The following is a 144,179-nucleotide window of genomic DNA, read 5'->3' on the forward strand; positions in this document are numbered from 1 at the left end:
ATCTGCAAAGAGGCACCCCAGTCTCTTAAAGCAGCTGATCATTGCCAGGAGTGGACCCCCCACCGATTTGATACTGATGACCAATTCAGAGGATATGTCATCAGTATAAAACACTTGGAAAAACACTTTAAAGTTTAAATGGCCACTGTACTTTGACACAATGTAGGCCTATCTGATTACCAATGCCCAAAATAGAATAGATGTAAGCCATCTCACACACTGAATGCATAGACCAGGGGTAGGCAACCTCCCGCACTCCAACTGTTGTGAAATGACAACTCCCAGGATGCATACTTCCTCTGCTCTTCTCAGAACTCTCACAGAAATGAATGGAACATGCTAGGAATTGTAGTTTCACAACAGCTGGAGTGCTGCAGATTGGAGACCCCTGGCATTGACTAATTGTCTGGGTAGTGTTGAATGGGTCTGTGAAATCACCCACCCCTGTCCCTTCTATACAGCTCTTCATTATCTTCTCAGTTCATTTCAAATTCTATCTTTTACCGCACTCTGCAAAGTAAATGCACTATGACATTTATCCACTGGTTTCTTCACTGGATATAATATAGCACAGACACCGACATGTTTTGGGACTTTACGTGGGGATCTTTTATTAGATAGTGGACACGCATTGGTTGGCACTGCACTCACAGTCCATAGAAGACTATGGGGGTCATTTAAGAACAGATATACACCACTTATGTGGCATATATCTGGTGCAGATTTTGTCACACACCATGTTGCTGCAGAATTTGCACTTCTTTCCCGCTCATGCCGTATCTTAAAAAGGGGCCACGTCATGGGCATCATTTTATATGTCTGATTTAGGCATAGATCACCCCTCGACCACCCCTGTCAATCACTAGTGAAAGGGAAAAAAGTTTTTCCCTTTTACTAGTATTGACGGTTAGGTTTTAGGTTAGTTTAGGCCCCTTTGTTAGGTAGTTAGCGTCGGTTAGCGCCCAGCCCACCGCACCACAGTTACTGATTCGCTGATTAGAGTGGGGGCTGGCGCTGTCGGATTACGTGGTGAGGCATACACCAGCAGCGCAGCCCATCCTGGACCTAGTACCAGCACTGTCGTAGAACATGGTGAAGTGGCGAGCACCAGAAGGGCAGTTGAAGCTGGTACGGTGGCATGTGCATTAGTTCCCCCGTTGCAGCTCCTAGAGTCCCTGAGGTGCCGGCAAAACCTGATTGGCAGCCCCCAACTTCACCCACACCAGTAGTTCCCCCTTTCACCGCCCAGTCTGGAGTTCGGGTTGAGACAGCTCAGATCGGATCGGCACTGGGGTTTTTTGAGCTGTTCTTGACTTAGTCGTGGCAGAAACAAACCGGTATGCCACTCAATTTATAGCCGCCAACCCGGAAAGCTTTTATGCCCAGTCTTTCCGGGGAAAACCCGTCCAAGTTTCCAAATTTAAAACTTTTCTGGGCCTTCTCCTCAACATGGGCCAGACAAAAAAGCATGAATTGCGGTCATATTGGTCCACGAACCCAATTCATCACATGCCCATGTTCTCTGCTGCCATGTCCAGGACACGATTTGAGACCATCCTGCGTTTCCTGCACTTTAGTGACAAAAGCACCTCTCGTCCCAGAGGCCACCTAGCTTTTGACCGGCTCCACAAAATCCGGCCCCTCATAGACCACATTGACACCAAATTTGCAGATTTGTATACCCCTGAGCAAAACATATGCATAGACGAGTCCCTTATACATTTTACCGGGCGCCTTGGCTTCAAACAATACATCCCACGCAAGCGTGCCCGGTATGGGGTCAAATTGTATAAGCTCTGTGAAAGGGCCACAGGCTATACGCACAAATTTCGAGTCTATGAGGGTAAAGATCAGACCCTGGAGTCGGTCGGTGGCCCTGACTACCTAGGGAGCAGTGGGAAGACAGTCTGGGACTTGGTGTCACCCTTATTTGGCAAGGGGTACCATCTTTGTGTGGACAATTTTTACACAAGTGTGCCCCTCTTCAGGCATTTGTTTTTAGAACAGAATGGCTGCTGTGGCACTGCGGGACCTAGACACCAGGGCTTCCCCCAATGGCTCGTAACCACCCGTCTTGCAAGGGGGGAGAGGGCTGCCTTGTGTAACGAAGAACTGCTTGCGGTGAAATGGAGAGACAAGTGTGACGTTTTCATGCTCTCCTCCATTCACACAGACACGACAATCGAAATTGAACGAGCAACTGGAGTCATTGAAAAGCACCTCTGTGTCCACAACTATAATTTGCTCATGGTAAGGGGTGGACTTCAATGACCAGATGTTGGCTCCTTATTTACTTTCCCGCAGGACCAGACGCTGGTATAAGAAGGTGTCTGTATATTTAAGTCAATTGACACTGTATAATAGTTTTGTTCTCTACAGTAAGGCTGGGAGAACAAGATCCTTCCTCAAATTTCAGGGAGAGATCATCGAGAACCTCCTGTATCCAGGAGGTTCCGTGGTCCCAACCACCAGTGTAGTGAGCCGTCTACACGAGCGACATTGCTGGTACCTCAAACCAAGCGCCACCCCGAAAAAAATGTGTCTGTAGCAGGAGTGGAATAAGGCGTGACACCCGCTATTTCTGTCCTGACTGCCTTGACCACCCTTCCCTATGCTTAGGGGAGTGTTTCCAGAAGTACCACACACAGGTACATTATTAGTATAGGGATTGCGTCACACAGGACAGGCACACAGGGCTCTTAGGGCCCTTTCACTCACAGCTGCTGCAAACCTCTCCTTTCACCTGGGACAAAGTGCATAATGTACTTCGCCACATCTCTGGGCAATTTGCACTTTGCACATTGTCCCATGGGGAAGGAGAGGTTTGTCCTATAAAGGTAAAAAAAAAAATCACAGGTAAGCAAAAAAGTTAATGTTCCAAAAGTTCAATAAAGTTTTTCAAAGTTAATGTTCTGTTTCAAATGTTATCTAAAGTTAATGTTAATAAATTTATTGTGTTGCGCCTGTTTTTTTAGTTTTTTTTTTAGTTTTTTTATCTTCTAGGTGGACCAACCGATCGACCAGCTGCAGCACTGATGTGCATTCTGACAAAAGCATTGCGCTGCTGTCAGATTAAACAAAAGTCGGTGTATGCGGCGCTGCAAGACGAGATTTCTCCTCTGCAGTAAAAATGATGCGTTTGCCGAGGCTTATGAGGTGAGGGGCGGTGTTCATATGCTTTGACAAACACTTTGTATATGAAAAAAAGAATTCCGGCAATGGTATATTCATCCACATCGATTGATGTGAATGGAGAAATCGGGTTTGCCAGGGCATAGGAGCTGAGTGGGTTTGGATGTTGGGCGGAGCTCCTATGTCCTGGCAGACGCCTTTCCCCTCCTTATTTTTTTTTTGCACATTTTTTTGGCAGAGATTTTTTATTCCACATTGATCGATGCGAATGAAGAAATCGGTGCTGTTCATTATTTCTTTCAGCCCGGAGGCTGAACGAAAAAATAAAATCTCATTACCCGTATGCTCAATATAAGGAGAATAGCAGAAACTCCTAATGCTGGCCAAAAATGTAATGATTGCGGAGACCCTCAAATGCAAGGGCAGTATAAACACCCCACAAATGACCCCATTTTGGAAAGAAGACACCCCAAGGTATTCGCTGAGGGGCATATTGAGTCCATGAAAGATTGAACTTTTTGTCCCAAGTTAGCGGAAAGGGAGACTTTGTGAGAAAAAAAGAAATAAATCAATTTCCGCTAACTTGTGCCAAAAAAAATCTATGAACTCGCCATGCCCCTCACAGAATACCTTGGGGTGTCTTATTTCCAAAATGGGGTCACATGTGGGGTATTTATACTGCCCTGGCATTTTAGGGGCCCTAAAGCGTGAGAAGAAGTCTGGAATCGAAATGTCTAAAAATGCCCTCCATGTGTGGAATGTCTTCCACACATGTGGTATCGCCGTACTCAGGATAAGTAGGGCAATGTGTTTTTGGGTGTATTTTTACATATACCCATGCTGGGTGAGAGAAATATCTCTGTCAAATGACAACTTTGTATAAAAAAATGGGAAAAGTTGTCTTTTAGAGAGATATTTCTCTCACCCAGCATGGGTATATGTAAAAATACACCCCAAAACACATTGCCCTACTTCTCCTGAGTATGGCGATACCACATGTGTGACACTTTTTTGCAGCCAAGATGCGCAAAGGGGCCCAATTTCCAATAAGTACTTTCAGGACTTCACAGGGCATTTTTACGAATTTGGATTCCAAACTACTTCTCTCGCTTTAGGGCCCCTAAAATGCCAGGGCAGTATAAATACCACACATGTGACTCCATTTTGGAAAGAAGACACCCCAAGGTATTCCGTGAGGGGTATGGTTAGTTCATGTAAAATTTTATTTTTTGTCACAAGTTAGTGGAATATGAGACTTTATTTTTTTTTTTTTTTTTTTTTTCTTACAATCATTTTCCGCTAACTTGTGATAAAAACTTCCATGAACTCACTATGCCCATCAGCGAATACCGGAGAGTGTCTACTTTCCGAAATGGGGTCATTTGTGGGGTGTTTCTACTGTCTGGGCATTGTAGAACCTCAGGAAACATGGCAGGTGCTCAGAAAATCAGAGCTGCTTCAAAATGCAGAAATTCACATTTTTGTACCATAGTTTGTAAACGCTATAACTTTTGCGCAAACCAATAAATATACACTTATTGCCTTTTTTTATCAAAGACATGTAGAACAATAAATTTAGAGAAAAATGTATATAGAAATGCAGTTTTATTTGAAAAATTTTACAACTGAAAGTGAAAAATGTCATTTTTTTGCAAAGATTTCGGTCAATTTCGATTAATAGCAAAAAAAAAAAAAATGTCAGCAGCAATGAAATACCATCAAATGAAATCTCTATTAGTGAGAAAAAAATGGAGGTAAAATTCATTTGGGTGGTAAGTTGTATGACCGAGCAATAAACCGTGAAAGTAGTGTAGTGCAGAATTGTAAAAAGTGGTCTGGTCATTAAGGGGGTTTAAGCTAGGGGAGCTGAGGTGGTTAAGCCCACCATGTAAAACGCCAGTCTTTATAAATGTGCCATTATGTAGGATACACAGGTCTCCTCTCACCTGGTCGCCTCAGGACATGATTCTGATTGGACAGTGAGCACTAGAGCTGCATACACATTCAATAGCTATTGGCCGAACGGATTTTAGTGATTTGTCTGTTTTGGACCTTAGTGACCATGCAATTTTTCTTCATTGTTTAATCCTCCCATTCCAAGAGCTATAAGTTTTTATTAATTTTTCTGTTGATATAGCCATATGATCGCTTGTTTTTACAGAACAAGTTGTATTTTTTAATGGCACCCTTTTGGGGTATACATAACCTACCGATTAATGACCGTATGGCTTTTCCAGTGTTTTGCGGCCTGTTTTTCATGGATCCGTTGCTCCATTTTTTTGTTTCCGTTGTGTTTTCATTTCTGTTCAGTTTTTCTGTTCCGTTTTTCCATATGGCATTTACAGTATACAGTAATTACATAGAAAAAATTGGGCTGGGCATAACATTTTCAATAGATGGTTCTGCAAAAACAGAACGGATACAGAGGACATACGGATGCATTTCCGTACGTGTTCAGTTTTTTTTGCGGACCTATTGACTTGAATGGAGCCACAGAACGTGATTTGCGGGCAATAATAGGACATGTTCTATCTTTCAACGGAACATAAAAACGGAAAAACGGAAACGGAATGCATACGGAGTACATTCCTTTTTTATTTTTTTTGCAAAACCATTGAAATGAATGGTTCCGTATACGGACCGTATACAGAACGCAAAAAACTGAAAAAAAAAAAAGTTGTGTGAAAGAGGCCGAACTTTTATTAACTCCTTCAGGAAAAAAAACTGCAATACTGCCTCTGTTTTTACATTATAAATTGTTGCAACATTAGTTTTTTTTGGCCTAAATAACATTTATTGTATGGGTCAGTATAATTACAGCTATACCAAATACACATAGTTTTTTTTACTATTTTTGCACAATAAGAAAAAAAAAGAAATAAAAATAAAATGTTCTGCATTGCCATATCCCAACGCCCTGTGCCTGAGGATGATGGAATCTGTGTGGGGCAACTTGTAGTTTTCATTGGTATCATTTTAGAGTCCGTAACACTTTTTGATCACTTCTTATTCCCTTTACATGATAATTGTATAGTGTGGGTCATTACGTACGTGGCAATAGCAAATATGTAGAGGGGTTTTTTAATAATTAAAAATCCATTTTTCTACAGAAATATTAATGGATGTAATATTAATTTACCTTTAACCCACTCTCAACCTCCAAATATTATACTTATTAAAGGGAGTATTAAAGGATATTATTTTTAAAAAAATGCCACAGAGCAGAAACCTGTACATAATAAAGAAAAACATTACTTACCCTTTAAATGTTCCATCACACAAAATACAACACGAAAAGTAATTTAACATCTGAAATAAATAGATAACTAATAGCCATTTAACTTGCCCATGGCAAAAGCAAGGAACAGAAACCAGCGCTTTGAAAATGCTTTTGATAGGTCGTAGCAACATACTGAATGTTTTGATTGGTGGGGGTCTGAGTAAGGAGAACCCCATTGATCACAAGAATGAACAGAGAAAAGTGCTTAGTTAGCACATTCTTTCTCCTCATGCAGGAGAGGGAATTGAGATGGGCCCCTAGACTTATATTAAGTATGCCTCCTGCAGCGAGGAGATAGAGCACAATACACCTGGGCTTCTCTCTCCAAGTTCAAGCTTCTGGTCGGGGTCTCACCACTCAGAGCCCCAATGATCAAAACCTATGATATGTTGCTATGACATATCAAAAATGTTTTCAACGTCCAGTGACACTAAGTTTATTATTTAAGATAATAGTTGAATAACAGCTTTTTCCAGTCAAGGTTTCATAGAACAATGCACATAGACCCTGCTTCTGATTTCTGCAAGGTGACTTTTGCAGATGCCTTTTATTTAAAAAATTCCAAGTCTAAACAAGGAGATAAGATCAAGGTGTTTATATCTCAATGGTTTTATCCTTTATCCTCCTGTCTATTATTTGTTCTTTTACATTATTTGAAACTATGGTGAGTGGAAAACCAGAACCACATGTTCAAACTGTAAAATTGTTTTTGCTTTGTTTTTTTTTACAAAAAAACGATCAATTCTTTTTCACGTTAAGAGGTTTTTTACACAAATTCTACTTTTATCACAAAAGTGGATTTGTCACCTTATATAAGGAAGCACAATATGAGGACAGATACATTTTCCTATTAGGCCAAACAGCTGAAAAAATGGTTATGCTGTTTGGCTAATAGGAGCAATTAAAGAATATGTCAGCCATACCAGGAGCGCACCGTATATGGCGGACCTTTGGCTTAGGATGAGGATGCCTTGGGATCACATGGATAGCCACCTGATGTGAGTCTATTATGATTATGATTTATGTGGAGCAAGGGTGATTTTAATTTTAGATTAATTATGGGAACCCCCCCGATTGACTGGGGGAGGCACCTATCACATTGCACCTATGGTTATTTAAGGATGCTTATCAGGGGGAGAAAACAGAACCGGATTGCACATCCACAATGCTATGCTTTGATCTAAATAAACTCGCTTTTCAGCGCTATATTAAAGTGTACAGCCCCCCATACTTCATGCTGTACAAGAGGCATTAGTGTACATTTTGATCAAAAGGCATAAGCCCACTCACCACGCCAAGGTCGCCTCTTTGAGTGGGACCTACTCTGACAAAAAGGCGCAGTGACAATGCAGTGACAAAGCGGCACTGCCCTAGTAGGGGGCGGCACCCAGGAGTCAAACAGCACCTCTGATAGCAATGAACATGTTGTGTTAGACAACTGTTCACATGGTGCAGTCCTGCGTGGTGGCCTTTGTGTTTGTGGCGCTGTGCTGGTGGGTTGGTGGGACCCAGTGCTATGGGTGGCATTGCCAGACAGCAGAGGTGCTGTTTGACTCCGGGGTCCTGCCGCCTACTAGGGCAGTGCCGCTTTGTCACCGCATTGTTGATGCGCCTTTTTGTCAGAGTAGGTCCCACTCAAAGAGGCGACCTTGGCGTGGTGAGTGGGCTTATGCCTTTTGATTAAAATGTACACTAATGCCTCTTGTATAAATAAATCACCCAGATCAATGGCAGCAACTTAGCAGTAGGAAACATAGTCCAGTAACAAACCGAGGAAGGCAATAGGAGGTCACCAGAAGTACCAGGAGTCACAATAATAGCAACGTCTAAAGCAAGACAAGATCAGACACATAGTGTCACCGCCAGTTCTGTGAGAAGGTCTGGCAGACGTTCTTCTCTACCTCTTGCATGACGTTCTTTGTTTTGGTTTCACTTTGTCATCTCCTTTCCTTCTCCCAGGTGTCACCTATTTAGACTAATTGTCTCCCTTTATATTCCCTCCCATACTGCCTCACTTTGTGGTTTATACTACTTCCTGGATGAGGTGTTCACTGCTGGAGGCTGCTGCTGCTGTTTCCTCAGATAAGTCTTTTTCCTTTATTTGTGTTTCCTTGCTGGCTTGATTCTAGGTGACCCTGACTCCGTCTGTATTAAAAGTTCAGGGAGCCGGTGGTCGTGTCCCCTCACTATTATAGGGTTTTCAGGTGTCACACAGTATTAGGTACGTGGGCATACAATCATCTAACATGGAGACCCTTGCATGGGCATAGCAGTCAGGGAGAGCTCTAGGGGTTTTATAGGGCTCACCCATATGCTCTTTAGTTTGGGATCAAGCCAGTCGGATGTTTATTTATAAGTAGCAGCTTTCTGCAACATCATCCGTGACACATAGGAGCACAAGTGTCAGCAATCCAAGGCTGGCATAGTAACAAGCCAGAAACAAAAACATGGAATTCCATGTTTCAGGAATTATGCATAAAATAGGTCAGAGGGAAGTCCAAGGGTCAGCAACAATGAGACAGAGTGAGACTTGTGCAATACCTAAAATCAGGCAAATACTGCAGACCAGGAAATGGTTTAAAACCTGTCACCAATTCCATCATCCTCAGGCACAGGCTGCTTTGGCAACCCTGTGCCACAGTGCAGGAGAGCTGTAACACAGTCTGGTGCACAAAGGAAGTATAGAAGAGCTGGCTGAATACTGGATGCATGAGTAACATAATGCTCATCTTGCACCTTAGCTTATGTGATTGCTTATGAAATTACATTTGATATCATCTTTGGGGCATCAGCTGCCTTGGCAACCCTTTGCCATAGTGCATGAGAGCCAGAAAGGCTTTGGTGCAGGAAGGAGATGGCCCAAGTCTTGAATGTATGACTAGCATGCTGTTCATATAGTTAGCAGCTTAGGTGATTGCATAAGAATTAGCATTTTACATAATAAAAGACTGTCTGAATAGTCATATATAGATGTAACTACGCAACAAATAGTAGATTTATCATAATTATAACATTAAATAAACATTTTTTTTATTTTAATTAATGAATAAAATGTGAAATGTTGAGTGCCAAATTCTGAAATAATTGGAGTCCCACGCTCTAAGACTAAAAGACTGCAAGCCTAGAATACTCTGATTCATTTGAATAAACATTGTCCAATAAACCTATTCTCAATGGATGAATGTGATACAAGTTCATGAGAACAGCAAGAGGTTCCGTCTTGAGTTCTTTGCCTAGATTGTAAGTGACATACCTCCATATTAAATGTGTATCAAGCTTAATTATTGTGTGCATCATTTGTATTAGGATTTACTGTACTCATGATGGAGTGACATGGCAAACAATGATATTAATTATATATTCTTGCACCCCACTGATTCTCAATTAAATATTGTCTGCATTTTGCATGAGCAGTTACGATTGTCACAAACAAGCTGTGTGGTAAAGCAATAATATTTCTTTAAAAACATGTTAGTAGTTAGAGCAATTTTTCAACACGGACAAACAGGGACAATAGTGGCCTAACAGTGTGGGTATGGGGACCAACAGCAGAAGCAGTATCAGGGACAGTAGTGGGCCCAAGACAGACTGGGGAGGAGGGGGGGGGCAACAGTAGTGGCTTACAGCCCAAGATGGTGACAGATCACAGTAGTAGCAAAACCCAACAATAGCAGAGTAATAACAAGGCCCAGTGGTATGCATATCTTTAAAAAAATAAAATAAAATTAACAAGTACATATTAGTAGGCCAAATCCGAGGCAGCAGCAAGGTGGCAGCATCAGAATAATGTCAGCAGCATGTGGGCAGAAGTAACAGCCCAATATTCCAGTGTGACAGCGCACTACACTATGATCATTAGTGGCAGAATGATCTATTTTGTAGCATCAGGCATCGGTGTCTTGAAATCCTGGTTGATCCATGCCTGATTTATCTTTATGAAGGGTAGTCTCTTAACATTATGGGAGGAAAGGTGAGTTCTCCTTGGGGCAAGTATGCCCCCCACAGAACTGAACAGCCGTATTGATGCCACACCATTGGCCGGGCAGGAAACCATGCCCAGGGCAATCTTGGCCACATTTCAAGTTTGCATGCCGAGTAGTGTTGACCGAGCACCAAAGTGCTCGGGTGCTCGAGTAGAACACTTTGCGATGCTCGGGTGCTCTACAGAGCACCCAAGCACAATAGAAGTCAATGGGAGAAACCGAGCATTAAACCAGGCACCCCCTGCTCTGAAGAGGAGAGGGTTCTTTGTCCCACTGAGGTCTATGCAGAAGATGGCTATACAGTGAGGAAATCCCCCAGTGTGAGTTTGTGGCTTAGGAGTCCCGGTTCTGACTCCATATATAGCTATGTCAATATATGGAGTCAGTGCTTGGGGACACCTAGTGTATTTAATTCTAATTTAGCCTCTATTTCTGAAAAGTTTCTGATGGGATTTGAACTCACAACCTTCTAAATTAGAGGCAAGGACTTTAACCACTCAGTTACAAAGCTGAATGATAAACTATGTTAGAAAAACCTCATAGTAGTTTGTCATGTAGTAAGTATTCCTATACAGCAGAAGTATCATTTCATATTTCAGTGCAGGTTAACATATAGCTGTATATCGTAGTGGTTAAAGTTCTTGTCTCTAATGTAGAAGGTTGTGAGATCCAATTCTGGCAGAAGCATTTCACAAATAGAGGCTGAATTAAATGTATGTATTTTATATTTTTTTAGTAATTGTAAAAAATGTATGGCACAAATACATACATTACAGACTAAGGGTCCATTCACACGTCCGTTGTTTCTTTCCTGATCTGTTCCGTTTTTTGCTGAACAGATCTGGACCAGATCTGGACCCATTCATTTTCAATGGGTCCTGAAAAAAAATCTGACATTGTGCTGTCCGTTTTTTTTCAGGAGCCATTGAAAATGAATGGGTCCAGATCTGGTCCAGATCTGTTCAGCAAAAAACGGAACAGATCAGGAAACAAACAACGGACGTGTGAATGGACCCTAAAAGTTTGGACACACCTTCTCATTCAAAGAGTTTTCTTTATTTTCATGACTATGAAAATTGTAGATTCACACTGAAGGCATCAAAACTATGAATTAACACATGTGGAATTATATACATAACAAAAAAAGTGTGAAACAACTGAAAATATGTCATATTCTAGGTTCTTCAAAGTAGCCACCTTTTGCTTTGATTACTGCTTTGCACAATCTCGGCATTCTCTTGATGAGCTTCAAGAGGTAGTCACCTGAAATGGTTTTCACTTCACAGGTGTGCCCTGTCAGGTTTAATAAGTGGGATTTCTTGCCTTTTAAATAGGTTTGGGACCATCAGTTGCGTTGTGGAGAAGTCAGGTGGATACACAGCTGATAGTCCTACTGAATAGACTGTTAGAATTTGTATTATGGCAAGAAAAAAGCAGCTAAGTAAAGAAAAACGAGTGGCCATCGTTACTTTAAGAAATGAAGGTCAGTCAGTCCGAAAAATTGGGAAAACTTTGAAAGTGTCCCCAAGTGCATTCACAAAAACCATCAAGCACTACAAAGAAACTGGCTCACATGCGGACTGCCCCAGGAAAGGAAGACCAAGAGTCACCTCTGCTGCGGAGGATAAGTTCATCTGAGTCACCAGCCTCAGAAATCGCAGGTTAACAGCAGCTCAGATTAGAGACCAGGTCAATACCACACAGAGTTCTTGCAGCAGACACATCTCTAGAACATCTGTTAAGAGGAGACTGTGTGAATCAGGCCTTCATGGTAGAATATCTGCTAGGAAACCACTGCTAAGGACAGGCAACTAGCAGAAGAGACTTGTTTGGGCTAAAGAACACAAGGAATGGACATTAGACCAGTGGAAATCTGTGCTTTGGTCTGATGAGTCCAAATTTGAGATCTTTGGTTCCAACCACCGTGTCTTTGTGCGACGCAGAAAAGGTGAACGGATGGACTCTACATGCCTGGTTCCCACAGTGAAGCATGGAGGAGGAGGTGTGATGGTGTGGGGGTGCTTTGCTGGTGACACTGTTGGGGATTTATTCAAAATTGAAGGCATACTGAACCAGCATGGCTACCACAGCATCTTGCAGCGGCATGCTATTCCTTCCGGTTTGCGTTTAGTTGTACCATCATTTATTTTTCAACAGGACAATGACCCCAAACACACCTCCAGACTGTGTAAGGGCTATTTGACCATGAAGGAGAGTGATGGGGTGCTGAGCCAGATGACCTGGCATCCACAGTCACCGGACCTGAACCCAATCGAGATGGTTTGGGGTGAGCTGGACCGCAGAGTGAAGGCAAAAGGGCCAACAAGTGCTAAGCATCTCTGGGAACTCCTTCAAGACTGTTGGAAGACCATTTCAGGTGACTACCTCTTGAAGCGCATCAAGAGAATGCCAAGAGTGTGCAAAGCAGTAATCAAAGCAAAAGGTGGCTACTTTGAAGAACCTAGAATATGACATATTTTCAGTTGTTTCACACTTTTTTGTTATGTATATAATTCCACATGTGTTAATTCATAGTTTTGATGCCTTCAGTGTGAATCTACAATTTTCATAGTCATGAAAATAAAGAAAACTCTTTGAATGAGAAGGTGTGTCCAAACTTTTGGTCTGTACTGTATATAGATAAATCATACTTCTAATATATATATATAAATGCATAATATGTGGAAAACTACTACTGATGTTTTTAGCCATAATATATTTACAAATATTATAATATATAATATATTCTAAATATATAATAATATATGTAAATATATTATGGCTAAAAACTTGCAGAAATACTGGCAGAAATTTTTCAGAAATCGAGGCTAAATTGGATTTAAATACACTGACTCAAGCATCGCACACGAGGTATGCAGCCGAGCATCGCAATGCTCGAGCCGAACTAGTGTTCGGCTGAGCATGCTCGCTCAACACTAATGCCCAGTAGTCTAGGGGGTCCTCGATCTGGGGTGTCAGGGTGAAATCCAAGTATGCTAGTGCCACCACCTGGTTCAGGTTCTGCTCCATGTCCTGCTGCTGGGTGATTTCTTCAGTAGGCAGCTGGAGAAAAGTGCTCACCAGAGACTCAAGAATTAAGTTCCTGCTGATGGAGCTAGTGCTGCTCCTGCCCCCACTCCAGCAGTCATGGCAGTGGCACGTGAGCGTCCCCCTGGTCAGACCTTCGTGAGGATGGGTGATGGTGCTCATAAGCAGCTTACAACCGAATACACAAGTCTCTTTAGTAGTAGACTATTTTTGCCTCCTCAGAAGGTAAAAGAATCCCCCCATTTTTAATCGGTAGCGAGGGTATAGAAATGTGGATAGCCGGTAGTCATCTGCCTGCCGAATCCTGACAGTGCAGCTGTCAGTAAACATACTTGGCTGGTTGCACATTCAGCTTCTGTGCCGTTGGATGAGTGCACGCATACTGCTGTCTTTTGGGAATTGCCTCTGTGATCAATTGCTTTCCAACCAAGTGACGAGGAATATAAGAAGGAGGAGCATCAAGAGCTATAGACGACATTGAAGTCGATGGGAAGGAACAACAGTTTTCTTTCTGCTGACGTTGGCGAGGGTGTGCGGGCCAGTGGGAGATGCTGCTGTAAGAATAAATGTGTGGCATGGTTTTCCCATGCCACTTTATGGTGATGGCTCCATGTATTGACACTGGGCCGTTATGACAATATTAGCACCCAGGCCCACATATCCTGCATATAGCCACGCCAACGTCCCCCAGCGACTTTCTGCCAAGTATGGTATTTTTCTTCCGCCACTGCGTGATGCTTGATTGCTGCTGCTTTTAACAACCCATGCACTGCTAGTGGGTCCCTCACAGGTAGTCTCCTGAGTAGCAGACAGTTTACCACTCCGGCGTTTGGCTGCAGATCTCCCACTGCTTCCACCCTGCTGTCTCACGGGCATGCTGCCACGTTGCTTTCTCACAGGCACGCTTCCACCCTGCTGTCTCACAGGCACTTTGTCTCACTGCTGTCTCACGGGCACGATTCCATCTTGCTGTCTTATGGACACGCTGCCACTGTCACTCCCTGATGATAACGATGCCCCCTCTTCAACCAGCTCCCATGTGCTATTGACTACATCGTCATCTACATTGATTTGTTCCTCATTAATATCAAGCTCACCTGTCTCTTACGTACATTCCTGACCTCTCGCAACATGTGCTCCCACAAGTCTGGGCTGGCCTATAACTGCTGACTGTCCTCAAAAAGCTCATCCTCGCTGAAAAAATGGCCAGAGCTGGCGGCATATCTTATTTGGCTGCCAGAAAGAGCAGCAAGAGCAAGAAGCATATTCAGGACAGGTGAGGGCACAGAAGCAGTTCCTTGGCTATGCCAACTAAGCATGGTGTCAGAGGAACCTACCAATTCCTACCCGTGTGTAGCTATTGTCACCTGAGATGATGCTAAAGAGCTAGTCAACCATTCCATTACAGCTGGATTGTTGATCAAAACATGACCAGAGGTTGACAGTGGCAGTCCTGACCTGTTGCTGCGGCTGCTGCTACCATCAACCCTTTTTCTGCTGCTACTTGTGCCAGCTATACCTACATTTTTGCCACTGCCCATTCCTTTAGAGGGCCCAGGTAACTATCTGTGGGCCAAAGTGTGCAGTAACTGAATCAGTAATGTAACAGATTAAGTATGAATGGTGCAGCAGGTGCGCAAGATAAACACAGAGATACAGTTGCAAGAAAAAGTATGTGAACCCTTTGGAATGATATGGATTTCTGCACAAATTGGTCATAAAATGTGATCTGATCTTCATCTAAGTCACAACAATAGACAATCACAGTCTGCTTAAACTAATAACACACAAATATTTAAATGTTACCATGTTTTTTTATTGAACACACCATGTAAACATTCACAGTGCAGGTGGAAAAAGTATGTGAACCCCTATACTAATGACATCTCCAAGAGCTAATTGGAGTGTGGTGTCAGCCAACTGGAGTCCAATCAATGAGATGAGATTGGAGGTGTTGGTTACAGCTGGCTTGCCCTATAAAAAGCACACTAGTTCTGGGTTTGCTTTTCACAAGAAGCATTGCGTGATGTGAATGAAGCCTCGCACAAAAGAGCTCCCAGAAGACCTACAATTAAGAATTGTTGACTTGCATAAAGCTGGAAAGGGTTATAAAAGTATCTCCAAAAGCCTGGCTGTTCATCAGTCCACGGTAAGACATATTGTCTATAAATGGAGAAAGTTCAGCACTGCTGCTACTCTCCCTAGGAGTGGCCGTCCTGTAAAGATGACTGCAAGAGCACAGCATAGACTGCTCAATGAGGTATAGAAGAATCCTAGAGTGTCAGCTAAAGGCTTACAAAAGTCTCTGCCATATGCCAACATCCCTGTTAGCGAATCTACGATACATAAAACACTAAACAAGAATGGATTTCATGGGAGGATACCACAGAGGAAGCCACTGCTGTCCTCAAAAAAAATTGCTGCACATTTACAGTTTGCACAAGAGTACCTGGATGTTCCACAGCAGTACTGGCAAAATGACAGATGAAACCAAAGTTAAGTTGATTGAAGGAGAAACACACAACACTATGTGTGGAGAAAAAGAGGCACATCACACCAACATCAAAACCTCATCCCAACTGTGAAGTATGGTGGTGAGGGAATCATGGTTTGGGGCTGCTTTGCTGCGTCAGGGCCTTGACGGATTGTTATCATCGAAGGAAAAATGAATTCCCAAGTTTATCAAGATATTTTGCAGGAGAACTTACAGTCATCTGTCCACCAGCTGAAGCTCAACAGAAGATGGGTGTTGCAACAGGACAACAACCCAAAGCATAGCAGTAAATCAACAACAGAATGGCTTAAATAGAAGAAAATACACCTTCTGGAGTGGCCCAGTCAGAGTCCTGACCTCAACTTTATTGAGGTGCTGTGGCATGACCTCAAGAAAGCGATTCACACCACACATCCCAAGAATATTACTGAACTGAAACAGTTCTGTAAAGAGGAATGGTCAATAATTACTCTTGACCGTTGTGCACGTCTGTTCTGCAACTACAGGAAACGTTTGGTTGACGTTATTGCTGCCAAAAGAGGTTCAACCTGTTATTAAATCCAAGGGTTCACATACTTTTTCCACCTGCACTGTGAATGCTTACATGGTGTGTTCAATAAAAACATGGTAACATTTAATTATTTGCGTGTTATTAGTTTAAGCAGACTGTGATTGTCTATTGTTGTGACTTAGATGAAGATCAGATCACATTTTATGACCAATTTGTGCAGAAATCCATATCATTCCAAAGGGTTCACATACTTTTTCTTGCAACTGTACAGGTCCTTCTCAAAAAATTTGCATATTGTGATAAAGTTCATTATTTTCTGTAATGTACTGATAAACATTAGACTTTCATATATTTTAGATTCATTACACACCAACTGAAGTAGTTCAAGCCTTTTATTGTTTTAATATTGATGATTTTGGCATACAGCTCATGAAAACCCAAATTTCCTATCTAAAAAAATTAGCATATTTCATCCGACCAATAAAAGAAGAGTGTTTTTAATACAAAAAAAGTCAACCTTCAAATAATTATGTTCAGTTATGCACTCAATACTTGGTCGGGAATCCTTTTGCAGAAATGACTGCTTCAATGCGGCGTGGCATGGAGGCAATCAGCCTGTGGCACTGCTGAGGTGTTATGGAGGCCCAGGATGCTTCGATAGCGGCCTTAAGCTCATCCAGAGTGTTGGGTCTTGCGTCTCTCAACTTTCTCTTCCCAATATCCCACAGATTCTCTATGGGGTTCAGGTCAGGAGAGTTGGCAGGCCAATTGAGCACAGTAATACCATGGTCAGTAAACCATTTACCAGTGGTTTTGGCACTGTGAGCAGGTGCCAGGTCGTGCTGAAAAATGAAATCTTCATCTCCATAAAGCTTTTCAGCAGATGGAAGCATGAAGTGCTCCAAAATCTCCTGATAGCTAGCAGCATTGACCCTGCCCTTGATAAAACACAGTGGACCAACACCAGCAGCTGACATGGCACCCCAGACCATCACTGACTGTGGGTACTTGACACTGGACTTCAGGCATTTTGGCATTTCCCTCTCCCCAGTCTTCCTCCAGACTCTGGCACCTTGATTTCCGAATGACTTGCAACAGTCCAGTGCTGCTTCTCTGTAGCCCAGGTCAGGCGCTTCTGCCGCTGTTTCTGGTTCAAAAGTGGCTTGACCTGGGGAATGCGGCACCTGTAGCCCATTTCCTGCACACGCCTGTACACGGTGGCTCTGGATGTTTCTACTCCAGACTCAGTCCACTGCTTCCGCAGGTCCCCCAAGGTCTGGAATCGGTCCTTCTCCACAATCTTCCTCAGGGTCCGGTCACCTCTTCTCGTTGTGCAGCGTTTTCTGCCACACTTTTTCCTTCCCACAGACTTCCCACTGAGGTGCTTTGATACAGCACTCTGGGAACAGCCTATTCGTTCAGAAATTTCTTTCTGTGTCTTACCCTCTTGCTTGAGGGTGTCAATGATGGCCTTCTGGACAGCAGTCAGGTTGGCAGTCTTACCCATGATTGCGGTTTTGAGTAATGAACCAGGCTGGGAGTTTTTAAAAGCCTCAGGAATCTTTTGCAGGTGTTTAGAGTTAATTAGTTGATTCAGATGATTAGGTTAATAGCTCGTTTAGAGAACCTTTTCATGATATGCTAATTTTATGAGATAGGAATTTTGGGTTTTCATGAGCTGTATGCCAAAATCATCAATATTAAAACAATAAAAGGCTTGAACTACTTCAGTTGGTGTGTAATGAATCTAAAATATATGAAAGTCTAATGTTTATCAGTACATTACAGAAAATAATGAACTTTATCACAATATGCAAATTTTTTGAGAAGGACCTGTATATTGGACCGAGTATTGAGACTTATGCTACCTTCACACTAGCATTTTCAATTCCGCTATTAAGATCTGCCTGAAGGCTAAAAAGTTTTTTTGTTTTTCCCGGGCACAAGTGAATGTCATATATTAAGCCGGCAAGGTTACGACCCGTGTCCCCGGATAAAATGGAGGCGGTCGTGAAAGCCCTCGTGGAGGCTAACTTGCAGCAGCGGGAGGCTAACAAGCAGCAGCAGCAGGAAACTAACCAGCTGCTATTACAACATGTAATGGCATTGCTAGCGGCTGGAGCGGCCCAAAATGTCCACGATGCCTGAAAAGCTGTCCGTGCGGATTGGCAGATGTGTTTTGGAGGGTTTTGCCATACCCCCTCCAGCACTGGCTCGGCCAGGTGTCTCCTGGTAATGCCTTAAAGATTGTCGATCTGGTGAGCGCTATGAGGCTACAAGAAATCTGCAGGCAGGTTCTTTTTGGAGGGGCCAGTCAAACTCCGGAAATCTCCACCCCAGACCTGGTGGCCTGTGCCAGCCAAACCTGCCCGGGACGTTTTCCCTGCAGACCCAGCCACGGTGGTTTGCTGGCGGTGTCACAAGCCTGGACACATAAGGTCCGACTGTCCCCATCCGGGTGAACCCATGGATACCAACTATGGCTATGCCACTCATTGTATTTCAGGAAGCTGTGTGCCACAGGTACCTCCAAAACTGTAGACAATAGCCACCTGTGACAGGTGGAAGTGGGGGACAGTCTGGCGGTGGCACTGCTGGATTCAGGGAGCCTGGTGTCCCTGGTAAGAGATGCCCTGGTGCGGCATGTCGAGTATACTGGCCGAAGGGTCTGCGTTGTGTGCGTTCATGGGGACTTAAAGGACTATCCCACCACCCTGGTATCTATATCCATGGTGGCCGGCAGATGGACTCATGAGGTGGCCGTCGCCACAAAATTACCATATGAACTAATAATTGGGAGAGAAACGAAAGTTACCTTATACCCGTGAGACAGATGTGACCCTAGCAGAGTGGCCCGGCTCAGGGGGGAGACCAGAACCCTGGGAACCTGAGTCCGAAGGGCCAGTGGTGGGGTGACCGCCACATTGGTGGAAGAGGGAGAGACAACCCCGCTAAGTGTGATGGTGGGAGACATGGAGGACTTGCCGCCAGATCCGGAGCTAGCCGACCTCAATGTCTCCGGGGATAATTTTGGTACTGCAGAACATCAGTACCCAAACCTATCTCGAGCCTGGGAAAATGTATTAGGCCCCTTGCAGATGAGCATGTCCGGACAAGTGATGCGTGAAAATCACTGCTCATCTGAACAGCCCCATTAAAGTGCGGGTGCAATGTGTTCACCTTACACTTTGCACCTGCGTGGAATTCTCACCTATGTGAAAAGGGCCTTAATAATAGATAGGGAACCACAACAACTGGGGGCAGAGTCTGTGTTTCCCCGTTTTGTGGTTCATTAAGAGATGTTGTATTGAGTAAACCAGCTGTGAGGTGAATCCATTGAACAGTTAATGGTGCCCCAGGCTTATCGCAAACTCGTGTTAGAGTTAGCCCACCAGCATGTTCTCTGGGGTCATCTGGGAATGCAAAAAACGCAGGACCGGATTCTACAGCGTTTTTTCTGGTCCAGTGTGTTCAGAGATGTAGAAGAATATTGTAAGTCTTGCTCAACCTGCCAGATAATTAGCCCCTGGCCACATTTCCATAGTCCCCTGGTAGCCCTCCTGATTATCGAGGTCCCGTTCAAGCGAATTGCTATAGATCTCATAGGCCCGGTACTGAAGTCTTCTAGAGGACACCAACACATCTTGGTTGTCCTCGACTACGCCACTCGGTAACCGGAGGCGGTGCCACTGCGGCATACATCAGCCAAACTCATAGCTAAGTAGTTAATGGAGATGTTTTCTCGCGTGGGTCTGCCTAAGGAGGTTCTGACTGACTAAAGGACCCCGTTTATACTGTATGTCCAAGGTCATGAGAGAACTCTGTAAGTTGCTCCACATAAAACAGCTACGGACGTCCGTGTATCATCCGCAAATGGATGGCCTAGTAGAGAGGTTTATTCATACATTAAAAAATATGCTAAAAAGAGTGGTCTCTAAGGATAGGAGGGACTGGGACCTTCTTCTGTCCCATCTCATGTTCGCAGTGTGGGAGGTGCCCCAGGCCTCTACTGGGTTCTCGCCCTTCGAACTGCTATACGTCAGACACCCTCGAGGTCTGTTGGATGCGGCCAAAGAGGTGTGGGTACAACAACCCACACCGCACAGAAGTGTTGTTGAATATGTCACCCAGATGCAAGGATGGATGGAAACAGTTTTACCTCTGGTTATGGGGAATATGGAGGCAGCTCAGCGAGCCCGGAGTAGGATCTATAATCGGCAATCTCGGGTCCGCACCTTTAACCTGGGTGATCAAGTATTGGTTCTGGTACCAACCGCAGACAGTAAGTTCCTAGCTAGGTGGAAGGGGCCCTATGAGGTGCTTGAAAAAATTGGAGAGGTAGATTACAAGGTACACCAGCCAGGGAGGCAAAAGCCGGGGCAGGTGTACCATGTGAATCTGCTCACACCCTGGGAAACCTGTACGGAAGACAGCCCACGACCAAGGATCCTAAGGGAAGCAGTTTCGGACCCTAGGGAAGCGGCTGCCGGAGTAAAAATTGCTGACAGCCTCTCCTCTAAACAGGCTCAGGATCCCAGAGAGTTAATTAGTCGGAACTCAGATGTGTTCTTGGACCTCCCTGGACGCACTTCCATAGTCCGACATGACATTATCACTGAGCCTCAGGCAAAAGTCTGGTTAAAACCATACCAGGTACCCGAGACTCAGCGACAAGGCATCGCGGAGGAAGTACAGCTAATGCTCCAGCTCCAAAAAGTTAATGGGCCAGTCCGATAGTCTTAATACCCAAGCCGGACGAGACATTGCAGTTCTGTAACGACTTCCACAAACTGAATGAGGTGTCCAAGTTTGACACATATCCCATGCCCCGAGTGGATGAAGAAGTTGGGCCAAGCCCGGTATTTTTCTGTGTTGGACCTCACCAAAGGTTACTGGAAGGTACCCTTGATGGAGGCTGCAAAGGAAATAATGGCTTTCATCACGCCAGAGGGACTGTATCAGTAAAAGGTATTTCCCTTTGGTCTACATGGCGCTCCCGCCACTTTTCAAAGGCTAATGGACATTGTACTCCATCCACATCATCAGTACACTTCGGCGTACCTGAACAATATCGTTATCCACAGCACTGACTCGGAAAGTCACCTACCTAAAGTACAGGCTGTAGTGGACTCCCTTCGGAAGGCTGGCTTAACCGCTAACCCCAAAAAGTGCGCGATAGGGTTAGAAGAGACTAAGTACCTGGGGTATGTAATTGAGTGTGGAATGATCAAACCTCAGGTGAACAAAATTGAGGCAATTAGGAATTGTCCCCAACCTGTCACTACTCGGCAAGTAAAGTCGTTCCTGGGTATGGTGGGGTACTTTAGGTATGTCCCCAATTTTACTACAGTCACCGCACCATTGACAAGCCTTTTAAAGGGACGCAAGTCAGTGACGGTTCAGTTGCATGAGCAGGCGGAAAAGGCTTTCTCCGCTTTGAAGTCTGCCCTGTGTGGGACCCCGGTATTGGTGACGCCTGACTTCAAGAGGGAGTTTGTGGTACAGACCGATGCCTCTGAAGTAGGCCTCAGAGCTGTACTCTCTCAGGACATCAATGGGGAGGAACATCCTGTTGTTTTCTTGAGCCAAAAGCTTACCCCAGCCGAGACTAGGTACAGTATAGTGGAGAGAGAGTGCCTGGCCATCTAATAGGCACTCGAGTCTCTCTGCTATTACCTGTTGGAGAGAAAGTTCCGTCTGGTGGCCGACCATTCCCCTCTCAAGTAGATGAGCCAGGCCAAAGAGAGGAATACTCGGGTCACCAGGTGGTTCTTGTCATTACAAAACTTTTAATTTTCTGTAGAACATAGGCCAGGCAGGTTACAGGAAAACGCAGATGCCCTGTCTCGGGTACACTGTCTGGTGGGTGTTCACCCCCCAGGGTTGAACAAAGGGGGGGGGGGGTATTTAGGAAGGTGCAAGGGGCCGTCATTGATGGAAGGTATGTGTCACTGAGATTCATGGCCTCGGTGAGGTAAGAGGCGGTAGTTTTAAGTGTCAGCGGCAGCTAGTGCTGACTGACACTGTATTTGTTAGTATTGCTGTAAAGCCGATCTGGGACGGCTCTCACTGGGAGTAGCCAAAGTGCTGGGTCGGTGGCTTCTCCCCACGCTCCAGGCCGGATCTTTTTGGCTTATATAAAATCCAGCCAGCAGTCTCAGCTGGGTGTGATTTATCCTCCATTTTAAAGAGAAGCTGGGGAGTCTCTGTGTTTTGGGACCTGTGAATTTGTGCCGTGCTAAAGGGCTGAGAGTTTCATGTCGGGAAACAGGCCCCTAAAGCCTGCTGTGGACTGCCGGTGGAAAACTGCTAACCAGGTGACGATTTTGTTCTATGGACATTGCATGGTGTGAACAAACACCAAGACTGTGAACGGTCATTTTGTTTTTCCTTATAGAAACATAGAATGTGTCGGCAGATAAGAACCATTTGGCCCATCTAGTCTGCCCAATATACTGAATACTATGAATAGCCCCTGGCCCTATCTTATATGAAGGATGGCCTTATGCCTATCCCATGCATGCTTAAACTCCTTCACTGTATTTGCAGCTACCACTTCTGCAGGAAGGCTATTCCATGCATCCACTACTCTCTCAGTAAAGTAATACTTCCTGACTTGACTTTTAAACCTTTGCCCCTCTAATATAAAACTGTGTCCTCTTGTAGCAGTTTTTCTTCTTTTAAATATTCTCTCCTCTTTTACCGTGTTGATTCCCTTTTAGAGATGTCCCGAACTATTCGCCGGCGAACAGTTCCCGGCGAACATAGCTTGTTCGCGTTCGCCGCGGCGGGCGAACATATGCGATGTTCGGTCCGCCCACTATACATCAATCAGCATACCCTCCCTCCCAGACCCTCCCACCGCCTATCAAAAAGCAAGGACAGCATCCATCTTAGATTCATTCTGAAGCTGCAGTCTCACAAATTTGACTAAGTTGTAATCGCAATGCGATTAATACAGGTTATATTAATCGCATTTAAAATTCAACTTAGAGCTGGGTTCCTAATAGTTGTATTGCTAGAATATAACGAAGATTGAAAATATAGTGCTATATTCGTTATATTCAGCAATTCTAGCAATACAACCATTAGGAACTTAGCTCTAAGTTGAATTCGCAATGCGATTAATGCAGGTTTTATTAATCGCATTGCGAATTCAACTTATCACACTCTGCGTCAACTACGTAATTTTCCATGGGAGTTTTGCCATGGATCCCCCTCCGGCATACCACAGTCCAGGTGTAAGTCCCCTTGAAACAACTTTTCCATCACTATTGTGACCAGAAAGAGTCCCTGTGGGTTTTACAATTTCGCCTGCCTATTGAAGTCTATGGCGGTACGCCCGGTTCGCCAGTTCGTGAACAGTTGCGGAAGTTTGCCGTTCGCGAACTGAAAATTTAATGTTCGCGACATCTCTATTCCCTTTATGTATTTAAAAGTTTCCATCATATCCCCTCTGTCTCGTCTTTCTTCCGAGCTATACATGTTAAGGTCCTTTAACCTTTCCTGCTAAGTTTTATCCTGCAATCCATGTACTAGTTTAGTAGCTCTTCTCTGAACTCTCTCCAAAGTATCAATATCCTTCTGGAGATATGGTCTCCAGTACTGAGCACAATACTCCAAATGAGGTATCACTAGTGCTCTGTAGAGCGGCATGAGCACCTCCCTCTTTCTACTGGTAATGCCTCTCCCTATACACCCAAGCATTCTGCTAGCATTTCCTGCTGCTCTATGACATTGTCTGCCTACCTTTAAGTCTTCTGAAATAATGACACCTAAATCCCTTTCCTCAGATACTGTATCACTGATTTTATATTCTGCTCTTGGGTTTTTATGCCCCAGGTGCATTATCTTGCACTTATCAACATTAAAATGTAGTTGCCATATTTTTGACCATTCCTCTAGTTTTCCTAAATCCTTTTCCATTTGGTGTATCCCTCCAGGAACATCAACCCTGTTACAAATCTTTAAGTCATCAGCAAAAAGTTTGTATTGTTGTATACTTAAAATGTTAGACTTTATTGGTATACCTTAAAATATAGAACGAGAGTGATATACGTTATAAGAAATGCATCAAGCAAATAATGGGCATACTATAGACATACACAAACGCTAGCTGCTAGGTTCAAGGCGATGTGCCGTCCCGGGCACTGAATTATCTGTGAGAGGGTGGAATTATTTAGGGCTGAATTAGGAGTAGCTGGGGACCTTGGAGTAGCTGTGCAGGATGAGCATACAATAAGGCTCTGAATTTTACTGCAGACAGCACCCTGGCCCATGTCTCTCCTGGTTACAATTCCCCTCCCCCGCCCCTCTCTTAGTGCTCGGTTTCTGCTGATTTATTTGTGGTAGCATCACATCAGAACTCTGGTGGATGCTCCACAATTGATAGGGGTTTATCTACTTTGTAAGCATTTGTCCGGCAGATATGTTCACCCCATGTACCCCATACAAGTGAAGGGGTGTAATATATGACTGGCCGGAGCTAGTGCCTTTTCTGGCAGTTTTTGCTATACAAGGGATAACCCCTATTGTGAATACTAGTCCCTTTAGGACATCACTCTCGTTCTATATTTTAAGGTATACCAATAAAGTCTAACATTTTAAGTATACAACAATACAAACGTTCAGTAGTTCAGTGATCAGTATTTAGAGGTGAACGTAATCTAAACATATCTTATTCAGTGAATTGTCATCAGCAAAAAGACACACCTTACCATCTAGGCCTTCTGCAATTTCGCTGATAAAGATATTAAACAATATGGGTCCCAGAACAGATCCCTGAGGTACCCCACTGGTAACAAGACCATGGTCTGAATATACTCCATTGACTACAACCCTCTGTTGCCTGTCCCCCAGCCACTGCCTAATCCATTCAACAATATGGGAGTCCAAGCCCAAAGACTGCACTTTATTGATAAGCCTTCTATGTGGGACAGTATCAAAAGCCTTACTAAAGTCTAGATAAGCGATGTCTACTGCACCTCCGCCATCTATTATTTTAGTCACCCAATCAAAAAAATCAATAAGATTAGTTGGACATGATCTCCCTGTGTGAATAAACACCGAACTGTTTAAGTTAAAGACTTTGTGATTGCCTCTATACTGCGTCCGCTAGCCTGTCTACCAGAGCAAAACCCCACAATATATATATATTAACAGATTAAGTATGAATGACGCAGCAGGTGAACAAGATAAACGTGGCAATATATTAGGCCGCCTGTTAAGACTGAGTCTATATATTCATTAGCAGATTAAGAATGAATGCTACGCAGCGTTATATTAGACCGCCTAATTCTAACTTATATTTACTGTTTTCCTACTTTACTGTTCATCCCCATTTAAACATGTGCTCCATGGACAATGCCACTAAATGTGTCCTGTGCAATGTGTACGTGCTTTGAAGAGCCTTTTGAGGGTGAATACAATTGCACTAGATGCAATCATGTTGCATGTTTGGAAGCCCAGATCTTGGATCTAAATAAGCAGGGGCATTGCAGACCTGGAGAGGGTTTTTGACCTCACTGTGCAGGCACTGACTGGAGTCAGTAAAATGGAGGTGGGAGGAGGAGGGCAAGATCAGGAATATCAGGTCAGCAGTTGGGTTAATGTAAGAAGAAGGGGTAGAAGGAAAAGTGCCAGGGAGGCTAGTCCTGAGCTGCTACGCCTTAGTAAACATGCCTTTTTGATTGATATTCGGGATGAAAGCCCAGGGCCAGCAACACTGCAGCACCGCATTTCTCCTAGCAAACAGTCGGATGACCACTGGAAGGATAGGAAAAGGAGTGCAGCAAAGATCAGGCAGATGCTGGTGCTAGGGGACTCTATTATAAGGCGGACAGACAGGGTCATCTGTCACTGAGACTGTGAATGCCGAACAGTGTGTTGTCTGCCGGGTAGTCGGGTTCGGCAAATTGCGGATCGGATTGACAGAATGCTGGGTGGGGCTGGGGAAGACCCGGCGGTCATGGTACACATTGGCACCAATGACAAAGTCAGTGGGAGATGGAAGGTCCTTAAAAACGATTTTAGGGAACTAAGTGAGAAGCTTAAGTCCAGGACCTCCAAGGTAGTGTTTTTTTTAGAAATACTACCAGTGCCACAAGCGTCACCAGAGAGACAACGGGAGCTTAGGGAGTTAAATAAGTGGCTCAGAAGCTGGTGCAGGAAGGAAGGGTTTGGGTTCATGGAGAACTGGGCCGACTTCTCAGTCGGTTACAGGCTCTACAGTAGGGACAGGCTGCACCTTAATGGGGGGGGGGGGGTGCAGCTGCAATGGGGGAAGAAATGGTTAGATGGCTGGAGGAGCTTTTAAACTATGATCTGGGGGCAAGGTGGGAGGTTATACTGATAAGGGGGTAGAAAGTGTAGATAGAGAGTGGGTTATAGAAGGTGACAGTGGGGATTTAGTGGGGGGCTGGGGTTAGCAAGGAAAATAGGGAGAAGACTGGGCATAACTATACATTTATGAAAAATGGAACTGCTGGTAACAAGAACCTGTTACATACAAAAATCAAACAAGGTAACCAAAGAAAATCCCGGATATTCACTTTACAGGTAATAGTAATTTAAAATGTATTTTCACAAATGCCAGAAGTCTAGCTAGAAAAATGGGGGAGCTGGAGCCAATGGTACTAGAAAAACACATAGATGTAGTTGGTGTGACATGGTTGGACTCTTCACATAACTGGGCTGTTAATATTGAGGGTTTTACACTATTTACACTACGTGCAGAATTATTAGGCAAATTAGTATTTTGACCACATCATCCTCTTTATGTATGTTGTCTTACTCCAAGCTGTATAGGCTCGAAAGCCTACTACCAATTAAGCATATTAGGTGATGTGCATCTCTGTAATGAGAAGGGGTGTGGTCTAATGACATCAACACCCTATATCAGGTGTGCATAATTATTAGGCAACTTCCTTTCCTTTGGCAAAATGGGTCAAAAGAAGGACTTGACAGGCTCAGAAAAGTCAAAAATAGTGAGATATCTTGCAGAGGAATGCAGCACTCTTAAAATTGCAAAGCTTCTGAAGTGTGATCATCGAACAATCAAGCGTTTCATTCAAAATAGTCAACAGGGTCGCAAGAAGCGTGTGGAAAAACCAAGGCGCAAAATAACTGCCCATGAACTGAGAAAAGTCAAGCGTGCAGCTGCCAAGATGCCACTTGCCACCAGTTTGGCCATATTTCAGAGCTGCAACATCATTGGAGTGCCCAAAAGCACAAGGTGTGCAATACTCAGAGACATGGCCAAGGTAAGAAAGGCTGAAAGACGACCACCACTGAACAAGACACACAAGCTGAAACGTCAAGACTGGGCCAAGAAATATCTCAAGACTGATTTTTCAAAGGTTTTATGGACTGATGAAATGAGAGTGAGTCTTGATGGGCCCGTGGCTGGATTGGTAAATGGCAGAGAGCTCCAGTCCGACTCAGATGCCAGCAAGGTGGAGGTGGAGTACTGGTTTGGGCTGGTATCATCAAAGATGAGCTTGTGGGGCCTTTTGGGGTTGAGGATGGAGTCAAGCTCAACTCCCAGTCCTACTGCCAGTTTCTGGAAGACACCTTCTTCAAGCAGTGGTACAGGAAGAAGTCTGCAAGGTAAGAAAATGCTCCATCACACACAATGCTCCATCACACGCGTCCAAGTACTCCACAGCGTGGCTGGCAAGAAAGGGTATAAAAGAAGAAAATCTAATGACATGGCCTCCTTGTTCACCTGATCTGAACCCCATTGAGAACCTGTGGTCCATCATCAAATGTGAGATTTACAAGGAGGGAAAACAGTACACCTCTCTGAACAGTGTCTGGGAGGCTGTGGTTGCTGCTGCACGCAATGTTGATGGTGAACAGATCAAAACACTGACAGAATCCATGGATGGCAGGCTTTTGAGTGTCCTTGCAAAGAAAGGTGGCTATATTGGTCACTGATTTGTTTTTGTTTTGTTTTTGAATGTCAGAAATGTATATTTGTGAATGTTGAGATGTTATATTGGTTTCACTGGTAAAAATAAATAATTGAAATGGGTATATATTTGTTTTTTGTTAAGTTGCCTAATAATTATGCACAGTAATAGTCACCTGCACACACAGATATCCCCCTAAAATAGCTAAAACTAAAAACAAACTAAAAACTACTTCCAAAAATATTCAGCTTTGATATTAATGAGTTTTTTGGGTTCATTGAGAATATGGTTGTTGTTCAATAATAAAATTAATCCTCAAAAATACAACTTGCCTAATAATTCTGCACTCCCTGTAGGAAAGACCAGGTCAATAGAAAAGGTGGTGGTGTGTGCCTGTATGTGAGAAGTTATCTGAGGACAAGTGTGAAAGAGGCAATTGTGGGTGCGGATGGTGAGGATGTGGAAACCTTATGGGTGGAAGTTCAAAGGGATATAAACACTGAAAAAATAATACTTGGTGTAATCTATAGACCCCTAACATCACAGATAAGATAGAAACACAACTGTATAACCAAATAAAGCGGGCGGCACAGGCTGGTACAGTGGTCATAATGGGAGATTTTAATTTCCCAAATATTGACTGGGGTCACGGTTCTGCCTCAACCACAAAGGGGAAAAAAATCCTTAACTTGCTGCAGGACCACTTTACGGGCCAGTTTGTAGAAGCTCCCACTAGGGGCGATGCTCTGTTGATATGGTAATTTCTAATGATGCAGAGCTTGTTGGTAATGTTACTGTTCGAGAAACACTAGGTAATAGTGACCACAATATAATTATATTTCCCCTAAACTATAAAAAGAAAACTCTGTCAGGCAGAGCAAAGACACTGAATTTCAAAAAGGCTAATTTCCCTGGGTTGAGGGCAGCATTTCAGGCCATAAACTGGGAGTAGCTACTGTCACAAAATAATAATGAAGATAAATGGGAGAGCTTCAAATCCACATTGAGTAATTGCACTAAAAAATGTATCCCTTTAGATAACAAGTATAAACGGCTAAAATTAAACCCCCCATGGCTTACAGCTACTGTAAAAAGGGCAATAAAAGACAAAAAGAGAGCATTTAAAAAATACAAATCTGAGTGGTCAGCTGTAGCATTTGAAGATTACAAAGGGCTTAATAAAATCAGTAAAAAGGATATAAAATTAGCAAAAATACAAAACGAACAGCAGGTAGCAAAAGAGAGCAAAGCAAATCCCCAAAAATTATTTAAATATATAAATGCTAGAAAACCTAGGTCTGAGCAGGTAGGTCCACTAAATAATGTTAAAGAGGGGGTAGTCACTGTAGATAAGGAAAAGGCAGAGTTACTAAATGTTTTTTTTAGCTCTGCATATACAAAAGAAGAGAAAGGAGCTGATATCTGTGGCACCGGGGCTGTTAGTACATCCAGTGATATACTCAATTGGCTATCTGTAGATATGGTCCAAGACAAGTTAAATAGGGTAAATGTGAACAAGGCTCCGGGTCCAGATGGATTACACCCAAGAGTGCTTAAAGAGCTCAGTTCAGTCATTGCTCTGCCACTGTTTATAATTTTTTAAGATTCTCTAGGTACTAGTACAGTGCCAAGTGATTGACGCAAGGCAAATGTGGTGCCCATATTCAAAAAAGGATCAAGGTCCTCAACAGCTAATTATAGACCAGTTAGTTTAACTTCTGCTGTGGGAAAAATGTTTGAAAGACTCTTAAGGGACTATATACAGGAGTATGTGAATATAAATAATATTATAAGTGATAACTAGCATGGGTTTACCAAAGACAGAAGTTGTCAGACTAACTTACTTTGTTTCTATGAGGAGGCGAGTAGTAACCTGGACAGAGGGGAGGTGTGGATGTAGTGTTTCTGGATTTTGCATAGGCTTTTGATACTGTCCCTCATAGACTCCTAATATGTAAAGTAAGGTCTATAGGCTTGGAAAGTATAGTTTGTAATTGGATTAAAAACTGGCTGAAGGACTGTGTCCAGAAATTTGTGGTCAATGATTCCTATTCAGAATGGTCCCAGGTTATAAGTAGTGTACCCCAAGCTTCAGTGCTGGGCCCTTTATTATTAAATTTATTTATTAACGATATCAAGGACGGGATTAATAACACCATATGTATTTTTGAAGATGACATTAAGCTGTGTAGAACTGTACAGTCTATGGAAGATGTCCATAAACTACAAGCTGACTTGAACACTCTGAGTGATTGGGAATCAACTTGGCAAATGAGGTTCAATGTGGACAAATGTAAAGTTATGCATCTTGGTAGTAATAATCTCTGTGCTTCATACGTCCTAGGTGATGTATCTTTCGGAGAGTCACTTATAGAGAATGATTTGGGTGTCCTTGTGGATGGTAGATTAAATAACAGCATACAATGTCAATCAGCTGCTTCTAAGGCCACCAGGATACTGTATTGTCATGCATTAAACGAGGCATGGACTCGAGGGGCAGAGATGTAATATTACCACTTTACAAAGCATCGGTGCAGCCTCATCTGGAATATGCAGTTCAGTTCTGGGCCCCATTCCATAGAAATGATGCACTGCAGCTGGAAAAAGTGCAAAGGAGAGCGACTAAACTAATAAGGGGAATGTAGGGTCTTAGTTTTGAAGAAAGATTAAAATAATTGAATTTATTTAGTCTTGAGAAGAGACGTCTAAAGGGGAACATGATTAACCTATACAAATATATAAATGGGCCATACAAAAAATACAGTGAATAGCTATTCCATGTAAAATGCGCTCAAAAGACAAGGGGGCACTACCTCCGATTAGAGAGGAAAAAGTTCAGTCTCCGGAAGCGACAAAGCTTCTTTACTGTAAGAACGGTGAAGCTGTGGAATAGACTTCCTCAGAATGTGGTCACAGCAGGAACAGTAAACAGTTTCAAAAAGGGTTTAGACTAGGGATGAGCGAACCCGAACTGTATAGTTCGGGTTCGTACCGAATTTTGGGGTGTCCGTGACACGGACCCGAACCCGGACATTTTCGTAAAAGTCCGGGTTCGGGTTCGGTGTTCGTCGCTTTCTTGGCGCTTTTTGAAAGGCTGCAAAGCAGCCAATCAACAAGCGTCATACTACTTGCCCCAAGAGGCCGTCACAGCCATGCCTACTATTGCCATGGCTGTGATTGGCCAGTGCAGCATGTGACCCAGCCTCTATTTAAGCTGGAGTCACATAGCGCCGCCCGTCACTCTGCTCTGATCAGTATAGGGAGAGGTTGCAGCTGCGACGTTAGGGCGAGATTAGGCAGTGATTAACTCCTCCAAAAGACTTCATTCAGAGATCGATATGCAGCTGTGGATGATTGAACTGCTGCTATTGAATTGCTCACTGTTTTTAGGCTGCCCAGAGCGCTTTTCAGTCACTTTTTTCTGCGGTGATCGGCAGCCATTTTGTGTCTTGTGGTGCGCCAGCCCAAGCTGCCACCAAGTGCATTTAACCCTCAATAGTGTGGTTATTTTTTGGCTAAATCCTACATCAGGGTCAAGCTGTCACACCAAGTGCATTTAACCATCAATAGTCTGTTTATTATTTGGCCATATAGTACATCAGGGGCAAGCTGTCACCAAGTGCATTTAACCCTCAATGGTGTGGTTGTTTTTTGGCTAAATCCTACATCAGGGTCAAGCTGTCACACCAAGTGCATTTAACCATCAATAGTCTGGTTATTTTTTGGCTATATACTACATCAGGGGCAAGCTGTCACCAAGTGCATTTAACCCTCAATGGTGTGGTTGTTTTTTGGCTAAATCCTACATCAGGGTCAAGCTGTCACACCAAGTGCATTTAACCATGAATAGTCTGGTTATTTTTTGGCCATATACTACATCAGGGGCAAGCTGTCACCAAGTGCATTTAACCCTCAATAGTGTGGTTGGTCAAGCTGTCACACCAAGTGCATTTAACCATCAATAGTGTGGTTATTTTTTGGCCATATCCCAGTCTAATTCTGTCAGTAAACGTATACCTGTCACCCAGCGCCTAAATAATAGGCCTCAAATTTATATCCAGCTAAATCTGTCGTTACTGCTGTGGCTGGTCAAGTTATTTAGTGTCCGTCAAAGCACAGTTTTTGTTCTGGGTTGAAATACAATTCCCAATTTAGCAATTTCCTAATTTAGTGGTTTCTACTGTATCAGAGCTATTTTAAATCTATCCCTAAAAGGGTATATAAGATTCAAGGTGCACATAGGGTCATTCTGAATAACTTCACACACACGCTACTGTGCATTTCCAAGTCTAATTCTGTCAGTAAACCTATACCTGTCACCCAGCGCCTAAATACTAGGCCTCAAATTTATATCCAGCTAAATCTGTAATTACTGCTGTGGCTGGTCAAGTTATTTAGTGTCCGTCAAAGCACATTTTTTGTTCTGGGTTGAAATACAATTCCCAATTTAGCAATTTCCTAATTTAGTGGTTTCTGCTGTATCAGAGCTACTTTAAATCTATCCCTAAAAGGGTATAGAAGATTCAAGGTGCACATAGGGTCATTCTTAATAACTTCACACACACGCTACTGTGCATTTCCAAGTCTAATTCTGTCAGTAAACCTATATCTTTCACCTAGCGCCTAAATACTAGGCCTCAAATTTATATTCAGCTAAATCTGTCGTTACCGCTGTGGCTGGTCAAGTTATTTAGTGTCCGTCAAAGCACAGTTTTTGTTCTGGGTTGAAATACAATTCCCAATTTAGAAATTTCCTAATTTAGTGGTTTCTGCTGTATAAGAGCTACTTTAAATCTATCCCTAAAAGGGTATATAAGATTCAAGGTCCACTTAGGGTCATTATGAATAACTTCACACACACGCTACTGTGCATTTCCAAGTCTAATTCTGTCAGTAAACCTATACCTGTCACCCAGCGCCTAAATACTAGGCCTCAAATTTATATCCAGCTAAATCTGTCGTTACTGCTGTGGCTGGTCAAGTTATTTAGTGTACGTCAAAGCGCAGTTTTTGTTCTGGGTTGAAATACAATTCCCAATTTAGCAATTTCCTAATTTAGTGGTTTCTGCTGTATCAGAGCTACTTTAAATCTATCCCTAAAAGGGTATAGAAGATTCAAGGTGCAGATAGGGTCATTCTGAATAACTTCACACACACGCTACTGTGCATTTCCAAGTCTAATTCTGTCAGTAAACCTATACCTGTCACCCAGCGCCTAAATACTAGGCCTCAAATTTATATTCAGCTAAATCTGTCGTTACTGCTGTGCCTGTATTAGTGTAATACGGTACCTAAATAGATAGCCAGATAGTGTTAGGTGTCTGTAAAAAAAGGCCTGAATTTGAATTCAATACATTGGGCCAAATAATATTTTTCTTATTGTGGTGAACGGTAACAATGAGGAAAACATCTAGTAAGGGACGTGGACGCGGACATGGTCGTGGTGGTGTTAGTGGACCCTCTGGTGCTGGGAGAGGACGTGGCCGTTCTGCCACAGCCACACGCCCTAGTGTACCAACTACCTCAGGTACCAGTAGCCGCCATAATTTACAGCGATATTTGGTGGGGCCCAATGCCGTTCTAAGGATGGTAAGGCCTGAGCAGGTACAGGCATTAGTCAATTGGGTGGCCGACAGTGGATCCAGCACGTTCACATTATCTCCCACCCAGTCTTCTGCAGAAAGCGCACAGATGGCTCCTGACAACCAAGCCCATCAGTCTGTCACATCACCCCCATGCATACCAGGGAAACTGTCTGAGCCTCAAGTTATGCAGCAGTCTCTTATGCTGTTTGAAGACTCCGCTGGCAGGGTTTCCCAAGGGCATCCACCCAGCCCTTCCCCAGCGGTGGAAGACATAGAATGCACTGACGCACAACCACTTATGTTTCCTGATGATGAGGACATGGGAATACCACCTCAGCATGTCTCTGATGATGACGAAACACAGGTGCCAACTGCTGCGTCTTTCTGCAGTGTGCAGACTGAACAGGAGGTCAGGGATCAAGACTGGGTGGAAGACGATGCAGGGGACGATGAGGTCCTAGACCCCACATGGAATGAAGGTCGTGCCACTGACTTTCACAGTTCGGAGGAAGAGGCAGTGGTGAGACCGAGCCAACAGCATAGCAAAAGAGGGAGCAGTGGGCAAAAGCAGAACACCCGCCGCCAATAGACTCCGCCTGCTACTGACCGCCGCCATCTGGGACCGAGCACCCCAAAGGCAGCTTCAAGGAGTTCCCTGTCATGGCACTTCTTCAAACAATGTGCTGACGACAAGACCCGAGTGGTTTGCACGCTGTGCCATCAGAGCCTGAAGCGAGGCATTAACGTTCTGAACCTTAGCACAACCTGCATGACCAGGCACCTGCATGCAAAGCATGAACTGCAGTGGAGTAAGCACCTTAAAAACAAGGAAGTCACTCAGGCTCCCCCTGCTATCTCTTCTGCTGCTGCCGCCTCGGCCTCTTCTGCTGCTGCCGCCTCGGCCTCTTCTGCTGCTGCCGCCTCGGCCTCTTCTGCTGCTGCCGCCTCGGCCTCTTCCTCCGCCTCTGGAGGAACGTTGGCACCTGCCGCCCAGCAAACAGGGGATGTACCACCAACACCACCACCTCCGTCACCAAGCATCTCAACCATGTCACACGGCAGCGTTCAGCTCTCCATCTCACAAACATTTGAGAGAAAGCATAAATTCCCACCTAGCCACCCTCGATCCCTGGCCCTGAATGCCAGCATTTCTAAACTACTGGCCTATGAAATGCTGTCATTTAGGCTGGTGGACACAGACAGCTTCAAACAGCTCATGTCGCTTGCTGTTCCACAGTATGTTGTTCCTAGCCGGCACTACTTCTCCAAGAGAGCCGTGCCTTCCCTGCACAACCAAGTATCCGATAAAATCAAGTGTGCACTGCGCAACGCCATCTGTGGCAAGGTCCACCTAACCACAGATACGTGGACCAGTAAGCACGGCCAGGGACGCTATATCTCCCTAACTGCACACTGGGTAAATGTAGTGGCAGCTGGGCCCCAGGCGGAGAGCTGTTTGGCGCACGTCCTTCCGCTGCCAAGGATCGCAGGGCAACATTCTTTGCCTCCTGTTGCCACCTCCTCCTACTCAGCTTCCTCCTCCTCTTCTTCCACCTGCTCATCCAGTCAGCCACACACCTTCACCACCAACTTCAGCACAGCCCGGGGTAAACGTCAGCAGGCCATTCTGAAACTCATATGTTTGGGGGACAGGCCCCACACCGCACAGAAGTTGTGGCGAGGTATAGAACAACAGACCGACGAGTGGTTGCTGCCGGTGAGCCTCAAGCCCGGCCTGGTGGTGTGCGATAATGGGCGAAATCTCGTTGCAGCTCTGGGACTAGCCGGTTTGACGCACATCCCTTGCTTGGCGCATGTGCTGAATTTGGTGGTGCAGAAGTTCATTCACAACTACCCCGACATGTCAGAGCTGCTGCATAAAGTGCGGGCCGTCTGTTCGCGCTTCCGGTGTTCACATTCTGCCGCTGCTCCACCAACATGGCCAGTGGCGATGACGCCGTTATCAGCGTTACAATACCACTTCTATGTCTCCTTGAGAAAACACTTAGGGCGATGATGGAAGAGGAGGTGGCCCAGGAGGAGGAGGAAGAGGGGTCATTTTTAGCACTTTCAGGCCAGTGTCTTAGAAGTGACTCAGAGGGAGGTTTTTTGCAACAGCAGAGGCCAGGTACAAATGTGGCCAGCCAGGGCCCACTACTGGAGGACGAGGAGGACGAGGATGAGGAGGAGGTGGAGGAGGATGAGGATGAAGCATGGTCACAGCGGGGTGGCACCCAATGCAGCTCGGGCCCATCACTGGTGCGTGGCTGGGGGGAAACGCAGGACGATGACGATACGCCTCCCACAGAGGACAGCTTGTCCTTACCCCTGGGCAGCCTGGCACACATGAGCGACTACAGGCTGCAGTGCCTGCGCAACGAGAGCAGAGTTGCCCACATTTTAACGTGTGCGGACTACTGGGTTGCCACCCTGCTGGATCCACGGTACAAAGACAATGTGCCCACCTTACTTTCTGCACTGGAGCGTGATAGGAAGATGCGCGAGTACAAGCGCACGTTGGTAGACGCGCTACTGAGAGCATTCCCAAATGTCACAGGGGAACAAGTGGAAGCCCAAGGCCAAGGCAGAGGAGGAGCAAGAGGTCGCCAAGGCAGCTGTGTCACGGCCAGCTCCTCTGAGGGCAGGGTTAGCATGGCATAGATGTGGAAAAGTTTTGTCAACACGCCACAGCTAACTGCACCACCACCTGATACGCAACGTGTTAGCAGGAGGCAACATTTCACTAACATGGTGGAACAGTACGTGTGCACACCCCTCCACGTACTGACTGATGGTTCGGCCCCATTCAACTTCTGGGTCTCTAAATTGTCCACGTGGCCAGAGCTAGCCTTTTATGCCTTGGAGGTGCTGGCCTGCCCGGCGGCCAGCGTTTTGTCTGAACGTGTATTCAGCACGGCAGGGGGCGTCATTACAGACAAACGCAGCCGCCTGTCTATAGCCAATGTGGACAAGCTGACGTTCATAAAAATTATAATATATATAGCTTTGAAAGGAAAGATGTGTCCTGGTTATATCAGAAAATCCTTAAAAATTCAATAGAAATTTGATGTTTAAGTATTCGACAATGCGAAAAAAAAATATTCAACTATGCGAAGATAATTTTCGGATGTGTGAGGGTAATTTTCGAATAGATGTTCAAATGAATAACCAGACTGAAGTTCTTCAGTCTGGTTATTCATTTGAACATCTATTCGAAAATTACCCTCACACATCCGAAAATTATCTTCGCATAGTTGAATATTTTTTTTCGCATTGTCGAATACTTAAACATCAAATTTCTATTGAATTTTTAAGGATTTTCTGATATAACCAGGACACATCTTTCCTTTCAAAGCTATATATATTATCCTTTTGTATGCCAACGCTATTTAACCATTTATGCTCCTAATTCATATAATTTTACACTGTATTTCTAAAGTGTATTTTTAACATGCATTTTTTATGAGCTACTTTTATTGTAATTTTGTTTTGAATTTTAGTTCTATATATTGGTGTAATAAATCTAACAATTCTTGAATAATTTCTGTGTGGTCCATTGGGAGAGTGCTCAGCCTTTCTATATACATTATTTATCTTTTTGACTGGGTGAGTCATCAGGCTTAGCAGCACCCATCCATAGTTATAGGCGAAAGAGAGACACCATACTCTATATACTGTTCATAAAAATGAACCAGGCATGGATCCCACAGGACCTGTCCATCCCTTGTGCAGATTAGACATTAACTACCTCCCCTTAACCATATATTATTGTACTCCAGGGCACTTCCTCATTCAATCCTATTTTTATTTTCATTTTACCATTATATTGCGAGGCAACCCAAAGTTGAATGAACCTCTCCTCTGCCTGGGTGCCTGGGCCTAAATATATGACAATGGACTGTTACAGTGGTGGCTGACGTGAAGCCTGATTCTCTGCTATGACATGCAGACTTATTCTCTGCTGACATGAAGCCAGATTCTCTGTAACGGGACCTCTCTCCTCTACCTGGGTGCGTGGGCCTAAATATATGACAATGGACTGTTACAGTGGTGGCTGACGTGAAGCTTGATTCTCTGCTATGACATGCAGACTGATTCTCTGCTGACATGAAGCCAGATTCTCTGTTACGGGACCTCTCTCCTCTGCCTGGGCCTAAATATATGACAATGGACTGTTACAGTGGTGGCTGACGTGAAGCCTGATTCTCTGCTATGACATGCAGACTGATTCTCTGCTGACATGAAGCCAGATTCTCTGTTACGGGACCTCTCTCCTCTGCCTGGGTGCGTGGGCCTAAATATATGACAATGGACTGTTACAGTGGTGGCTGACGTGAAGCCTGATTCTCTGCTATGACATGCAGACTGATTCTCTGCTGACATGAAGCCAGATTCTCTGTTACGGGACCTCTCTCCTCTGCCTGGGTGCCTGGGCCTAAATATATGACAATGGACTGTTCCAGTGTTGGCTGACGTGAAGCCTGATTCTCTCCTATGACATGCAAACTGATTCTCTGCTGACATGAAGCCAGATTCTCTGTTACGGGACCTCTCTCCTCTGCCTGGGTGCCTGGGCCTAAATATCTGACAATGGACTGTTACAGTGGTGGGTGACGTGAAGCCAGATTGATATTGGTTAATTTTAATTTATTTTATTTTTATTCATTTCCCTATCCACATTTGTTTGCAGGGGATTAACCTACATGCTGCTGCCTTTTGCAACCTTCTAGCTCTTTCCTGGGCTGTTTTACAGCCTTTTTAGTGCCGAAAAGTTCGGGTCCCCATTGACTTCAATGGGGTTCGGGTTCAGGACGAAGTTCGGGTCGGGTTCGGATCCCGAACCCGAACATTTCCGGGAAGTTCGGCCGAACTTCTCGAACCCGAACATCCAGGTGTTCGCTCAACTCTAGTTTAGACGAATTCTTAAAAGTAAAACACATTAATGCTTATAAAAACGGAGAAATCTGAGTCTCAATTCCTTTTGGGATTCACATGCCCACCTACCCCTTGGTTGAACTTGATGAATGGATGTCTTTTTTCAACCGTATTGACTATGTAACTATATAGTACATCACAACCTCTTTCTAACAAAGCTAGAACCTGTCCTGTACATGGATCTTCCCATTCATTGCTCTCCTCGATTTACAAACCGGATTCCCAAAAAGTTGGGACACTATACAAATCGTGAATAAAAACTGAATGCAGTGATGTGAAGGTCTCATGTTTAGAAATAGGAATGCTCTCCCATTCTTGTCTAATACAGGCCTCTAACTGTTCAATCGTCTTGGGCCTTCTTTGTTGCACCTTCCTCTTTATGATGCGCCAAATGTTCTCTATAGGTGAAAGATCTGGACTGCAGACTGGCCATTTCAGTACCCGGATCCTTCTCCTACGCAGCCATGGTGTTGTGATTGATGCAGAATGTGGTCTGGCATTATCTTGTTGAAAAATGCAGGGTCTTCCCTGAAAGAGATGATGTCTGGATGGGAGCATATGTTGTTCTAGAACCTGAATATATTTTTCTGCATTGATGGTGCCTTTCCAGACATGCAAGCTGCCCATGCCACACGCACTCATGTAACCCCATACTATCAGAGATGCAGGCTTCTGAACTGAGCGTTGATAACAACTTGGGTTGTCCTTGTCCTCTTTGGTCCGGATGACATGGCGTCCCAGATTTCCAAAAAGAACTTTGAATCGTGACTCGTCTGACCACAGAACAGTCTTCCATTTTGCCACACTCCATTTTAAATGATCCCTGGCCCAGTGAAAACGCCTGAGCTTATGGATCTTGCTTAGAAATAGCTTCTTCTTTGCACTGTAGAGTTTCAGCTGGCAACGGCGGATGGCACGGTGGATTGTGTTCACTGACAATGGTTTCTGGAAGTATTCCTGAGCCCATTCTGTGATTTCCTTTACAGTAGCATTCCTGTTTGTGGTGCAGTGTCGTTTAAGGGCCCGGAGATCACGGGCATCCAGTATGGTTTTACGGCCTTGACCCTTATGCACAGAGATTGTTCCAGATTCTCTGAATCTTTGGATGATGTTATGCACAGTTGATGATGATAGATGCAAAGTCTTTTTCGCTAGGTAACACCTTTCTGATATTGCTCCACTATCTTTCTGCGCAACATTGTGGGAATTAGTGATCCTCTACCTATCTTGGCTTCTGAGAGACACTGCCACTCTGAGAAGCTCTTTTTATACCCAATCATGTTGCCAATTGACCTAATTAGTGTTAATTGGTCTTCCAGCTCTTCGTTATGCTCAAATTTACTTTTTCCAGCCTCTTATTGCTACTTGTCCCAACTTTTTGGGGATTTGTTGACACCGTGAAAATTTGAATCAACGTATTTTTCCTTTAAAATGATACATTTACTCGGATTAAACGTTTGATCTGTCATCTACGTTCTATTACAAATAAAATATTGACATTTGCCATCTCCACATCATTGCATTCAGTTTTTATTCACAATTTGTTTAGTGTCCCAACTTTTTGGGAATCCGGTTTGTATATCAATCTGACAGCTAAAGGGGAGTGTCTAAAGGGGTGTGTGCCTGTGCTCTCCCTATCACAACTCAAGAGGCAGTTGATGGAATGAGCAGGTCAACGAAACAAGAAAAAGAACAAACAGCAGGTGGCGCCATACAGATAAATTTTTTGACTACCTCAGTAACATAGTACATAACATAGTACATAAGGCCGAAAAAATACATTTGTCCATCCAGTTCGGCCTGTCATCCTGCAAGTTGATCCAGAGGAAGGCAAAAAAAACCTGTGAGGTAGAAGCCAATTTTCCTCACTTTAGGGGAGACATGAGAAGGGTTTATGCACTAGGGATACTGTTACAGAAAGCAGTTAAAAAAATGTTTAATTATATGCAATTACAAAAACATTCAGATCCAGATGCTGGTTTGAAAACTGTAGAATATTTTTCATGGGACAACATCTTTAATTATGAATGGCGCAGCAGGTGAACAAGATGCACAGGACAATTACACTCAGCCTACACTGCAGTCTCCCTATGATCTCCCTACAGTCTAAAAAAAACTCTCCCTATGATCTCCATGCACTGTCCCTCTCCAATATTCATTTTTTTAACTGTTTTCTGTAACAGTATCCCTAGTGCATAAACCCTTCTCATGTCTCTCCTTAAAGGGTTTCTACCACTTCGGTGTCACATATTTGGCTGTCAGACACTAGCGATCCGCTAGTGTCTGCTCTGGCCAACCATCCTAATATAATTGCTTTTGGGACGGTGGTTTGGCTAAAAAAACTACTTTTATTAATATGCTAATGAGCCTCTAGGTGCTATGGGGGCGTCATTAGCACCTAGAGGCTCCGTCTACCTTCAGAAACTGCCGCCCCCAGCGCGTCCCTCCAGCCCGCCCATCTCCTCCTGAATGCGATCCTCCTTGTGAGCGCTTGTATTCGGCGCATGCGCAGTAAATGTCTGACAGCTTCCCTGCTCAGACATCTCCACTGCGCCTGTTCCTCGGAGCACTATGGTGTCATCGCGCAGGCGCAGTGGAGATGTCTGAGCAAGGAAGCGGTCAGACATTCACTGCGCATGCGCAGAATACATATGAGGATCGCATTCAGGAGGAGATGGGCGGGCTGGAGGGACGCGCTCGGCGGCGGCAGTTTCTGAAGGTAGACGGAGCCTCTAGGTGCTAATGACGCCCCCATAGCACCTAGAGGCTCATTAGCATATTAATAAAAGTAGTTTTTTTAGCCAAACCACCGCCCCAAAAGCAATTATATTAGGATGGTTGGCCAGAGCAGACACTAGCAGATCGCTAGTGTCTGACAGCCAAATATGTGACACCTAAGTGGTAGAAACCCTTTAAGCTCAGCTTACAGTGAAATGAGTGAGACAGTGCGGGATGAGGCTTTTATAGGGCTGTGACATCACAGAAGATGGCTATCTGTGGATTGGCTGGCTGCATAGCATTATGGGTGATCTTGCATTCCCGGGCTTCTTACTTTACTTTGTAACACATGTAGCTGCCATTTTAGGGGAAAAAAATTGTTACTACAAGGTGCAAGGAAATTCTGATTTGTTGTGAACATAATTTTTCCTAAACTTCAGATCAAATTCCACTTCGGATGCTTCTATTCACTCAGCACTACGGATAATATACAGTACTGCTAATACAATAAAAAAAATGTATCTTTATATTGTTGCTAGCACATTTTCTAATGTAAAACATGGTATTGACCTCTGTGAGCTATAGCAGAAATCTTTTCATTTAGAAAATGTTAAACTAAGTACAAAAATATTTTTCTGTTTTCAATATTTGAAGGCATACGCTATTGTAACATTTCAGGCATTCCTATGAGTCATATCCTTGAAACCCTAACTACAGGCATTCCTCTGATGGCTGGCAGCTTGTCATTGCCAGCTGAACCCCAGGATTATAATTATCAATATGAGCAAGCACTTACCGATGCATTCATGGTCATGGGAGATATTTAATCCTGTAGTAGGGCTATTTATTTCTCTTGAATGACATTTCAAATATAAATTTAAATCAGTTTATTTTACAGAAACCTAAATTGTTTTCCTGTTTTACTTTGAACAAAATAGGTGAAAGCCGTAAGTTAATTTTCTTCATTTTAATAAGCAAGAATAATAAGCATTTAAGCCTGACAGAATAATAAACAGCTTCAGGGAGCCCAGCTAGAAGAGCAATCAGTTTTACTTATTCTCAAGTCTGTGATTTTCAAAAGGTCAGGTCTCAATTGTTCTTTTTTTGTGCAGCTGTTTTCCTTAACATATTACATTGCTACTCTATATTTAGAGATGTCTGTTTATCCAGCTATTATAACTAGGTTATAAAGTGCTGTAAAGCTAAGATGTCCTTTAACAGAAGTTTTAGTGCTTTTCAAAGCCATGTCTTTAATTTATGGAAGTATATTTGTAAAGACATAATGAAAACAGGATTCAATCAGAATGGAAGAACAATAACTTCATATTGTCATAAGAATGGAAGCATTGAAACAAAATGCCACAATCACAGTGGTTTAGCATAGCCTTCTAACACCCGCGGCAAGCTAAGTATTGCGCTCCCTCCCCAACCTGTTGACACGCCCCTTTTTACAGATAATGTAGTAGATCTCACATGCAGTCCTATGTAACACCACAGATAACATAGTGATAACTCTCTGAGTACAGATAGTGAAGTAGATGGGTGGGAGGCCCTAGAAATCAGAACACACTGTGTGATGTGAAATCTGGGGCCGGGCTGCAGCAGTGTGGGCCAAATTCTCAATACCACCCCCAACCCAACTGTGAAACAGATACTTGGGTGGACATTACATACATTGCAACAAAATATACAGCTCTTACATCCAGTGACGTCTTCTCCTAGGTACACTCTTTCCTGAATGTCTCCATTCATGGATAAGACCACTATCATACCTTCTTTTAGCTGCATCACATCTCTGTAGAGATTGATTCCTCACTTTACTATGATCCTTCCTTTCCTGGTGCCTCAATACAATCACCCTGCTGCTATCTGTAATACTGTGCTAGTGCCATACTGATAGTCCCTCAATAATAATATGCTTCCAAACTGTCCTCAGTGGTAATAGTGTTTGCTGCAGTACCCCCAATAGCAACCTCATTAGTAGTAATGCCTTCCTTATTGTACTCAGTAATATTGTCCCCCACAGCACCCCCAATTATAATTATGCTGTCATAGGGCCCCTGGTAGAAATAGGACCTCCTATAGTGCCCCCAGCAGTAACAAGGTCCCTTTATAAGTCACCCCTATGGGAGCCCACAATAGTAATAAAGTCCCCTATAGTGTTTGCAATAGTTCTAATGCCTCCTATAGTGGTATTTATGAAGACCCGCTAAGGTGCCCCATGTAGTTATAATGTAGTCTACCCTGTATTATAATGCCCCCTGTAGTGGCACTAGATAAAGGAACCCCCCTTCCCCGTAGTGCACATGTGTATAATACCCTCTGTATGGATAGTATATATAATACTGATGTGTCCACCCTTACCTTAGCTCAAATTTGGTTAAGAACTCCAGTTTCTCATGAAACCAATTCGGTACAATATTGCAACATTCTAACAAAATACTTGAGAGGCCGCAGCACACAGAACAACCACAGGGCGGCTGCACATAGACACTGTAAGAAAGTACAAGGAATAATCGTGGATGATAGGTACGTATCACTGAAGTTCCTGGCCTCTGTGGAGTAAGAGCTGTTTTTTGTGTCAGCAGCAGTTGCTGTTTGACATCTTGATACTTAGTATGGCTGTAATAGCTGATCCGGGATGGCTCTTACTGGGAGTAGTCAAGGTGCTGGGTGGGTGACTACTCCCCATGTTCCAGGCCGGGTTTTGTCAGGCATAAAAACCAGCCAGCACTGCCAGGTGAGGAGGATTACCTTCGTCTGACAGTGGAGCTCAGGAGGTCTTTGTGCTGTGATCTAAGGGCTGTGTTGGGATCTGTGGTTTAAGCCGGGCTAGAGGGCTCAGACCCCTGTAAGGGCAAACAGGCTGCCTAATGCCTGCTTGTGGACTTGACAAAGCAGAACTTCCATCAGGGTGTGAAGTAACACCCAGGAGAAAAGGTGACTGTTTTGTATATGATCTTTTCATGTGATCGATCACCAAGCAACTTGCCTTTTTGTTTTGCTTTCACGCGTGAATAAACACTGATGTTTTGAACCAAGAACTTGTACTTTGCCTCTGTGCTGCACCCGCTAATCCTAACTACCAGAGCGAATCCCTACATTTGGTGGAGGATGCGTCCAATAGCAGTGAGACTGGCGTGAACGCCGATATATTTTTGGGGTTAGCATTTTTGGGCACAGTTGTATGTCGTACATCAAACCAGCGCTATTACAACCTGTACCCCACGGCAAAATGGAGGCTGTTGTGAAGGCCCTCGTGGAAGCTAATCTACAGCAAAGCGAGACCAACCTGCACAAACAGTCCGTGCAGTGACCCCAAAGATGACACCTGCAGACGACATCGAAACCTACCTGGCGATGTACGAGAAAGTGGCCACCAGGGAAAAGCTGCCCCAAGACCAGTGGGCTGAGGTCATCGCTCTTTTCCTGGCATCAGAGTCCCAGCGCGTAATATTTTGACTTGTCGAACGATAAAGCGGCCGGTTACCCGAAGGTAAACGGTGATATTTTGGCAAGACTGGGGGTAAATGTGTTGGTCCGAGCCCAGTGGATACATCAGTGGGGGTTTAAACTGGCTGAGCGCCCGAGACCCCAGTATTATGACTTACTCCACCTTTTGCAAAAGTGGCTACAGCCTGATGTGTTGAGTCCCATGGCTATGTTGGATAGACTATTGGCTGACATATTCTGGAAGGCACTGCCACCCCCTATCCAGCTCTGTATCAGCCAGGTGTCTCCTGGAAATGCCCTTGAAATGGTGGACCTGGTGTAATGCTATAAGGCCACCAAGAATCTTAAGGGACGTTCTTTTAGAAGGGGGGCAGGTAAACCCCAGAACTCCCCATCCCAGGCCCAACAATATGAGCTGGTGAAACCCAACTGGGAGGTTCCCACTATGGGCAGGACCCAGGTAATCTGCTGACATTGTCAGGAACGTGGCCATATAAGGGCTGAGTGTCCCCATCGGGTTGAGCCCATGGACACTAATTGTGGTTACCGTCAGTCACTGTATGCTATGAAACTGTGTGCCACAGGTACCCCAGAGGCTCTAGAACACTTGTGCCAGGTGGAAGTGGGAGAAAATCAAGTGGAGGCACTGCTGGACTCAGGGAGCTTGGTGACCCTAGTAAGTTCTACCCTAGTGCAGTCCGCTGAGTATACTGGCCGGAAAGTTGGGGTGATGTGCATTCACGGAGACTTAAAAGACTACCCCACAGCGCTGGTGACTCTAACCATGGTAGCCGGCAGGCGGACCCACATCGCTGGTGACTCTAACCATGGTAGCCGGCAGGCGGACCCATGAAGTGGCAGTCGCAACAAACTTGCACTACGAACTCATAATAAGGAGAGACTCTCCGGGTTTCCCGACCCTATGGCCGGTTGTGAGAGTGACTGGTACCCCTGAGTCAGGGGTGAACCCAGATGATTGGCCTTGTTCAGGAAGATGGCCAGAACCCTGGGAACCTGAGGTCGAAGGGCCAGTAGTAGGGGTGAACGCCACCTCGGTGGAAGAGGGGGAGACAACCCTGCGTGGGGTAATGGTGGGAGACGTGGGGGAATTGCCACCAGGACCTGAGTTGGCAGACCTAAACGTCTCTGGGGAGAATTTTGGTACAGCCCAAAGCCGAGACCCAACCCTATACCGGGCTTGGGGGAATGTGGCAATAGTTGATGGGGTACCCCAAGAACCTGGGGCCGAGTCTATGTTTCCCCATTTTGTGGTCAACCAGAATATGCTATATGGGATAAACCAGCTGCTGGGTGAACCCATTGAACAGTTGGTGGTGCTCGGGCTTATCTGGCCCAGTGTGTTTAGAGAGGTGGATGACTTTTGCAAGTCTTGCCCGACCTGCCAAACAACTAGCCCCGAGCACCTGTTCCGCAGTCCCTTAGTACCTCTCCCGATTATCGAGACTCCATTTATAAGAATCACTATGGATCTCATAGGCCCAGTACAGAAGTCTGCTCGAGGGCACCAACATATCTTTTTTGTCCTAGACTACGCCACTCGGTACCCAGAGGTGGTGCCACTGCCACATACATTGGCCAAACTCATAGCAAAGGAGTTAATGGAGATGTTCTCCAGAGTGGGGCTATCTAAAGAAGTTTTGACTGACTAGGGGACCCCTTTTATGTCCAAGGTCATGCGGGAATGCTGTAAGTTGCCGAACATCAAGCAGATACGGACATCCGTCTATCACCCACAAACTGACGGCCTAGTAAGAAAGGTTTAAATTTTTGGTCTGCATGGCGCTCCCACCACTTTCCGAAGGCTAATGGACATTGTGCTGTGACCACATCGTTGGCACACTTAGGCTTACCTGAAGGATATTGTCATCGACAGTACCGACTGGGAAAGTCACCTGCCCAAAGTGCAGGCTGTAGTAGACTCCCTTCAAAAAGCTGGACTAACTGCTAACCCCAAAACATGCGCGAGACAAAATACTTGGGGTATGTTATAAGGCGTGGAGTGATCAAACCCCAAGTAAACAAAATAGAGGCGATAAGAAATTGTCTCTGACCTGTCACCACTAAACAAGTAAAGTAATTCCTAGGAATGATAGGCTATTGCATGAGATTTATTCCCCACTTTGCTACTGTAGCCGCGATATGGACAGGGTTATTGAAGGGACTCAAGTCAATGATGGTTCAATGGAATGACCAGGCAGAAGAGGCTTTCTCCGCTTTGAAGTCGGCCCTGTGTGGGTCCTCGGTTTTGGTGACGTCCGAATTCAAGAGGGAATTCATAGTACAGACAGACTCCTCCGAAGTAGGCCTCGGTGCTGTACTTTCTCAGGCAGTCAACAGGGAGGAGCATCCCGTTGTCTTCCTAAGCCACAAGCTCATCTCAGCCATGACCAGGTACAGTATAGTGGAGAGAGAGTGCCTGGCTATCAAGTGGGCACTCGAGTCTTTCCGCTATTATTTGTTGGGGAGAACATTCCGCCTAGTGATTGACATGCCCGGGTCACCAGGTGGTTCCTGTCCTTACAAAACTTTAAGTTCTCCGTAGAACACAGGGCAGGCCGCTTGCAGGGAAATGCGGATGCCCTATCCCGAGTATACTTATGGCATGTGTTCACCCCCTCAGGGTTGAACAAAGAGAGGAGGTATGTAAGAAAGTACAAGGAATCATTGTGGATGATAGATACGTGTCACCAAGGTTCCTGGCCTCAGTGGATTAAGAGCCGGTTTTTATGTGTCAGCAGCAGTTGCTGTTTGACACCTTGATACTTAGTATGGCTGTAATAGCTGATCCAGGACGGCTCTTACTGGAAGTAGTTAAAGTGCTGGGTGGGTGACTACTCCCCACGTTCCAGGCCGGGTTTTGCCAGGCATAAAAACCAGCCAGCACTGCCAGGTGTGGAAGTTTACCTCTGTCTGACAGTGGAGCTCAGGAGGTCTGTGTGCTGTGATCTGAGGGCTGTGTTGGGATCCGTGGCTTGAGCGGGGCTGGAGGGCTCAGACCCCTGTGAGGGCAAACAGGCTGCATAACTCCTGCCTGTGGACTTGACAAAACAGAACTTCCAACAGGGTGCTAAGTAACATCCAGGAGAAAAGGTGACTGTTTTGTATATGAACTTTTCATGTGTGTGAACGATCACCATGCAACTTGCGTTTTTGTTTTGCATTCACGTGTGAATAAATACTGATGTTTTGAACCAGGAACTATCAGAGCGAATCCCCACAACACATATATCAAAGAGATCTTGTATCATGAAATCATGTTGGCTTGAAAAGCTGGTCATCTCTGGATACACATATGAGGGCTAGTCCATCCCAGAGGCAAGGAAGGACACACGGTTAGGGGCAGATTTACTAATCCTATCTAAAATGTGAACAGTATAAAAAAGTCTAAAAATTTGCCAACTTTATCAAAGTGGCTCAGGCTGCATGAAAGATTTGGTGCATGGCTAGACACTTTTTTCTAACCTTCTATCACCTATTAGTTATCTTAGTTTGAAACAGAACTTGTGCCACATCTTAATTTAAGCATTTTTTCCAACAAAGCCACAGCCCTTTATAGTGAAGCCACACCGCTTGGAAAATGAGGTGATGTGGAATATTCTTTTTGGTTTTCTTGCTTCATAAATATGTCTATATTTTTCCAATTCCACCCCATTTGGAATTTTTTTCATCTTCCCATTACATTGTTTCTAAAAAACAAGCCCTCATATTGCTATGGAAATAAAAAATAAAAAAGTTATAGGTCTGAGAAGGCAGAGAGTAAAAAACAAAAACACAAAAATGGCCAATACAAAGATCTGTCTAATGAACACTTAATACCAAGTACTATAGCTATACGAAAGGGGAAACCTATGTATGGCATAAAGAAAAAATGTGAGCCTTTATTGTTTATAGTCAAAGTGTTACAATCTTTCTGTCCTGCTCTTAGATGATCCCATAGATGCATTGTGCATTACAGTTAAGGGTACTTTCACACTTGCGACAGGACGGATCCGACAGGCTGTTCACCATGTCGGATCCGTCCTGCGGCTATTTCGCCGTGCCGCCGGACCGTCGCTCCATCCCCATTGACTATAATGGGGACGGTGGCGGAGCTCCCTCGCAGCACGGCGGTGCACGGAGAAAGGGCGCCGGACTAAAATTACTGCATGTCAGGCTTTTTAGTCCGGCGGCTTTCTCCGTGCACCGCCGTGCTGCGCTGGAGCTCCGACCCGTCCCCATTATAGTCAATGGGGACGGAGCGGCGGTCCGCGTGCATGGCGAAATAGCCGCAGGACAGATCCGACATGGTGAACAGCCTGTCGGATCCGTCCTGCCGCAAGTGTGAAAGTAGCCTAAGTGAAAGAAATCAGAGGTTCACATTTAATGACTACAAGCAGAGATCCTGTGGAATTGATATAGAAAGTATAGTTAAAAATTATATAACTCTCATTAAGCTTTATTTGCCAAAACAGGATATCTCTTTAGGCTGGAATAAATGCATGTTTTACAAAAGCCAGGCATAGATCTAAAAGGAATGAGCATGATAATGATTCAAAAGCTGCATACGTGATTCCACAGTTTATCTCATTTTGCTGTTGTACATTAATTCATTAGACACATACATAAGCCTTAAAGGAAATTTCACCAAAATGTTTTTTTTCTGCCAGTTAAAACCAGATAGTAGTAAATATCCTTCTCCTCTAACCTCTTTTTATTTTATTTTTAAAGCAAATTTTTAAGAAAATTGCTTTACTGCAGCCCCATGGACCATAGACACAATGGACATGAGGGAATCTCACTGACTTCTATGGGAGAGGTTTCTAGGCATGCTCTATGACCTGTGTAGAGGTCATTGTACAAGGAAAGAATAGATAAGCTTTGACAATCAACTATTGTGAATGATGGATTCAGTGGCGTACATAGAGAAGAAAGGGCCCCATAGCAAGGAACAAACCAGTCCCCCCACCCCCCCCCCCCCCACCCCTACACACAAACACACAGGACAGAAGAGTTTCTGCCTAAACCCTTTTCAATGACGCTTGGGCCGTTTTTTCCACTGCCTCATTTGCTAAGTTGTTCCTTTAGAGGGTAGAGTCCTGGCCAATTTTCCACCTCCAGTAGAAGTGGGGATGATCCCAACTAGGCCTCTCTTACCCTGGGCCCCATAGCAGTCACTATGGTAGTTACGCCCCTGGGTGGATACTGTCTCATCTGTCATTCTAATCCTGTCTGTAATTATATCACCTCTGTGTACAGATAAGCAGGTAACTGCAGTAAAGTGATCTGTACAGTGGCCAGTGCGAGAACCGCAGGATTTTATGTTTTTACAAAGAAAAATTAAGTGATACTAAACAATATCAATCATGAGTCATGCATAGGCCACGCCCCCTCTTGATCGCCAGCTTTGGTCACGCCCCCTTGGGTCACACCTGAGCCATGCCCTCCGGTGATGTCAGCGCTCAGGTGGCTAGCTCCCTATTTAAGGCTGCAACTGGCAATAACCTTTGCTTGTTATAGATTTCCCTTGCTGTGCTCTGCTACCTGTGTGTATTGAACTGTTGCTTTTAGATTTGACTTCGGCTATACCTTGACCTCTCTCTCTGCTTAGCGATTCTGTACCTTCTCCCTGTCCGGTATTGACCCCTGGCTTGTTATTGCTCCCTCCTTCCACTTTGTGATTCTGTTGGTATCGATCTCCTGGTTTAACCCCTTCAGGACCCTGCTATTTTTCACCTTAAGGACCAGGTTGTTTTTTAGAAATTTGATATGTGTCACTTTATGTGGTAATAACTTTGGAACGCTTTTACTTATCGAAGCCATTCTGAGACAGTTTTCTTGTAACACATTGTACTTTATGATAGTGGTAAATTTCAGTCAATATTTTTCATTTTTCATTTTAAAAAAATATCAAATTTAATTCTTTTTTGAAATATTAGCAACTTTCCAAATTTCTATTTCTCTGCTTTTAAAACAGATAGTGATACCTCATATAATAGTTATTACTTTACATTTCCCATATGTCTACTTTATGTTTGGATCATTTTGTGAATGCCATTTTATTTTCTGAGGACATTAGAAGGCTTAGAAGTTTAGAAGCAAATCTTAAAATGTTTCTGAAAATTTCCAAAACCCACTTTTTAAGGACCAGTTCAGGTCTAAAGTCACTTTGTGGGGCTTACATAATATAAACTATGCCCCCTCAAGGTATTCAAAACTGATTTTACAAACTTTGTTAACCCTTGTTCCACAAGAATTAAAGAAAAATGTAGATGAAATTTCTGAATTTCACTTTTTTGGCAGATTTTCCATTTTAATCCATTTTTTCCAGTAACAAGCAAGGGTTAACAGCCAAACAAAACTCAATATTTATTAATCTGATTCTGTAGTTTACAGAAACACCCCATTTGTGATTGTAAACTGCTGTACGAGCGCACAGCAGGGCGCAGAAGGAAAGGAGCGCCATATGGTTTTTGGAGGGCAGATTTCACTGGGATAATTGTAAATTGCTATGCCACATTTGAAGACCCCCTGAAGCACCCTTAGAGTAGAAACTCCAAAAAATTTGACCTCATTTTGTAAGCTACACCCCCAAGGTATTCAAAACTGATTTTACAAACTTTGTTAACCCTTTAGGTGATCCACAAGAATTAAAGGAAAATGGAGATGAAATTTCAGAATTTCACTTTTTTGGCAGATTTTCCATTTTAATCCATTTTTTTCTGGTAACAAAGCAACAAGCCAAACAAAACTCAATATTTATTAGCCTAATTCTGTAGTTTACAGAAACACCCCATTGGTGATCGTAAACTTTTGTACGGGCACACAGCAAGACACAGGAGACAGGAGGAAAGGAGGATAACTGATAAAAAAAAAATTTGGAACACTGTAGGCGCTGCCCAGGTTTGGATTAAAGGTGCTTCAGGAACGATGTAGTGGACACACTATAATCTTTATTGACAGGGTTGTCTACGTGTTTCTGGGGCAGGATTGCCCCCTTTGTCAGGACTATGTTGCATTGTCCTGACGAAGGGGGCAATCCTGCCGCAGAAATACGTAGACAATCCTGTGAATAAAGATCATCATGTATCCACTACATCGTTCCTGATGCACCTTTAATCCAAATCCGGGCAGCTCCTACAGTGATTCGAAAATATATTTTTTTGCAGTTATCTGTCAAGCCTGGTGTTTGCTTTGGAGCTACACAGAGGACCATGGCTGCGGCCAAGGGTAAAAAACCGCCCAGTGGTCAGGACCATAAATAACCTGTAAAGCGATTTACAGCCGTTGTGACTCTTCACAACGCAATCCGGTAAGCGCAATTGTGTTTTATTAAAAACTACAATCAAATAACGGATACCGCACATGTGGCACTCTCTTCTTTCTATTTTTATCTTCACATGTAGTTTTTAGAGGGCAGATTTAATTGGGATAATTTTAAGTTGCCATGGGGAGTCGCAGAGAGCGACGAGGAGAAAGCAAAGCTGTTAAATATTTTTTTCTCCAATGTATTCACTGAGGAAAATAAACTGTCAGATGACTTGCTGAATGTTGAAATAAATTCCCCATTAAAAGTGTCCTGTCTGACCCAGAAAGAAGTACAACAGCGACTTAAAAAGATTAAAATAGACAAATCGCCAGGACCGGATGGCATACACCCCCGTATCCTAAGGGAATTAAGTAATGTCATAGCCAGACCCTTATTTCTGATATTTGCAGATTCTATATTGACAGGGAATGTCCCACAGGATTGGCGCATGGCAAATGTGGTGCCAATATTCAAAAAGGGTTCAAAAACAGAGCCTGGAAACTATAGGCCGGTAAGTTTAACATCTGTTGTGGGTAAACTGTTTGAAGGTTTTCTGAGAGATGCTATGTTAGAGCATCTTAACGGAAATAAGCAAATAACGCCATATCAGCATGGCTTCGTGAGGGATCGGACATGTCAAACTAATTTAATCAGTTTCTATGAGGAGGTAAGTTCTAGACTTGACAGCGGCGAATCAATGGATGTCGTGTATCTGGACTTCTCCAAAGCATTTGACACTGTACCACATAAAAGGTTAGTATATAAAATGAGAATGCTCGGACTGGGAGAAAACGTCTGTAAGTGGGTAAGTAACTGGCTCAATGATAGAAAACAGAGGGTGGTTATTAATGGTACATACTCAGATTGGGTCACTGTCACTAGTGGAGTACCTCAGGGGTCTGTATTGGGCCCTATTCTCTTCAATATATTTATTAATGATCTTGTAGAAGGCTTGCATAGTAAAATATCAATTTTCGCAGATGACACTAAACTGTGTAAAGTAATTAACACTGAAGAGGACAGTATACTATTACAGAGGGATCTGGATCGATTGGAGGCTTGGGCAGATAAGTGGCAGATGAGGTTTAACACTGACAAAAGTTATGCACATGGGAAGAAATAATGCAAGTCACCCGTACATACTAAATGGTAAAACACTCGGTAACACTGACATGGAAAAGGATCTAGGAATTTTAATAAACAGCAAACTAAGCTGCAAAAACCAGTGTCAGGCAGCTGCTGCCAAGGCCAATAAGATAATGGGTTGCATCAAAAGGGGCATAGATGCCCGTTATGGGAACATAGTCCTACCACTTTACAAATCGCTAGTCAGACCACACATGGAGTACTGTGTACAGTTCTGGGCTCCAGTGAACAAAGCAGACATAGCAGAGCTGGAGAGGGTCCAGAGGAGGGCAACTAAAGTAATAACTGGAATGGGGCAACTACAGTACCCTAAAAGATTATCAAAATTAGGGTTATTCACTTTAGAAAAAAGACGACTGAGATGAGATCTAATTAATATGTATAAATATATCAGGGGACAGTACAGAGATCTATCCCATCATCTATTCATTCCCAGGACTGTGACTGTGACGAGGGGACATCCTCTGCGTCTGGAGGAAAGAAGGTTTGTACACAAACATAGAAAAGGATTCTTTACGGTAAGAGCAGTGAGACTATGGAACTCTCTGCCTGAGGAGGTGGTGATGGTGAGTACAATAAAGGAATTCAAGAGGGGCCTGGATGTATTTCTGGAGTGTAATAATATTACATGCTATAGCTACTAGAGAGGGGTCGTTGATCCAGGGAGTTATTCTGATTGCCTGATTGGAGTCGGGAAGGAATTTTTTATTCCCCTAAAGCGAGGAAAATTGGCTTCTACCTCACAGTTTTTTTTTTACCTTCCTCTGGATCAACTTGCAGGATGACAGGCCGAACTGGATGGACAAATGTCTTTTTTCGGCCTTATGTACTATGTTACTATGTCACATTTGAAGACCCCTTGATGCACCCCTAGAGTAGAAACTCCCAAAAAGTTACCCCATTTTGGAAACTACAGTATAAGGTGGCATTTTTTTTGGTACTATTTTAGGGTACATATGATTTTTGGTTGCTCTATATTTTTATACTTTTTGTGAGGGAAGGTAACAAAAAATATCTGTTTTGGCACAGTTTTTATTTCTTGTTATTTACAATGTTCATCTGACAAGTTAGATCATGTGATATTTTTATAGAGCAGTTTGTTATGGACGTGACAATACCAAATATATATTTTTTTGTTGTTGTTGTTTAAGTTCTACATAATAAAGCATTTTGGAAAAATAGTTTCTCCATATTCTGAAAGCCATAGTTTTTTTTAGTTTTTTTGGGGGCGACTGCCGTATATAGGGGCTAATTCTTTTTGGGATGAGATGACGGTTTGATTAGTACTATTTTAGGGTGCATATGACTTTTTAATCGATTGGTATTGCAATTTTTGTGATGTAAGGTGACAAAAAATTGCTTTTTTGACACCGGTTTTATATAATTTTTTTACAGTGTTCACCTGTACCCTCCGCAAACCCTCTGCATGTCGCGGGCAGCTTTGGTAGCGGCATACAAGGGGTTAATACGCCGGCATCAGTGTTTTCACCAATGCCGGTGTCAGGGCAGTTTCTAGGGAAATTTACCAACAGGGCGAACACCAAAAAAGCGCCCCCACCCCCCAATAGTGGGCGGATCTCTGCCGTACCCCATTGTAGTTGATGGGGGCGGCGAGCATTCAGTCTGCAGTGCCGGATCCAGTGAATTCCGGCAGGCTACTCTCAGCTGGAACAGCCTGCCAGAATCACTAACGCAGTTGTGAAAGTAGCCTAATACAGCCCCACATACTTATTACATCCAGTGATGTCTCCTTTGATGTAGATGTTCTCTTTCTTTATCTTCTCCATTCAGACCAGACCACCATGAGGATTTATTTAAGCCATCTTTTCTCTTTGCAGAGTTTGACAGACATCTTTTTTTCCTACTTTTCCATCATCCTCCCACCTTCTCAACATCCCATCATGCACCCCCAAAACTACACTGCATAAACTAATAAGCCCCCTGAAAATACTAGTTACACACAAATAGCGCCCCCTTCAATAATTATTGGAACTCAATGCTCTAAAACATAACTGCACCGAGCAAATAGTGTCCCTGACACTAATAGTGTAACCATAATGTCCCCCAAAAACAATAGTGCTATACTGAAACTGTGCCAGGGTGCCCCCACAGTAATAGTGCTCCCAAAAATCCCAACAATAGTGATAATACTGTGCCAGAGTGCACTTAGTAGTAATAGTGCTCCTACAGTGCCCCCAACAGTAATTGTGTCCCAGAAGTACGGTAATAATGCTCCCATAGTCCCCCAGTTGTAATAAAGCCCACCATAATGCCCCTGGTAGTAATAATTCTATTTATAGTGTGCACCAGTGCAATAAATGCCCCATTGTGTGTCAGTAAAAAAAAAAAAATCTTAGTTCCCCCAGTAGAGCCAATATTCCCAGAATGCCCTCATGTGTTCTAATGACCCGTACTGTGTGCCACTAGAAAAAACACTTAGTGCCCCAAGTTGAGCTTAGGTGCCCATAGTGCCCCTATAATTTGTGACAGTATAAAATACTCCTATATAGTGCCGCCAGAAGATGCCCCATAGTGCTCCTCCCCTGTCCCCATAGTGTCCTCCATAATGTGCCAGTATAAAATGCCCCTTTAGACTGCCCCACATAGATGCCCCCATAATGCTCCTCTTCCCCTTCCCCATAGTGGCACCAAAATAGTAGCCAGTATTAAATGCCCCTATATAATGCCCCCATAGTGCTCTTCTCCCCCACTTCTCCATAGTACCCCCATAATGCGTGCCAGTAAATAGGGCCCCCAGTAAACTCCCCCATAGTGCTCCTTTAACCCCACTTCTCCATGGAGCCCCCCATAATGAGAACCCAGTATATAGGGCCCCCAGTAGATGCGTCCCCTCTTCTCCATAGTACCCCCCTGTCACGGTTGAGGATGGGGGAAACCCTCAGCCATGCGATGACAGAAGAAAATGGTCGCTGTTAGGCCAGGACAGAAATCAGGGAGCAGGTCACCTCCTAATACGTCCCTAATTCTGACCCTGACTCCTAGCTGTATGAGCCAACCCTGATGGTAGGAAGGCTCATACTCCGTAACCTAGGGTCCCTACTAGCCCTCAGGGTAGCCCTGGACTAGGAGCAGGGTAAGACGACCTGTTCCTCAAAGACACGGACGAACAGGAGTCTCACTGGCCAAGCTGCAAGGAAAGGGGAACATACAGTTGCAAGAAAAAGTATGTGAACCCTTTGGAATGATATGGATTTCTGCACAAATTGGTCATACAATGTGATCTGATCTTCATCTAAGTTTATTGAACACACCATGTAAACATTCACAGTGCAGGTGGAAAAAGTATGTGAACCCCTAGACTAATGACATCTCAAAGAGCTAATTGGAGTGAGGTGTCAGCTAACTGGAGTCCAATCAATGAGATGAGATTGGAGGTGTTGGTTACAGCTGCCCTGCCCTATAAAAAACACACACCAGTTCTGGGTTTGCTTTTTACAAGAAGCATTGCCTGATGTGAATGATGCCTTGCACAAAAGAGCTCTCAGAAGACCTACGATTAAGAATTGTTGACTTTTATAAAGCTGGAAAGGGTTATAAAAGTATCTCCCAAAGCCTTGCTGTTCATCAGTCCAGAGTAAGGCTAATTTCACACTAGCGTTCGGGCGGATCCGTTCTGAACGGATCCGCTCATATTAATGCAGACGGAGGCTCCGTTCAGTACGGATCCGTCTGCATTAATAACTTTAAAAAAATTCGCAAGTGCGCAAGTGCGAAAGTAGCCTGCGCGGATCCGTTCAGACTTTCAATGTAAAGTCAATGGGGGACGGATCCGCTTGAAGATTGAGCCACATTGTGGCATCTTCAAACGGATCCGTCCCCATTGACTTACATTGAAAGTCTGGACGGATCCGCACGGATCCGCACGCCTCCGAACGGCCAGGCGGACACCCGAACGCTGCAAGCAGCGTTCAGCTGTCCGCCTGTCCGTGCGGAGGCGAGCGGAGCGGAGGCTGAACGCCGCCAGACTGATGCAGTCTGAGCGGATCCGCCTCCATTCAGACTGCATCAGGGCTGGACGGCTGCGTTCGGGTCCGCTCGTGAGCTCCTTCAAACGGAGCTCACGAACGGAAACCCGAACGCTAGTGTGAAAGTAGCCTAAGACAAATTGTCTATAAATGGAGAAAGTTCAGCACTACTGCTACTCTCCCTAGGAGTGGCCGTCCTGTAAAGATGACTGCAAGAGCACAGCACAGACTGCTCAATGAGGTGAAGAAGAATTACTTTACACGTTTAAAGTTTGCACAAGAGCACCTGGATGTTCCACAGCAGTACTGGCAAAATATTCTGTGGACAGATGAAACCAAAGTTGAGTTGTTTGGAAGAAACACACAACACTATGTGTGGAGAAAAAGAGGCACAGCACACTAACATCAAAACTTCATCCCAACTGTAAAGTATGGTGGTGGGGGCATCATGGTTTGGGGCTGCTTTGCTGTGTCAGGGCCTGGACGGATTGCTATCATCGAAGGAAAAACTAATTCCCAAGTTTATCAAGACATTTTGCAGGAGAACTTAAGGCCATCTGTCCACCAGCTAGCTCAAGAGAAGATGGGTGTTGCAACAGGGCAACGACCCAAAGCATAGAAGTAAATCAACAACAGAATGGCTTAAACAGAATAAAATATGCCTTCTGGAGTGGCCCAGTCAGAGTCCTGACCTCACCCCGATTGAGATGCTGTGGCATGACCTCAAGAAACGATTCACACCAGACATCCCAAGTATATTGCTGAGCTTAAACAGTTTTGTAAAGAGGAATGGTCAAGAATTACTCCTGACCGTTGTGCACGTCTGATCTGCAACTACAGGAAATGTTTTGTTGAAGTTATTGCTGCCAAAGGAGGTTCAACCAGTTATTGAATTCAAGGGTTCACATACTTTTTCCACCTGCACTGTGAATGTTTACATGGTGCGTTCAATAAAAACATGGTAACATTTAATTATTTGTGTGTTATTAGGTTAAGCAGACTGTGATTGTCTATTGTTGTGACTTAGATGAAGATCAGATCACATTTTATGACCAATTTCTGCAGAAATCCATATCATTCCAAAGGGTTCACATACTTTTTCTTGCAACTGTATACAGCATATGGCAATGGCAGGTAAGTGAAACAAGTACCACACCTACCTGCCACAGACACACAGCCTGGAACCCATGTACAAGTGCTGCTGTCCACAACAACACAAACGGACACAGCACACACCATACATCACACAGGAACCCAGGAAACCATAGCTGCAATAAACACAAAGAGACCATAGAAACATCTTCATAGCATCATACATAAACTTATGACCACAAGGGTGGCCCTCACTGGATAGATGGTATATGACCAGGAGGATGACTCCAGCATAACACATGGCTGGAGTACCCCTCAGATACAGGCATCCAGCGGAAGCTAAATAGCCCAAGTAGCCACACACAGACACACCCAGTGTTCACACACTAAGAAGAGAGTTAACCCTTCCTACACCAGGCAAGGAACGGAACCCACTTATAGGGAAATACACACATAAACATCACACTCCACCTGTTACCGCTGGCAACGGCATGCATGGCAACCATGTCCTGGGAACCAGCCAGAAGGCCGAGACACTGCCACCACATGCACACAAACAACACGTTGCTGCAGACAACTGCAAGTGAAGGGAAAATGTCACAGTGCACACCATAGGTCGTGACACTCCCACCCCTCAAAGCCCCCCCACCAAAAAAAAAGGGAAAACTAGTGAGGGACCCAAAAACAGGGAAGGGAGAAGGGAAAAAGAAGCAGAACCAGTGTCAGTGCAAGAGAGTCTCCCCAGGACTGCTGCCAGCCCCCGGAGCAACACACAGGAACCAGGGAGCCGACTGCCAGCCTCTGGAGCAACACACAGGAACCAGAGACCAGCAAACAAACAGCCCGGAGAGACCGCACTGACACTGCATCCACTCTCAGAACATGGTTCCCACCAAATCGCTGCCAGCATGCATCCTCTCCTAGCATACACCACAGCCAGTCCAACGAGGACTGCAGCCAGCCACACCGACACAGGTGAGCGAACCTCTGAGAAGTGGACGAGTAGAGACCCAACCACAAGTGCCAGTTCACACACACTGCAGCCACTGCTACAGAGAACTGCACTGTACTAGGGTTCCCCTTTCACCCTCCCTCCAGAGGATAAGCATGTGTGCCAGAAAGCGGCAGGCACCACATGCTGCGCCCTCTTCCGAAGGTAGGACACTCCCACCCCTCAAAGCCCCCCCCCCCAACAACAAAAGGGGAAAGTTGGTGGGGCACAAAAAACAATGGGGCGGAGGGGAATGACAAATAAGGGGGCACCAATACGGACAACGGTGAGAAAGGAATGGTGGGGAAAAAGCCACTCACCGCGCTGTTAAAGGTGAAACCCCCATAACGCTCTCCCTCCGGAGAACGCACATGCACCCCATCAGCAGATGGCGGTACATGCTGGACCCTCTTTCGAAGGTGATCCATGCAAGGAGCCATTGTGGTTATACTGTCACGGCTGAGGATGGGGGAAACCCTCAGCCGTACGATAACAGAAGATAATGGTCGCTGTTAGGCCAGGACAGAAATCAGGGAGCAGGTCACCTCCTAATACGTCCCTAATTCTGACCCTGACTCCTAGCTGTATGAGCCAACCCTGATGGTAGGAAGGCTCGTACTCCGTAACCTAGGGTCCCTACTAGCCCTCAGGGTAGCCTTGGACTAGGAGCAGGGTAAGACGACCTGTTCCTGCTAGACACGGACGAACAGGAGTCTCACTGGCCAAGCTGCAAGGAAAGGGGAACATATACAGCATATGGCAATGGCAGGTAAGTGAAACAAGTACCACACCTACCTGCCACAGACACACAGCCTGGAACCCATGTACAACTGCTGCTGTCCACAACAACACAAACGGACACAGCACACACCATACATCACACAGGAACCCAGGAAACCATAGCTGCAATAAACACAAAGAGACCATAGAAACATCTTCATAGCATCATACATAAACTTATGACCACAAGGGTGGTCCTCACTGGATAGATGGTATATGACCAGGAGGATGACTCCAGCATAACACATGGCTGGAGTACCCCTCAGATACAGGCATCCAGCGGAAGCTAAATAGCCCAAGTAGCCACACCCACACACAGACACACCCAGTGTTTACACACTAAGAAGGGAGTTAACCCTTCCTACACCAGGCAAGGAACAGAAACCACTTAAAGGGAAATACACATATAAACATCACACTCCACCTGTTACCGCCGGCAACGGCATGCGTGGCAACCATGTCCTGGGAATCAGCCAGAAGGCCGAGACACTGCCACCACATGCACACAAACAACAAGTTGCCACAGACAACCGCAAGTGAAGGGAAAATGTCACAGTGCACACCATAGGTCGTGACACCCCCCATATTGTGCCAGTATATTGGGTCCCCATAGTGCTTCCCCTCTTCTCCATAGTGCCCCCCATATGGTGCCAGTATATAGGGCCCCCAGTAGATGCATCCCCTCTTCTACATAGTGCCCCCCCATATTGTGCTAGTATATAGGGCCCCCAGTAGATGCGTCCCCTCTTCTCTATAGTGCTCCCATATTGTGCCAGTATATAGGGCCCCATAGTGCTTTACCTCTTTTCCATAGTGCCCCCTCCATATTGTGCCAGTATATAGAGCCCCCATAGTGCTTCCCCTCTTCTCTATAGCCCCCCATATTGTGCCAGTTTATAGGGCCCCCAGTAGATGCGTCCCCTCTTCTCCAAAATGCCCCCCATATTGTGCCAGTATATAGGGCCCCATAGTGCTTCCCCTCTTCTCTATAGCCCCCCATATTGTGCCAGTTTATAGGGCCCCCAGTAGATGCGTCCCCTCTTCTCCATAGTGCCCCCCCATATTGTGCCAGTATATAGGGCCCCATAGTGCTTTCCCTCTTCTCAATAGTGCCCCCTCCATATTGTGTCAGTATATAGGGCCCCCATAGTGCCCCTCCATATTGTGGCAGTATATAGGGCCCCCATAGTACTTCCCCTCTTCTCTATAGTCCCCCCATAATGTGCCAGTATATAGGGCCCCCAGTAGATGCGTCCCCTCTTCTCCATAGTGCCCCCTCCATATTGTGTCAGTATACAGAGCCCCCATAGTCTCCTTGCCTATTGTGCCAGTATATAGGGCCCCCACCCCCCTTCTTGCCATACTGTACTATAATAAAAACAATAAACACATATACTTACCTTATGCTGCTTAGCAATGCGATGCAGGCCTCTTACGTCCTGTGTCTCGCTCTGTACGGCTCAAGCGGCGCGATGGGCACTAAGCCTGTAGCCTATCAGAGGAAGGGCCAAGGGAGATGCCTCTACCCTGCTCCTCCGCACCTTTCATCTGTATCGCTGTCCTGAGGACGGCGATACAGATGAATTTGGAGATGAGCGCTTCCACAATGGAAGCGCTCATCTCCACTCCTGCTGCCTCCGGACAGAAAGGGCCCCCCTCCGGCACTGGGCCCTGCTGATGACGTCCCCCCTCTTCTGTCCTGAGCGATGCGCCCCGGGCGGTCAGTGACTGCCGGGTCCGTGCCGCTGATCGGGCGGGCACGTCTCCTGCCCCCGCCGATCAGCCCACTATACATGTACAGCGCTGGTCCTTAAGTCACATCCACCAGTGTCATACATGTACGGGTCTATAAGGGGTAAAATATAGGTATTGACATGAAAAATTTAAAATAACATCACCAAAATTATTTAAAAATATGTTTAACATAAAAATATGATTTAAACAATAGATCATTTTCTGATGACACATTTACTTTAAGGTGATCATACACCTTTAATAGCTGTTGGCCAAACAGCTCAGCCTAAAGATACCGTATCTTTCCTAAATCCTCCAAACACATCCAAGTCTGGTTCGCCCTAGCATGTACTGTATATCATGTCAATTGGGAGAGAAGAGAAAGGCATTTCCCCTCTAGCAGTGGCTTATCTCCGAGGAGAACAAAAGGCTTGGGTGAAAAAATTCAATTTGCCTGATTCTTCTTTTCCCCGTCATCTGTAGGAGCAAAGTCGGTAGCTTCCCATACACACAAATTGGCAGTTGGTCTTGTCAAAAACTGCTGGTTTAGCAGAAAGAACACTAATATGTTTGGGGGCTTTAAGGGTAAGGAAATTAATCCCCAGAGTTAAATGGCCCTCATTAAGTACACAAGGTGTAAAGAGCCTTGTATACTAATCTGGACTAGTGTAGAGTAGTGCATTGGGCATGATATATGTATCATTTTATATAAGAAGTTGCTCAAAACCGCATAACTTTCTTAGCAGGGCAGATCAAGATAGTGAAAGTGCTTGTAGTTACAGAGAACCCAGCTCTCTAGGGAGCCAATGTCAAATCTAGGATACACATATTAGCTTTAGGCCTTATACACATGGCCGTGGTGTGTATGCGGTCCGCAAATCGCGGATCCGCAAAACACGGATGGCGTCCGTGCGTGTTCCGCAATTTGCGGAACGGCACGGACACCCTTCGATATATAAATGTCTATTCTTGTCCGCAAAGCGCGGACAAGAATAGGACATGTTATATTTTTTTAGCAGGGCCACGGAACGGAGCAGCAGATGCGGACAGCACACTGAGTGCTGTCCGCATCTTTTGCGGCCCCATTGTAGTGAATGGGTCCGCACCCGAGCCGACAAAATGGCGGCTCGGATGCGGACCAAAACAACGGCGTGTGCATGAGGCCTTATGTTATATTCATATGACATTGAATTTGACAGTCTGATATAATGTGAGCTATATGAGAAAGATGCAGCAAGTCAATGTGTGCTCAAAATGAATGCTGTCTTCATTCTTATTTTAATTAGAAATACATTCAAAGTATGATCGAATATTGGCCGGTGATTTAAAGCTCATTCACATGACAGATTTTAACAATGGCCAAAATCCATTGCATATGTAACATCCCAGAGTATGTCACTAAACTCTGTCTCCCTGCTACAATATATGTAAAGTGTATATTTTAAGTCATCTTGTGTAGTCAAACTTTGCATTTTCCATTATGTGTATTTTCCAGGCCTGTATTATGTATTTGCTGTAATTTCCCTGTCCGCCAGCAGGTGGCAGAAATATGTAGCAGACCATAGCTAGGTTAATATATCTAGTCTGGAATAGTCCATTCTAGTCAGGGCTCCCCTGTGTGAGCAGAAGTGGGACGTTCCCATGTCCTGTCTCATGAGGAGGAGAAGGAAGTTAGTCAGTGTACCAGCCACCCCTGCCAGGGGGAGCTCCCAGAGCCAGGGATCCCAACCCTGGATCCCGCCTCGGCTGAGGCAAGGATCCATCTTCCCAGCCTGAGTCATCTACCTCAGCTTGTGACAAGCAAGCAACAACCTCCAGAACTTCAGATCTCCAGAACGACACCATTCCCTGCGAGTAGTGCTGTGAGTACATATCCAGAGTCCAGGAGAAGCCAAATTCCTCCTCAGCTAGTCAGGCCCACTATAAGCAGAAGACAGACAGAGCAGAAGATAAATACTTGCCAGATTCTTTAGGCAAATGACAAGAAGCAGAATAGATATACATTCCTGCCACATATTGCCAATACCTGCTGGGACCCAAAAAGACTTATGCTGTAACTCGTATGGATATCTGTTGCCATTAAGTAAAGACAAGTTGGATTATATCTCCTGTCTGGATCTCAATCATTCCACCATAACTCCTACTGACCACACTCAATTTATTGCAAGTGAGACAGGATCCAGGAGTCCAGCCGTACCAAGGTAGGAGACACCGTTGACACTACCATATCTGTTATACAGAGACATTATCCCCCTCTGGCATTCCTCACCTGGTTTGTGAGTTATAACATCTTAAAGGGCCCTGCTACAGTACCTGCGCAAGCTGCAATTGGCGTCACAAACTATAAACTTATACACATATCTATTCTGACCCACTGCATTGCACCAGTGTCCTGCTCATTGCACATACACGGTGCCAGAAACTACCATGGTTTCTGTGTATTCACTTTGGAAGCTGTGGACCCACTCAAGGCTCAGCTCCATTGAATGCATCTAAACTGCAAGCGGACAATCACCATGGCTTTAGGTGGTGGCTGTCCGCACACTGTTCTAAGTAGAGAAATGTCCCTTATTGGTGCGGTTGCAGCTTTAAACCACTGTCCCACAAAGTGCAGAGCTGCCTCCTATTGAAAATGTGCAGACACCTTCGGCGTGATGTCCATGCCAAATTTTCAGATGGCAAACTCCACTGTGTGAACAGGCCCTTAAGATATTCTATATTATTACTAACATCCAGGTTTTAATTATGATATATAAGTGTTACATTGATTCAGTTTAATGCCTCATGCACACAAATGTTTTTTTTTCCATTTACGTTCAGTTTTTTGCATTGCGTATACGATCCGTATATGGAACTATTCATTTCAATGGATCCGCAAAAAAAACAGAAGGTACTCCATATGCCTTTTTCTGTTGTTCCGTTCAAAGATAAAACATGTCATATTATTGTCTGCATAACGGACAAGGATAGGACTGTTTTATCAGGGGCCAGCTGTTCAGTTACGCAAAAAACGGAATGCACACGGACGTCCTCCGTATTTTTTGCAGATCCGTTTTTTGCAGACCGCAAAATACTGAAAAACCCATACGGTTGTGTGCATGAGGCCTAATAAGAAATACATAGAAGGTATGACATAACATTGGCTGGAGATTTAGGACCCATTCACACAATGGATTTGAATGCTGTTAAAATCCACTCTGTATACAGCATCAGAAACCACCACAATTCTGCTGCAGTTATTCACTTTGGTAGTTTGGACCCACTAATGGCTTAGCTCCATGGAATGCAGCTAAACCGCAAGTGGACATCTACCGCTGCTTCAAGTTGTAGCTTTAAACCACTAGCCCAAAAACTGCAGCGGTTCCTCCCATTGAAAACAATGAGAAGCAGACACCACGCAGCCGCTGTCGGAATTTATAAGTGTCACATCGATTCAGTTTCATAAAAATATTAGATTAGTCTCAGATACAAATGCCTAAAATCTGAAATCTCATGTTTACTGTTTATGGGCTTAAGATACATTCTACTGTGAGAGATGCCACAAAGATTGACATAATTGAGGATTGTGGATTTATCTTGAAATTTGCAGTAATAACAAGTTGCGATAAACTAATAAAGCCAAATACAGTGCCTACCTGTTTGCATTAGTGAACCAACCATGTCCTGATATTTTACAAATGCTCAGAGTCTGCTGGTCTGTTGGTAAGAAATAATCCAAACAGATTGTAGTTCAATAAAAAGATATCACACTCAAATATTAAAAAAGTTTGACCAAGGTTTTTATTCATTTTTGCATGCAAAAGTTTAGTGAACTACAAATAAATGAACACTTTTTATGGATGTGGTGGATTTAGAAAAATTTGTGATGTAAATTAGGCTTGAGTAGATGAGGTGTAGCCAGAGGTGGTTGTCTTCTTTTGCCAACTAGTGAAAGAAGGAAGAGGAGTTGTGATGGTAAAAAGAATGGTGGTTGTAGCACTCACTCGCTCTGTTGCTCCCCTGGGTTGCGCAGTGATCAGAAGGATGCATCTGTTCTTCTGTTGTCTGGTTTTTGAGTCCTCCTGCCTGATGTCATTTGAGGTGCCCTTGAAGTTGAAGGTTTTGAGGTGCAAAGCAGGGTGCATTGTTGCTGTGCAGGGAATAACGGCCAGGTCAACCGTAGAATGGTTTACTGAAGAATTAAGTTGAAACACATCAGTTACAGTTCTCAGCATGCAATGGACTTACAGATGTTACACAAATGCATTTTTACAGATATTACAGATTTTAGAGCTGCACAGGTAATTAATAGGTCAAAGTGTTTATTTAGAGCAGAGGTGCACAACTGTCACGACCATGGTATGGTCGTGACTCTTTGGTCGCATGAAGTTGTCAGCGGTTTGTTCTTTGTTGTCAACCACAGGTGAGGGCTCTGGGTTTGTTGCCTCACGTGTGGTTGCCATTGGCAACATATGGTTGTTGGCAGTGTAGCAGCTGGAGCTGGTTGCTAGGTGGCTCGCTGTCATGGCATGGGGTTGCCTCTGGCAACGTGAGAGTTTTAGTGTTCACTTTCTATGTTTGGTGTTAGTGAGTTTGTTCTGTGTACACTTCTCCTTTAAGTGACACTTACCTTCTCTGGTGATGAAAGGGTTAACTCCTTTCCTGTTGTGTGTGTGGGTGTGTGGCTGCTTGGGCTATTTAGCTCCTGCTGGAAGCCAGAAGTCTGAGGGGTACTCCTGCCATGTTTATGCTGGAGTCATCCTCCTGGTTCATTTACCATCTGTCCAGTGAGTGCCACCCTTGTGGTCATAAAAAGTTATGCATGATGTTAAGTTGATGTTGTTATCCTTCCTATGTTTATTGCAGCTATGGATGTCCTGGTTACCTGTGTGGACAGCAGAACTGGTGCATGGGTTCCAGTCAGCGAGGCTGTGTCAGGTAGGTTTGGAACTGGTGTAGTTCACCTGCCATATCCATATGTCTGTATATGTTCCCCCTTCCTTGCAGCTTGGCCAGTGAGACTCCTGTTCGTCCGTTTCTAGGAGGAACAGGTCATCTTACCCTGCTCCTAGTCCAGGGATCCCTGAGGGCTAGTAGGGACCCGAGGTTCCAGTGTATGAGCCCTCCTACCACCTGGGTTGGCTCATGCGGTTAGGAGTCAGGGTCAGAATTAGGGATGCGATAGGAGGTGACCTGCTCCCTGATCCTGTGGTCCTGGTCTAGCAGATACCATCTATCCTCTTACATCGCACGGCTGAGAGTTTCCCTCACTCTCAGTTGTGACAACAACTTGCAGCCAGTGGGTCGCATTGGGCCCCCAGAACCAAGATTTGCGGCCCCCGTTCTTCTGGGCAGAAACACAGCTAAACATGCAGCTATTTTTTTTTTTATTGTTTTGTACAGTTTCCCCCAAATAAAAGTAAAAATAAATAAATTAGAAAGCCCTATGTGTCACATAAAAGATAGTTGCAAAAGTTATTTTGGTAGTCCAACAAATAAGATACAGCCGTTTGAACCACTTGTGCTAAATCACAAAAAATGGCCTGGTCATTAATAGAGATGTTGCGAACATAAAATTTCCCATTCATGAACGGCGAACGCGAATTTTCGCAAATGTTCGCGAACGGGCGAACCGGGCGAACCGCTATAGACTTCAATAGGCAGGCAAATTTTAAAACCCACAGGGACTCTTTCAGGCCACAATAGTAATGGAAAAGTTGTTTCAAGGGGACTAACACCTGGACTGTGGCATGCCAGAGGGGGATCCATGGCCAAACTCCCATGGAAAATCACGTACAAACCGGATTCCAAAAAAGTTGGGACACTAAACAAATTGTAAATAAAAACTGAATGCAATGATGTGGAGATGGCAAATGTCAATATTTTATTTGTAATAGAACGTAGATGACAGATCAAACGTTTAATCCGAGTAAATGTATCATTTTAAAGGAAAAATACGTTGATTCAAATTTTCACGGTGTCAACAAATCCCAAAAAAGTTGGGACAAGTAGCAATAAGAGGCTGTAAAAAGTAAATTTGAGCATAACGAAGAGCTGGAAGACCAATTAACACTAATTAGGTCAATTGGCAACATGATTGGGTATAAAAAGAGCTTCTCAGAGTGGCAGTGTCTCTCAGAAGCCAAGATGGGTAGAGGATCACCAATTCCCACAATGTTGCGCAGAAAGATAGTGGAGCAACATCAGAAAGGTGTTACTCAGCGAAAAATTGCAAAGACTTTGCATCTATCATCATCAACTGTGCATAACATCATCCAAAGATTCAGAGAATCTGGAACAATCTCTGTGCATAAGGGTCAAGGCCGTAAAACCATACTGGATGCCCGTGATCTCCGGGCCCTTAAATGACACTGCACCACAAACAGGAATGCTACTGTAAAGGAAATCACAGAATGGGCTCAGGAATACTTCCAGAAACCATTGTCAGTGAACACAATCCACCGTGCCATCCGCCGTTGCCAGCTGAAACTCTACAGTGCAAAGAAGAAGCCATTTCTAAGCAAGATCCACAAGCTCAGGCGTTTTCACGGGGCCAGGAATCATTTAAAATGGAGTGTGGCAAAATGGAAGACTGTTCTGTGGTCAGACGAGTCACGATTCGAAGTTCTTTTTGGAAATCTGGGACGCCATGTCATCCGGACCAAAGAGGACAATGACAACCCAAGTTGTTATCAACGCTCAGTTCAGAAGCCTGCATCTCTGATGGTATGGGGTTGCATGAGTGCGTGTGGCATGGGCAGCTTGCATGTCTGGAAAGGCACCATCAATGCAGAAAAATATATTCAGGTTGTAGAACAACATATGCTCCCATCCAGATGTCATCTCTTTCAGGGAAGACCCTGTATTTTTCAACAAGATAATGCCAGACCACATTCTGCATCAATCACAACTAGGGATGAGCGAACTCGAACTGTATAGTTCGGGTTCGTACCGAATTTTGGGGTGTCCGTGACACGGACCCGAACCCGGACATTTTCGTAAAAGTCCGGGTTCGGGTTCGGTGTTCGTCGCTTTCTTGGCGCTTTTGTGACGCTTTCTTGGCGCTTTTTGAAAGGCTGCAAAGCAGCCAATCAACAAGCGTCATACTACTTGCCCCAAGAGGCCATCACAGCCATGCCTACTATTGGCATGGCTGTGATTGGCCAGAGCACCATGTGACCCAGCCTCTATTTAAGCTGGAGTCACATAGCGCCGCCCGTCACTCTGCTCTGATTAGCGTAGGGAGAGGTTGCGGCTGCGACAGTAGGGCGAGATTAGGCAGATTAACTCCTCCAAAGGACTTGATTAACTGATCGATCTGCAGCTGTGGATCATTGAGCTGCTGATCCTCAATTGCTCACTGTTTTTAGGCTGCACAGACCGTTTGTCAGTCTCATTTTTCTGGGGTGATCGGCGGCCATTTTGTGTCTTGTGGTGCGCCAGCACAAGCTGCGACCAAGTGCATTTAACCCTCAATGGTGTGGTTGTTTTTTGGCTAAAGCCTACATCAGGGTGAAGCTGTCACACCAAGTGCATTTAACCAGCAATAGTCTGTTCATTTTTTGGCCATATACAAAATCAGGGGCAAGCTGCGCCTGTCACCAAGTGCATTTAACCCTCAATGGTGTGGTTGTTTTTTGGCTAAAGCCTACATCAGGGTGAAGCTGTCACACCAAGTGCATTTAACCAGCAATAGTCTGTTCATTTTTTGGCCATATACAAAATCAGGGGCAAGCTGCGCCTGTCACCAAGTGCATTTAACCCTCAATGGTGTGGTTGTTTTTTGGCTAAAGCCTACATCAGGGTGAAGCTGTCACACCAAGTGCATTTAACCAGCAATAGTCTGTTCATTTTTTGGCCATATACAAAATCAGGGGCAAGCTGCGCCTGTCACCAAGTGCATTTAACCCTCAATGGTGTGGTTGTTTTTTGGCTAAAGCCTACATCAGGGTGAAGCTGTCACACCAAGTGCATTTAACCAGCAATAGTCTGTTTATTTTTTGGCCATATCCCAGTCTAATTCTGTCACTAAATCCATACCGGTCACCCAGCGCCTAAATACTAGGCCTCAAATTTATATCCAGCTAAATCTGTCCCTAGTGCTGTAGCTGGGCGAGTTATTTAGTGTCCGTTCAAGCACATTTCTTGTTCTGGGTTGAAATACAATTCCCAATTTAGCAATTTCATAATTTAGTGGTTCCTGCTATATCAGAGCTATTTGAAATCTATCCCAAAAAGGGTATATAATATTGAAGGTGCACATTGGGTCATTCAGAATAACTTCACACACACCCGCTACTGTGTATTTCCAAGTCTAATTCTGTCACTAAACCCATACCTGTCACCCAGCGCCTAAATACTAGGCCTCAAATTTAAATCCCTCTAAATCTCTCGTTACCGCTGTACTGTTGTTGCTGGGCAAGATATTTAGTGTCCGTCAAAGCACATTTTTTGTTCTGGGTTGAAGTACAATTCCCAATTTAGCAATTTCATAATTTAGTGGTTCCTGCTATATCAGAGCTATTTGGAATCTATCCCTAAAAGGGTATATAATATTGAAGGTGCACATTGGGTCATTCAGAATAACTTCACACACACCCGCTACTGTGTATTTCCAAGTCTAATTCTGTCACTAAACCCATACCTGTCACCCAGCGCCTAAATACTAGGCCTCAAATTTAAATCCCTCTAAATCTCTCGTTACCGCTGTACTGTTGTTGCTGGGCAAGATATTTAGTGTCCGTCAAAGCACATTTTTTGTTCTGGGTTGAAGTACAATTCCCAATTTAGCAATTTCATAATTTAGTGGTTCCTGCTATATCAGAGCTATTTGGAATCTATCCCTAAAAGGGTATATAATATTGAAGGTGCACATTGGGTCATTCAGAATAACTTCACACACACCCGCTACTGTGTATTTCCAAGTCTAATTCTGTCACTAAACCCATACCTGTCACCCAGCGCCTAAATACTAGGCCTCAAATTTAAATCCCTCTAAATCTCTCGTTACCGCTGTACTGTTGTTGCTGGGCAAGATATTTAGTGTCCGTCAAAGCACATTTTTTGTTCTGGGTTGAAGTACAATTCCCAATTTAGCAATTTCATAATTTAGTGGTTTCTGCTATATCAGAGCTATTTGAAATCTATCCCTAAAAGGGTATATAATATTGAAGGTGCACATAGGGTCATTCAGAATAACTTCACACACACGCTTCTGTGCATTTCCAAGTCTAATTCTGTCACTAAATCCATACCGGTGACCCAGCGCCTAAATACTAGGCCTCAAATTTAAATCCCTCTAAATCTCTCGTTACCCACCGCTGTACTGTTGTTGCTGGGCAAGATATTTAGTGTCCGTCAAAGCACATTTTTTGTTCTGGGTTGAAGTACAATTCCCAATTTAGCAATTTCATAATTTAGTGGTTTCTGCTATATCAGAGCTATTTGAAATCTATCCCTAAAAGGGTATATAATATTGAAGGTGCACATAGGGTCATTCAGAATAACTTCACACACACGCTTCTGTGCATTTCCAAGTCTAATTCTGTCACTAAATCCATACCGGTGACCCAGCGCCTAAATACTAGGCCTCAAATTTAAATCCCTCTAAATCTCTCGTTACCCACCGCTGTACTGTTGTTGCTGGGCAAGATATTTAGTGTCCGTCAAAGCACATTTTTTGTTCTGGGTTGAAGTACAATTCCCAATTTAGCAATTTCATAATTTAGTGGTTTCTGCTATATCAGAGCTATTTGAAATCTATCCCTAAAAGGGTATATAATATTGAAGGTGCACATAGGGTCATTCAGAATAACTTCACACACACGCTTCTGTGCATTTCCAAGTCTAATTCTGTCACTAAATCCATACCGGTGACCCAGCGCCTAAATACTAGGCCTCAAATTTAAATCCCTCTAAATCTCTCGTTACCCACCGCTGTACTGTTGTTGCTGGGCAAGATATTTAGTGTCCGTCAAAGCACATTTTTTGTTCTGGGTTGAAGTACAATTCCCAATTTAGCAATTTCATAATTTAGTGGTTTCTGCTATATCAGAGCTATTTGAAATCTATCCCTAAAAGGGTATATAATATTGAAGGTGCACATAGGGTCATTCAGAATAACTTCACACACACGCTTCTGTGCATTTCCAAGTCTAAATCTGTCACTAAATCCATACCGGTGACCCAGCGCCTAAATACTAGGCCTCAAATTTAAATCCCTCTAAATCTCTCGTTACCCACCGCTGTACTGTTGTTGCTGGGCAAGATATTTAGTGTCCGTCAAAGCACATTTTTTGTTCTGGGTTGAAGTACAATTCCCAATTTAGCAATTTCATAATTTAGTGGTTTCTGCTATATCAGAGCTATTTGAAATCTATCCCTAAAAGGGTATATAATATTGAAGGTGCACATAGGGTCATTCAGAATAACTTCACACACACGCTTCTGTGCATTTCCAAGTCTAATTCTGTCACTAAACCCATACCTGTCACCCAGCGCCTAAATACTAGGCCTCAAATTTAAATCCCTCTAAATCTCTCGTTACCGCTGTACTGTTGTTGCTGGGCAAGATATTTAGTGTCCGTCAAAGCACATTTTTTGTTCTGGGTTGAAGTACAATTCCCAATTTAGCAATTTCATAATTTAGTGGTTCCTGCTATATCAGAGCTATTTGAAATCTATCCCAAAAAGGGTATATAATATTGAAGGTGCACATTGGGTCATTCAGAATAACTTCACACACACCCGCTACTGTGTATTTCCAAGTCTAATTCTGTCACTAAACCCATACCTGTCACCCAGCGCCTAAATACTAGGCCTCAAATTTAAATCCCTCTAAATCTCTCGTTACCGCTGTCCTGTTGTAGCTGGGAAAGTTATTTAGTGCCCGTCAAAGCACATTTTTTGTTCTGGGTTGAAGTACAATTCCCAATTTAGCAATTTCATAATTTAGTGGTTCCTGCTATATCAGAGCTATTTGAAATCTATCCCAAAAAGGGTATATAATATTCAAGGTGCACATTGGGTCATTCAGAATAACTTCACACACACGCTTCTGTGCATTTCCAAGTCTAATTCTGTCACTAAATCCATACCGGTCACCCAGCGCCTAAATACTAGGCCTCAAATTTATATCCCGCTGAATTTGAATACAATACATTGGGCCAAATAATATATTTGTTGTTGTGGTGAACCATAACAATGAGAAAAACATCTAGTAAGGGACGCGGACGTGGACATGGTCGTGGTGGTGTTAGTGGACCCTCTGGTGCTGGGAGAGGACGTGGCCGTTCTGCCACATCCACACGTCCTAGTGTACCAACTACCTCAGGTCCCAGTAGCCGCCAGAATTTACAGCGATATATGGTGGGGCCCAATGCCGTTCTAAGGATGGTAAGGCCTGAGCAGGTACAGGCATTAGTCAATTGGGTGGCCGACAGTGGATCCAGCACGTTCACATTATCTCCCACCCAGTCTTCTGCAGAAAGCGCACAGATGGCGCCTGAAAACCAACCCCATCAGTCTGTCACATCACCCCCATGCATACCAGGGAAACTGTCTCAGCCTCAAGTTATGCAGCAGTCTCTTATGCTGTTTGAAGACTCCGCTGGCAGGGTTTCCCAAGGGCATCCACCTAGCCCTTCCCCAGCGGTGAAAGACATAGAATGCACTGACGCACAACCACTTATGTTTCCTGATGATGAGGACATGGGAATACCACCTCAGCATGTCTCTGATGATGACGAAACACAGGTGCCAACTGCTGCGTCTTTCTGCAGTGTGCAGACTGAACAGGAGGTCAGGGATCAAGACTGGGTGGAAGACGATGCAGGGGACGATGAGGTCCTAGACCCCACATGGAATGAAGGTCGTGCCACTGACTTTCACAGTTCGGAGGAAGAGGCAGTGGTGAGACCGAGCCAACAGCGTAGCAAAAGAGGGAGCAGTGGGCAAAAGCAGAACACCCGCCGCCAAGAGACTCCGCCTGCTACTGACCGCCGCCATCTGGGACCGAGCACCCCAAAGGCAGCTTCAAGGAGTTCCCTGGCATGGCACTTCTTCAAACAATGTGCTGACGACAAGACCCGAGTGGTTTGCACGCTGTGCCATCAGAGCCTGAAGCGAGGCATTAACGTTCTGAACCTGAGCACAACCTGCATGACCAGGCACCTGCATGCAAAGCATGAACTGCAGTGGAGTAAACACCTTAAAACCAAGGAAGTCACTCAGGCTCCCCCTGCTACCTCTTCTGCTGCTGCCGCCTCGGCCTATTCTGCTGCTGCCGCCTCGGCCTCTTCCTCCGCCTCTGGAGGAACGTTGGCACCTGCCGCCCAGCAAACAGGGGATGTACCACCAACACCACCACCACCACCTCCGTCACCAAGCGTCTCAACCATGTCACACGCCAGCGTTCAGCTCTCCATCTCACAAACATTTGATAGAAAGCGTAAATTCCCACCTAGCCACCCTCGATCCCTGGCCCTGAATGCCAGCATTTCTAAACTACTGGCCTATGAAATGCTGTCATTTAGGCTGGTGGACACAGACAGCTTCAAACAGCTCATGTCGCTTGCTGTCCCACAGTATGTTGTTCCCAGCCGGCACTACTTCTCCAAGAGAGCCGTGCCTTCCCTGCACAACCAAGTATCCGATAAAATCAAGTGTGCACTGCGCAACGCCATCTGTAGCAAGGTCCACCTAACCACAGATACGTGGACCAGTAAGCACGGCCAGGGACGCTATATCTCCCTAACTGCACACTGGGTAAATGTAGTGGCAGCTGGGCCCCAGGCGGAGAGCTGTTTGGCGCACGTCCTGCCGCCGCCAAGGATCGCAGGGCAACATTCTTTGCCTCCTGTTGCCACCTCCTCCTTCTCGGCTTCCTCCTCCTCTTCTTCCACCTGCTCATCCAGTCAGCCACACACCTTCACCACCAACTTCAGCACAGCCCGGGGTAAACGTCAGCAGGCCATTCTGAAACTCATATGTTTGGGGGACAGGCCCCACACCGCACAGGAGTTGTGGCGGGGTATTGAACAACAGACCGACGAGTGGTTGCTGCCGGTGAGCCTCAAGCCCGGCCTGGTGGTGTGTGATAATGGGCGAAATCTCGTTGCAGCTCTGGGACTAGCCAATTTGACGCACATCCCTTGCTTGGCGCATGTGCTGAATTTGGTGGTGCAGAAGTTCATTCACAACTACCCCGACATGTCAGAGCTGCTGCATAAAGTGCGGGCCGTCTGTTCGCGCTTCCGGCGTTCACATCCTGCCGCTGCTCGCCTGTCTGCGCTACAGCGTAACTTCGGCCTTCCCGCTCACCGCCTCATATGCGACGTGCCCACCAGGTGGAACTCCACCTTGCACATGCTGGACAGACTGTGCGAGCAGCAGCAGGCCATAGTGGAGTTTCAGCTGCAGCACGCACGGGTCAGTCGCACTACAGAACAGCACCACTTCACCACCAATGACTGGGCCTCCATGCGAGACCTGTGTGCCCTGTTGCGCTGTTTCGAGTACTCCACCAACATGGCCAGTGGCGATGACACCGTTATCAGCGTTACAATACCACTTCTATGTCTCCTTGAGAAAACACTTAGGGCGATGATGGAACAGGAGGTGGCCCAGGAGGAGGAGGAGGAGGATGAGGAAGAGGGGTCATTTTTAGCACTTTCAGGCCAGTCTCTTCGAAGTGACTCAGAGGGAGGTTTTTTGCAACAGCAGAGGCCAGGTACAAATGTGGCCAGCCAGGGCCCACTACTGGAGGACGAGGAGGACGAGGATGAGGAGGAGGTGGAGGAGGATGAGGATGAAGCATGGTCACAGCGGGGTGGCACCCAACGCAGCTCGGGTCCATCACTGGTGCGTGGCTGGGGGGAAAGGCAGGACGATGACGATACGCCTCCCACAGAGGACAGCTTGTCCTTACCCCTGGGCAGCCTGGCACACATGAGCGACTACATGCTGCAGTGCCTGCGCAACGACAGCAGAGTTGCCCACATTTTAACCTGTGCGGACTACTGGGTTGCCACCCTGCTGGATCCACGCTACAAAGACAATGTGCCCACCTTACTTCCTGCACTGGAGCGTGATAGGAAGATGCGCGAGTACAAGCGCACGTTGGTAGACGCGCTACTGAGAGCATTCCCAAATGTCACAGGGGAACAAGTGGAAGCCCAAGGCCAAGGCAGAGGAGGAGCAAGAGGTCGCCAAGGCAGCTGTGTCACGGCCAGCTCCTCTGAGGGCAGGGTTAGCATGGCAGAGATGTGGAAAACTTTTGTCAACACGCCACAGCTAACTGCACCACCACCTGATACGCAACGTGTTAGCAGGAGGCAACATTTCACTAACATGGTGGAACAGTACGTGTGCACACCCCTCCACGTACTGACTGATGGTTCGGCCCCATTCAACTTCTGGGTCTCTAAATTGTCCACGTGGCCAGAGCTAGCCTTTTATGCCTTGGAGGTGCTGGCCTGCCCGGCAGCCAGCGTTTTGTCTGAACGTGTATTCAGCACGGCAGGGGGCGTCATTACAGACAAACGCAGCCGCCTGTCTACAGCCAATGTGGACAAGCTGACGTTCATAAAAATGAACCAGGCATGGGTCCCACAGGACCTGTCCGTCCCTTGTCCAGATTAGACATTAACTACCTCCCCATAACCATATATTATTGGACTCCAGGGCACTTCCTCATTCAATCCTATTTTTATTTTCATTTTACCATTATATTGCGAGGCTACCCAAAGTTGAATGAACCTCTCCTCTGCCTGTGTGCTAGGCCTAAATATATGCCAATGGACTGTTGCAGTGGTGGCTGACGTGAAGCCTCATTCTCTGCTATGACATGCAGACTGATTCTCTGCTGACATGAAGACAGATTCTCTGTTACGGGACCTCCCTCCTCTGCCTGGGTGCTGGGCCTAAATATATGCCAATGGACTGTTGCAGTGGTGGCTGACATGAAGCCTGATTCTCTGCTATGACATGCAGACTAATTCTCTGCTGACATGAAGCCAGATTGTCTGTTACGGGACCTCTCTCCTCTGCCTGGGTGCTGGGCCTAAATTTATGACAATGGACTGTTGCAGTGGTGGCTGACGTGAAGCCTGATTCTCTGCTATGACATGCAGACTGATTCTCTGCTGACATGAAGCCAGATTGTCTGTTACGGGACCTCTCTGCTCTGCCTGTGTGCTAGGCCTAAATATATGCCAATGGACTGTTGCAGTGGTGGCTGACGTGAAGCCTGATTCTCTGCTATGACATGCAGACTGATTCTCTGCTGACATGAAGCCAGATCGTCTGTTACGGGACCTCTCTGCTCTGCCTGTGTGCTAGGCCTAAATATATGCCAATGGACTGTTGCAGTGGTGGGTGACGTGAAGCCTCATTCTCTGCTATGACATGCAGACTGATTCTCTGCTGACATGAAGCCAGATTCTCTGTTACTGGACCTCTCTCCTCTGCCTGTGTGTGTGCTGGGCCTAAATATATGCCAATGGACTGTTGCAGTGGTGGCTGACGTGAAGCCTCATTCTCTGCTATGACATGCAGACTGATTCTCTGCTGACATGAAGCCAGATTGTCTGTTACGGGACCTCTCTCCTCTGCCTGGGTGCTGGGTAGTGTTGAGAGCGAATATTCGAAAAGCAAATTTTTTTCGCGAATATCGCAACTTCGCGATTTCGCGAATATTTCGAATATAGTGCTATATATTCGTAAAAACGAATATTCGTTTTTTGTTTTTTCCCCCCCCCCCCACAAAATTACAGTACACATATAATTGATTGTTTCCCAAAGGTCCAACAGCTCAGATCTTACTCACATTGCCTAGAAAGTGATTGAGGCGCGAATCTTCGTAAGGCGATTTTATTAGCGCACATGCGAATATCGGCACGTCCCAGAACAGAGGCAAAGGGCTTTGCATTCATACATTAGTGAATTGAGTTGCGAATCTTCGTAAGGCGATTTTATTAGCGCACATGCGAATATCTACACTTGTCCCAGAACAGAGGCAAAGGGCTTTGCATTCATACATTAGTGATTGAATTGAGCTGCGAATCTTCGTAAGGCGATTTTATTAACGCAAATGCAAATATCTACACTTGTCCCCAGAACAGAGAGGCAAAGGCCTGTGCATTCATATAGTATAGCACCATATTCGCGAATACGTAGAACTTCGTAAAATTCGATTTACGAATATTCGTATTTTTTATTTTACTTTCCACCTTACAGATTACATTGATCTGTACTCTGTCAACTACTGTCATCACCCCCCACTGTATCTCGATTGATTCCCAAAAGTCTCACATTCCCTAGAAAGTGATTGAGGTGCGAATCTTCGTAAGGCGATTTTATTAGCGCACATGCGAATATCTACACTTGTCCCAGAACAGAGGCAAAGGGCATTGCATTCATACATTAGTGATTGAATTGAGTTGCGAATCTTCGTAAGGCGATTTCATTAGCGCACATGTGAATTTTGCATAGCATATGTATTATGCGATGCGAAAATTCGAATTATCGCATATGCGAAATAATAACAAATTTGAATAATCGCGAATATTTTACGAATATTCTTTCGAATATTCACAAAATTTCGCGAATTCGAATATGGGACATGCCGCTCAACACTAGTGCTGGGCCTAAATTTATGACAATGGACTGTTGCAGTGGTGGCTGACGTGAAGCCTTATTCTCTGCTATGACATGCAGACTGATTCTCTGCTGACATGAAGCCAGATTCTCTGTTACGGGACCTCTCTCCTCTGCCTGTGTGTGTGCTGGGCCTAAATATATGCCAATGGACTGTTGCAGTGGTGGCTGACGTGAAGCCTCATTCTCTGCTATGACATGCAGACTGATTCTCTGCTGACATGAAGCCAGATTCTCTGTTACGGGACCTCTCTCCTCTGCCTGTGTGTGTGCTGGGCCTAAATATATGCCAATGGACTGTTGCAGTGGTGGCTGACGTGAAGCCTCATTCTCTGCTATGACATGCAGACTAATTCTCTGCTGACATGAAGCCAGATTCTCTGTTACGGGACCTCTCTCCTCTGCCTGGGTTCCGGGGCCTAAATATCTGAGAATGGACTGTTCCAGTGGTGGGTGACGGGAAGCCAGATTCTCTGCTATGGAACCTCTCTCCAATTGATTTTGGTTAATTTTTATTTATTTAATTTTTATTTTAATTCATTTCCCTATCCACATTTGTTTGCAGGGGATTTACCTACATGTTGCTGCCTTTTGCAGCCCTCTAGCTCTTTCCTGGGCTGTTTTACAGCCTTTTTAGTGCCGAAAAGTTCGGGTCCCCATTGACTTCAATGGGGTTCGGGTTCGGGACGAAGTTCGGATCGGGTTCGGATCCCGAACCCGAACATTTCCGGGATGTTCGGCCGAACTTCTCGAACCCGAACATCCAGGTGTTCGCTCAACTCTAATCACAACATCATGGCTGCATAGGAGAAGGATCCGGGTACTAAAATGGCCAGTCTGCAGTCCAGATCTTTCACCTATTTGGCACATCATAAAGAGGAAGGTGCAACAAAGAAGGCCCAAGACGATTGAACAGTTAGATGCCTGTATTAGACAAGAATGGGAGAGCTTTCCTATTTCTAAACTTGAGAAACTGGTCTCCTCGGTCCCCAGACGTCTGTTGAGTGTTGTAAGAAGAAGGGGAGATGCCACACAGTGGTGAAAATGGCCTTGTCCCAACTTTTTGGGGATTTGTTGACACCATGAAATTCTGATTCAACATATTTTTCCCTTAAAATAGTACATTTTCTCAGTTTAAACTTTTGTTCCGTGATTTATGTTCTATTCTGAATAAAATATTACAAGTTGGCACCTCCACATCATTGCAATAATTTTTTTTTCACGATTTGTATAGTGTCCCAACTTTTTTGGAATCCGGTTTGTAGTTGACACAGAGTGGAGTTTTAATCCATAAAGGGCATAAATCACCTAACATTCCTAAATTGTTTGGAATAACGTGCTTTAAAACATCAAGTATGATGGTGTATCGATCAGGTAGTGTAAGGGTTACGCCCGCTTCCCAGTGACAGACCAAGCTCTGACAGACCAAACTCCCCGTTTAACGCACCGCAAACAGTCCATTTGCACAACCGCAAACTCCCTATTTGCTCAAGGTTGGATACCAAGCTAGCCATGTCCCGTTCCTTGCCCTCACTGACGTCATTGAAGGTCTCTTCCTCCACCCAGCCACGTACAACACCAAGGGTCCCCGAAAGGTGACAACTAGCCCCCTGGGACGTCTGCTGTGGTTGGTCTTCCACCTCCTCAAAACCACCTTCCTCCTCTGACTCCTCTTCTTCAGACTCCTCTCTCTGCGTTGCCTCAGGTCCAGCAATCGACGATGACAAGGCTGCTTCTGGTGGTGATGGTGACCACAACTCTTCCTCTTCATGCTCATCTACGGCCTGATCCAGCACTCTTCGCAGGGCACGCTCCAGAAAAAACGCATATGGGATGAGGTCGATGATGTTGCCTTAAGTTTGACTGACCAGGTTTGTCACCTCCGCAAAAGGACGCATGAGCCTACAGCCATTGTGCATGAGCGTTCAGTAACGCGGTCAAAAAATACCCAGCTCCGCAGAGGCTGTTCTTACCAGTTTAATCTCTGTTTTGTCCCCTACCTATCAGGGGCCAGTGTATGGAATAGATTTTAGGAACCGGGAGGTGGAAAAGGGTGCTTGGTCGGTCCTCTTACTTCCAATTTCGGGCACTGCGCGTACGGCTTGCAATGTAGTGTGCCACCAGATATGAGTGGTGTGTGATTAAGTAGTACTATTCCTATCAGTTTAATCCCTGTTATGGAATAGATTTTAGGAACCGGGACATGGAAAAAGATGGTTAGTTGGTCCTCTTACTTCCAATTTGGGGCACTGCGCGTGCGCCGTGTAATGTACTGTGCGATCCCAATATGAGTGGTATGTTAAGTAGTACTATTCCTATCAGTTTAATCCCTGTTACGTCCCCTATCAGGGGACGTGTATGGAATACATTTTAGGAACCGGGAGATGGAAAAAGATACTTGGTCGGTCCTCCTACTTCCAATTGGGGGCACTGCGCGTGCACCGTGCAATGTACTGTGCCACCAGATATGAGAGGTGTGTTAAGTAGTACTATTCCTATCAGTTTAATCCCTGTTACGTCCCCTATCAGGGGCCGGTCTATGGAATAGATTTTAGGAACCAGGAGATGGAAAAAGATGCTTGGTCGGTCCTCCTACTTCAAATTTGGGGCACTGCGCGTGTGCCGTGCAATCTACTGTGCCACCAGATATGAGTGGTGTGTTAAGTAGTACTATTCCTATCAGTTTAATCCCTGTTACGTCCCCTATCAGGGGACGTGTAGGGAATAGATTTTAGGAACCGGGAGATGGAAAAAGATGTTTGGTTGGTCCTGCTACTTCCAATTTGGGGCACAGCGTGTGCGCCGTGCAATCTACTGTGCCACCAGATATGAGTGGTGTGTTAAGTAGTACCATTCCTATCAGTTTAATCCCTGTTACGTCCCCTATCAGGGGACGTGTATGGAATAGATTTTAGACAACCGCAAAGAGTTGTCAATAGTTGACACACTCATGACATAAATTTGATTCCTCTATGCGTCAATCTTGGTGTAGTGATGACTGTGCTCGTGCGCACGTTTGGGAGATTGCAGGCGATGTTTTTTTTTTTAAAGCCTATGGTCGTGCTGAGGTAGTTCAGTGACAGTTAAGTGACCCAGAAAACAATGATTCTGCAGTGTGGGCCCATTGTTGGCCTAGTAGGCTTTAATGATCACCTTAGATGATCACAAAGAAAATTAATGTTTTTTCTATGCAAAATTATCCAGCCGATCGCTTTTGGTCTGTTCACAATGAAGCAACGACCTTATCATCTGGGGTGTGCCAACATTGCCATTGCCAACACACTCCTAGAGGTGGTCGCTTTATTGTGATACGCAAGCCCCTTCACCACAACAAGGTAACGATCATGAAGGGGAATTGACACATGTATGTGCCTTTTTTTTGTTTTGTTTTTGCAGCCACAGTGCAGCACCAGAGGCCAGAAAGTGCCCTAAAACATTGCGGCTTGAACCCTAGTTGGTGGCGGATAAGTCACGCAAGTCAACCGGCATGCAGAGATAAAATACAGCAGCGTGTGGACCATTTTTAGCCCAAGGCAGCTCATCTCATCAGGCCTTTTTTAGTCGAATCTGTCAGTCCCTTTGGGATCCATGCCTCATTCATCTTAATAAAGGTGAGATAATCTAGATTTTTTTTTATCTAGTCGACTTCTCTTCTTAGTGACAATACCTCCTGCTGCTCTGAAGGTCCTTTCTGACAGGACACTTGAAGCGGGGCAGGTCAGAAGTTCTATCGCAAATTGTGATAGCTCAGGCCACAGGTCAAGCCTGCACACCCAGTAGTCAAGGGGTTCATCGCTCCTCAAAGTGTCGATATCTGCAGTTAAGGCAAGGTAGTCTGCTACCTGTCGGTCGAGTCGTTCTCTGAGGGTGGACCCCAAAAGGCTGTGGTGATGCTTAGGACTTAAAAAGCTGCGCATGTCCACCATCAACAACACGTCTGTAAAGCGTCCTGTCCTTGCCGGCATGGTCGTGGTAGGAGGAGGATTACTTTCACCTCTTCCCCTGTTAGATTCCCGTTGTGCTGTGACATCACCCTTATACGCTGTGTAAAGCGTCCTTTCCGACTTCCGGTAATTCGGTAACATTTCAGGCACTTTCTGCTTATACCAGGGGTCTAGTAGCGTGGCCACCCAGTACAGGTCGTTCTTCTTCAGCCTTTTTATACGAGGGTCCCTCAACTGGCACGACAGCATGAAAGACCCCATTTGCACAAGGTTGGATGCCGAGCTACTCATGTCCCGTTCCTCGTCCTCAGTGATCTCACTGAAGGTATGTTCTTCCCCCCAGCCACGTACAACACCACGGGTACCATATAGGTGACAACGAGCACCCTTGGATGCCTGCTGTGGTTAGTCTTTCTCCTCCTCCTCAAAGCCACATTCCTCCTCTGACTCCTCTGCCTCATACTCCTCTTTCAGCTTTGCCGCAGGTCCAGCAAGCGATGCTGATAAGGCTGTTTCTGGTGGTGATGGTGACCACAACTCTTCCTCTTCACGCTCATCTACGGCCTGATCCAGCACTCTTCACAGGGCACGCTCAAAGAATAAAACAAATGGGATGATGTCGGTGATGATGCTTTCAGTGCGACTGACTAGGTTTGTCACCTCCTCAAAAGGACGCATGAGCCTACAGACATTACGCATGTGCGTCCAGTAACGTGGCAAAAAAATTCCCAGCTCCGCAGAGGCTGTCCTTGCACCCCGGTCATACAAATACTCGTTGATGGCTTTTTCTTGTTGGAGCAGGCGGTCGAACATTAGGAGTGTTGAATTCCAACGTGTCGGGCTGTGTAGGAATGCCTGAAATGACCACACACCTTCCTGGCCTGCTTGAGGACATCCTGTAACCTGGGTACTTATGCACAAAGCGTTGTACAATCAGATTACACACATGTGCCATGCACGGCACATGTGTCAACTTGCCCAAATTCAATGCCGCCAACAAATTGCTTCCGTTGTCACACACCACTTTGCTGATCTCCAGTTGGTGCGGAGTCAGCCACTGATCCACCTGTGCGTTCAGGGCGGACAGGAGTGCTGGTCAGGTGTGACTATCTGCTTTCAGGCAAGTCAACCCCAAGACGGCGTGACACTGTCGTATCCGGGATGTGGAATAGCCCCTGGGGAGCTGGGGGGGTGCAGTTGATGTGGAGCAAGACGCAGCAGCAGAAGAGGACTCAGCCGAGGAGATTAGCGAAGAGGATGGAGTAGGAGGAGTAGAGGAGGTGACAGCAGGCCTGCCTGCAAGTCATGGCGGTGTCACCAACTCCTCTGCAGAGCCACGCATTCCATGCTTGGCAGCCTTCATCAGGTTTAACCAATGCGCAGTGTAGGTGATATACCTGCCCTGACCATGCTTTGCAGTACAGGTTGGGGATTGCCTTTTGTGAAAAGAAATTTCGGCCGGGTACCTTCCACTGCGGTGTCCCAATAGCTACACATTTTTTGAAGGCCTCAGACTTCACCAGCTTGTATGGTAAAAGCTGGCGGGCTAAGAGTTCCGACAAGCCAGCTGTAAGACGCCGGGCAAGGGGGTGACTCTGTGACATTGGCTTCTTACGCTCAAACATGTCCTTGACAGACACCTGACTATGGGCAGATGAGCAGGAACTGCTCAAGGCGAGAGACGGAGTGGCGGATGGTTGAGAGGGGGCAAGGAGGACAGCAGTGATTGACGTGGCTAAAGATGCTGGACCACGAGGAGGATAGTGGCTTTGAGCTTGTGTGCTGTTTCTACTCGTCATCATGTGTTGATCCCATAGGCGTTTGTGATGTGCGAAAATGTGCCTTCGCAAAGCAGTTGTACCAAGGTGGGTGTTGGATTTCCCACGACTCAGTTTCTTTTGGCACAGTTGCAAATGGCATCGCTGTTGTCAGAGGCAGACACACAAAAAAAATGCCACACTGCTGAGCTTTGCAATGACGGCATTATGGTGGTGGCAACAGCATGCGTTGACTGGATTGCTGTCTGGCTGACCCCGGGTGCCGATACATGCTGTCTGACTGTGCCACTAGCTCCTTGCGACGACCTCCCCCTGCTTCCAACTCGTCTCCTCCTCCTTTCTGTCCCCCCATCTGAACTTTCCCCCTGTTCTTCTTCTCTTCGAGCGGGCACCCACGTGACATCCACGGACACATCGTCATCATCAACCGCTTCACTTGTATCTGACAACTCAGCAAAGGAAGCAGCAGCGGGTAGAACATCATCATCATCACACCGTACGTCCATGTGTGTAATGCTGCCTGACTGAGACATATCCCTGTTATCTACATCCTCTTACAATAATGGGTGCGCATCACTCATTTCTTCCAACTGATGTGTAAATAACTCCTCTGACAGATCAAGTGAAGCAGCTGTGGTGCTAGTGTTGGTGGTGGCGGCAGGCGGGCGAGTGGTAACTTGAGAGGTGCCCTAAGCTGAGCTGGAGGAGGATGGTGCTCAAGGTTCCGAGCTGTAGAAGATTGGGTGTCCTGTGTTAGCCAGTCAACTATGTCCTTAGAACTTTTCGAGTTCAGGGTACGTGGCATCTGAACACTGGGCATTATTCTAGGGCAAAAGGGAATCACAGCACCACGACCATGATGGCCCCTGCGGGGTGGCCTGCTTCTGCCTGTCATTTTTTTTAGATTAGTTTAGTTGTACTATTCGTGCAAGCTACTGTGACACCATATATCAGTACAGAGATAAATAGATAAAATATCCCAGGGCGCAAGAATCCAGTCCAGATAGTGATAGTAAATAGAAACGTATTTATTGCAGAAGTACAACGCGTTTCGGGGAGTAGTTCCCCTTCATCAGGTATATAACACTGCATATGAAATCACATAAACACACAGCATTTAAATACTCAAAAAAAAAAAAAATGCCAAAATGAAAAGTAGGCGGGGTTAATAAAAGGGGGAGTGGTTGGTGGGAATTAGTCCCCAGCAGATGTGCATAGATTTGAAGTTCAATATATAATGATATAATATAATAACAATGCAGAGGCACCATCATTGCTGGTGAAGCCAGAGACGTAGGGATGTTGTGCTCCGATCAGTTTATCTGCCTCTGATCAAGGAGCGCTCGCACCGAAGGGGGAGGTCACGTGATCGGAGCCCGGTCACGTGGTCGCGGCTTGCCGGCAGCAGATAGTAACCTGGTTGCTGGGAAACCAGGACGCTTAGTGGCCGCACTGGTGTATTGCGGACACGAGCGCAGCGAGAATGGCAGGGGAGGGAGGTGGAGTCGGTGTTGCAGGGAGGGCGGACCTGTGGTGTGAAATATATTAATAGCAAGGGGGGACTCTGTTGTAGTGTCCGGGTAAGGGGCTGGAGGGAGTAGAAATAAGAGACAATCATAACAGATAAATTGATGATACATAATTGGTGCTAAAAAGATTTGATCAATCGCTTCTGATAATGATATAATAACATATAAAATAATTATCCATTAAAGGGTATTGGATTAGTGATGCATAATTAGTAGTAGATGAACCAACAAATAGAATAATTATCATCCAATAATTAATCAAGGGCTATTGATTTGATAGGAGAATGATAGGATAATGAGGAGGGGGGTGATAAATGAATTAGAAGGTATTAATCCATGGTGATGCATGTACATGTTGTTCATTACACAGTTGATGAGAAAATAATAATAACGGGTATAATAATAATGGATCAAAAATATATATATATAGATAATGAATAAATGATAAATAATAAATAATGTTGGTAATGACAAGATAATAATGATGGAAATGAAAAAGAAAAAGTGTGTATATATATATAAAAATAGTAATAATGAAAAATGAAAAGTAAAAATTGTGTATAATTATAATAATGAAAAAAAATAATAAAAAAATAATAAATAAAAAATGAATAAATAAAAAAATGATATAAAATATGAAATTAATTAAAAAATAAATAAAAATGTTAGCTCGATATATGGAGCGTCATGCTTACATATGTACAGAAAAACAGGTGGCGGTGGGATATACATGTAAAATACTACATTACACAACCTTGGGGGACCTCGGCTGTTTGAAATAGGGAACATCACGATTGAAACATAACTGAACTCAGGGTATTTCAGAGGTTTATCTCGAAGGCCTCGTTAAGACCAAATGGGTTAAGGCAGTTGAGTTTGTATATACAAAACATCTCGCGCATTTTGATCATCTGCATGACATTGTGGCAATCAGAGCTGATTTGTTCAATGGGCGTGATGGAAAAGCCAGTGGCGAGGCCCTCATGGCGAATGGTTGCATGTCGAGACACGCTGTGCTGTAGGAAACCCTTTTTTATATTCGACCGATGTTTGTTAAGTCTGTTGCGCAAGGTTTGGATTATCTACTTTGGAAAGAAGTTGACATCCGTATAGTGGTACAGCAGAGACATTTGGGTTGGTTGCATCTGAAGCTGCCAGGTTGCTCGGAGTGTTGGGTTCTCGTGGGGGAAGGTTTGTGGTCGAATCTGTCGGCACGCAGTTTGCTTGGAGCTAATAGATTTTTTGAAGTTTTAGCTCTCCTGAACGTCAAGGGAGGATGGCTGGGTAATGATTTGGATAGAAATGGATCGCTTCTTAGGATATGCCAGTATTTGAATAGTATGCTCCTAATGTCCTTATGGTTATTGCTGTATGTCGTGATAAAGTTAGTACTCCATTTATTTTCAGATTTCTTGTTTTTTTTATATTTTCAGTGATATCATCTGTATTATCGTTTTTATTAGTGGGTAGGCAGTTTTCTTGTGTGAGGGTTTTTGCTTTGTTGAAGGCCGCTTCTATGATTGGGAGAGGAGGCAAGCAAGAGCAAAACGAAAAACATAGGATGCCCTGATCCTGCAGCACCAGAGGTTAGAATCTTCAATTTATCCACATGCACACTTAGGCCTGAGGAGACCGCTTTGCTATCTAGAGGTCTATCTTTTTATATCTGGATAATGACCATCTCTTGCACACCGACCAAAAATCCTTTATTCTCGAATCCATTAGGTTTATTCTGACGCACAACGTGTTTCGCTTCAAGGATCAACTTTACCTGCAAACCAGGGGGACCGCCATGGGCACGCGTTTCGCGCCGAGTTTCGCGAATTTGTTTATAGGGGCTTTCGAAACCAGATTCATATATAACTCTAGCTTTTGGGATCAAAACATAATCTTTTATCGACGGTACATTGACGACCTGTTAATTATTTGGAATGGTGATATTTGCTCTATTAATAATTTTGTTGCACACCTCAATTCCACTGATTGGGGCATCACCTTGTCCAGAACCCATAATCAGATGCAGACTGAGTACCTGGACCTGGAACTGAACGTCATTAATAATAAATTAGAAACACGCAAGCATTTCAAAAATGTGGACTGCAACAGCTACCTGGACTTCACCAGTTCACACCACAAAAAATGGAAAACCAATATTCCCTTCGGTCAGTTTAAACGAATTAGAAGGAACTGCTCCCTAGACAAAGACTTCATGACCCAGAGTGAGATCATCCGTAAGAGGTTTACACAAAAAGGTTATCCTCTCCCAATCATAGAAGCGGCCTTCAACAAAGCAAAAACCCTCACACAAGAAAACTGCCTACCCACTAATAAAAACGATAATACAGATGATATCACTGAAAATATAAAATAAAAAAAAGAAATCTGAAAATAAATGGAGAACTAACTTTATCATGACATACAGCAATAACCATGAGGACATTAGGGGCATACTATCCAAACACTGGCATATCCTAAGAAGCGATCCATTTCTATCCAAATCATTACCCAGCCATCCTCCCTTGACGTTCAGGAGAGCTAAAACTTAAAAAAATCTATTAACTCCAAGCAAACTGCATGCCGACAGATTCGACCACAAACCTTCCCCCACGAGAACCCAACACTCCGAACAACCTGGCAGCTTCAGATGCAACCAACCCAAATGTCTCTGCTGTACCACTATACGGATGTCAACTTCTTTCCAAAGTAGATCTAATGGGGGAACTTTCTCCATCAGACAACATTTAGACTGTGGATCAAAGAATGTTATCTACCTACTGGAATGCCCCTGCGGCCTACAGTATGTGGGGCGGACAATCCAAACCTTGCGCAACAGGCTTAACAAACATCGGTCGAATATCAAAAAGGGTTTCCTACAGCACAGCGTGTCTCGACACGCAACCATTCGCCATGAGGGCCTCGCCACTGGCTTTTCCATCACGCCCATTGAACAAATCAGCTCTGATTGCCACAATGTCATGCAGACGATCAAAAGGCGCGAGATGTTTTGGATATACAAACTCAACTGCCTTAACCCATTTGGTCTTAACGAGGCCTTCGAGATAAACCTCTGAAATACCCTGAGTTCAGTTATGTTTCAATCGTGACGTTCCCTATTTCAAGCAGCCGAGGTCCCCCAAGGTTGTGTAATGTAGTATTTTACATGTATATCCCACCGCCACCTTTTTTTCTGTACATATGTTAGCATGACGCTCCATATATCGAGCTAACATTTTTATTTATTTTTTATTTATTTCATATTTTATATAATTTATTTTTATTTATTCATTTTTTATTTATTTTTTATTATAATTTTTTATATTTTTTATAATTATTATTTTTTCATTATTATCATTATATACAATTTTTACTTTTCATTTTTCATTATTACTATTTTTATATATATATATATATGTATACACTTTTTCTTTTTCATTTCCATCATTATTATCTTGTCATTACCAACATTATTTATTATTTATCATTTATTCATTATCTATATCTATATCTATATATATATATATATATATATATATATATATTATTTTTTTTTTTTATCCATTATTATTATACCCATTATTATTATTTTTTCATCAACTGTGTAATGAACAACATGTACATGCATCACCATGAATTAATACCTTCTAATTAATTTATCACCCCCCTCCTCATTATCCTATCATTAGCCCTTGATTAATTATTGGATGATAATTATTCTATTTGTTGGTTCATCTACTACTAATTATGCATCACTAATCCATTACCCTTTAATGGATAATTATTTTATATATCATTATCAGAGGCTATTGATCAAATCTTTTTAGCACCAATTATGTATCATTAATTTATCTGTTATGATTGTCTCTTATTTCTACTCCCCCCAGCCCCTTACCCGGACACTACGACAGAGTCCCCCCTTGCTATTAATATATTTCACACCACAGGTCCACCCTCCCTGCAACACCGACTCCACCTCCGTCCCCTGCCATCCCCGCAATACACCAGTGCGGCCACTAAGCGTCCTGGTTTCCCAGCAACCAGGTTACTATCTGCTGCCGGCAAGCCGCGACCACGTGACCGGGCTCCGATCACGTGACCTCCCCCTTCAGTGCGAGTGCTCCTTGATCAGAGGCAGATAAACTGATCAGAGCACAACATCCCTACGTCTCTGGCTTCACCAGCAATGATGGTGCCTCTGCATTGTTATTATATTATATCATTATATATTAAACTTCAAATCTATGCACATCTGCTGGGGACTCATCCCCACCAACCACTCCCCCTTTTCTTAGCCCCGCCCACTTTTCATTTTGGCTTTTTTTTTTTTTTGTGTATTTAAATGCTGTGTGTTTATGTGATTTCATATGCAGTGTTATGTACCTGATGAAGGGGAACTACTCCCCGAAATGCGTTGTACTTCTGCAATAAATAAGTTTCTATTTACTATCACTATCTGGACTGGATTCTTGCGCCCTGGGATATTTTATCTATTTATCTCTGTATCCTACCACTTCTTGGAGACTTCAGGGATCTCCGACAAGAAGTCATCCCTCCGCGGCTGCAGATCCACCAGCGAATCGTGACTCCATCACATGTATTGACAAGCTTTTACTAGAGTTGTGCCTACAGATAGCACAACCACAAAAGGTGAGCCCTGTACTGGAACCATTTATTTTATCTGTCTACCAACGGTATTACCCTATGGTGCGCCCTGCTTTGTTTTTAACAGCATAAAGTAAATCCTGTGGATCCATACGAGATATCAGTAGCACTGTGCACTGGCAGAAGTTGGCAGAGTAGACGCTGTAGGCCTGACACACACGCTTGCAGGCAACTGACTGCTATTCTATTACAGTCAAAATTGTTTTTGTTTTTTTAAATGTAATATACTCTGACACCAGATAGGAGTTGCACTGGTGAGGTGACACTTTGCACTTGCAGGGCCTGAAACACACACGCTTGCAGGCAACTGACTGCTATTCTATTACAGTCAAAATTATTTTTATTTTTTTAAATGTAATATACTCTGACACCAGATAGGAGTTGCACTGGTGAGGTGAGGTGACACTCTGCACTTGCAGGGCCTGAAACACACACGCTTGCAGGCAACTGACTGCTATTCTATTACAGTCCAAATTTGTATTTATGTTTTTTAATGTAATATACTCTGACAACAGATAGGAGTTGCACTGGTGACACTCTGCACTTGCAGGGCCTGAAACACACACGCTTGCAGGCAATTGACTGCTATTCTATTACAGTCAAAATTATTTTTATTTTTTTAAATGTAATATACTCTGACACCAGATAGGAGTTGCACTGGTGAGGTGAGGTGACACTCTGCACTTGCAGGGCCTGAAACACACACGCTTGCAGGCAACTGACTGCTATTCTATTACAGTCCAAATTTGTATTTATGTTTTTTAATGTAATATACTCTGACAACAGATAGGAGTTGCACTGGTGACACTCTGCACTTGCAGGGCCTGAAACACACACGCTTGCAGGCAATTGACTGCTATTCTTTTACAGTCCAAAAAGTTTTTATTTTTTTTAATGCAGCTACTGTGACAAGATATGAGTGGTGGCACTGGGCAAGTGGGCACAGTATACGCTGTAAGCCTGACACACACACACACGCTGGCAGGCAACTGCAATTAGATTACACCGGAAAAAAAAAATAAGCAGACTGATGTACTAGCCCTAAAAAGGGCTTTTTGGGGTGCTGTCAGGACACTCTCCTTACAGCAGATCAGAAGAGTCTTTCAGGACTGGAGTGGACACTGAATACACTAGCCTAGCTATCGATTTCCCTATTAAATCAGCAGCAGCTACACTGTCCCTCCTCTCACTAAGAATGCAGCTTCCGAATGAATCTAAAATGGATGCTGTCCAGGAGGTGGGAGGGTCTGGGAGGGAGGGTCTGCTGCTGATTGGCTGGAATGTGTCTGCTGACTGTAAGTTACAGGGTCAAAGTTTACACAATGATGATGAATAGGGGGTGGACCGAACATCGCAAATGTTCGCCCTTCCGCGGCGAACGCGAACAAGCTATGTTCGCCGGGAACTATTCGCCGGAGAATAGTTCGGGACATCTCTAGTCATTAAGGCCTTTTCAAGCCTGGTCATTAAAGGGTCTACCAATGAGTGCCTTCCCCACTGGTAAGTTAAAGTGCTTCCTGGTTATTGCAGGGCCCCTATAACTGGGGGCAGGAGGAGGTAATAACCAGTGAGCGCCGGCCTCTGCAGTGAAGAAAAACACTTATTTATTAATAGGAGGCAGGATGGAAGTAAATGTCGCCACTTTTCTGGTAAAAATGATTTTTAACAAGTTCCTGCAGCACGGACCCTGAAACAAAAGATTCATACTTACCTTCTCTACGCCGATCTGATCCTCTGCACTTGCCCCACTGCCTCCATCTTCCGGTCCTTGCGCTGTTTACATCTGGCAGTGCATGGCCATGGTCACATGCTCCTCTCCAGCCAATGACTGGCTTTAGCAGTGACATACTGTTTGTGGCCACATCACCGCTGAAGTCAGTGATTGGCTGGAGAGGTTCACGTGACCATGGTGTAAACAGTGCAGGGACCGAAAGATGAAGGCAGCTGGGGCAGTGCGGAGGACTAGGGTGGCGTGGATCAGGTAAGTATAATGCATCGGTTTCAGGGGCCATGTTGCAGCATAATATTTGGGACAATTACTGGGAACAAGTGTTTTTTGCAAATCTGACCAGTGTCACTTTAACCCTAAGTTCACACCTGAGCGTTTTACAGCGCGTTCAAACGCTCACCACGTGAAAACCAATGCTTCCCTATGGCCCTGGTTCACACTTGAGCATTTTACAGCGCGTTTGAACGCGCTGTAAAACGCCCGACGCATAAACAAGTTCTTGAGCTTTTTCTTGGGCGTTTGTCGCACGTTTTGGCCCATAGACTCATTGGACAACATTGCAACTCAGAAACGCTCAGGTCTGAACCCAGGGTTAGTGGGAATAACTTTAAAACGCTTTGACTTATCCAGGCCATTCTGAGATAGTTTTTTTTTGTCACATATTGTACTTCATGACACTGGTAAAATGGAGTAAAAAATATATTATTTTTATTTATAAAAAATACAAAATTTCCCCAAAATTTGGAAAAATGTGCAAATTTCGAAGTTTTAATTTCTCTACTTCTATAATACATATTAATACCTACAAAAATAGTTATTACTTTACATTTCCCATATGTCTAATTAATGTTAGGATCATTTTGGGAATTACATTTTATTTTTGGGGGCCGTTACAAGGCTAAGGCTACTTTCACACTAGCGTTCGGGGCTCCGCTTGTGAGTTCCGTTCAAAGGCTCTTACAAGCGGCCCCGAACGCTTCCGTCCAGCCCTAATGCATTCTGAGTGGATGCGGATCCGCTCAGAATGCATCAGTCTGGCAGCGTTCAGCCTCCGCTCCGCTCAGCTGGCGGACACCTGAACGCTGCAAACAGCAGATTATCTTAGGTAGGGTCTCATTTTTTACGGGAGGAGATGTCGGTTTGATTGGCACTATTTTGGGGTGCATATGACTTTTTGATCGCTTGCTATCACACTTTTTGTGATGTAAGATGACAAAAAATGGCTTTTTTTACACCGTTTTAATTTTTAGTTTTTTACGGTGTTCACCTGAGGGGTTAGGTCATGTGATATTTTTATATAGCCGGTCGATATGGACGCGGCAATACCTGATATCTATACTTTTTTAAATTTACTAAAATTTTACACAATAAGAGCTTTTTTAAAACAAAAAAGATGATGTTATAGTGTCTCCATATTCTGAGCCATAGTTTTTTTTTTTTTTTGGGCGATTGTCTTAAGTAGGGGCTCATTTTTTGAGGGATGAGGTGAAGGTTAGATTGGTACTATTTTGGTGGGCGTACGCCTTTTTGATCGCTTACTGTTGTACTTTTTGTGATGTAAGGTGACAAAAAAATGGTTCATTTAGCACAGTTTTTATTTTTTAGTTTTTACGGTGTTCATCTGAGGGGTTAGGTCATGTGATATGTTTATAGAGCCGGTCGATATGGACACGGCAATAACTTTTTTTCCCCCTATTTTTTACCAATTTTTTAACTTTATTTGGGGAAAATGAAGTTTTGGTTTATTTTTACTTGAAACTTTTAATTTTTGGGGGGGAAAACTTTATTTTTTCAACTTTCTTTTTACTTTATTTTTTGTCCCACTTTGGGACTTCAACTTTTGGGGGTCTAATTTCTTTTACAATGCATTCCAATACTTCTGTATTGGAATGCATTGGCTGTATGAGTAATACTGTGTGTATTACTCATACAGCTTCCGGCCTGTGAGATCCAGGGGGCTGGATCTCACAGGCTTGTCACCGGAAGGCAGCGCTGATGCCTAAGGAAGGCATCGCGCTGCCTTCCATGCCATCGGGTCCCCCCTAGAGCCGCATGGGGGACCCGATGGCACCGCCACCCACCGCATAAGGTAAAACCGCAAACCGCAGGTCTGAATTGACCTGCGGTTTGCGGCGATCGCCGACACGGAGGGGGGTCACAGAACCCCCCCTCGCATTTAGCCAAGGTGCCTGCTCAATGATTTGAGCAGGCACCGGGTTCCGATCACCGCCCGCCGAGCGGCGGTGATCAAAAATACACAGGGCGTACAGGGACGCCCTGTGTCCTTAGGTACCAGGATATCAGGACGTACCTGTACTCCTTGTGTCTGTAACAGGTAAAAAAATATATATATTTGGGCAAAATACTAAATTTTGCAGCCCTTGCTGCATCTGTACGTGTGAAATTTAAGCGTTATATACTGCTGTCATATTCTGTTATTAAAAAAACACCCATTTTGGGGCAAAGTACTTAATATTTCAGCCTTTGCTGCATCTGTGATTGTTAAAAACAAGCTTGAAATACTTCAATAGTATTTCTGGGTTTAAAAAAACACAAAATTAGTCAGTGTGCAATTTCAGCTAGAAATACAGCTATAATTTTCTGGGTTTTAAAAAACACCTTATTTGTGCAAAATACTAAATTTTACAGCCCTTGCTGCACCTGTACGTGTAAAATTCAAGCGTTATATACAGTTGTCATATTCTGTTATTAAAAAAACACCCATTTTGGGCAAAATACTTAATTTGCGGTCTTGACTGCATGTGTCAGTGTGAGATACACGCTTTATATACTGCTGTGCTATTCTTGTATTTAAAAAAATGCCCTTTTTGGGCAAAATACTTAATTTGCAGCCTTGTCTGCATCTGTACGTGTGAGATACACGCTTTAGATACTGCTGTGCTATTCTGGTATTAAAAAAAAACACCCATTTTGGGCAAAATACTTAATTTGAGGTCTTGTGTGCATCTGTACGTGTGAGATACATGCTTTAGATACTGCTGTGCTATTCGGTTATTAAAAAAACACCAATTTTGGGCAAAATACTTAATTTGCGGCCTTGTCTGCATCTGTACGTGTGAGATACGAGCTTTAGATACTGCTGTGTTATTCTGGTATTGGAAAAAACACCAATTTTGGGCAAAATACTTAATTTTACAGCCCTTGCTGCATCAGTCATTGTGAGATACACCCTTTAGATACTGTTGTGCTATTCTGCTATAAAAAAAACACCCATTTAGGGCAAAATACTTAATTTTGCAGCCTTTGCTGCATCTGCCATTGTGAGATACACCCTTGTGCTATTCTGCTATAAAAAAAAAAAAAAACATTTTGGGCAAGATCCTAAATTTGAGAAATATGAGGAGAGAGTCAAATAAGGGACGTGGCATCGGTCGTGGTGCTGCTGGTGGGGCTCCTGTTGCAGGGAGAGGATGTGGTCGATCTGTGCCAGCTACACGAACAAGTGAAACACCTTCCTCAGGTGCGAGTATGCGAAACTTCTACGGTATTTGGACGGGCCTAATGCGGCTCTGCCAATGGTGAGGCCAGAACAAGTACAGGCGATAGTAGATTGGGTTGCTGACATTGCCTCCAGTTCCTTTACATTGTCTGCCACCCAGTCTCTGGCTGAAAGATCAGAGTTGGCACCTGCAGCCGATGTCCATCAGTCTTTCACCTCACCCCCTTGCAAATCAGTCAAGCAGTCTGAGCCCCAAGTCATGCAGCAGTCTCTTATGCTTTTAGATTACTCTGTTAGCAGGGTTTCCCAGGGCCATCCACCTAGCCCTGCCCCAGAAGTGGAAGATATTGAGTGCACCGATGCCCAACCACTAATGTTTTAAGATGAGAACATGGGAGGACCACCGCAGCATGTCTCGGATGATGATGAAACACAGGTGCCAACTGCTGTGGCTTTCGAAAGTGTGCAGACTGAAAAGAAGGGCAGGGGTGAAGACTGGGTGGAAGCTGATGTGGAGGACGATGAGGTCCTCGACCCCACATGGAATCAAGGTCATGCGAGTGACCTGTGTAGTTCGGAGGAAGAGGCGGTGGTTGCACAGAGCCACCAGCACAGCAGAAGAGGGAGCAGGGTGAAAAAGCGGAGTGGCCGTCCCCTAGACAATAAAACTGCTACTGCCCACCGCAGCAAGGGCACACCAAAGCCAGCTCCAAGGAGTTCCCTGGCATTAGACTTCTTCAGACAATGTGTTGACGACAAGACACGAGTGGTTTGAACGCTGTGCAATCAGAGCCTGAAGCGAGGCATAAGCGTTCTTAACCTGAGCACAATCTGCATGACCAGGCATCTAAGTGCAAAGCACGAGCTGCAGTGGCGTAGACACCTCAAAAACCAAGAAAGGTGTCTGGCTCCCCCTGCTTCCTCTTCTGCTGCAGTCTCGGCCTCTTCGTCCACCCCGCAAACAGAGGATCTGCCAGCAACACCACCAACTGGGTCACCAAGCATCTCCACAATGTCCCACGGAATCGTTCAGCTCTACATTTCCCAAACACTGGAGAGGATGAGGAAGTACCCCCCTACCCACCCACGATCCCTGGCCCTGAATGCCAGCATTTCAAAATTACTGTCCTTTGAAATGCCGTCTTTTGGTCTGGTGGAGACGGAGAGTTTTAAAACCCTTATGGCGGTGGCTGTCCCACAGTATGTCATGCCCAGCCGCTACTACTTTTCCAGGCGTGCCATCCCTTCCCTGCACAACCAAGTGGGGGATAAAATCAGGTGTGCACTGTGCAACGCCATCTGTGGCAAGGTCCACCTAACTATCGATATGTGGACCAGTAAGCACGGTCAGGCACGTTACATCTCCATAACAGCACACTGGGTAAATGCAGTGGCGGCTGGGCCTGAGGCGGATAGCAGTTTGTCACATGCCCTTCCACCACCGAGGATTGCAGGGCGCTTCAGTTTGCCTCCTGTTGCTTCCTTCTCCTACTCTGCTTCCTCAGCCAGAGGTAAACGACAGCAGGCAGTTTTAAAACTTATCTGTTTGGGGGACAAACCCCACACCGCGCAGGAGCTGTGGACGGGCTTTGAACAACAGACCGATGAGTGGTTGATGCCAGTGGGCGGCGGGCCTCAAGCCCGGCCTGGTGGTGTGCGATAATGGGCGAAATCTAGTAACAGTTCTAGAACTAGCCGGTTTGAGGCACATCACTTGCCTGGCGCATGTGCTGAATTTGGTGGTGCAGAGGTTCCTTAAAAATTACCCCGATATGTCAGAGCTGCTGCATAAAGTGCAGGCCGTCTATGCGCGCTTTCAGCATTCTCACCCTGCTGCTGCTGCTTGCCTGTCAGCGCTGCAGTGTAACTTTGGCCTTCCCGCTCACCGCCTCATATGCGACGTGCCCACAAGGTGGAACTCCACCTTGCACATGCTTGCCAGACTGTGCGAACAGCAGCAGGCGATAGTGGAGTTTCAGCTGCAGCACGCACGAGTGAGTCGCTCTGCGGAACAGCGCCACTTCACCAACAATGACTGGGCCTCCATGCGAGACCTGTGTTCCTTGTTGCGCTGTTTCGAGTACTCCACCAACATGGCCAGTGCTGATAACGCCGTTCTCAGCGTTACTATCCTACTTCTATGCCTCCTTGAACAAAAGCTGCTGGCGATGATGAAAGAGGATGTGGCCCAGGAGGAGGAGGAGGAAGAGGGATCATTTCATATGGTTTCCAGCCAGTCATTCACAAGTGGCTCCGAGGGTGGGTTCCTGCACCCACAAATGCCAGGTACACAATTGTCCAGCCAGGGCACAGTTCTGGAGGATGACGAGGTGTAGGATGAGGAGGAGGAGATGGACTAGGAGGAACCGTGTTCACAGCAGGGTGGCACCCAAACCAGCTCATGGTCATCACTGGTGCATTGCTGGGGGGATACAGAGGACACAGACCATACACCTCCCACAGAGGACAGTTTTTCGTTGCCTCTGGGCAGCCTTGCACACATGAGCGATTACATGCTGCAGTGTCTCTGCAATGACCGCCGAGTTGCCCACATTCTAACTTGTGCTGATTACTGGGTGGCCATGCTGCTGGATACCCGTTACAAGGACAACGTACCGTCCTTAATTCCGTCACTGGAGCGTGATCATAAGATGCGCGAGTACAAGCGCACGCTGGTAGACGCGCTGCGGGTGGCATTCCCACCTGACAGCAAGGGCACAGTGCAAGCACAAGGAGAAGGCAGAGGAGGAGGAAGAGGTCTCCAACGCAGCTGGGGCACCACCAGCACCTCAGAAGGCAGGGTTAGCATGGCCGAAATGTGGAAAAGCTTTGTCAACACGCCACAACACCCAGCACCACCAGCTGATATGGAACGTCTTAGCAGGAGGCAGCATTTCAGCAACATGGTGGAGCAGTATGTGTGCACACGCCTACACGTACTGAATGACGGGTCTGCCCCCTTCAACTTCTGGGTCTCCAAATTGGGCACATGGCCTGAGCTTGCCCTTTACACCTTGAAGGTGATGGCCTGCTCTGCAGCCAGTGTATTGTCTGAACGAGTGTTTAGCACGGCACGGGGCGTTATTACAGACAAGCGCAGCCACGCGTTTCGTCGTGCTTTCGTCAGGGGGTAACACCATAACTGTGGAATATAGGTTATAAACCCCCTCCCACCAATGGGACACTTGCCTGGTAATTCGTTCCCTACGTCACCTGGCTGCACCGTGAGCGGGCCGCAGCACACGATCCTCCCCCCGGCCGGCGTCACATCGCCACACGCTCACCACGTGTTTCTTCTCTTTTTCCTGTTCTTACAGACATATGATATTCACTGAGATACACTATGTGGCACACCTTGTTTTTTACACTTGTATATATTCATTACATTTTTATAATGCTTATTAGTGATAAGCGGCAGGGGCAATATTCGAATTTGCGATATTTCGCGAATATTTGGGCGAATATTCGCCATATATTCTAAAATTCGTGAATTTGGGATCTCCAGTCATTATTCTCTGGATTCTGAAAATTTGCATAACATTTGCATAAAATTTCGCATGTACTGGTATTTAAAAAAAAATCGAATATTCGCACTTACGAATATATTTTGCGATTAAAATTCGCAATTAGAATATTCGTGATCAACACTAATGCTTACCTCTGTTTCATTTTGATGTGACTAATCATGTTGGTCCAATATAATATGCATTTGCATGTTTTCTGAAAAATATCTAAAAAATATATGTATAAACAATATGAATTACATCGCTATGCATCTATTTATGTTATATTAATTTGTAAACACTTTATATGTAATTATTTATTTATTTGTTTGTTTGTCACCCCTCATCCCACCATATACTCCTTCACTATGTTTTTTATCAATTTTTATTAATTTTCATATGAGCATATTAATATTTGAAATATATGTAATGGGTAGGCACAGAGTACTGTCTGTTCAATATTGATTGGTAATAGAGAAGCCGTGATGATACAGATGGGCGTTTATGCTGACAGCCAGTAGAGGGAGTGTCCTTCTCTGCGGCTGGAGCCCGGTTCGTTTCCTTTCTCCCCTGGATGTGTGCGCGCAGTGCGCGGGGTGGCGCACGGACCCTCCTGCCCGGCGTCTTGACGCCGATCCACCATGTCGCGTGACCTTGTCATGTGGTGAGGGTGTGGCGATGTGATGCCGGCCGGGGGGAGGGTCTAAAGTCAACAAAGCGGCAGCAGGGCATCTTCTGTCTAACGTTACCAAATCCAAAATACCCCAGTGACATTCGCTCTAAGTTTTTTAAATCATTCCAATAACAGGGCATCTTAAGAGTCCTGTATTGTTATTTATCGTCACTACCTCCCCGATTTGGGAGTGGGTAATTACCGCGCGCCCCCTCCTTTCCTTCAATTCTTCTGTTTTAATAGCTTCTCCTACATTTCAGCTGGATCACAATTAAATTTCATCAATTGATCTCCCTTGGATGTGGTCTCTCTTTCTCACACTCCCTCTCCGGCGTGGAACCCTGATTCGCCGCTAACCGTGATCTACATGGTAGGCGCAGGAAAGAACATCGAAAGTTGATAGAGCAGATAGCCAATAGGATCGTGAACATCACGGGGACGTGTGACATGGTGGGGCAGTATGTTTGCACACGCCTACACATACTGACTGATGGGTCTGCCCTCTGCAACTTCTGGGTCTCCAAATTGGACACATGGTCTGAGCTTGCCCTTTACGCCTTGGAGGTGCTGGCCAGTGTATTGTCTGAACATGTGTTTAGCATGACTGGAGGGGGTTATCACAGGTTATATTTAGCAATTTTTTGGGGTGTACCCTAATTTAAAAAAATAAAAAAAATGTAAAACCAAAAGCCGTGTAGGCTACCTCCTCCTCCACCGCTGCTTCCACCTACACCACCTCAACCTCCTTCGCCATATGGACCTCGTCCTCCTAGATCAAGATTATTATTTTTTATTTTTACATATTTTATGTTATTTAAAGTCATTTCCCTATCCACATTTGTTTGCAGAGCACTCGCCATGCTCTTAACCACATTTTGATGCCATTTGCAGCCCTCTAGCCCTTTCCATGAAATTTTTACAGCCATTTTAGTGCTCAAAAGTTCGGGTCCCCATTGACTTCAATGGGGTTCGGGTTCGGAGTCAAGTTCGGATCAAGTTCAGGTCCCGAACTCAAACTTTTTTTTGAAGTTCAGCCGAACCCGTCGAACTCGAACATCCAGGTGTCCGCTCAAATCTAGTCCTAACATAATATTCAATAAACTTTCTATACAGTTTTGTCATGTAAAAGCAAATTTACATAAACATAGGCATATGGGAAAGACATGCTAATTAGCAGAATCTGCCTTGTTTTTCAGCTGTCATAAGACTATGAAAACCAATGGATGGCGCTATTGAGTTATGAACAGCGCCTTCTATTGGTTTCACAGTCTTATGACAACAGACTACGTTTCCATGCAAAAGGCTACACTAATAAGCTTGTCAAAAGATTCATAGTCTAATATTCTTGTCAGAAGACTAGGAAACCAATAGATGGCGCTATTGAGTTATGAACAGCGCCATCTATTAGTTTTATAGTCTTCTGACAAGAATATTAAACTGAATCTTTTGACAAGCTTATTAGTGTAGCCATTTGCATGGAAAATTTGCAATAAAAATTTGCGATATCGCGATCTATGCTAGGATTATATCTGACACTGGGAAAGCTGGGTAATAACTCAGTGATAAAATCTGACACTGGGAAAGCTGTGTAATAACTCAGTGATAAAATCTGACACTGGGGAAGCTGGGTAATAACTCAGTGAAGATATCCGACACTGGAAAAGGTGGAAAAAAAGGGGGTCAGTCAGCACATCCCAAACCGCAGAAGCACATTGCTATGGCAGGGAACAACACTAAAAGACAAAACATGCAATGCGATGACTCACTGCAATATAAAGTACTAAATTGCATAATAATTACAAGTGCTACACTATAAGTGAGAGATACTTGGCAAATCGTTTTGTACAAAATTATTTGAGCCCATCTGCCGTACGTCAAGGCGATCTCTGTTAGACGGGTTCCTAACACTAAATTCTACCTGTTAAGTGCCATGACGGCTACCATACACTTCAGGGAGTAATTTTGTACAAAACGATTTGCCAAGTATCTCTCACTTATAGTGTAGCACTTGTAATTATTATGCAATTTTGTACTTTATATTGCAGTGAGTCATCGCATTGCATGTTTTGTCTTTTACTGGAAAAGGTGGGTAATAACTCAGTGATAAAAATCTGACATTGGGAAAGTTGGGTAATAACTCAGTCAAGATATCTGACACCGGGAAAGCTGGGTAATAACTCAGTGATAAAATCTGACACTGGGAAAGTTGGGTAATAACTCAGTGAAGATATCTGACACTGGGAAAGCTGGGTAATAACTCAGTGTAGATCGCGAATATTCTAATCGCTAATTTTTCATGCAAAGGGCTACACTAATAAGCTTGTCATAAGACTGATAGTCTAATATTCTTGTCAGAAGACTATGAAAGCAATAGATGGCGCCATTGAGTTATGAACAGCACTATCTATTGGTTTCATAGTCTTCTGACAAAACTATTAATCTGTTGTCATAAGACTGTGAACCCAAAAGATGGCGCTGTTTATAACTCAATAGCGCAATCTATTGGTTTTCATAGTCTTATGACAGCTGAAAAACAAGGCAGATTCTGCTCATTTGCATGTCTTTCCCATGTGCCCATGTTTATGCAAATGAGTTTTTACATGACAAAACTGCATAGAAAAGTTATTGAATATTATGTTAGGACAATCAGAAATCTTTTTGTCGCCCTAATGATATTGATCTAGGTGTGCAGGTCCTGGCTTTTGGAATATAGCCTTTGTGTGGTTGTCTAATGTATGTTGCACATAATAGGAGTCTAAGATGCATCCAGCTATCCTCTTAATGCTGTTTCAAAACTATTTTGATGTGGTTTCCATCAATTTCTAACCTTTTTTTATAAACCAGACACCCTCTTCTCTTCTGATTTGGGGGTGCCTGGAGTTCTCCCATTGACTTTCAATCTGCTCGGGTGCTTGGTAGAACACACGAGCATACTGATGTGTTCGGCTAGAGCACACAAGCACTTTGGTGCTTGCAGTTGCAGGTTCAGGGGACTCATCTTACTGTTTGCAAACTTTTAGCACCGATGCAATAGAGAATGCAAGAAGGGAGGAATTTATCTTAGGTAAATCCCATGACTGCCATTAAGTTGAACAGAATGGGTTTTGTGATATGTTTTCGTACAGCACCCACAGCAACGGGGTACATCAGAAAGGTGTAGCTGAAGTAGACAGAGAGTAATGTATGCATACGGCTATCTTCATTGTCATTTATGGAAGTAGCGAAACACAGCAATTCACATAAACTATCATGAAGAGAGACACACTTTCTAGATTGCAAAATGGGAGACTGTAACCCCTTTCTCCCAAAAGGTGAGAATTGGGGAGATGAAACTGCTACCTATCAAGACATTTATGAAATACACTTTTGATATGACATTACTGTCTCAGATGGTAATACTCCTTTAAAGGGAGTCTATATGACCATATACAGCACTTACATGGCGCTGTAGCACACCTATACATGATTCTAATGGTACCTTTGTTATATTCTTTAGACATCCAGAAGCAGGAAAAAACATTTTTATTTCATATGCAAATGAGCACTCTTTTACTCCTCCCCCAGCCTCTTTCTTTGCGCACTGTTTCGCCAGGCCGGGGCATGCACACTGCAATGCCCATTTTGGGTACAGCATCAATTCAACTAGAGCGCATGTGCCAGCCGGCGAACCAGTGCGCAGGCGCGGGATCTCGGCCGGACCTAAGGATGATACAAGGGAATAGGAGGACGGGCAAAGGAAGAGGCTGGGGAGGAGTAATGGTTAAAAAGGCAGAGCAGCCTGGGCACCTACACACTGAACGCCGCCCCTGGGCACTTGCGAGTGCTCGTTTGCATATGAAATAAACGTGTTTTTTTCTGCTTCTGGATGTCTAAAGAAAATAACAAAGGTACCATTAGAATCATGTATAGGTGTGCTACAGCGCCATGCAAGTGCTCTATATGGTGATATAGTGGTGACAGACTCCCTTTAAGTTTTATCGCAGCCCTAGGGAGTGGTTAAATCTGACAATACGGCCCTTGGACACAAAAAGTTTGTGCACCCCTGGCCTATAGCATCCTTTCCCCAATACTGACATTTATACTATAGCAATGCATAGAATTTCTCTCCTCTGATACAATTTAGTACTAATAAGGACTCTGCTAAACAAAACAGGTCAAAATACATATTATTTTTGCTTCTCTAAGCTTTGAGGTATTGTTTGTTTCTGTTTTTTTCTTTTTCTGTTTTCTATTACTTTTAGGATAACTTGTCATGTTTATTAATGTATCAAGAGACTTGAAAAGATTGTTTTATCACTGCAGGTATAAAGATTGGTAGATCACTGACTTGCAAGGATGTGCCTGATTGACAAACTTTGGTGCACTCTAACATGTATTATTTACATCAGTGATGCCCAACCTACGGCCCGCGAAGCCGTGTCATGCGGCCCGCGCAGTAACAGGACTCTATCAGCGCAGGGCGCACTGCGAATGGCACAGGCAGCAAAGCAATGCCGCCTGTGCCTGCAATCTCCCCGCCCAGCGCCGCCTTCTAGCTAATTTATTCACTGCACTTGCCTCTGTGAAATTGAAGAGAAGCGCTATAATCTCGCACAAGCGCACTGGCAGAGGCATCGAAGTGTGCATGCACCGTCTTACTGGCCTCTGCCAGTGCGCCTGTGCGAGATTACGGCGCTTCTCTTCAATTATACAGAGGCAAGTGCAGTGAGGATCTGACTGAAGCCTAAAGACCAGACATCAAGGTAGACCTGCAGAAGAAGGTGACAGCGCAGTATGTGATGTATACATGTGTCTAATGTATGTAGTGCAGTGTGGGATAATCACATACATTACACACATGTATACATCACATGCCCCCTCACAGTAATAATGCCAAGATATGTGCCCTCTTCACAGTAGTAATGCCATGCCCCCTCACAGTAGTTATGCCCAGATATGTGCCCCCTCACAGTAGTTATGCCCAGATATGTGCCCTCTTCACAGTAGTTATGGCCTGATATGTGCCCTCTTCACAGTAGTTATGCCCTGATATGTGCCCTCTTCACAGTAGTTATGCCCAGATATGTGCCCCCTCACAGTAGTTATGCCCAGATATGTTCCCCCCCACAGTAGTTATGCCCAGATATGTGCCCCCTCACAGTAGTTATGCCCAGATATGTGCCCTCTTCACAGTAGTTATGCCCTGATATGTGCCCCCTCACAGTAGTTATGCCCAGATATGTGCCCTCTTCACAGTAGTTATGCCCTGATATGTGCCCTCTTCACAGTAGTTATGCCCAGATATGTGCCCCCTCACAGTAGTTATGCCCAGATATGTTCCCCCTCACAGTAGTTATGCCCAGATATGTGCCCCCTCACAGTAGTTATATCCAGATATGTGCCCTCTTCACAGTAGTTATGCCCTGATATGTGCCCCCTCACAGTAGTTATGCCCAGATATGTGCCCCCTCACAGTAGTTATGCCCAGATATGTTCCCCCTCATAGTAGTTCTGCCCAGATAAGTGCCCCCTCACAGTAGTTATGCCCAGATATGTGCCCTCTTCACAGTAGTTATGTCCTGATATGTGCCCTCCTCACAGTAGTTATACCCTGATATGAGCCCCCTCACAGTAGTTATGTCCAGATATGTGCCCTCTTCACAGTAGTAATGCTCACTCGTGCCCCCTCACAGTAGTTATGCCCTGATATGTGCCCTCTTCACAGTAGTTATGCACTGATATGTGCACTTCTCACAGTAGTTATGCCCAGATATGTGACCCCTCACAGTAGTTATGCCAGATATGTGCCCTCTTCACAGTAGTAATGCTCACAAGTGCCCCCTCACAGCGTTTGCATTTCTTTCTGGCAAAGCTACCTGGTTCCGGCCCGCAAAATTTACACCAAGTCTAGTGCGGCCCTCAGACGAAAAATGGTTGGGCACCACTGATTTACATTTTTAGGCAATAAGAACATCTGAAAATATTTTATTGTGTGCAGTAATTTCTGTGCACACTACTGCATGGAATGGCAGGTAATAAATGATAAACATAAAATCCGGAGGCTCCTACAACCACCTGATCATGGCAAACCCAACCTCCAGAGGACTTTCATGAGATCAAAATAATTACTGTAAGCAGTGGCCAGAGTCATGAAAAACATCCATAACATCGAATAGGAGCTGTGGAAATAAGGTAAGGCTAGTTTCTCACTAGTGCTTCTAAGTTACAAATAAAGCCTAGCACGGCCCGCTCAGTTGTCTCTGTAAGTCTGGCTTCTGAGGGTTAATCCTATCTCTTCAACACTACTTTTCACAACAGTTTGCAAAGTGCTGCTAAGTGTCCTCTATTCAAATTCATCCTTTTGCATGTTCTAATGGCCTCCTACTCCCACACTGTCTATGTATATGTAAAAATTAGTATCTGTGAGAGGACAGGCTCTTAAATGTTTTCCGATAAAAATACGTTTTTGACAAGTTCCTACAGCATGGTCCCTGAAACAGAAGATTCTTACTTACAGAACCTGCTCCACACCGCTCCAGTTCTTCACATTGACTCCACTCACTTCGTTGTCCAGTTCTGGCACTGTTTATAGCCAATGGCTATGGGCATGTTTACAAACACCACTCCAGCCAAAGACTGACTTCAGCGGTGATGTGGCCACAAGCAGCACGTAACCTATGAAGCCAGTCATTGGTTGGAGAGACCATGCCCATAGCCAATGTAAACAGTGCCGTGACCAGGAGATGGAGAGAGCGGTGGCGGAGTGAAAGCAAAGTGGAAGCAGTGATAGCTGGACAAAGAAGATGGGTCAATGGAAGGCTTTTTAAGGATGGGTGTTATTGTTGCATGTTTATGGGAAGACACCATTAATATAATGTAAAGGAATCCTAAATACCTCAATGCATGGATTCTTCTGTGTGTTTTGAGCTATCCAGCCAATACTGTTAATAACCCCTTAGTGACCACCAATATGTCATTTTACGGTGGTCACTAATGGGTCTTAGTCTGGGCCAGTGGTGGGCAACCTTATTAGTAAAATGAGCCAAATATCGACAAAACAGCGATTTTTATTTTTTTGAGAGCCAAATTTTTTAAACTTCAAATATATAGGAAGGTACATTGTTATTTACTTCATAAGGGTATTCCTAACCATCTGAACATACCTTTCTCAATCCTCGACACTACATCTTCTTTCACTCCACAACGTTTTACCCTATAAGACGCACATAGGTTTTAGAGGAGGACAATATGGAAAAAAATATTTTTCATTACACCTCAGGTCAGACCACTAATCAGAACCTCAATGTTTGAAATCTCTTTTGAAATTTGAAAAAAAGGAACTCGGGGGTTCTGTACCAACGCTGTCTTAACAGAGTTTTCTTGAATTTTTATGCACTTGGAAAAGCCGTGCGAAGATTTCTGAATCCATTTACTGTCAGTGTCACTAAATTCAAGGTGGAGTTCTTTTCCCCACTCAGCAACCCAGGGCGGTACGCTAGAATAGCTCTCACTTAGAATCTGCCTATAAATGAGGGTGGTGCATTTATGAGGTAAATTTGGCAGCAGAACATAATTCTCCAACCATGATGGATCAGGGAGAGGGGTAAATTTGGAAATCATAAACTGCCTACAAGCATTCTCAAAGTCATTTCTTTGAATGAAATCTTTACCAAGGGCAGGTACACCCGAGAGGGCAGTATAGAAGTCGGAAGTGATCTGTAACCCTTTCAAATCTCCTAATCTGTGATGTGACATTGATAGCCAAATGTCTGATGGAGATTTAATTTGTGGGAACAGTAGTGTGGGGATAACTGAGATAGGAGCTAAGGGAGAAATCTTGTCCTGAGCAGATGTTAAGACCAAAGACTTATGGCAAATATGCAGCATTCCTCTGGTGAGTACGCTATCTACTTTGGTCCCTTCTCCTGTCCTCTCAGGTGTCCATAACCTATGGAACAATTCCTTACCCAACAGGGCCAATTCTAAATCTACATGCATACAGAATGTCTCTTGTCTGGCCAGTTTAAGCCACCTTTCCAAACTAATAGCCTGTATATAGGTTGATAGGTCAGGGAGGGAGATACCCCCATGTTTCTTTCTTCGGGAAAGAAGGCGAAAGGACATTCTAGTGCGCTTCTTATCCCACAAATAACTGCTCATGATGGATTGTAGTTTATTAATGAAACTAACAGGTACCGATATGGGTAGGGCTCTCAAGGTGTACATTATCAACGGCAGGATGTAGGTGGTGAGGACATTTTTCCTGCCTAGCCAGGTTAGGAAAGGAGAGCTGCTGTTAGAGAGAATAGAGGTGACTTTGGAGAGTAGCGGGGGGAAATTAAGACTAAACAACAACTTGGGGTCCATCGGGATCGTCACCCCCAAATATTTAATTGCTTGTGTAGGCCACTTGAATGGTGTGAGGGCTTTGACCTTAGTACGCAGGACAGCTGGGAGGGAAACGCCAAGGGCCTCCGACTTATCGAAATTTATCTTAAAATTTGAGATAACCCCAAAAGTTTCGAAAATCTGCATAACCTCCAGCAAAGCCTCTTCAGGATTTGACAACAGGAGCAGTAAATCATCAGGAGCAGTAAATCTGCCTAGTTTCACTCCTTTGATCGTGGGGGATTGGCGGAACTTAAGAAGAAGCGTCTCTAGGGTGAGTACAAACAAGGTGGGGGATAATGGGCATCCTTGACGAGTACCGTTTCTAATTTGGAAGGCGTTCGATAGGGTGCCGTTGACTAGTACTCTCGCAGATGGTGCAGAGTATAGAGTATAGATAGCTCTGATGAGGCCTTCAGGGAAGCCAAAGGCTTGTAGTACTTTCTCCATATAGGCCCAGCTAACCCTATCGAACGCCTTCTCCGCATCTGTGCCCAGGAGTACAAGAGGGGACTTAGATTTGATGGCGTGGGTGATCGCATGTATGACTCTACTGATATTATGCCTACCCTCTCTACCTGCAATGAAACCTACCTGTTCTTCACCCACAAGCCCAGGGAGCAACCCTGACATCCTGCTGTTAAGCAGTTTAGCCCACCACTTCAAGTCGGTGTTCAGCAGTGAAATCGGCCTGTAACTTCCACATGCTTCCTTATCCTTCCCTTCTTTATGGATAATCGTTATGTGCGCTTCCTAGGCTTCCGAGACTCTGGGCCAACACCTTTTTTTTCGGCAGTTTAGTCTAAGTGCTGCACGGGTCTCCTGTACAGCAGAGAGAGGGTTCAGCTCTCATATAAGAGCTGGGCCCCTTCTGTACTGTGCCACACCCGCAGAAGCAGCAATTCAGGCCATTTAATCCCTTAGATGATGCTGTCAATAGCGACCGCTACATCTAATTGGTTACAAAGGAAGTGGACCCACTCTGCCTCCCATCAGCATCCCATTAATGAGATAGTAAAGTTCTGATGTCTGTGCTCAGTAGCCTAGGGTCTATTGAAAGCCCAGGTCCGCCATCTGTGTATTTGTAGCAGGCTATGCCTCTCTGGTAGGCGGGCTTAGATGTGTTTTGATCAAAATATATTGACTGAGTGTCTCAGACATTATCATATCAGAGTGAGGACTTAGTCCATATATAGTGGTTGCATCTGCTTTAATAAGTGCATTATTATCTTATTTCTGTGGTTTTCTTATGCCTCTCTGGTATAACCTGATGGTGGATGTGAATAATGCATTGCACTGCATAAGCAATGCAGTGTATTATAGAAGCCGAGAGTTGGTGAAACCCTGGGCCGGGCGTTTTTAGAAGTGCTTGTTATATGCTTTTACATTTTGGATACTCTATGTGTATGGAATAAAACCTATGGTTTTAAATTTGCCTGGCAGTCTGCACTATCTACTTTGCTATATTCCATCTAGCGATTTTCTTCCTTGTAGTGTCTTGGTGACGGATGGTTTGAATCTCTCAAGGAAGCCATTTATTTCCATCTGGGTTCAGCTGAGGACTATGACCTTCCTTTAGTGAGGATAGTGCTGTGATTGTGGCGAGAGATATCTGCACTGATGGTCTTTGGATTATATGGACTAACAATGAGGAAATAGAGGACTGCAAAGGAGACCTTTTTATCCTACTTTCCTTTTGGGTAGTGGTGAGTCCCTGAGGCTTCTGCCTTGTTGTTGAATTAAACTTCTATGAGCCAGGGATACATGCGTTTCTTTTGTTGCAGTGTAAACAGGAATTGTTGAACTGATGTGGCTATATTGATGGAAAAATAAAAAGGTTACAGCTATTGGAATGTACAACCTACTTAATCATCCAACGGATGAGCTAAATGTGTGACAAAATGTTATAACTATGCCAAATTAAACCAAGGGACACACATATAAGGTAATGAAAAATTGTATTAAGTAATAAATATTACAAAAAGACATAAAAAGTTATAATGTTAGCAGCAGCAATGCAGGCAAGCGCTGCGACAAGCAGCTCATCTACCGGACACAGGATATAATTGATCCAGATAGAGGGGAAAATCCCAAAAATGACATAAGTGCCGCAGATTGCAGGCAATATTGGAACCACCCCCAATAAATGTAAAGAACCCCCAACTGAACATATGATAACTGCACAAATATAAGCCAATATGAGGGCCACATGTAAGGCACCTCAAAGAAAGCCCATAGGCAGGATAGAAAAACAACAGTAGTAGCAATACACCCAAGATCAGCAAGCAGACTAAAGCATATTACCTAGAGTTGAGTGGGATCACAATAGGGATCAAATCCTGGACCGGGGGGGGTTCTTCACTTTTATTGGGGGTGGTTCCAATATTGCCTGCAATCTGCGGCACTTATGTCATTTTTGGGATTTTCCCCTCTATCTGGATCAATTATATCCTGTGTCCGGTAGATGAGCTGCTTGTCGCAGCGCTAGCCTGCATTGCTGCTGCTAACATTATAACTTTTTATGTCTTTTTGTAATATTTATTACTTAATAAAATTTGTCATTACCTTATATGTGTGTCCCTTGGTTTAATTTGGCATAGCTATTGGAATGTAACAAGAAAAACAAGAAAAAAAAGGCCCAAGACAGGCTGGTCAGTAAGGGGTTAAAAGGGTCTTCTAGGAGTACGATATTGATGATCTATCCTCAGGATTGGTCATTAATATCTGATTAGTAGGGGCCAACTCTTGGAACCCCCACTGATCAGCTGTTTGAAGAGGTCAATCACGCTCTGTGGCCTCTTCCTAGGCTAGTGTCATCCTGTTCATTGGTCACATGGCCTAGGTGCAGCTCAATTCCATTTAAGTGAATGGGGCATGGACTTTAATATCAAGCACAGACGCTATACAATGTACAGTGTTGTGCTTCATATGCTGTGAGGAGAATGCAGTTTTCTGTGGCCTCTTCAGACAGCTGATCAGCAGGGGTGTTGGGAGTTAGACCCCCACTGATCAAATATTGATGTCCTATCCTGAGGATAGGTCACCAAGATTATTCTCCTGGAAAACTCCTTTAAGGGTGTCTTACATGGTGACAGATTGTCTTTAAGGGTTTAGAGAGCTCCATATTAGTTCTTAGCTTATAAATGTGTTCATTTGCATATCACATTCATGTTGCAGTCTTCACTGCCAATTTACCAAATTGTGGCAAAAACCACAACATAACCATATTTGACTATTTCTCAAGGTACAAACCGGATTCCAAAAAAGTTGGGACACTATACAAATCGTGAATAAAAACTGAATGGAATGATGTGGAGGTGCCAACTTCTAATATTTTATTCAGAATAGAACATAAATCACCGAACAAAAGTTTAAACGGAGAAAATGTACCATTTTAAGGGAAAAATATGTTGAATCAGAATTTCATGGTGTCAACAAATCCCCAAAAAGTTGGGACAAGGCCATCTTCACAACTGTGTGGCATCTCCCCTTCTTCTTACAACACTCAACAGACGTCTGGGGACCGAGGAGACCAGTTTCTCAAGTTTAGAAATAAGAATGCTCTCCCATTCTTGTCTAATACAGGCCTCTAACTGTTCAATCGTCTTAGGCCTTCTTTGTTGCACCTTCCTCTTTATGATGCGCCAAATGTTCTCTATAGGTGAAAGATCTGGACTGCAGACTGGCCATTTCAGTACCCGGATCCTTCTCCTACGCAGCCATCATGTTGTGATTGATGCAGAATGTGGTCTGGCATTATCTTGTTGAAAAATGCAGGGTCTTCCCTGAAAGAGATGACGTCTGGATGGGAGCATATGTTGTTCTAGAACCTGAATATATTTTTCTGCATTGATGGTGCCTTTCCAGACATGCAAGCTGCCCATGCCACACGCACTCATGCAACCCCATACCATCAGAGATGCAGGCTTCTGAACTGAGCGTTGATAACAAATTGGGTTGTCCTTGACCTCTTTGGTCCGGATGACATGGCGTCCCAGATTTCCAAAAAGAACTTCGAATCGTGACTCGTCTGACCACAGAACAGTCTTCCATTTTGCCACACTCCATTTTAAATGATCCCTGGCCCAGTGAAAACACCTGAGCTTGTGGATCTTGCTTACAAATGGCTTCTTCTTTGCACTGTAGAGTTTCAGCTGGCAACGGTGGATGGCACGGTGGATTGTGTTCACTGACAATGGTTTCTGGAAGTATTCCTGAGCCCATTCTGTGATTTCCTTTACAATAGCATTCCTGTTTGTGGTGCAGTGTCGTTTAAGGGCCCAGAGATCACAGGCATCCAGTATGGTTTTACGGCCTTGACCCTTACGCACAGAGATTGTTCCAAATTCTCTGAATCTTCGGATGATGTTATGCACAGTTGATGATGATAGATGCAAAGTCTTTGCAATTTTTCGCTGGGTAACACCTTTCTGATATTGCTCCACTATCTTTCTGCGCAACATTGTGGGAATTGGTGATCCTCTACCCATCTTGGCTTCTGAGAGACACTGCCACTCTGAGAAGCTCTTTTTATACCCAATCATGTTGCCAATTGACCTAATTAGTGTTAATTGGTCTTCCAGCTCTTCGTTATGCTTAAATTTACTTTTTCCAGCCTCTTATTGCTACTTGTCCCAACTTTTTTGGGATTTGTTGACACCATGAAAATTTTAATCAACGTATTTTTCCTTTAAAATGATACATTTACTTGGATTAAACGTTTGATCTGTCATCTACGTTCTATTACAAATAAAATATTGACATTTGCCATCTCCACATCATTCCATTCAGTTTTTATTCACGATTTGTTTAGTGTCCCAACTTTTTTGGAATCCGGTTTGTACATTCAATATGTTACCTAAAGGCATATCCAATTCCCTCACTGGAATTCTACATACAACTGGTGTTGCTAGGGGAATTATTTTAGCGAGTTCACTAGTTTATGATCATATATACAGTAGATTTAGGGTGTTCCACAACTGTATGTGGTTGAGTGCTCTCATTAAGAGAAACCAAATAAGAGTATTGCAGGTTTTATACCTTTTAATGGCTAACAAAAATAAAAATAATGATGTTACATAGCAAGCTTTCGAGACATCACCAGTCCCTTCATCAGGCGTACTACAAGAATATACAGCCCTGATCAAAAGTTTAAGACCACTTGAAAAATGGCAAAAAATCATATTTTCCATTGTTGGATCTTAACAAGGTTCCAAGTAGAACTTCAACATGCAACAAGAAGAAATGAGAGTGAGACAATTTTTTGAGCATTCAATTAATTGAAAATAACGATTAAACTGAAACAGGCTGTTTTTCAGCTGATCCAAATTTTAGGACCACATGCCTTTAAAAGGCCAAATCTGTGCAAAGATGTGGACTCATTGTCATTTTCTGTCAGGTAGTCACATGTTGTGATGGCAAAGGCAAAAAAACTCTCCCTTTTTGAACGTGGTCGGGTTGTTGAACTGCATAAGCAGGGTCTCTCACAGCGCGCCATCGCTGCTGAGGTGGGATGCAGTAAGACAGTCATTTGGAATTTCCTAAATGATCCTGAGGGCTATGGAACAAAAAAGTCAAGTGGAAGACCCAAAATAATGTCATCAGCACTGAACCGGAGGATCCAATTGGCTGTCCGTCAAGACACTGGACAATCCTCCACCCAAATTAAGGCCCTTACTGGTGCTGACTGCAGCCCCATAACCATCAGATGGCATCTGAGACTGAAGGGCTTCAAAAACAAAAAACGTCTTCAAAGAATTCGTCTCCTTGAACGCCACAGAACTGCTCGTTTGGACTTTGCAAGAGAGCACCAAACATGGGACATTCAAAGGTGGAAGAAAGTTTTATTCTCTGATGAGAAAAAATGTAAGCTTGATGGTCCTGATGGTTTCCAACGTTACTGGCATGACAAGCAGATCCCACCTGAGATGTTTTCTATGCGCCACAGTGGAGGGGGCGCCATAATGGTCTGGGGTGCTTTTTCCTTCAGTGGAACAATGGAGCTTCAGGAAGTGCAGGGGCGTCAAACGGCCGCTGGCTATGTCCAGATGTTGCAGAGAGCATTCCTCAACACTACAGTACACAATGCCCGCAGGACAAGGGACTTGTTCCCCTGATCTAAATTCAATTAAGAACCCTTGGGGATGGATGGCAAGGGAAGTTTACAAAAATGGACAACAGTTCCAGACAGTAGATGGCCTTCGTGCGGCCGTCTTTACCACTTGGAGAAATGTTCCCACTCACCTCATGGAAACGCTTGCATCAAGCATGCCGAAACAACTTTTTGAAGTGATAAACAATAACGGCGGAGCTACTCATTACTGAGTTCATGTTTGGAAGTTGGATTTCTGCTTTGGGGGGGGTTTAGTTTTTTTTTTGGAGGTGTGGTCCTAAACTTTTAATCAGCTGAAAAACAGCCTGTTTCAGTTTATTTGTTGTTTTCATTAAATTGAATGCTCAAAAAATGTTTTGTCTCACTCCCATTTCTTCTTGTTGCATGTTGAAGTTTGGAACCTTGTTAAGATCCAACCATGCTAACTATGATTTTTTGCCATTTTTCAAGTGGTCTTAAACTTTTGATCAGGACTGTATGAAACAGCAATATATATACACAATAAGAACAGAGACATGGGGGAATGAATGGACATTTGAAAAATAACAGAACAACATATCAAAGATCTTGAGAATGAGTCCTTAATTATCTTACAGATAAGGGGTGTGAAAGTTTTATGGTCTCTAAATTGATGTTATCTCAGAGACCTGGTGCCCTGACTATGTCTATAGAAGACTCTTTAGATCTTGTAGTGTGTCATAAATCCCAGGGACAAATTCAGTCTAGTATTCAAAGTGTCAAGCAGTGTTATAAATTTGAATTCCCAAATTCTTCTAGCTCTTTAGTATTTGAATTTACCTTTTAATATGAGAACTTTTATGTGTTCTTCATTGTGTCCTGGGCTACAGAAATGCTTAGCCACAGGAAAGTGTAGCTTCTTCTCTTTAATTGTGTGGCGGTGGGACCTCATCCTTGCATTGAGTTTCTGTCCTGTTTCTCCAAAGTAGAGGTCTCCAACAGGACATTTAGTGCAGAGAATCACCCGCAAAACCAGAAACACATCCCGATTCTTAGGCAAATTAATGGAAATGAATGTTCATATGAATGCTCGTTCTATATAATCTGCCTGTGTAAAATTGCCTCGTTCATCTAGTGAAATGCAGACACCTCAATGATCGATGTATGATCAATGTATGAGGGTGTGCGATATCAGTAGCCATTGCTTATCCTCATATGGTGGATGTGATCGCTACATGTAAGTGCAGCTCTTCACCTTCACTGATGAGGAATTCATTCTTCCGATAATTGTCTGCTCGTCAGCACAGTGTAAATGTGCCTTTAGAGATGCTGTGATGCAGTCATCTAGTTATCACAATTTGGCCCTTTTTAAAGTCACTTAGACATTTACACTTGCCCGGTTTTCCTTTTTCCAACACATAGACTTAAAGAAAATCCAATTAACCACTGTTCATGAATTCTTTATAACTTGCCTAGCTCAGTTTTTATGTCCCTATTCTATCTTTCCCCAGATGGTAATTTAAAATCTAATTTACTGTAACTGTCTAGCAATTTTTCCCCCAGCACAGTAACACCTTCCCCACTTCAATACAGTCCATTGTTGTCCTCGCCTGTAGCAAAAGGAGAAAGTAGACCAGCTTTTCAAGAAAATAAACCCTTCCTTCCTGCCCTAATTTCTCAGGAATTCATTAATTAACTAATTTTATATAAATATGAATGCTTCTAATTATTATGCAGATATTATAGATTGTAAGCTCTCGCGGGCACCTTCAATACCAATTTGTTAATTGGTATTTGGTTATGTACCCAAAATGATATGAAAAAGTTGTGCTCCAAAAATCAAGCCCTCACAAAGATCCATAGAAAGAAAATGCAGTGATTCAAAGTCAGTAAAACGTTAAATATTTATGTATATGGTAGTACTGTAATCGTACTGACCCAGAGAATAAAGTTATCGTGTTATTTGGCAAAAGATGAACACAACAAAATGTATAATGCAGTAATCTATTGCTGTTTTTTCCCATCCCCCAAAAAAGAGTTAATAAAAGTTAATCCGTAAGTTATATGTACCCCAGAATGGTGCCAAGAAAAATTACAATCTGTCCCGCAAAAGACTACATCAATGAAAAATAAAAAAGTTATAGCTCTTGGAATGTGCCGCCAATTATCCGATGAACAACCTTGCTTGTTCATCAGATAATAAAGCATGCTTAAAAATCCTATTTTGTCTGTGACAGGTAGTGCTGCCAGCAAACAACTGGAAAGCTTGGGGACAAGTGATGACATAATGATCACTTCTCCCCATGCTTTGGAAGAGCAGTGATCTCCTCCGCTAGCGAGCGGGGGATTGGCGGAAGGAACACTTCCCTCCTGACAATCGCCTGCCTGATCAGGCTGTCTAAGGCTACTTTCACACTAGCGTTTTTTACTGGATCCTCCAGGGTTCATCAAAACTCTTCCGTTACTGATAATATAACCGTCTGCATCTGTTATGAACGGATCCGGTTGCATAATCTTTAACATTGCCAATATGGATCTGTCATGAACTCCATTGAAAGTCAATGGGGGACGGATCTGTTTTCTATTGTGTCAGATTGTGTCAGATAAAACGGATCCATCCCCATTGACTTGCATTGGGGGTCATGCCGGATCCGTCTTGCTCCGCATCGCAGGACGGAAAGCAAACTACAACATGTTGTGGTTTGCTTTCCGGTATGGGAAGGCAACTAAACGGAGCGGAATGCATTTTGGAGCATTTCGTTCTGCTCAGTTCAGTTTTGTCCCCATTGACAATGAATGGTGACAAAACTGAAGCGTTTTTTTCCCGGTATTGATCCCCTATGATGGGTATCAATACCGGAAAATTAAAACGCTAGTGTGAAAGTAGCAACCATTAGACCCAAAACAGGCTGGTCACTAAGTGGTTAAACTGATGACATACAGAATACTTCTTACAACTTGTTATCAGTAATTTAAATACAATTCCCTACAGCTCTAATAACCATCCTCATTTACTTAAATAATACAATTTATACAGATTTTGCCTTTAGTTGTTTTTAAATGTGTCCTTGATGACCAAAAGCACCATAAGGTAGAAGGTATAATGATTACATTAGGCCAGAGGTCAAGCACATAATTTGCTTCTTAATGACAAGTGGATTTGATTTCTATTTCGGCTTGTCTGAGACTCTGTGAACAGAAATGTTCAGACAGAATAAACACATGTTTACATGGAGATTCAAGGGTACAACTTTGAATTCTCTGTTGATTAAAAATTTGGTTCTGACATTAGTTGGTTAGAAGGCAGTCGATTGCTGCAGCGGTCACAACGTGACACCATTTCAGTGGCATTCCTTTGATGTAGGCAGACCACAAAACTACTATGGGACCTACAGATAGGGGGTCCAGCAATAAGCTATTTCCTTCTGTTCCTGACATTAAAACACAGCATTTCATGAATTGAGGCATGTTTTAGAATACACTCTGAGGGAAGAGACAGACATAGATCTTCATGGGGAGATGTATTAGTATATGTATACCAGTTGGCTGGTGTGAATACATTGAGAAATATGGTGTTCAGAATGAGCTCCACATTAAGTTCTAGAAGAAGTCAGATAAAGAGAGTGAGATGGAAGGCATCTTTTTAATTAATTTTTTTTTTAAAGTCTGACGCTTAAATTATTTTTAAAGAAATCTCTGCAGTGACCCTTTGCATTATGCATTGCCTCAAAGTGTTTGACGCATGCGTACAGGGAAATTTGGTGGAGTGGGGCAGGGGACCATACTAAGTTTTGCTAAAAGGCCCTATGAGATCTATGTATGCCTTTCTATTATTTTATCCCATTCCCTCCCAGTTTGAGCAAATTTTTCCCAATTCAGAAAAGTCCCTTTAACCCCTTCCTGACATGCACCATACATGTACAGAAGCTGCACTCACCTGATCAGCAGTATGGGCCCTGCTGTATCCGCCGGCATCACTTAAAAAACAGATGCTGGCAGATTAATATCTTAGATGCATTGGTCTAAGGGGTTTGCATCATTTAAGGGGTTTGCAGAGAGAGTGGACTCTCTCTGTCTCTCCATTGGCCCTCCGCCCTGCGATGACAGGGAGCGAATGATTGACATGGCATCCCCAAACCTTGCAAAGTCCTCGGAGCCTGCCAGCTGTGGACGTTTATGATGCCCAGCCCCCAGGCTGGGTCTCATAAGTGAACTGTCACTGTAATACTGATGGTTCCATGCAGTACAATACAGCAAGTATTGTACTGCATTAATACAAGTATGCTTTAAAAACAAAAACATAAGAGTTTCAAGGAAAAAAAGCACCCTTTACCCTCATCAAGCCATTAAAAAAAAAAAATGAAAAAACATATTAGTTATCGCTGTAGCGGCCAACTATATAAAAATATCACATGATCTATCCTATTAAGTGAACCTTGTAAAAAAAAAAAAATGTAAAAGACCCAAAAAAATGTAATTGTGCCATTTTCTGTAGAGGAGGTTAAAAAGCAACATGGCGCCCGTAAACCAATATATTAAAATCTGAGCTGCCAAAGTAAAAAGGTTGTCTTTTCTTTTCTGAACCCTGCAGCGTAAAACAGCATTAAACATTCATGGCATTTCAGTGTAAAACTAACTGTGTAAAAATTGCAATTTTCAGCACCAACTACTGTGAATCATTTTTTGCAAAACACCTGTCGGGTCAAAATGCACACTACATCCCTCAGTAAATTCTGTGAGGGGTGTGATTTCTAAAAATAGGGGTCACTTCTTTTGGGGTTTCTTTTTTTATTTAACCTCAGGGACAGGCAGATTTTGGCTAGTGCTGCATAAATCGCCAAATTAGTGTAGGCCTCAAAAGCACAGAATTGCAGCATATATACCACTAGCGTGTCTGTCATCTTCAATTCTGCCCAAACCCCTGAAGAAGTCAGTGATCTGGTGAAACATGTTGGGGGGCAGTCCAATGTTGCTTATTAGCTTAGAAGTCCTTGTGTAGGACATTTCATTCAATATTGTAATGTTTTTGAGCTAGGTGGAGCACTCTTTCTCTTCCAAACCCTCTTGTAAAAAGAGCACTATATGGTCACATATGGGGTGTTGCCATATTCAGGAAGAAATTAGTAACATATTATGGGTTCTTTTTCTCCTGTAACCCCTTGTGAAAATGTAAAATCTGGGCCTAAAGAGCCATTTTCTTGTAAAATATATAATATTTCATTTTCAAAGCCAAGTGTTTTTACATTCTATGAAACTTGCCTGTCGGGTCAAAGTGCTCACTACACCCCTTGGGGAAGTAGTCTCCAAAATGGGGTCACTTTTTGAGAGTTTCTACAGTGTGGGTACCTCAGGATTTCTTCAATTGTGTCATGGCATCACAAAGCCATTTGAGCAAAATCTGCCCTTCAAAAGTATATGGCGCTTGTTCCCTTCTGGGTCATGTAACGTACACATACAACAGTTTACGACCACATGCGGGATGTTGTTGTATTCGGTAGGAAATGTGTAACACAAAACAGGAGTCCTTTTCTCCTGTTAACCCTTGTGAAAATGAAAAAATCTGGGGCTAAAGCAACATTTTTATTAGAAAAAATGTAATATTTTCATTTTCACAGCCAACTTTCTTTGAGGGGTGTAGTTTACAAAATAGGGGGACCCTTTTGGGGGGATTTCCACTTTATGAGTAACTCAGGGTCTCTTCAAATGTGATATGGCTCCCAAAAACCATTTCAGCTAAATCTGCCCTCCAAAAACCATATGGCAATCTTTCCATTCTGAGCTCTGCAGTGCGCCTATACAGCAGTTTATGACCACATATGGGGTGTTTTTGTAAACTGCAGAATTAGGGTGATAAATATTGAGGCTGCATCATTCAGTAAAATTACTTGAGGATATGTATGTTCTGTTTTAAACTACATTTGCTTATTTTTCAACATAGCAAAAAACATAGTAAATACAAGTAAGTTTGTAGCTAAGACTAAGAGTGATTTGATCCTACCATGAAACACTCCATTTTCACATCCCTAAGACTGTGCTGTCAGGACATTCACCATGTAGCAAGGTTTTTTTTTTTTAGTTTTTTTGGGGGGAAAGGAGAAGGTAGGAGAAGGTTTACTATTGATTTATGGCACAGAACTGTCCTAAAAATATTGAGTGTACATTAATATATCACTAACTGGGCCCCTAGCCCTACAGTGTTCAGGAATGGCAATTCAGATTCTAGCCACTTCTTGTTCTATTCTGAGTCTTCTAGCTTTCACAGTTGAAGTCCCTCATTTAATTTTCAATCTGAGACGTACTAGGCTATAAAGGTGCATTGAACTGTTATACTTCGTCATCTTCTACTGCATACCAATAAAGCAGCTTACAGAATGCAGAGACTCGGAAATAAAATCCATAACTCTTTGTAAACAAATCTATATGTTCTTGAGAACAATTAGTGCTCCAAGGGGTATGTGTTTCTATGTGTTCAGAGCAATGTCATTTATAATTAAATATGTTTCATGATCTAATTTACTGAAATGTGAAAAGTGAAACCTGTGTTCATTCCCAAGTGTCTGGAACATTAAAAAGAGCAGGCCTAGTTAGCTGAGTAAGCATGACATCAGTAGGTGATAAACCAAGTTTCTCCTTAAAGGAACACTAAACCTAGAAGTGAACAATAGCAGAACACACTTGCTCACACTCAATTTGCTGTATTCTGCATGCATTATTCACGATCCATACCATTTTCAATTGACAAAAAAGTTAGGGGTGAGGTTTAGCCAAGCAAGCCAAAAACCTGAGAAAAGAGCAGTGTGTCAGATGTCATCTTCTGGTAGATGGTTCATCAAGAATAATCTTTAGGAGAAAGTGGGGAGAATTATAAAAAATGGGCTGCTGAACTATGCATCTCATGGAACACACCTTGTCTCATCATCTGGCAGTCCATACTTGTAACCAGAAATCTCAGAGCTGCCGAAGAGTTCTGTCTTCATTTGCACCAGAAACCGTGAGAAAATGAAGATAAACTTGTCATGGCCATGCCCTACCCAACAGTCGCCATACCCACCTTTCGGAAAAGTGGAGAAGTCAGTGTAAAAACGACACTTTATTTTGTACGTGGCATTTAATAGGTCACAAACTGCCTTTTTTTCTGCCACTTTTCAGGCACAGGTGCAGCGAGACCTTGAGGAGTGGGTGTATTGGATGAGAGAGGTAGTGGTCCGGATGAGATGTTGTGTCAAGCCGGGTTCACATCTGCATTGTGAACTCTGGCACTGTAATCCAGTCAATGTATTTTTTTATTAATTTTTATTAAAGCGCCATCCATTCGATAGCGCTGTACATATGAGAAGAGGTATACACACATAATACAGACAATTGCACTAATCATAAACAAGACGAGTCACAAACTGGTACAGAAGGAGAGATGGCCCTGCCCGTGAGGGCTTACAATCTACATGGTATGGGAGAAGGACACAGTAGGTGCGGGTGAAGTTGGTCATGGCGGTATAGAGGCAGCATGGTCACTGGTTGTAGGTCTGTCTGAAGAGGTGGGTTTTCAGGTTTCTTTTGAAGGATTCCACTGTAGGTGAGAGTCTGATATGTTTGGGTAGCGAGTTCCAGAGTATGGGGGATGCGCGGGAGAAATCTTGGAGGCGATTGTGGGAAGAGGTGATAAGAGGAGAGGAGAGAAGGAGGTCTTGTGAGGATCGGACAGTGTGTGTGGGGATGTATTGGGAAAGTAGCTCAGAGATGTAGGGCGGGGACAGGTTATGGACGGCCTTGTATGTATTTCTTAGTACTTTGAAGTGAATTTGCTGGGCAATGGGGAGCCAGTAAAGGGATAGGCAGAGGAGTAATAGGGTGAGAGGTGAATTAGTCGGGCAGCGGAGTTGAGGATAGATTGGAGGGGTGCAAGGGTGCTAGATGGAAGGCCACAGAGGAGCGTGTTGCAGTAGTCTAGGCGGGAGATGATGAGGGCATGTGCAAGCATGTATTCAGGGTACATGCCAGCTTTCAGCCCTCAGTACCCCATCAGCCTGTTGCTCCCTGGGGATCGGTGCAGTGGAAATGTTATTTAAAGACTCATGCCAGAAGTAGGAGAATAAAAGTCTCCCTTTATTTAGTGCAAAAGATAATTTGTTGTAAATCTAGCAGTAGTTTGGACAAAATGCAAGTTATCTTCACAGGTGATGATATATGGTGGTTGGCGAGGTGGCAGATAATGGCACCCCATATGTGCTATCTTGCTAATATTTCTACCCCTTGAAATTCTGACAAACAGCTGGTACCTGTTGCCGTAGGTGTCCACTGTGTAATGCAGGCTTTTAAGTTGGTATAATCTGGATGTAATGGTGATGGGCATCTGAACCTTAGTCCTTCACTTGCAGCAGTGTCTTTATAGCTGTGCTAACTGGTAACTCTGATAAATAAGCATGTTGTAGCTTCTAAGAAAGGTACCTTTGGTATTCTTGCAGTCTCTCTGGAGTGGTCGTCTCAGAGGAGAATTGGATCTCAAGCTAGTCCCTAAGACCCTAAGAACTATTGATTGTGCTTTCTTCCTCCCCATGTACTAGCTAGAACTCCCTCTCCGGTAAGGAAGCAGGACCAGCCCTAATTGTTGAACAATTTATATTGCATGCCTTCTTTATTGTAGTCCTTTTAAAATTCCATAGGCTGACCAGAGTATGTTGCGGCCTACGCGTTTCGACAAACTGTCATACTCATAATGTGTAGCTAAGTTCACTGATTTTAAAACCCTCACCCACTTGAGACACACCTACCTCTCTATGTGTTGAATAATAATTAAATCAGGGAAGGTGTGTCCAGTACCATCATAAAATATAATACTACCTACAAAAACAACATAAAACAATGGGGAACACTAGTATTCTAAGATGAGATCATGTCTAGTATTCATACCTTCTGGAATTCTAGTGTGTAGTAAGAAAATCTGTGGAGTTCCTGCTGAGCCATAACTATTTCTCCTTCAAAGGGACTTTTTATTTGCAGATGAGGGGAGCATCAATAGGTGCCAAGTTCTCCCTCTCATTTGCAAATATATACTGTATATGTCCCATTGGGAGGAACAGTACCTCATGACCGGGGACAATAATTTGTTGTCCTCGATCGTGTGGTACGAAAGATTTATTGATTATATAATCCTGGTTTGGAACTCCACAGAAGAGAATTTCTCAATTGTGTGAGGTGTATGAATAAAAATGAATCTCCAGTTTGCCCACACAATAGCAGGCAAGGATATCTCTTTTCATGATGTTAAATTTTCAAATAGAGGGAAAGGTAGTCAGCAGCAACCACAGGAAGAATACAAGTAGAAACACTTTGCTATTGGCATCCTCATGTCACCCTAAACATGTGATTAATGGGATTCCTTATGGTGAAACCATAAGAGTCTGTCTTAACTGTTCAGAGGACTCTGTGTTTGAGTCAGAGAATGCAGCATTACATAGAAGACTCAAAGCAAGAGGTTATAGTGAAAATCTACTTAAACAGGCAGAAAATAAGGTGAAACTCAGACAGAAATGTTTTTATTTACTTCTATAATAAAAAAAGAAAAGTAAAATAGAAACACATAAACAACTGAGAGTAGTAACCACGTTTAACAGGCAGTTTAATGAAATACGTAATAATATTACGAGGTATTTACCTATATTAAACCAGGATGACAATTTGCGATGGATATTAGAACCGGGCATCCAAGTAGTGAGTAAACGAGCACCTTCTATGTCTACTGTCCTGTCTCCTAGCCTGTTTTTACAGAGATCAGGTCTGAGTGCGAACACATGGTTGGACATCACTGGTTGCTATAGATGTGGACACAGTGGCCCAGATTCAGGTAGATTTGCCCATTACTTACACCTGAGCCGCTCAGCTGAATTTCTCTGCGCTGGAGCAATTTTGCCAAATTGCCACCTGATTCAGGAATCGTTTGTTCATTTAATTTGCTCCTGTTTAAGGCAAAGCTGAGGGCGCAAGGCCGTGCAAGTCAAAGTGGGTGTGCCCCTATGTAAATGAGGAATTTTCGGCTCAGCAGAGGTTTGCTAGCATAATTTCAGGGCAAATCCTGCTCAGCTGCTTGCACTGAGCAAATAAATAGGAGCAGACTTGCGCAGGTTCTTTGCTGAATTTCATCCTGCTTTTTCCTACCCCCCCCCCCCCCCCCTGAGCAAGGAAATTCAGCCCTTTTGCAAGACATGGCACCTCCCAAAGGGACCAAAATAAGGAAGGCCAACTTTGTGGCTGCAGAGATGGACATCCTGATTGCTGCACTCCAGCAGCATAAGGAAGTCCTATATGGTGCCCAGCGGGCAAACACCACCATTGCCCAAAGGAGGGCTATATATGAAGCCATTGCCCTGGACATCAATGCCCTGGGTAATGAAGTGCGTACCTGGGATGACATCCAGAAGAAATTAAATGATATGAGACATTTGGCCATCTTTTGCTAACTTGCCCCTGCTTTTAACAGGAGCAAGTTTGCCCAGGGAAAAAAGCTTGCACGCTTCCAGCGCAAGATGCGCATCACACGCGCATGTTTCTGAATCATCGGCAGTACCTAATTTGCATATTCGCTGAGGGAATTCCATGAAGGCGCAACTTACACCCCGCGCAAAATTGCACGAAAATTGCGCAGGAACAGCTAGGCTGCGTGCGCGGGAAAATGGCCGCATTTCAGGCTTAACTGGTTTACAGAATCAGCCGCAAATTTGCATAGGAGCAAATCAGTACTTGCGCGGCGCAAATCACACTTGTTCCCGCGCAAGTGCTTCTTGAATCTGGGCCAGTATCTGTAAAACCTGTCGCTTTATAAAAGTAAGCAAAATGTTTAAATCTAGTGTTACAGGGGAAGAGTTCAAAATTAAATTGTATATCAACTACAACACAAGTAATGTGATTTATTTGGCCACATGTAGCAGCTGTGATGTTCAATATGTGGGCTGTACCTCTTAACAGCTTGAAAATGAGAATGAGGAAACACATCTCTTGGATATTTCAAACTTAAATTTGTGAATGTCTCTATGCTGTCCTGACATTTTAAAGACATACATGGAGGGGATACAACCGACTTGAAAGTTATGGGCATTGAGAGGGTTATGAAACCAGGGAGGGGAAGGGATCTGAATAGATTGCTCTATAACCGAGAATCTCTCTGGATCTTCTTACTACACACTAGAATTCCAGAAGGTATGAATAATAAACATGATCTCATCTTTGAATACTAGTGCTCCCCATTGTATTATGTTGTTTTTGTATGTATTATTATATTTTATGATGTCACTGGACGCACCTTTGTCCCTGATTTAAATATTATTCAACACATCGAGAGGTAGGTGTGTGTCAAGTGGGTGAGGGTTTTAAAATTAGTGAGCTACACATGGTCATGAGTAAGACAATTTGTCGAAACGCGTAGACCGCAACATATTCTGGTCAGCCTATGGAATTTTAAAAGGACTACAATAAACAAATTGGATTTTATCCATAGTTTTGGTGCTGGATTTTTTTAAACTTTTTTCTACTAGTGTTTCCCTAGTCAGGGGTTCCGCGCACGACTATGGAGTGGAGCGGGTAAGCTGGAATATCTTGTTAATTGTTCTGTCCATGTAAGCGGACGTATCAGAGATCAGACATGTCTTTCATAGACATTTTAGTACAATAATAATTTAACTGATGAACAAGTGATATTACATGCCTGGCTGCAGTGGCGTCTCTAGCTTTCAAATTTTGGGGGGGCACACTGGGGGCCAGGACAAAAGTAGGGGGGGCAGCTATAACAACGATACAGTTACACAAGTATGCTGTAGAAATGCTGCGATACTTTACCCAATACCCAAAACCGCACATATCCACAGTATATGTGATACCAAGCAGATAGGTGGTAGTCTGACTGCTGGAACCCCTGCCGATCCTAAGAATGTAGACATGCATAGGGAATGGATGGAGTGGTGGACACATAGGTGCAGTCCCCACTATTCACTCCAGGCACAATTATGTCCCATTCTCAGGATTGGTGGGGGCCACAGCGGTTAGACTTCCATCTGCTGCTTTAGCTTATAGAGCAGTGGTCTCCAAACTGTGGAGCTCCAGATATTGCAAAACTACAACTCCCAGCATGCCTGGAGTGGACAGCCAACAGGAGTTGTAGTTTACTGAGGGCAGTGAAGCGGCTGAATTCAGGAAAGCACCCGCAGCTGCTGACCGAAGCTCCTAGCATTAAGTAATGCTGAAAGCATCAGATCATTTGGATCTGTGGGTGACACTTATGGAGGGGGATCTGTGGGTGACACTTATGGAGGGGGATCTGTGGGTGACACTTATGGAGGGGGATCTGTGGGTGACACTTATGGAGGGGGATCTGTGGGTGACACTTATGGAGGGGGATCTGTGGGTGACACTTATGGAGGGGGATCTGTGGGTGACACTTATGGAGGGGGGATCTGTGGGTGACACTAATGGAGGGGGATCTGTGGGTGACACACCGTTTATAGCATCTTATGCAATATGTGTCAGCCACAGATCCACCCCATATCAGTGTCATACCGGGATCCCTCTCCCTATAAGGCCCCATTCACACATCCGAAATTTGCATAATGGAATTGCAGACCCATTCATTTCTATAGGGCAACACGACGTGCTGGCGGATACGGAAATGCGGACACGCACTTCTGGGTCCGCAATTCCGTTCCCGAAAAAAATGCGAGACCCGCACATTGCTGCTGTTACAGATGTCTGAATGGAGCCTAACAGTGTCAGCCACAGAGTGGCACAGATCCCCCCCCCCCCCCATAATCGTGTCATCTACAGATCTCCCTCCCTATAACAGTGTCATCTACAGATTCTCCCCCCCCCCCGTAACAGTGTCATGACATCCACAGACCCCCCAAACCCCATCCCTATAACACTATAAGGCCCCATGCACACGGCCGTGTGCGGGCCGTGGAACCGCGGCCTGGATCCCTCCTGAGTGCAGGAGCGCACGGCGTCACTGGTTGCTATGACGCCGTGCGCTCCTGCTCTCAGGAGGGATCCAGGCCGCGGTTCCACGGCCCGCACACGGCCGTGTGCATGGGGCCTAAGAGTATCATCCACAGATCCCTCCGCCCTATAACAGTGTAATGACTCATGACATCCACAGACCACACATCACCCTCCCACCGCTCCCATTTGAACATGATTTCTCTAAACGGTAAAGTAGTAAACACTGTAATCATCCAGGCTGCACTGACAGTAACTTTAAAGGGGTTCTGCACGTTCATTTAACTGATGATCTATACTCTGGATAGATCATCAGCTTCTGATCGGCGGGGGTCCGCCGCGGCCTTCTCACTGTTTACCGCTGGCCCACTGACTGACATCACGACTAGCAGGGCCGCCATCAGGGGGGTACAGCCGATACTCCAGTAAGGGGCCCGGACCCCGAGGGGGCCCGGCCAGTTCCAATTTCATTTAAAAAAAAAAATAAAAATTTTTATTTATTTTTTGTCTGCAGGGGGCCGGGGCAATTGATTTTTCCTGGCCCCGTTCACCGACCCTCCCCCCCGCCGCTCCGCTGATTCGGCCGCAGTATTAGTAGTGTACAACATCATCACCTTCCTTAGCCTAACACACCTGGGGACGGTATTCCGGGCCCGGCTGCATTCCCCTTTAAAAGGAGCCGCTGCGCAGCGGCACGTGACCTAGTCAGATGCTGTGCGTGCGGCTGGATGAACCTTTAGTCGCTGCCTCACGCAGGCGTCCCGGCATTCAAATTAGCGAGCGGGAACTTGAACTTCTGTTCTGGGCTAGTGGGCTGGCAGTGGCAGAGAGAGTGGCAGATGCAGTACTGTCTGGACTCTGAGGTAACTTGTGGTCTGTCTGAGAGTGAGACTGGATGTGGTGGTCTGGAAGCCAGCCTGCCCTAGTGCCCTCACCTCCATCACACACATGATCTTCTTGGACTTGGATGGACCCCCCCTAATAATTCATTAGGTCCATAACGTCCATTACCTTAAATTAGGTTTTGTTTCCATGTTCCATCCATAAGGCAAGGGGCTGGGTTGGCTGGCAAGGGAGGGGTTAAATAATAAGTGATTGATCATGGAGGATCATCATGGCCCTGGATAATGTTGCTCGGGGGTAAAATGCAAAGCTGTTTTCTGGATTATCCCACAGGGCCATGATCCTCCATCACTTATTGTTATTAACCCCTCCCTTGCCAGCCCCATTTAGCTGTGTGTTCGGCTGCAGTCAGAACACACAGCTAAATGGGGCTGGCAAGGGAGGGGTTAATAGCAATAAGTGATGGAGGATCATGGCCCTGTGGGATAATCCAGAAAACAGCTTTGCATTTTACCCCCGAGCAACATTATCCAGGGCCATGATGATCCTCCATGATCAATCACTTATTATTTAACCCCTCCCTTGCCAGCCCACCCAGCCCCATTTAGCTGTGTGCTGCTTAGAAAAAAAAAAAAGTACAGACCCCCCCATAAGTGTGTCATCCACAGATCCCCCCCATAAGTGTCATCCACAGATCCCCCCCATAACAGTGTGTCATCCACAGATCCCCCCCATAACGGTGTGTCATCCACAGATCCCCGCCATAACGGTGTGTCATCCACAGATCCCCCCCCATAACGGTGTGTCATCCACAGATCCCCCCCATAACGGTGTGTCATCCACAGATCCCCCCCCATAACGGTGTGTCATCCACAGATCCCCCCCCATAACGGCGTGTCATCCACAGATCCCCCCCCCATAACGGCGTGTCATCCACAGATCCCCCCCCCATAACGGCGTGTCATCCACAGATCCCCCCCCCATAACGGCGTGTCATCCACAGATCCCCCCCCATAACGGCGTGTGATCCACAGATCCCCCCCATAACGGCATGTCATCCACAGATCCCCCCATAATGGTGTGTCATCCACAGATCCCCCCCATAACGGTGTGTCATCCACAGATCCCCCCATAACGGTGTGTCATCCACAGATCCCCCCCATAACGGTGTGCCATCCACAGATCCCCCCCATAACGGTGTGCCATCCACAGATCCCCCATAACAGTGTCATCCACAGAACACTGCTATGGAGGGGGATCTGTGGATGACACTGTTATGGAGGGGGATCTGTGGATGACACTGTTATGGAGGGGGATCTGTGGATGACACTGTTATGGAGGGGGATCTGTGGATGACACATAGCATAAGATGCTATATACGGTATGTGTCATCCACAGATCCCCATCCATAACAGTGTCATCCACAGATCCCTCTCCATAACAGTGTCATCCACAGAATAGATCCCCCTCCATAACAGTGTCATCCACAGATACCCCCATAAGTGTCATCCACAGATCCCCCTCCATAACAGTGTTATGTGGATGACACTGTTATGGGGGGAAATCTGTGGATGACACTTATGGGGGGTATCTGTGGATGACACTGTTATGGAGGGGGATCTATTCTGTGGCTAACACTGTTATGGAGGGGGATCTGTTGATGACACATAGCATGAGATGCTATATACGGTATGTGTCATCCACAGATCCCCCTCCATAACAGTGTCATCCACAGATCCCCCTCCATAACAGTGTCATCCACAGATCCCCCCCCATAAGTGTCATCCACAGATCCCCCCCATAAGTGTCATCCACAGATCCCCCCATAAGTGTCATCCACAGATCCCCCCCATAAGTGTCATCCACAGATCCCCCCCATAACAGTGCCATCCACAGATCCCCCATAACAGTGTCATCCACAGATCCCCCCATAAGTGTCATACACAGATCCCCCATAACAGTGTCATCCACAGATCCCCCATAACAGTGTCATACAGAGATCCCCCCCATAAGTGTCATACACAGATACCCCCCATAACAGTGCCATCCACAGATACCCCCCATAACAGTGCCATCCACAGATACCCCCCATAACAGTGCCATCCACAGATCCCCCATAACAGTGCAATCCACAGATCCCCCATAACAGTGCCATCCACAGATCCCCCATAACAGTGCCATACACAAAAAGGGGCGGGTTAATGGGTGTGGTCAATGGGCTGAGTCAAGGGGGGCGGCAAAATTAGCTTTCGCCTAGGGGCGGGCGGGCGGGCGCGCCCAGGACTTGAACTGTGTTAGGGGCCCCAAAATTTCTGATGGCAGCCCTGACGACTAGTATCAACTCACCTGAGCGCGGCTAAGCTCTGTTCACTTGAATGGAGCTTAGCCGCGCCCACGCTAGTTAATACTAGTTGTAACTCGTGACATCACTGGGCCGGTAAACAGTGAGAAGGCTGCGGCGCTACTGGAGCGCCAGTGCCTTCTCTAGCCTTCTCAAGCAGCTGATCGGCGGGGGTCCCAGGGGTCGGACCCCTGCTGATCAGATGCTGATGATCTATCCTGAGAACAGATCATCAGTTAAATGAAAGTGCAGAACCCCTTTAACTTTTAAATCAGGAAGATTCAGGGAATCAGGGTCAGCCGCCATCCAGCTCTCCTCTCAGACTCAGATCTAATCTAATAGAAATATAGAAAGAGACTTAGTCCACGTGCCACGTCCACTAAGTCACTAGTAATTTGTACCTTATTATTAAGTTAGGCTACTTTCACACTTGCGCTTGATCGGATCCGTTCTGAACGGATCCGCTCATATTAATGCAGACGGCGGCTCCGTTCAGTACGGATCCGTCTGCATTAATAACTTAGAAAAATTTCTAAGTGTGAAAGTAGCCTGAGCGGATCCGTTCAGACTTTCAATGTAAAGTCAATGGGGGACGGATCCGCTTGAAGATTGAGCCATATGGTGTCATCTTCAAGCGGATCCGTTCCCATTGACTTCCATTATAAGTCTGGACGGATCCGCTCCATTCAGACTGCATCAGGGCTGGACGGAAGCGTTCTGCTCCGCTCGTGAGCTCCTTCAAACGGAGCTCACGAGCGGACAGCCGAACGCTAGTGTGAAAGTAGCCTTAACCTGACTCTGTGTCCTGCTACACACCTTCACCTGTTCTCTTCACCACTAGGTCTGGTCTCTTTGGTCAGTCAGTCAGTCTCAGTCCAGTCTGTCTGTTGTTTGATATATCAATCCACGCCGACTCCATCCACACCTCTCTGTCTCTAGTCTGGGCCTGGCTGGCTCAAGCAGGTTAGACTACAGGCAGTGGGCGGGCTGCTCATGGTGACGTCACGCGCCGGAGGAAGACGAGCGCCGCCCACACTGCTGCCAATCAGACCCAGACGGCGACACCTAATGAATTAATCTAATTAGTGACTCAGCAGCTGAGCCTAAGCTGATCTGATTTATGCACAGCACCTCTCCTCTCCAGCCAGGCTGTCTGCAGTGCCACTGAGTCTGAGGTCTGACTCAACTTGTTCAGGGCCTGGGGGCGGGGCTGGGGGCGGGGCTAAGGACGCGGCGCGGCGGCGGTGGGTGGAGTCACCACAGAAGAAGAGAGACCGTGAGTGAATAAGATGCATGTCCGATACGATACCCGGCAGGTACAGTCAGTGCACAGACAGCAGGCACAACGCAGCAGGCCAGCAGCAGCACATGTCACTGTGACAACTCACACAGACAACTAGTAGTGCGGCAGTGCCAAAATGAATTGGGGCATTTTAGTTGGGGGGGCACATGGGGGGGCACAGCTTGATGTAGGGGGGGCCGTGGCCCCCTCTGGCCCCCCCCTGGCGACGCCACTGCCTGGCTGATAAACATTTCACTGCAAAAATTGCATTACTTTATTTAAATTGTCAATAGTAGTTTCTGTTTGTAAGGGGGAGGGGGCAGATAATTGTTCCTCTGTCTTTAAATTAGAGGGAAAACAGCAATTTTATCAGTACTATTTAATAATCTGAAACTTGTGACTTTCCGTTTAAAAGAAAACCATGACTTTTCATTTATAGGCCTCATAACAAAATGTCTGTCCAAAATGAAAGACCCAGACCTCGTCTTCCCAGAGTCAGAATGTGAGTAGTAGCAGCAGGAGCAACACCGGCCATATGGCCAGTAGTAGTAGTAGTGGCACTTGTAGCCATGGTGGTGGGGCTAAATGCAGTGGCAGCAACAGTGGAACTCGGGGAAATAGAGCAGGGAATCGGGAGTGGGGCTGAGGGGCCCACAGTGACATATCCGTCTGATAAAAGTGGGGAGGTTGAGGACTATGATGATGATTGTGTGTTTTAGCAGGACCTGGGATCTGGATTGTGGTGCTGAGTATGAGGTGGCATCAGAAGAGGAGGGGGTGGGAGTGGTGGCAATAAAGAACAGAGGCAATGTACGGCCAAAACCCCCCAAAAAACTGGCAGCTCGGAAACTGGTGATGCCACTAAAACTGTGGACGCAGGCTCAAAATGTGTCAACCTAAACCAAGCTCGGCTACCTATAGCTCTATGCAAGCAACTCCCATATGACAGTTTTTCTCCACAAGGCTGGTATACAGAACTACAGTTTTGTGCAAGATCTGCAGGATTAAAATAAGATGTGGGCATTTAAATAAAAACATAGGTAACAGGGCTCTATTGTGGCACATGAAAAAAATATTTGTGAGCAGCAATTAGCTTGTGTGCAAGCTGGATTTCCACCTGGGGAATTTGCTGGTGATGCTAGGATGTGTTAATGGTGGCATAGTTCTGCATCTTCACCAAAATTAAATTCTGCTGGATTATATTCATACTTCTAGCCAGCTGTCCATTTCCTCCCCAAAAAAAAAATATTGTTAAAATTGCAGTTCTCACTGTGCAGCAGGGTGCACACCACCATGGACACCTGAAGCAGCTTTTACGGGCTGGGACAGTACATGTCTTTCAGGGTCAACTGGGTCAATAATTTTCATAGCAACGATAAGGCAGCACTGCACAACAAGGCCAGGTCCTATTGACACCTCCATGTTTGTGTTGGTATGGTTCCTACACCAGGCATTTATCCGCCTCCTCCACATCCTACTCCATGAACATCCTCCTGTCCCCAAAAGCAGCAGGGCAGAGTGCCACTCCCACTCTCCCCTATCATATGTGTATGTGAATGGGAAGAATTGCATGCCGTGTGAGAGCATATTGGCCTGGGTGAGAATAGCCACACAGCCGATCACTTGCTAAAGTGCATCAAGCAGCAAACATCCTGCTGGCCATCTCCAATTGGACAAGTTGGTCAGCAACAATGGTAGAAAAATTGTAGCTGCACTGCATTAACATATGCTCCCTGCATGGTACACTTGATAAATATAGTCATACAACGCTTTTTGGGAAAGTACAGTGCCTTGCAGAGGGTACTGGCCATGTCCAGGAGACTGTCTTTGCATTTTAGCCATTCTTATGTAGCAAGAAACGCCCCCTTCCCCAATGGACTTGCACCGTTTGATCTGTTATGTTCCAACTCGCTGGAATTCCACCTCGCATATGCTAGAGCGCCTGTACAAGCAGCATAAAGCAGAAAATGATGTCGTCATGCACCAGACCACCTCAGGAGGGAGCAAGTGTTGTTGCAAGGTAAGGCCGTCGCATACACAGGGCCTTGGAAGAGGCCACCAGATTTGTTAATAGGGACAACTGCGACATCAACAATGGCATCACCCTGATATTTATCTTAGAGCAGATGATCATGCTGATGCAACAAGGGATGGAGGAAGAAGAACAGCCTATGCATTTTGCTGGCTGTCTTGTAGCTGTTGTGTACCCACACAGAGAAATCCCAAGGAAGAGGAGGATGAGGATGATGAGCTACCACTGGAGGAGTCAACACTAGAGGAAGAGCCGGAGATTGATGGTGATGATGACAACACAAGTCATGATAACCAATTCCTCAGTGGTGTGAGGAGCTGGAAAGAACTGAGTCCTCCGAAAGACTGGCCCGAATGGCAAGCTGTATGCTTGCTTGCTTATGTAATGACAGGTGTATCCTTACCATCAATTACTGGATAGCCATGCTTTTAGACTCTCACTATCAAAGCAAAAGAGGGAATGCTTTACTGTTGACCATAGGGAGGCCAAATTACATTGTTACTAGGATACACTGTGTATGCAGCTTGCCTCAACTTTCAGTGAGTAGACACATGCTGCATCTGAACGGGAGGCGCCTCTCTGCCCCCAGCAAATTCACCTACCTCTTGCTGTCTCTGCCACAACAAGCAGCAGAAGCTGCAGCAGCCAGTTCAGTATGGAGCAAATTTTCATGTGCTGCACAAGACTGACACAAATCAGCAAATGGAGACGTACCACCTCAACATCTAAGGTTAGTCCTACCTGGACTCTGGACTTTCTCCAGTGCATACCATGTTCACTAATCCCATGGACATCTGGAACAGTGGCTCCGTCTGGACCATTATGCTCTCTTTGTTTTGTCTTGTTCAGCCTTCAGTGTCATCTTAGAGACGGTTTTCAATGCAGAATGAAACATTGTGACACCTAAATGGACATAGCTGTCTTCCAACACTGCCACTGTGTGCCATCATGCTCCATACAGTATGGTTTTTGCTGCTTCTGCCACCACTGCTGCATCAGCTACTCGCTGCTGCTAATCCCCCTACTGCTACTTCAATTACTCCTCCTGCCACTACCATTACCGCTACACAGCCAACAATATTACTATTACTACTACCCCTAAATAGCTACACACACATCCTTGTCTGGTCCATGCTTAGCTACTACTGCTGCCGCTACCCTTTCCACATCCTCACTGTACTGCTGTTGCTCCTAATTATAAGGGAGAATTTTTTTCTAAGCTCGTTCAGAACAAGTCACACTTTCTTCTGACAATTAACTCTTGTGCATGTATAAATACAGGCAGGCATTCTGTTCCCATTAAGACATAATTTTGGATGCTTGTGTAGAACAAGCCACTGTTTCTTCTTAAATCAGCATGTATGTATGTATAAACAGGAGCAGCCAACATTATGGCAACATTTTTGGATGCTTGGTCCCAACAAGCCACAGTTTTTTTCCCCATAACACTGTCTGTTTAACCGCCTCCGGACCGCCTAACGCAGATGTGCGGTCCGGAGGCGGCAGCGCTGCGCAGACTGACGCATATACGCGTCATCTCGCAAGACGTGAGATGACGCGCTTTGCCGGCCCGCGCATGCGCAGTTCGGGCCGGCATTTCGTCGAGGAGTATTTCGTCATCAGCTTGCCAGCCAATGATCGTGGCTGGCAAGCTGATGATTTAAAAAAAAAACAATCAGAGTGCCAGATAACAGATCATATTAGTAAATATGATCTGTTATATGGCTGGCCTGCTCCTCTGCTGGTTCTTTTCGTCGGTTGGATCCAGCAGAGGAGCAGGCTACACAGTGAGTACACCAACACTACACACTTAGCCCCAGATCACCCCCCCTGAACCCCAATTAACCCTTTGATCACCCCTTTGATCGCCCCTGTCAATCACTAGTGAAAGGAAAAAAGTGATCAGTGCAAACTATCAAATTTTTTTTTCACTGGTATTGACCGTTAGGTTTTAGGTATAGTTTAGGCCCCTTGGTTAGGTAGTTTAGGGATCAGTTAGCGCCCAGCCCACCGCACCGCAGTCACTGATTCGCTGATTAGCGTATCGCTAATCAGCATTTGTACTTTTATAGTATCTGGAAGTGATCAAAACTGATCACGGTCAGATCTATAATTGTATTAGTGTCACTTTAGTTCTCCCTCCACCCAAAACGCAGTGTTTGCCCGATCAGGCCTGATCGGTCGCCCACACGTGCGTTCGCCCACACCCGCCCCACCGCAGTGACCAAAAAAATTTTTTTTTTTGATCCCTGCACATTCACTTTACACGCACTGCGGCGATAAAAAAAATCAGTTTTGATATTTTTTATCAACCGCTGCGGCCTCCGGTACTTCGCTAGCCTCCCCTTTGTAAGACAGGCTTGCTTTTTTTTCTTGGGTAGTCTCAGGGAATACCCCTAAATTTAGTTGCCCACATGTCAAACAGGGGGTATTCTTCTGAAGAGGCCTACAGGCTTCTGACCCAGTCGGATGAGGAATGGGAACCCTCATCTGATGAATCTAGCGGGTCAGAATATGAACCTGTAGAAAGCAGTGGCTCTCTGACCCAAAGTTCGGACGAGGAGGCTGAGGTCCCTGATAGCACCAGGCGTACCCGGCCCCGTGTCGCTAGACCGCAGGTTGCGCAGGATCCGCTTCAAGAGCAGCAGAGTGGGGCTGCTGCTGTCGGATTACGTGGTGAGGCATACACCAGCAGCGCAGCCCTCCCTGGACCTAGTACCAGCACTGCCGTTCAACCTGGTGAAGTGGCGAGCACCAGAAGGGCAGTTGAAGCTAGTACGGTGGCACGAGCAGTAGTGACCCCGTCGCAGCCACCGCAAAGACGTGCCCGTAGAGCCCCTAGAATCCCTGAGGTGCTGGCAAACCCTGATTGGCAGTCCCCAACTTCAGCCGCACCTGTAGTTTTCCCTTTCACTGCCCAGTCTGGAGTTCGGGTTGAGACAGCTCAGATCGGTTCGGCCCTGGGATTTTTTGAGCTGTTCTTGACTGCGGAGCTCTTAGACATAGTTGTGGCCGAAACAAACAGGTATGCCACACAATTTATAACCGCCAACCCGGGAAGCTATTATGCCCAGCCTTTCCGGTGGAAACCAGTCCAAGTTTCCGAAATTAAAACTTTTCTGGGCCTCCTCCTCAACATGGGTCTAACTAAAAAGCATGAATTGCGGTCATATTGGTCCACGAACCCAATTCATCACATGCCCATGTTCTCTGCTGCTATGTCCAGGGCACGTTTTGAGGCCATCCTGCGTTTCCTGCACTTTAGCGACAACACCGCCTCCCGTCCCAGAGGCCACCCTGCTTTTGACCGCCTCCACAAAATTCGGCCCCTCATAGACCATTTCAACCTGAAATTTGCAGATTTGTATACCCCAGAGCAAAACATCTGCGTAGACGAGTCCCTGATACATTTTACCGGGCGCCTTGGCTTCAAACAATACATCCCAAGCAAGCGCGCCCGGTATGGGGTCAAATTGTATAAGCTCTGTGAAAGGGCCACAGGCTATACCCACAAATTTCGGATCTATGAGGGAAAAGATCAGACCCTGGAGCCGGTCGGTTGCCCTGACTACCTGGGGAGCAGTGGGAAGACAGTTTGGGACTAGGAGTCACCCTTATTCGGCAAGGGGTACCATCTTTATGTGGACAATTTTTACACAAGTGTGGCCCTCTTTAGGCATTTGTTTCTAGAACGGATTGGCGCCTGTGGCACCACGCGAACTAGTCGCGCGGGCTTCCCCCAACGGCTCGTTACCACCCGTCTTGCAAGGGGGCAGAGGGCCGCACTGTGTAACGAAGAACTGCTCGCGGTGAAATGGAGAGACAAGCGTGACGTTTACATGCTCTCCTCCAGACACGACAATACAAATTGAGCGAGCAACCCGTGTCATTGAAAAGCCCCTCTCAGTCCACGACTATAACCTTCACATGGGAGGGGTGGACTTCAATGACCAGATGTTGTCTCCGTATTTAGTTTCCCGCAGAACCAGACGCTGGTATAAGAAGGTGTCTGTATATTTAATTCAATTGGCTCTGTATAATAGTTTTGTTCTCTACAGTAAGGCTGGGAGAACTGGATCCTTCCTGAAATTTCAGGAAGAGATCATCGAGAACCTCCTGTACCCAGGAGGTTCCGTGGCCCCATCCACCAGTGTAGTTAGCCGTCTACACGAGCGACATTTCCCCAGTGTCGTTCTTGGTACCTCAACCCAACCGTGACCCCGAAAAAGATGTCGTGTCTGTAGCAGGAGTGCAATAAGGCGTGACACCCGCTATTTCTGTCCTGACTGTCCTGACCACCCTGCCCTATGCTTTGGAGAGTGTTTCCGGAAGTACCACTTACAGGTACACTATTAGCATAGGGATCATCTCACCAGGACAGGCACACAGGGCTATTAGGGCCCATTCACTCACACAGCTGCTGCAAACCTCTCCTTTCACCTGGGACAAAGTGCATAACGCACTTCGCCACATCTTTGGGCGATCTGCGCTTTGCACATTGACCCATGGGGAAGGAGAGGTTTGTTCTATAAAGGTAAAAAAAAAAAAAAACACCAGTAAGCAAAAAGGTTAATGTTTAGTTCAAAAAGTTAAAGTTTATATATTCTGTTCCAAAGTTAATAAAATTATTGCGTTGCGGCCTGTTTTTTTTTTTTTTTTACCTTCCAGGTGGACCAACCGATCGACTAGCTGCAGCACTGATGTGCATTCTGACAGAAGCATTGCGCTGCTGTCAGATTACACGCAAGTCGGTGTATGCGGCGCTGCAAGACGAGATTTCTACTCTGCAGTAACAGATACGTTTGCCGAGGCATATGAGCTGAGGAGGAGGCGGCGTTCCTATGCTTTGGCAAACACTTTGTATGTAAAAAAAAATAAAAAAAAAATCCCAGCAATGATTTATTCATCCACATCGATTGATGTGAATGGAGAAATCTGGTTTGCCAGGGCATACGAGCTAAGTGGGTATGGATGTAGGGCGGAGCTCCTATGTCCTGGCAGACGCCTTTCCCCTCCTTTTTTTTTTTTGGCAGAGATTTTTTCATCCACATTGATCGATGCGAATGAAGAAATCTGTGCCGTTCATTTTTTTCTTTCAGCCCAGAGGCTGAACGGGAAAAAAAATCTCATTACCTGTATGCTCAATATAAGGAGAATAGCAGAAACTCCTAATGCTGGCCATACATGTAATGATTGCAGAGACCCTCAAATGCCAGGGCAGTACAAACACCCCACAACTGACCCCATTTTGGAAAGAAGACACCCCAAGGTATTTGCTGAGGGGCATATTGAGTCCATGAAAGATTTAAATTTTTGTCCTAAGTTAGCGGAAAGTGAGACTTTGTGAGAAAAAAAAAAAAAAACAATTTCTGCTAACTTATGCCCAAAAAAAAATTTCCATGAACTTGCCAGGCCCCTCATTGAATACCTTAGGGTGTCTTCTTTCCAAAATGGGGTCACTTGTGGGGTAGTTATACTGCCCTGGCAATTTAGGGGCCCAAATGTGTGAGAAGTACTTTGCAATCAAAATGTGTAAAAAATGGCCTGCGAAATCTGAAAGGTGCACTTTGGAATATGTGCCCCTTTGCCCACCTTGGCAGCAAAAAAGTGTCACACATCTGGTATCGTCGTACTCAGGAGAAGTTGGGGAATGTGTTTTGGGGTGTAATTTTACATATACCCATGCTGGGTGAGAAAAATATCTTGGTCAAATGCCAACTTTGTATAAAAAAATGGGAAAAGTTGTCTTTTGTCAAGATATTTCTCTCACCCAGCATGGGTATATGTAAAATGACACCCCAAAACACATTCCCCAACTTCTCCTGAGTACGGCGATACCAGATGTGTGACACTTTTTTGCAGCCTAGGTGGGCAAAGGGGCCCACATTCCAAAGTGCACCTTTCGGATTTCACCGGTCATTTTTTACAGATTTTGATTGCAAAGTACTTCTCACACATATGGGCCCCTAAATTGCCAGGGCAGTATAACTACGCCACAAGTGACCCCATTTTGGAAAGAAGACACCCCAAGGTATTCTGTGAGGGGCATGGCGAGTTCCTAGAATTTTTTATTTTTTGTAGCAAGTTAGTGGAATATGAGACTTTGTAAGAAAAAAATAAATAAAATAAATAATCATCATTTTCCGCTAACTTGTGACAAAAAATAAAAAGTTCTATGAACTCACTATGCCCATCAGCGAATACCTTAGGGTGTCTACTTTCCGAAATGGGGTCATTTGTGGGGTTTTTCTACTGTTTGGGCATTGTAGAACCTCAGGAAACATGACAGGTGCTCAGAAAGTCAGAGCTGCTTCAAAAAGCGGAAATTCACATTTTTGTACCATAGTTTGTAAACGCTATAACTTTTACCCAAACCATTTTTTTTTTGCCCAAACATTTTTTTTTATCAAAGACATGTAGAACTATAAATTTAGTGAAAAATTTATATATGGATGTCGTTTTTTTGCAAAATTTTACAGCTGAAAGTGAAAAATTTCATTTTTTTGCAAAAAAATCGTTACATTTTGATTAATAACAAAAAAAGTAAAAATGTCAGCAGCAATAAAATACCACCAAATGAAAGCTCTATTAGTGAGAAGAAAAGGAGGTAAAATTCATTTGGGTGGTAAGTTGCATGACCGAGCGATAAACGGTGAAAGTAGTGTAGTGCAGAAGTGTAAAAAGTGGCCTGGTCATGAAGGGGGTTTTAGCTAGCGGGGTTGAAGTGGTTAAACACCATCTTCCCCGGATAAGGGACAATTTTTGGAATCTTTCTAATATGAAAAAGCATAACACGTGTGATGGCACAGTGTGTTTTTAAACACGCTGTTTGTTAATGCAGTCATCCATGCATTTAACCATAGCTATATATGTCATAGTTTCATAGGCTTCAGTTCAGACCTCTAAAAAATAAATTAAAAACTGCCATAAATAATAAAGTTTGAGATACTCATCATTGACTGCACAATAGCTTAAATACAGGAAGTGAAGAATTACAATCTTTATTGACAGTTTTATTCTAAAAGCAAAGGTTACAGCATCATAAGGAATTTCAAATGAGTGAAAGAAAAAAAAAAGAAAAAACTGTATAAAAATAATTTTGCCATTAATTACTGAGAGAAAATATATAAACATTGAGGGAGATAGAGACAATGTGCACTTTTGTATATGCATGCACTATGCTGTGTTGACATGTGCTCTCTTGTGTATATATTTTGCAAAGATGAAAGTTAATGCAAACTGGAATAAAACAGTTTACTTGTGGCCTCTGGCTCTATGCAACCAAGGAGAATGTGATTATGCTTATGAACACTTCTACTGTTGGGAGGAAAAACAGAGATGATGGATGAATTTCTCAAGCAGAGAGTTAAGAAAGTGTTCTGGGTTATACTGCTTTCTATCCAAACAGCTTGCAAAAAAAGCCATTTATCTCCCAAATGTTAAAGGATTATTATTATTTTTTGTGGTTTAGGTCTTAAAAAAATAAAATCAGAGCTTTCTATTTTACTTCTGGACAAACCCCTTCTAAATGCAGGACTCACTTTATAAGCCAAATAGACTCTTAGATTCAGTGGCTATGGTGCTAGTGGACTTGGTGTGTCCATGTAGTACATACAGTAGAGAGACACCCATTCATTTATTGGCCTCCATGTAATGCTACATTTTTGCTGCAGTGGCTGCTAGTAGTATGACTGGTCACAACTTCTTCTAGGTTCTTCCAAGAGAAAAGCTGACCACTAGTGGTTTCAGAAACTTGACCCATGGCAGTTAGTTGACTGGTATGATTGGGACACAAACTCTACAGTTTATACTTGTGCCTGCTTTAGCTGTAGCAAACTTTCTCTGTCCAATGTAGAAAAAAAAAAAGTTCTGTAAAACTGGTTATAAGTACTAATCTTTGTTCCTCATCAATGCTTGTTAAGAAACAAATGGAAAAGGGATATGGAATAGAAAAATCCCTGACACATTTTTTAAGCTTCAGACATACCAGTTGCCTAACAAGATATGTGTACACAGGCATATGTAGCTACGACTAGACCCCATAAAAAGCACTTTCTAAGGAGATGGTTCATATTAAAGAGATTTTCTGGGACCCAATGGGACCCACCATCCCATCTTAATTAGCTATCACTTGCTTGCAGAAGAAAGTTTCTTATAAGTTTTTATACTTATAGTTTCTAAGTTGCATGCATTGGATGGATCCAACCATGTCAGTGCATCAGCCAGAATACCAGGTTTCAGGTTTTTGGTCTGGTCTGTTCTGGTCTATGGACGGGCACTTCGCTTCCACAGCCTAGGTGGTCTCATTAGCTCATGCATAAAACTCCTGAATCTACCTCATCTTAGCATGCACCAGGGAAGCTAAAATAGTTCTGGCCCTCTCCATAGTTCCTCCTCCATCATGGGCTGTGAAAGCAATGTGCTGCTCCATAGACCAGAAACCTGGTATTCAGACTGAAGAGCATGAGCAAGACGGTAAGTATATTGGAAACGTTCTTCTACAGGCAACATTTTTTTAATTTAGGTTTAAGGCTGGGTTAACATCATGTTTTTGCCCTATGTTTAACCAATACATGGGGGGGGGGGGAAAGGATGCAAAGGCAAACCTTTAAAAAAAAAATTATACATTTTTTTTTAGACTGGAACTCTATGGTGACCGATGCCACTGTGTGGTGACAAATGTTCTTTGTATACGTTAAATATAAGACAAAAAAATTTGATGTGACGACAGCCTTAATTAAATCTTAATGACTTCATGCATTTAAGAGTAATTGTTCTGCCCAGCAGGGTTAGACAATCATTATAGTTTACTTCTTCCACAGTTAGGCCTCTTTCACACGGGCGAGTTTTCCGCGTGGGTGCAATGCGTGAGGTGAACGCATTGCACTTGCACTGAATCTGGACCAATTCATTTCACTGGGGCTGTGCACATGAGCTGTGATTTTCATGCATCACTTGTGCGTTGCTTGAAAATCACAGCATGCTCTATATTGTGCATTTTTCACGCAACGCAGGCCCCATAGAAGTGAATGGGGCTGCTTGAAAGTCACAAGCATCCGCAAGCAAGTGTGGATGGGGTGCGATTTTCACGCATGGTTGCTAGGTGACGATCTGGATGGGGACCCAATCTTTATTATTTTCCCTTATAACATGGTTATAAGGGAAAATAATAGCATTCTTACATATAATACAGAATGCTAAGTAAATTAGGGATGAAGGGGTTAAAAAAAAAAAATTAAACTCACCTCATCCACCTGTTCGCGCTGCCCGGCTCGTATTCTTTCTTCTTCTTTGATGACCTGGGAGGAAAAGGACCTTTAATGACGTCACTGCGCTGCGGATCCATCACATGGTCCATCACCATAGTGATGGACCATGTGATGAGCGCAGTGATGTCACCAAAGGTCCTTTTCCTCCCAGGTCCTCAAAGAAGAAGAATGAAGATGAGCTGGGCTTCGCGAACAAGTGAAGGAGGTGAGTTTATTTTTATTTATTTTTTTAACCCCTCCATCCCTTATTTACTTAGCATTCTTTATTAAGAATGCTATTATTTTCCCTTATAACCATGTTATAAGTGAAATTGATAAAATCTACACAACACCTAACCCAAACCCAAACTTCTGTGACGTTTGGGTTTGGGTCTGGGTACCAAACATGCAGATTTTTCTCACACGCTTGCAAAACGCATAAAAACCGCTTTGCACTCGCGGAAAAATCGCGCATTTTCCCGCAACGCACCCGCATCCTATCCGGCCCTCACACGCGACACCCTTGTGAAAGAGATAAATTTTGTAAGCGGGGATTCATTAAAACGTAACCTTTACTAGGTCATTTAAAATAATATTTCACACTGGGTGAGAGACGACAGTGACAACAACTACCTCCACTATAACACATCATATACTAGTGAATGAATGAAAAAGTGTGGATCTCACCTCATCTGAGCAGGATCCACGACCGTGGAGGAAGGTCCTGGCAGTTGGTAGTGCCTGTGACCGGTGTGACCAGGGTGCTTGTGTCATGATTGGCACTATATCCACTCCTAATACACTGCCTTCCTAGGGGTCAGGGGCTGTTCTTGTAGCCTGCCTACCACACATGGAGCACCCGCCCCAACAGGGGCGACCCCACACCGAACCTTTCCCTCAGTATGGGTCTAGTGTTCTATACAGCCCTAATTACAACGCCCTACATGCCATGTTTCTGTCTTTCTTTCCAGACATCATCAGGGGACTTCGCACATGTATTCAAGGGCAATAGAGATCAAGGT

This window comes from Bufo gargarizans, chromosome 1, assembly GCF_014858855.1.
Source record: "Bufo gargarizans isolate SCDJY-AF-19 chromosome 1, ASM1485885v1, whole genome shotgun sequence".
Classification (NCBI taxonomy): Eukaryota; Metazoa; Chordata; class Amphibia; order Anura; family Bufonidae; genus Bufo; species Bufo gargarizans.